This window comes from Pecten maximus, chromosome 10 (genome assembly GCF_902652985.1).
Source record: "Pecten maximus chromosome 10, xPecMax1.1, whole genome shotgun sequence".
In the NCBI taxonomy this organism is placed as follows: Eukaryota; Metazoa; Mollusca; class Bivalvia; order Pectinida; family Pectinidae; genus Pecten; species Pecten maximus.
The window spans coordinates 6,455,336-6,599,514 of NC_047024.1; the positions used below are offsets into that span (position 1 = coordinate 6,455,336).

General features: G+C 36.8%; 3 protein-coding genes across 3 annotated transcripts in view; all 3 read left to right on the top strand.

The window, feature by feature from the left end:
• The first annotated feature begins 12,419 nt into the window (after nucleotides 1–12,419).
• Nucleotides 12,420–14,012, top strand: LOC117335952 (GATA zinc finger domain-containing protein 14-like). The gene has a single exon (XM_033896238.1). It carries the CDS (start codon nucleotides 12,420–12,422, stop codon nucleotides 14,010–14,012), a length of 1,593 nt encoding a protein of 530 aa, XP_033752129.1.
• Nucleotides 14,013–31,775: 17,763 nt separating this feature from the next.
• On the top strand, nucleotides 31,776–88,327 carry LOC117335623 (insulin-like growth factor-binding protein complex acid labile subunit). The gene is made up of 4 exons (XM_033895745.1): nucleotides 31,776–32,893; nucleotides 81,707–83,532; nucleotides 84,052–84,167; nucleotides 85,275–88,327. Exons 1-4 carry the CDS (start codon nucleotides 32,602–32,604, stop codon nucleotides 86,035–86,037), a joined length of 2,997 nt encoding a protein of 998 aa, XP_033751636.1. The 5' UTR covers nucleotides 31,776–32,601; the 3' UTR covers nucleotides 86,038–88,327.
• Nucleotides 88,328–132,878: 44,551 nt separating this feature from the next.
• Nucleotides 132,879–144,179, top strand: part of LOC117335984 (cytochrome P450 3A2-like) — a 13,287-nt gene continuing 1,986 nt past the window's right edge. Inside the window, exons 1-9 of the mRNA XM_033896286.1 lie at nucleotides 132,879–133,008; nucleotides 135,175–135,291; nucleotides 135,931–136,025; nucleotides 136,588–136,736; nucleotides 137,321–137,445; nucleotides 137,675–137,762; nucleotides 137,966–138,123; nucleotides 138,921–139,009; nucleotides 141,707–141,844. Of these exons, the coding sequence (XP_033752177.1) occupies nucleotides 132,922–133,008; nucleotides 135,175–135,291; nucleotides 135,931–136,025; nucleotides 136,588–136,736; nucleotides 137,321–137,445; nucleotides 137,675–137,762; nucleotides 137,966–138,123; nucleotides 138,921–139,009; nucleotides 141,707–141,844 (1,046 nt within the window). The 5' untranslated portion in view covers nucleotides 132,879–132,921. The remainder of the gene's footprint in view (nucleotides 133,009–135,174; nucleotides 135,292–135,930; nucleotides 136,026–136,587; nucleotides 136,737–137,320; nucleotides 137,446–137,674; nucleotides 137,763–137,965; nucleotides 138,124–138,920; nucleotides 139,010–141,706; nucleotides 141,845–144,179) is intronic.

Here is a 144,179-nt window from a genome sequence, read left to right on the forward strand (position 1 = left end):
CTTCGCTGACTCAAAATGTAAATCGTGATACATCTACGCCATTTTATTTAAAACTTGTTCATATTTGAGCAGTTGAGGAAAACTGCATGATTATGCAGATAATTCTATTTAAAGACATACACTCTTTTCAATGGTACCACTAGTACTGCTGTGTTCACATGGTCCTTGGTTCAAATAAAATACAGTGATTACGCAAAAAGCTCATGCATTACTAATGACTGTTGTGAGAAACAGAAATTAAAACAAATTAATGGCATTTCAGCAACCTTTACATGTAACTAAACCCACCATTTGTAATTGGGTTTTTTTCATTTCTTTGACAGTTTTTCCTCCTTTATTTGTAACGTGATACGACTTTAAACGTCAATTAAGCAGTAAGTACAGTTGATAAGATCGGCCGTGTATCCTCATTCACACGTCAGACTGCGGAGGGTCCGCGAGCGGTTACGCCTACCACTAAACGGTCACGCGCAACTTGTTCATTACAGGTATGTTGTACAGTACGTCCGCATGCTGGTCATGCACCTTATGGCGCTATCTGCTTCACCCATGTGAGTATACGTCATCGGCCTGGCCCTTGGTGTTGCACAAATGTCTACTTCAGAATGATAAACTGCGATACACGTAATCGAAATTTGGTTCGAGGTACCGTCTATTAGTCAATCAGATACCGTCTATTAGTCAATCAGATACCGTCTATTAGTCAATCGGATACCGTCTTTTAGTCAAATAGATACCGTCTATTAGTCAAAATAAATACAGGAGATTGATTGCAACTAAAATACAGTTGAAAGAATTTATAATGACCTTGACCTTTGTAATTTAAAATCCAATGTACCAACTATATATATATGTATTATGACTAATGACCAGTAAATCAAACAAGAAAGTGACAACAAAATGTAAGTTTGAATCAACAGGTCGACTTAAATACATTTGAAGTGCATTTGTCCTTCAATTGCTATACATTGGTAAAATTACGGGGGTAACTATCCCCTTGTCACACCTATATTTTTAGACTATTGTTTTCGGCTCCGCCTCTGAATTCGCCAAATACGGTCTCTATACCATCATCGTTTGTACGCAGAATGCGGCTTTCTGATTGGTTAAGATTTTCTTCATACCTCTATGATTTGTAAAAAAAGAATCCCTTATAACATCAGTTAAATTGAACATAAAACATGTTTTTATTTGGAAATCAATTTCAAAAATGAATTTAAGGCTTTTTTGTATTTGTTTTTTATTTTGTTTTTGTAGACTTTTGTGGGAATCCGCGGATTCATATAGTTTGCAAACACATTTTGTGTCATACCCCGATGAAACTACAAAAAAAATCGACATCAATGCTTAATTGAAAAAAACAAAAACCAACGGAAATGGCGCGAAAAACGTGACGTCACAACACAATACGACCATTGACGTTGCATATTGATTTGTTAAAAGAATCCCTTATCATCGAAGTAAAATTGTACATAAATCGTGTTTTTGATTTGAAACACAGTTTCAGAAATTAATTATAAGCATTGACGTCAATATTTTTTTAGTTTCTTAGAGGTATAAAAAAATAGTTTTGCAAACTTTTGTAAGAATCCACTACGCGGATTCATACTGTTTGCAAACATTTTTCAACTCCAATGAAACTACAAAATATTGACACCAATGCTTAAATGTTCTCTTAATTGTTCTGACAGACATTCAGAGACAGAAACACAATGTGTTTCTATTCATAGCTGACGGTTATACATTCCTGTATCATTACGTAATCACTCATTGTTTGCACTCAACATTTTTTCTGTCTGTTATTAAAAGAGCTGCATGAATTAATGTATATTAAGTAACTAATGCCGCTTCGTCATCAATAAAGCCATTGTTCTAGTTTACCATGATTACATTGTGTCGTAAATAAGACAACATCAGAGATGACTAATTAACAAATCGCTTATTAAATGTCACATCAAAGTCGTCATGTTTTTGTTTATATTTCATGCTGAGCAGACGACATCTGAATGCCCCACACAACGCACGATATTGCATTACATAAGGATCGTATGGAATGCACGTGCATTTCCACCTCCACATTGCACTATTATTTACACAGTAAATATCGTTTTATTTAACAAAATGAAGAACATTTATTTTAATAATTTTATTGCATTTCTTTCATTGAAATAATCAATGATACTGGAATCAACATTAAGTATATTATGATATAACTCTGATATATATATATATCTGTAGAGGCAAAGGGATTCTAGTAGATGTTTGTGACGTAACAAACACACCAGAGATATGCTGCTCAAAACATTTCCTTTCTCATATCATAACCACGCTTCTGAATTGTACGAAAGCCGGTTGGGACCATTTTCGTAGAAGAAAATAAAAAAAATTTCGCGTTATTACGCGAAACTTACGCGTTATATCGCGAAACTTTCGCGTAATTACGCGAAACTAACGCGTTATATCGCGAAACTAACGCGTTATATCGCGAAACTTTCGCGTAATTACGCGAAACTTTCGCGATATAACGCGTTAGTTTCGCGTAATAACGCGTTAGTTTCGCGTAATTACGCGAAAGTTTCGCGATATAACGCGTAAGTTTCGCGTAATAACGCGAACATTTTTTTATTTTCTTCTACGAAAATGGTCCCAACCGGCTTTCGTAGAATTGCACTGTTTTGTCCCTCATACTAGCAGGATTTACAGATATGCTGCTCAAAACATTTCGTTTCTCATATTATAACCACCTTCTGAATTGCACTGTTTTGTCCCTCGTACTAGCAGGATTTACAGATATGCGTGCACATTTGGCCCAACACGTCTACAGACTGGTAGTTACTGCTGTAAAACGCTTACTCATCAGTTCATATTAGACTCCGCCATGTGGATTTTGCAATAATGTATGATTTTACACGAATCCAACAATTACTCATAAAGGGATAATTACTTGGGACAAGGTAGATCGGATGAAAACAATGGACACAAGCCATAATAACGTTCTTTAGCGTCCCTATTTATATTGTTATTTAGCCTAAACAACCTCCAGTGAACTTTATAACGACAACACAAAGAAACCTCACCGGTATTGTTTACCGTCTATACACCTGTATACAATGTTAAGATGTACTTAATATACACGTATATATAGTAGTAAAGCCATTTTAAATACACATCTTTTAATCGCGGTTAATCTTGCTAATCACTACTAAACCAAAAAGGGGTTTATTTCGGAGACATAAATTCAATACACACATTTCCTTACTAGCATTAGATTCCAGTCGGCGGAACACTGATCGACAGATAGCGGTTTGTTGTCTGGTGATTAGGAAGAGGAATATATTAAGATGGTTGTAATGAGGCCAAGTCATTAGCAACAATAGCATTGATAATTCTTAGACACACCTAGCTATTAAAGTCCTACTGATTGATATGTCAATAAATAGCTCATTTATTAATGGCATATTTTTGTGATTTCCGAGCTTATAAAACAAACATTCCAATTATAGCATTATTAGATTTTTTTATATACATTGATCATAAATATCAGATCACAAGATATTAATGTAAGCTACTCTTTCGTGTTCAGCCCTCAGGCACATCTATCACAAAAGTTAAATTATGTATTATCACATAAACCGTGGTAATGTTACAATAACCAGGCAGTTTTATCCTACTACTATGTATTAATCCAGGGTTAATCCACACATACTACATTGTAACAGCTTGAAGTGATGAATACAGTAATGTTTCAAAGTAAAATCGTCGCCCATTGATGTTTTGTGCAAAACTTAATTAACACAAATCATCATTATATAACGGCTTTCTGGGTGTATATCGTGTAAATAGCAACTCAGAACACTGATGTTCAGGACTTCTATAAATATTACCACTCAGTAATACTGATGTTCAGGACTTCTATAAATAGTACCACTCCAGTAATACTGATGTTCAGGACTTCTATAAATAGTACCACTCCAGTAATACTGATGTTCAGGACTTCTATAAATATTACCACTCCAGTAATACTGATGTTCAGGACTTCTATAAATATTACCACTCCAGTAATACTGATGTTCAGGACTTCTATAAATATTACCACTCAGTAATACTGATGTTCAGGACTTCTATAAATAGTACCACTCCAGTAATACTGATGTTCAGGACTTCTATAAATATTACCACTCCAGTAATACTGATGTTCAGGACTTCTATAAATATTACCACTCCAGTAATACTGATGTTCAGGACTTCTATAAATATTACCACTCCAGTAACACTGATGTTCAGGACTTCTATAAATATTACTACTCCAGTAATACTGATGTTCAGGACTTCTATAAATATTACCACTCCAGTAATACTGATGTTCAGGACATCTATAAATATTACCACTCAGTAATACTGATGTTCAGGACTTCTATAAATATTACCACTCCAGTAATACTGATGTTCAGGACTTCTATAAATATTACCACTCCAGTAACACTGATGTTCAGGACTTCTATAAATATTACCACTCCAGTAATACTGATGTTCAGGACTTCTATAAATATTACCACTCCAGTAATACTGATGTTCAGGACTTCTATAAATATTACCACTCAGTAATACTGATGTTCAGGACTTCTATAAATATTACCACTCCAGTAATACTGATGTTCAGGACTTCTATAAATATTACCACTCCAGTAATACTGATGTTCAGGACTTCTATAAATATTACCACTCCAGTAATACTGATGTTCAGGACTTCTATAAATATTACCACTCCAGTAACACTGATGTTCAGGACTTCTATAAATATTACCACTCCAGTAATACTGATGTTCAGGACTTCTATAAATATTACCACTCCAGTAATACTGATGTTCAGGACTTCTATAAATATTACCACTCCAGTAATACTGATGTTCAGGACTTCTATAAATATTACCACTCCAGTAACACTGATGTTCAGGACTTCTATAAATATTACCACTCCAGTAATACTGATGTTCAGGACTTCTATAAATATTACCACTCCAGTAATACTGATGTTCAGGACTTCTATAAATATTACCACTCCAGTAACACTGATGTTCAGGACTTCTATAAATATTACCACTCCAGTAATACTGATGTTCAGGACTTCTATAGATATCTCCACTCAGTAATACTGATGTTCAGGACTTCTATAAATATTACCACTTCAGTAATACTGATGTTCAGGACTTCTATAAATATTACCACTCCAGTAATACTGATGTTCAGGACTTCTATAAATATTACCACTCAGTAATACTGATGTTCAGGACTTCTATAAATATTACCACTCCAGTAATACTGATGTTCAGGACTTCTATAAATATTACCACTCCAGGAATACTGATGTTCAGGACTTCTATAAATATTACCACTCCAGTAACATTGATGTTCAGGACTTCTATAAATATTACCACTCCAGTAATACTGATGTTCAGGACTTCTATAAATATTACCACTCCAGTAATACTGAGGTTCAGGACTTCTATAAATATTACCACTCAGTAATACTGATGTTCAGGACTTCTATAAATATTACCACTCCAGTAACACTGATGTTCAGGACTTCTATAAATATTACCACTCCAGTAATACTGATGTTCAGGACTTCTATAAATATTACCACTCCAGTAATACTGATGTTCAGGACTTCTATAAATATTACCACTCCAGTAATACTGATGTTCAGGACTTCTATAAATATTACCACTCCAGTAATACTGATGTTCAGGACTTCTATATATATCTCCACTCAGTAATACTGATGTTCAGGACTTCTATAAATATTACCACTCCAGTAATACTGATGTTCAGGACTTCTATAAATATTACCACTCAGTAATACTGATGTTCAGGACTTCTATAAATATTACCACTCCAGTAATACTGATGTTCAGGACTTCTATAAATATTACCACTCCAGTAATACTGATGTTCAGGACTTCTATAAATATTACCACTCCAGTAATACTGATGTTCAGGACTTCTATAAATATTACCACTCCAGTAATACTGATGTTCAGGACTTCTATAAATATTACCACTCCAGTAATACTGATGTTCAGGACTTCTATAAATATTACCACTCCAGTAACACTGATGTTCAGGACTTCTATAAATATTACCACTCCAGTAATACTGATGTTCAGGACTTCTATAAATATTACCACTCCAGTAATACTGAGGTTCAGGACTTCTATAAATATTACCACTCAGTAATACTGATGTTCAGGACTTCTATAAATATTACCACTCCAGTAACACTGATGTTCAGGACTTCTATAAATATTACCACTCCAGTAATACTGATGTTCAGGACTTCTATAAATATTACCACTCCAGTAATACTGATGTTCAGGACTTCTATAATATTACCACTCCAGTAACACTGATGTTCAGGACTTCTATAAATATTACCACTCCAGTAATACTGATGTTCAGGACTTCTATAAATATTACCACTCCAGTAATACTGAGGTTCAGGACTTCTATAAATATTACCACTCAGTAATACTGATGTTCAGGACTTCTATAAATATTACCACTCAAGTAATACTGATGTTCAGGACATCTATAAATATTACCACTCAGTAATACTGATGTTCAGGACTTCTATAAATATTACCACTCCAGTAATACTGATGTTCAGGACTTCTATAAATATTACCACTCCAGTAACACTGATGTTCAGGACTTCTATAAATATTACCACTCCAGTAATACTGATGTTCAGGACTTCTATAAATATTACCACTCCAGTAACACTGATGTTCAGGACTTCTATAAATATTACCACTTCAGTAATACTGATGTTCAGGACTTCTATAAATATTACCACTCCAGCAATACTGATGTTCGGGACATCTATAAATATTACCACTCCAGTAATTCTGATGTTCAGGACTTCTATAAATATTACCACTCAAGTAATACTGATGTTCAGGACTTCTATAAATATTACCACTTCAGTAATACTGATGTTCAGGACTTCTATAAATATTACCACTCCAGTAATACTGATGTTCAGGACTTCTATAAATATTACCACTCCAGTAATACTGATGTTCAGGACTTCTATAAATATTACCACTCCAGTAATACTGATGTTCAGGACATCTATAAATATTACCACTCCAGTAATACTGATTTTCGCAAATCGTATAATGGGCAGGTAGAAAGAGATTGATGAATGCGGTAGTTTCATTAAAAAAGTTTGTCAAGTTAGTTTTGCCATAAATGATTTTATCAAGATTTCACAATTGTTGTTTAAGTGCGATAAGCCTAATCACTTTTTTAATAACTGGACCCTGGTATGACTTTCTGTATACATTTTTCATGGTTTCTGTGTCAATCTATAATGTGTTTTCCTTCGCTTCTGTATTGTTTGTTTGCCTTATACATAGCAGAAGATCTCAAATCAAGGATAGAGAACATTATTATCATGGTTACATTCAAACCTTATACCTTTAAAGGAGAACCAAAAACATACATGTACAGACCGGAAGCTGCAATGCAGCATTTAACATAATTCGAGTTACGAACATATTAGAATAAAGCAGCCCGAGGTTTCCGGAGGGTGTAAAGGTCGACTACACACAATAAATGATATATAAGTACAGTATATATACCAAATCAAACGAATGGGTTAAGCATGAATAAATAAATATTTCTGATATTATTCTTTAATTGATACTTATTATAGATATTAACGAGAGAGTGTTGAGTGCGAAAATATAAAACCCCAGTAAACAATCTACAGATGACTGAGTTTTTTTCTTTATAAATAATATATATAATTTGCCATTTCATTTATTCATGTAAAACACGCAAACAGATCGAATGCCTTGTCGTTGACTGACAGACTACAAGGCTAATCAGAGGATAACAAGATTGCTTTTACACCAGGTAGCTTCTAACGTGTTAAACATAGTTCTAGTTGTTTTTCAGTATTGTGAGTTTAACGACTTCAGAAAATCTTTCACAGCACACATCTGCAAAATCTCAATATGTAACGTACAAATGTGGTCCATATACAGTCTCAGTTAATAACACTAAGACTACAGTTTACAGCTTGGCTACTGGTATTAATAAAATATAAATGTACTGTAAACATAGGTACATAATCATATACTGTAACGATACACTTGTATCAAAAATGCATTAAATTGTTAAATGAAGCATTCACAAATTTTAACGTCGTGTACCATTTGTTAAGAAAACCGATTTCAGTCTTAATTCCAAATACCAATGGTCAACAATGGTCTGTGTATCATATTTGTAAATAATATTTAATTGGCATAATATTATGTCCAAAGGGTTTCACGAAAACATACGATAAAAGTACACTCACGAAAAGAAACGACAAAATATACATAAGCAAAGAAACAACAAAATATACATAAGCAAAGAAACGAACAAATATACACAGGCAAAGAAACGAACAAATATACACAGGCAAAGAAACGAACAAATATACACATGCAAAGAAACAACAAAATATACACATGCAAATAAACGACAAAATATACACATGCAAAGAAACAACAAAATATACAAAGGCAAAGAAACGACAAAATATACAAAGGCAAAGAAACGACAAAATATACACAGGCAAAGAAACGACAAAATATACACAGGCAAAGAAACGAACAAATATACACAGGCAAAGAAACGAACAAATATACACATGCAAATAAACGACAAAATATACACATGCAAAGAAACAACAAAATATACACATGCAAAGAAACGACAAAATACACACATGCAAAGAAACGACATATTCATTTCACGAAATCTCGCAAAATCATGCAAATCAAGTGGATCAGTAAAAAGTCTACATTGCCATTGGTAAAAAAGTATCGGCATTTTTGTCGGACAAAAACGTATTCATTAAGGTTTAATTCAAGTTGATATATGTCTGTCAGAACATAGAATCATGTTTCAGAACCGATTAACATCAAATTATGTCTCCAGGTATATATAGACTTACCATTGAGTATAAAAAGACCTAAAGATATAATTTAATTTGTCTATACTCGGTCTACTATTAAGGGGCATACAAACAGCAAATCCAGTAAAAATATTGATATTTTACAAGCCTATGCATTCCTACTATAGTGCAATTTACAGAAATAACTTAATCAACATTTAGTATGTATTAAACCATATGCCTTGCTGTTCACATGTAGTTTGTTAAACTGTTTGTAAATTCTAACAATAATGCGAATAATGCATGATTCATGAGGATACAATTAGCTCATTTGTATTATATATATTGCACAAAATAGCCATTACAAATGCTCTTATAAGACACTATTAAGAAATCTAGACATGACAAGAAGACTCTTTATTGGGAAAAAAAATATCCAACCGCAGAGTTTGGCGTAAAGCATGTTTCTGAAAAAAGCCCAAAACTCACAGTTTAACAATTTAAAAGTCCTTCTTACTATGATCAGAAGTCTTAAAATATGACATAGGAGCATCTTCATTGATTTAAATGTCTCCCTTTATACCATATTTGTGCAAGAACAAAACAAAATATGTGTTTATACCTTTGTAATGTCAAATCCGGTCAAATAAATACTCCTATCGTGTGCAGTAGACACTTGTGACCATAACAGTTTGGCTATTGTTCAGGTTTGGTTATTCTTATTCCATTCTACATCTTACCACAAAGTAACTCATGAAATTCGTGTGAAAACTGAAAAGCGGTCTTCTATTCAAAATATAAACAAAGTTTAGAACTTTTTTTTTTTACATTTTATTACATTAGAAATTAGATTGCTTAATTATCAATTTGGTACATTATTGGAATAAATATTCTGATATTTGTTAAATATTTTGATAGTTATGGACGGATGTAACTATGTTTGGGAATGAAAGCGAAAAAAAAACAACGTTTTGAGCCAGAGCTTTTGCTACTATGTTTGGTGTAAGATTCCATACAATTCGCTAGAGGATCAAGGCCTATCTAAACTATGACGTATCTGATGTAGGACTACATACTAATGCTTTTGGACATGGACATTTGATATTTAGTGCAGTTTTATGCCCTTAATCCTAGTCGGCAATATCCCAGGGAGACGGTTTCCACGGTGAATAGTCTGCAGTGTAGCTTGTTCTGCGTGTGTGTCCGATAATCGGTTAATTCCTCGGTTTAGGGAAATGAACCGTTGACACTTTTTACGACTCTTCCGTACTCGACACTCAGTGATCCGATTGCCATCCATCGGGGATCAGGTTTTCCTTATAGGCGTCAGGTGGTTTCACTTCGTACCCCATGTTTACCACCTAGTGATTAATTTCCAATTTATATCAAATCTTTTTCTGACATTAACTGTCTAAATAAAGGAAATTCAATAAAGAGTTTTGTGAAGACGCCTAAACGGTGAGCAGCGTGCGTGTGAAGCTCGGGAAGTACAGCGGACAGATAACAAACAAACTCATCAAAAGGAAACAAAATCAACAGAAAGCATTTAACTTCACTTTTCTTCCAAGGTACAACAAACACATACAGACTACAACAACCGACCGGCTAATGAATAGGTCGTAAAAAATAAAAGGCCAGTTCCTGGGTCTGTAAGAGCAAGGAGAAATGGCCACTTGACCCCACAACGCCGTGTACGATCCCAGCGGAAGAGGCCAAGTATAAAACAAGTATGGAAACAACATCCGGTAACGAAATTAGATATAAACCGGAAATGAGGATATGAAGCACACGCACAAGGTAACTAGGCCCTTTACGTATGGTTGCGTGGGTGACACTGAAGCCACAGTGACATGAATAACAATGCATATGGATATTAGTGTACAAGCGAGCTCATAAATTAGCATTTATAATTAGACAATTAAAACGATTTCAAGCTTTGACAATAAGGTGTAAAGTACATCCCTAATGAAGTGTTTCTATTGATAGAACTAAAGACTTCTTTGATTCTCTTTGCCAATGCCGTATGATTTCCATATATCCCCCATATATGTCTACAGCCGTCGTGATACATAACTGGATTATCACTACCATGTCTGCTGTCACTATTCTCGGCATTCGAGAACTATTTTTATACCTGACGTTGTATACCAACATGCTGTTAATGAGACAATACTTTCCGCCTCAGTGACAGTTACAACTACAAATGTCTCGTTGTTACGTTTACGGTCTTTAGATCGTTATCGAAGGCTTTGTTCTGCACATAAAATGACTCATAATCTTAAAATCACGGCAAATTAAAACTATGCTTTTATTTGGCAGGAGTTGAAAGTTCAAACATTGACGAGAACTTAATTTAGCCCATGATGCCAAATAAAATACAAATCCTTTGCCATAAACATAATTACTCGCAGGCCTAACTAGAGTACAGGCCGCCGCTTTTAGGTCTACTGCCCATTGACGCGGAAAAAATCTGTTTTGGGAAGGCGACTCAAAAGGTCAAACTAAGATGTGGGTGAAGGGATGGGAGTATAGGTATCGCACATCAAATAAAGGACATGGAAAAACCAGTCGGGGTCAAACTAGATTCTTCAAATCAGGTAATGCTTAGACCTCTAGCCATACTTCTCAAACCAACCTAGGTTATGTATAACAAAGAAGATGTTATACATATCTAAGCATCGTTCAAGGCTATAATGATTGATACAATTGGATATTGTTTCCATTTAGTATTTCAGCCAACTTAAGCATTCTTTTGTATCCATACACATATAAACATTCTTTTATATTTGTTGTGGTATCTAATGCCTAAAAGGAACTAAGAGAAAAACATATCAAAAAGGATCATTTTACGCCCAGAAATGTACCGCCAACATGTATTACTTCTTCCATCCCTTTTGAAGCACTACCAATAGCTCCACTCTGAAGTGAAAACTTGATTCTAGTTTTTTTCCCATACAGCTTAATTCAATTGATGATCTTCAAAGCAATTGACCGGAAAAATACCAATTACAAAACAGAATATTATTAGTTTAGCGTTCAGTGGATTTATCTAACAGTACAACATGATTGTGGAATTTGTTTAAACTAATACTGTAGTCCGTGTATTATCTCCACGTCTTATCACAGACAACAAGTGGAAAGTCAGAATTATATAAACTCCTGTTTCTATCATAAAGAATAGAATATACTAATAACACAACGACATACACAGTGGTTACTACGATACAAGGTCAAAGGTCAGATTTAGAACAGATTGGTAAAAGAGAAAATACATGATTGTATTTATAACTACAGACTGGTCGTTTCTAGCTAGAAAAAAAGATACAGGTAACTCCATAATTGTGTTCAGATAGATATATTCCCATCGATACAAAGGGATTAAACTGCAAGTAAACATATCGTCTACAACTGTACATAGACATATATTGACTACAAGACTACTATAGAAAACCATAACAATAACAGCAATATGTCGACCCCTAACTCTAACAATTACAGCAATACGTCGACCCCTAACAATAACAATAACAATAACAGCAATACGTCGACCCCTAACAATAACCCTAACAATAACAGCAATACGTCGACCCCTAACAATAACCCTAACAATAACAGCAATACGTCGACCCCTTTCTCTAACAATTACAGTAATACGTCGATCCCTAACTCTAACAAAAACAATAACAGCAATACGTCGACCCCTAACTCTAACAATAACAGCAATACGTCGACCCCTAACTCTAACAATAACAACAATACGTCGACCCTTAACAATAACAATAACAATAACAGCAATACGTCGACCCTTAACAATAACAATAACAATAACAGCAATACGTCGACCCCTAACAATAACAGCAATACGTCGACCCCTTACTCTAACAATAACAGCAATACGTCGACCCCTAACAATAACAATTACAGCAATACGTCGACCCCTAACTCTAACAATTACAGCAATACGTCGACCCCTAACAATAATTCTAACAATAACAGCAAAACGTCGACCCCTAACAATAACTCTAACAATAACAGCAATACGTCGACCCCTAACAATAACCCTAACAATAACAGCAATACGTCGATCCCTAACTCTAACAATAACAATAACAGCAATACGTCGACCCCTAACACTAACAATTACAGCAATACGTCGACCCCTAACAATAACCCTAACAATAACAGCAATACGTCGACCCCTAACCCTAACAATAACAGCAATACGTCGATCCCTAACTCTAACAATAACAATAACAGCAATACGTCGACCCCTAACACTAACAATTACAGCAATACGTCGACCCCTAACAATAACCCTAACAATTACAGCAATACGTCGACCCCTAACAATAACAATAACAGCAATACGTCGACCCCTAACACTAACAATAACAGCAAAACGTCGATCCCTTACTCTAACAATAACAGCAATACGTCGATCCCTAACTCTAACAATAACTCTAACAATAACAGCAATACGTCGACCCCTAACTCTAACCCTAACAATAACAGCAATACGTCGACCCCTAACTCTAACAATTACAGCAATACGTCGACCCCTAACAATAACAATAACAATAACAGCAATACGTCGACCCCTAACCCTAACAATAACAGCAATACGTCGACCCCTAACCCTAACAATAACAGCAAAACGTCGACCCCTAACCCTAACAATAACAGCAATACGTCGACCCCTAACCCTAACAATAACAGCAATACGTCGACCCCTAACTCTAACAATAACAATAACAGCAATACGTCGACCCCTAACTCTAACCCTAACAATAACAGCAATACGTCGACCCCTAACCCTAACAATAACAGCAATACGTCGACCCCTAACTCTAACAATAACAGCAATACGTCGAACCCTCACTTTAGCCCAGACAATAACAAACGGGTTAAATTGGGAGCTATAGATATAAACACTCTTTCTGATATACTCGATGTACACATTCAGAATTGCCGACAACATGTAATGACAACAGAGCGTACATTGCCTACTTACGACGCTTCCCCTTCCGGGATTTGTGGAATGCATTTCGTGCACTTTTCCTAGTGGTCTCCGTGTATATTTGTTTTACTTTGTTTCTGTCCTCGTTCTATCGATTCTGAGGTAGATCTACGGTTGGTTCTCGCGGCGATATTAACTTGTAATTGCACAAAAAGCATATAGGGCCAGTAATTATGGTCTACTAAAATAAACTGGCCAAGTAAATTATGCCCAATTTTATTCTAGCTTCAAAGAGAGAAAAAAATGTTTTCGAAGATAGGCCGTTTTAATGATAAGGACGGTTGTCTATTTACAAAAGAAACGATATTGGTCAGTTCCGTTTGATCCGTAAACGCCCATCTCAGAATCAGTCCATATGATGGTGTGATGAATTATTGTAGCAGGTATACCTCTTACCAGAGTAAGGGGCTAGGCTTATTGAGGTACCAACTTGAAGTTCCGGCCTCGTTATATCCACCGAGTAGACTATTGGGGTTGTTTGGTTTCGCCTTGTTTTATGTTAACATAGCATAGTAATTAAGGATAGTGTCAGAACCGCTTGTGGACGCTTTCATACCTTCACTAATAACCCATGATAATTAACAGGTAAATCAGGTCTTAAAGGTAAGTAGGGTCAGAATCTTATTCAGTTCTATCTTGTGTCACATTGAAGTTGGACACTGATAATGTAACAGTTAACTAGGACATACAACACGACACGATACCCAGTGTTTATATATATAGCCTCTGTGATTCTATGACATGATACCCAGTGTTTATGTATATATATATATTATCTGTGATTCTTTGACATGATACCCAGTGTTTATATATATATATAGTCTCTGTGCTTCTATGATATCAAGCAAACTTATGCATTTTGTAACAATATTTGGAAAAAAATGTCTTCGATATATAGAAATCCCTTATTTTTTCCGTAAGAAGCATTTCTCGAATCACGGAAATAATCTGAGTAAGAGAACATTTCATTAAATAGATCTATATGAGAAAAATCCTGAATCTAGGAGTTTACCTGAAACTGGGACCACGACATAAACATAAGTGGTTCTGTCATAAACTGGGACCACGACATAAACATAAGTGGTTCTGTCATAAACTGGGACCAAGACATAAACATAAGTGATTCTGTCATAAACTGGGACCAAGACATAAACATAAGTGGTTCTTTCATAAACTGGGACCACGACATAAACATGAGTGGTTCTGTCATAAACTGGGACCAAGACATAAACATAAGTGATTCTGTTATAAACTGGGACCACGAAATAAACATAAGTGGTTCGGTCATAAACTGGGACCACGACATAAACATAAGTGGTTCTGTCATAAACTGGGACCACGACATAAACATAAGTGGTTCTGTCATAAACTGGGACCACGACATAAACATAAGTGGTTCTGTCATAAACTGGGACCACGACATAAACATGAGTGGTTCTGTCATAAACTGGGACCACGACATAAACATAAGTGGTTCTGTCATAAACTGGGACCACGACATAAACATAAGTGGTTCTGTCATAAACTGGGACCAAGACATAAACATAAGTGGTTCTGTCATAAACTGGGACAATGACATAAACATAAGTGGTTCTGTCATAAACTGGGACCACGACATAAACATAAGTGGTTCTGTCATAAACTGGGACCACGACATAAACATAAGTGGTTCTGTCATAAACTGGGACCACGACATAAACATAAGTGGTTCTGTCATATCACAGCGGGACAATGACGATTCTGTATACACGGGGTGTTTACGCGGATGATGTTAGTTCAACATTTCTGCCATCCCCCTCCTGTCCCCCGTCCTGTCCCTCTCCCGTCCCCCGTCCTGTCCCCCTCCCGTCCCCCGTCCTGTCCCCCTCCCGTCCCCCGTCCTGTCCCCCTCCCGTTCCCGTCCTCTACCCCTCCCGTCCCCCGTCCTGTCCCCCTCCTGTCCCCCGTCCTGTCCCCCTCCCGTCCCCGTCCTCTACCCCTCCCGTCCCCCGTCCTCTCCCCCTCCCGTCCCCGTCCTCTACCCCTCCCGTCCCCCGTCCTCTACCCCTCCCGTCCCCCGTCCTCTACCCCTCCCGTCCCCGTCCTCTACCCCTCCCGTCCCCCGTCCTCTCCCCCTCCCGTCCCCCGTCCTCTACCCCTCCCGTCCCCCGTCCTCTACCCCTTCCGTCCCCCGTCCTCTCCCCTTCCCGTCCCCCGTCCTCTACCCGTCCCGTCCCCCGTCCTCTCCCCCTCCCGTCCCCATCCTCTCCCCCTCCCCACGAGAAACTATGATTTCTTCATGTAGTTATTGAGAATGTTACTTTTAAAAATTTGAGAACAGAACTGTTCATACTGTAACTCTAGCAACAGGACTAATTATATTCGTTTACAATATATTCTTTGTTTCGTTTTACATTGAATATTCATGCATTAAGCAGTGTCACCTTTTCCGTACCTAACACCTACGTATGTACGTAAAAACCTTAACTGCACGCGGACAAGTTTATATTTCATATTTAAAAACGATTGTTTCTTATATTTTGGTATTTTAGTTAAATATAAAGCATAATGGATCATCACTTCAAGATAAATAAACGGTGCATACATAATTATTCCCGTTTTTCGTTAATTTACGTATCCGTTCCTATTTCTGCACATAATGTTGATTTACGACTAGTGAGTATCATATCTAACACGATGTATACCCGACAACTGGGTCACGTTCTCGTGAAAGATAACCTCACAGTTCATCTCTTACGAGATATGATGTTTCAACAGAGCTTCCATTGAAGATGACCACAATTTGTCACCCAATACATGTGCTCATGAGCAAATAGCGGATGAAAATGTAATAAAGTTGATTTATATACGTATAATTGAGTTACTGGATACATGTCAGTTGGAAACCGTGTTAGTTATCACAAAGCATGTGTGTGTCCGTACGCTGTATAACGCGTACAGTTAAGACATTTACCTACATAACTAGGTGTTAAGTAAGTGCTATGTCCGGGATCAGCTCTGATGAATCAACACCTAAAGCGGATGTCCATTATACCAGATAATTTATTTTGAATTATTGTAGTTTCTATCTAGATCACTGTTTAATTAATATGGTTTTTTCGAAACTATAAATAAAAACATGAGAACATCGTAAACCGGATGTCACAAGTAGATACTTTTCTATCGGAATTGTTCGAATTTAAACTTAGACGATTTTTTGATGATTAAGTGCCATCAACTCAGACAAGAAGACGAAAACTATAGAACATTAACGACGGCACAATGCATTATTTTGTCCCACGTGATTGTGTTTTATGTAAGGAGATTACCCATGGGTACGACCCATACTTGTGTACTCCGTTAACTGATGTGATATAAGGAGAAAAGTTAGAATTAATATAACAGGGCGATTTAAAGTCGTGTAACAGATTATGCAGGGCAAGTTTCGGGACATAAGGAAGGATGATAAATAAAACGTGAAACGGTACATTTATTGTTAGCTGTAAGGTAGACATTAATTTAACATCGTGAAGCTGTACTGTCGATATCGATCCATTGAACGCGGCCAGTAAGTGCGATAGCATTTATATATATAACTACAGTGTACATACCTACGGGTAGGGCATAACAAATTCACCTACTGTCCCCGTTGCATGATCGTAAGAGGCGACTAAATTTGGGATCTTACCTTTTCTCTTCTTTCTAGATTGATTCTTAATACTTTCGAATGTCTCCCTTGACACTGCCTCATTTTTTACCTTTATTTGAGCGTCTGCCTTTGAAAGAAAGTCTTCTGGATTTGTCACCACAAGGAGACAAAACAAACACACTACAGACTCCTAAAACACAAACATACACTACACACATCTATCTCGTACACATCATCATCATCGTCATCCTTATCAGCAGCAACAAAAAAATCTAGACCCCTGAACAAGTACCTGGAGAAAAGGAGAAGTGTTTAAGTCGACCATGTTTTAGGTCATATTCTGAAAAGAAGACAAATCATCAACGAAAGACATATTAATAGGAAATCAATAAGTCCATGTATTACGGCAGTATAATATTACAGGTATTACGACAGTAACATATTACAGGTATTACGGCAGTAAAATATTACAGGTATTACGACAGTAAAATATTACAGGTATTACGACGGTAAAAAATTACAGGTATTACGACAGTAAAACATTACAGGTATTACGGTAATAAAATATTCCAAGTATTACGACGGTAAGATATTACAGGTATTACGACAGTAAAATATTCCAAGTATTACGACGGTAAGATATTACAGGTATTACGACAGTAAAATATTACAGGTATTACGGTAATAAAATATTCCAAGTATTACGACGGTAAGATATTACAGGTATTACGACAGTAAAATATTCCAAATATTACGACGGTAAGATATTACAGGTATTACGACAGTAACATATTACAGGTATTACGACAGTAAAATATTACAGGTATTACGACGGTAAAATATTACAGGTATTACGACAGTAAAACATTACAGGTATTACGACAGTAAGATATTACAGGTATTACGACAGTAAGATATTACAGGTATTACGACAGTAAAATATTACAGGTATTACGACAGTAAAATATTACAGGTATTACGACAGTAAAATATTACAGTTATTACGGCAGTAAGATATTACAGTTATTACGACAGTAAAATAATACAACAACAGGAAAAGGGCTAATGACACGGGACCATCGGGCATACTTACGATTATCGGACACGGCAAACTTCATATCACACAAAGAAAATATGCCTGATTGGGAAAATGATGACAAGTATAAAGTTTCCCGCAATCTTCATTTCTCATGAAACTGTTGTGTTAAAGGGTTTTCGTTTTCGTCATCAGCATATTTCACGGGAGCATGTCATTGGAGCTCGACATAACTGACATAAAACACCATCGATTTGTAAGCAGGGATATTACTATCTAGAAGTGGAAAACTCACCATAAGAAAATAACATTATCATACCTATCACATAGGTCGTGGTACTCTCCTTGTCCGTTATGATACACGGCTGATGACGTGCATTAAGTGTGATTGAGTTTATATTATTGATGGTATTTACAATTAATATTTATATTTCATATGTGCTTTTATTTTTTTATGTTGTCTTTGAGAAAAGATGGGAGAGAACTAGGAAAGGCGATGTTGACGTTGTGAAATGAAAGGAGGGGATAGGGTTAAAGTTGCTGTGGGGGCGTCGTCATTATCTCGACAGTCATTCTTTAGCTGGCTGTTAAAATCCAAGTGTTGGCATCTCATAGTTATTTTATGTGAAATAAAATAAAAGCACCTCACGTTTTGGTATTGTCATGAATATGACAGTAAGTTTTTTTTACCAGTTTCGAGTAATACAGAATGGCCCCGGAACATGCATTCTCTAGTCAGCGGTGATAGGTAGTCTGATAGCCTGGACTTGATGCATGGAAAACATAATTAATTGCCGGAATTCCGGAAGTGACGTGTCATGATGTACCCGGATAAACAGGCAATTCTTCAGTTGCTTAGTGTCATGTGACAACCTGACTATAATAGACTAGCTTCTTCCATATTAATCATGGATGTCAGGGTTTGTAATGATACATAAAAATATGTAGACGTGACAGCGATATTTGATGTTTAATTCAAGGTATACTTTTGTAAATAATACCAGGATGTGATTACAACCACACGTATATGGATGTGATGTTAATTGATACCACTTCAACCATTACTAGTCACGTGGTTGGTGACGTTCGATCACCGGAAAAATGTCTGAATTCGTATAAATGTTGATCAGCTATACAGCTTAGCTCAGTCGAGATTTCCCGTGGGTTGGAGTGATAATACAATGACACTCCCATTTGTCTAGTACATTATCACAGATGACACATCCTAAATACATAATGTATATCTGCTTCACTAAGTTAACAATTTACATACTGACTACTTCATGTGCAGACAAATTAACATCTACAAGTAATACACTCCCTATTTAAATGAATCTGGTCTCGTGCAAGTATAGCGAGCAATCACGATCCCATTGCTAGCGATTGAATCCATTCTGATGTCCTAAGAAGCGACAAGCAGTTATATATATTTCCTTTACACAAATATAACTTTGCAAATTATTAATATTCTGTGATATTGATATTTCATATAAATATGTGACTTTAAATGATTATCATCTCTCATGGTACAGGTTTGTATTGGATGATAATATGTGACTTTAAATGATTATCATCTCTCATGGTACGGGTATGTATTGGATGATAATATGTGACTTTAAATGATTATCATCTCTCATGGTACGGGTTTGTATTGGATGATAATATGTGACTTTAAATCATTATCATCTCTCATGGTACGGGTATGTATTGGATGATAACAAGGGAGTTGCTTTTGCTAATATTTTCTGAACCCATAACGACGTCTGTTTTTTAACCATGAACCAGCATTTTCTGACTGTTAGATCTGATTCAGGTACCTAGTTTAAGTTTAATTCTTTTCCTCTTCTTGATAATTGCACAACAAATATAAATTATATACTAATAACTAGACCTTCTTCTTCACAACAATTCTATCAGCATCCTTCGTAGTAACGTATTTCCTAATGTACTTAAATACTTTAATAAACACACTCTCGTATAGCGCACTTCCTATTTACAAGACTTCCTTATAACCCATATTCCTACTGTGTACGGTTACCATATTTTTATTTCGTGTGTTGGCTGTGATACAGTGACGGAGGGGCGCGGTGGCCGAGTGGTTGGGTGTCCCGACACTTTATCACTAGCCCTCCACCTCTGGGTTGCGAGTTCGAAACCTGCATGGCAATGGGGCAGTTACCAGGTACTGACCGTAGGCCGGTGTTTTTTTTCCTCCGGGGACTTCGGCTTTCCTCCACCTCCAAAACCTGGCACGTCCTTAAATGACCCTGGATGTTAATAGGACAATAAACCAAACTCTGTGACGTGTACATGATTAACGCTGTACAGCTTGGTTACAGCTTTGTTTTCCATCACGACTATTATCCGGAATGGGAGTAGCTTCATCTTGGCTGACTTCCGCTTTATTGTTAGAGAGGAGTCTGCTTCGAAAGGCCTCGATCAAAATCCGTTTTTATATATTTCATGAATCAAATATCTATCCTACTTTATAACAATACACCCATCCTTTACGTCAAGGTATATAAGTGGTAAAAACGTCTAAAAGTACCAATTAAGCCCGACTAACGCGCACGTGTCTATGTCGGGCGCGCCTTTGACCTAGGTACATTGTAAGTAGTTCTCCATAACCTGCCACCGACATTTTTTCAAGGTGGTACTGTAACAATAGCAGCGGGTAAGGCAGACGTAAGGCGTCATAAATCCAGCTCATTGCTATTTTATCGAACTCATTGTGAGAGAATCTATTGAGTCCCATGTACTTAAGACCATACTTTAATAGCTTTCGATAGGTATACAGTTGTATACACTTGTAACCGCAATTATGTATACATATATATCCAATAGATTCAGCGTAACACCCGGTACCGATCGTTACCCTCGGGCTACGTAATTAGGTCACAACTCGCACCTGTATACGTCATATGCCACACCTGTGATTGAACAAATATCTTAAAAGTATATTTTTAGTTTAGCATTGTTATCAGTAAGTGTTGAAAAGCCATTACATAGGAATGCTTAAATGCTTCCACTGTTAAAGCTTTATATCAACCATAAGTCATAATACATATTTTCAAGAATAATTTTGAATATCATAATTGAATCATACGTTCAATTACTTCAAACAAATTAGTTTAAAAGGTTGACTTCCATCCTAAGCCCGTAGGTTGTCATTAAGGCATGTATGTATGTTCTTTAATACATTATAACAGATTCCAGTGTACATGGTCTAGTTCTCAATACAAAGCTTTTAGGATGGTTTATCCTATGATACGATTACTGTAGTCTATTCCGCTGGTGTATAAGGCGGTGCCTTATGGATAATTTTGGTACATGTTTCAAAGACGTATTTAACGGAGCAAGCGTTCTCTGGCGCCAAGCATTTTTGTCTTTTCCAACAGTCATCTAGTTGTCTCGGATTTACGGTATCCTTCATCCTACATACTATAGTTTTAGATGTTCGTATGCCTCTTCGACTTAGTCAAAACATAGTTTTGTAACTAAGCAAAGCAACATTTCCATTTCCAGATGCATTATGGTTGAATTAATAGAAAACACTGTTTAATTCAAGAAAATCTTTAATTCAATCATTTCCGGTTATCTTTTTTAATTATTCAGCATTATAGCCGTCAACATTACACCAACCTGTTCACTTGTAAATCCCGTATCCGAATAGCAAAGGGACTAATGAATTCTGCGATCAACTGGCGCTGTCATTGTTGGAAGCACCTGCACGACCTTCGACGACACTACTTTCTGAGTGACCCACAGTTTGACCTTTCGTATCCATATGATGTAAACAAACCCACATCATGACTCGTGTCGTAAATGAACAATAGCATGTACACTGAACTGTACACTAAATGAAATGAATCCTGTTTGTGTTATTTGGAGGGCTTGTTTTTCATGTCAGAACATTTAATAGTCATTTTCTATCGATTTACTTTATGACATCGTTGCTGTTGTCTGCTCAGCTACAATAGCATCACAACTTGCCTACATGCAACAAACAAGAAACATTCCGAAATGTCTTATGAACTGATTGAAGATGGTGATAATTTCCGAATGGAAATGAGCCAGCAAACGCTTGAATTACTTTTCGATATTATTAATATAGAAACAGATGCAGAAGTATTTAATAATGAAACTATGAACAATGAAGCGATACGATAGGCCAAGTGTTCATACCGTCAGAGCGGTTGAACTTGATAGAGATACAGGTATTTGATATCTTTTAATAACTGCTCTGGATATAAACTCGACAGCAACATTGACGAAACACACTTACGTAGGACTGATGTGCATATGAAATCAGCGAAAAGTAACTATACCGCTACGTCTGAACTCTCCCTGCTTCAATACCTCAAGACACAAAAGGAAACAGCACTGTTAAACCTTGGAATGTTTGACATGAAAAAAACACACAATGAAAACAAGCAACGAAATGAAAATACCGGTACAACGACAAATAATTTGAAGGATATCGTCAAAGTTAAACAGGTCTTAAAGATAAAAAAAATAAAAATAAAAAAAATAAGGGACCTTCACAATATCTCACTTAATGAGCTTCATCATTGCGGCACAAATTAAAGAAAAACTAAATAAAAAGAAATACGGTCACAAAATCATGAACAGTACTCAGAAATGATTCTGTCTGAAAAATGGAAAGGGAACAAAGTAAACACGTCATATCTTAATACTGACGAAAAAACAATCAATATTTTGTTCGGAAAACAAATACATAAAAAAAAACCCACTTCGGGGGAATCGTCGCCAGAGGCTCTATTGGAGACTGTCTGGCTGAATAATTCAATATTTTGACTTTAGGACGAAAATGTGGCAAATTAAGGCAGGCATCCGACGGGAAAATTTTTTTTTTTGAATTGAATGAAATGCAGACTAAAACAGTAACTGGAGGAAAACGACGTAAAACAGTTATCTAATGAAGACAAACATGAGTCTGAGCATATATATATACAAATATATCCAGGAAAAACATCCAGAAGGCTTCTCCCTAAAGGACCATCTGTTTTATATAGCCCCGGGACAATTCCATCGACGACAGGACGTCCTGAAAAGTGGTTCGTCAAACAGAAAAATAGGGGAAAAGAAACTAGGAACTCTTATGTAAACAATGGCGTTTTATGAAAATCTTGAACCACAGAAGAAACTTACCAATCACAACGCACGGAAACAGCTGATTATAAAGCTACAGAGTGGAAACATAACGTCAACTTATATAATACAAATAACTGGACACGTGATGCAATCAATTGTTGCCGCGGAATACTTCAAGGCGAACGAAACCTTACTTTTGCTTTGACAGCTGACAGGCAAACTTTCATGCGCCCGAAGGCGACACAAAAGGAAACAATGTGTAGACTTATATATCTTGAACAATATTGATTTCTTTGACTTTAACGGGAGAGTTTATGTTTACTTTCGATGACTATTGCAGGAAAAATAGATCACCTTTTTGTCTTTTTTAACCCAAGCAAAACAAAGCTTATAAGACACTGGCCATTTATTCTCTAAATACCTTAGTGCCATTAACCAAATTCCAAATACAAATAACCGTTAACCATAGTTCAAATACAAATAACCGTTAACCATAGTTCAAGTACAAATAACCGTTAACCATAGTTCAAATACAAATAACCGTTAACCATAGTTCAAGTACAAATAACCGTTAACCATAGTTCAAATACAAATAACCGTTAACCATAGTTCAAATAAAGTCAGTGTTAACCAAAGTTAGAATAAAATTAGCGTTAACCAAGTTCAACGACAAATTAACATTAATCTACGTTCAAAAATAAATTAGCGTTATTTAAAGACAAATTAGCGTTATTTAAAGACAAATTAGCGTTATTCAAAGACAAATTATCGTTTATCAAGTTCAAACACAAATTGGCGTGTTTCTGATCGGGATTGCCGACGTCTACGATAGGACAGATCTGGGATCTGAATTTTTAAATGGTCTATATCTGATTGGTTTTGGTTATTCAGGTAACAAAACAGTTGTTTCATATATGTCATACCAATCAACAGTTAAAACTCTGTCCCTAAGGTATCTGGACCATCCGAATGATCTAACTGTATACTAAAGGCGATACAAGATGTGTTCATAAATAGGAATGGCAGCGCATTAGTATCTTGTATACTTGTTCGTTCTGTCCGTGGCATTATCGTTAGTTTCACAACAACATGATATGGTATGTTGTTTACGTTCCATCAATATTTTAAAAGCTCCAAGAACCGTGGCCTTTCGATAAACCCCATTCCATCATAGTACTTAATATATCGAAACAAAAGGCATTGCTCTTAGAAATTATTCGACAATATTATTTTACCACATTGCTAATCGCAAGGACAGGTCAAATGTTTGAACGCCTTTCGATTATAATAATGGCGTATTAGTCTATTAAAATATTAAATTGGCGCGTCACATTGGACTGTTAACCTAAAGACCTAAATCTCCCTCGTCACACCTTGAGTGACCAGCTGGATATTAACACGTTGACAGAATCTGTATCGTCTCGCGCTGCCTTACGTTCACACTGTATTGAATAATAAAGTACTACCCGATCTTTAATGTTGACATTCTCTTTCATATGCCAAGATAATGATAATTCTCCCACTTCGCTCAATTTCAATTTAATTTAATATCCTAATGTCCCCATATCTACACCTGAGCACGTATTATCAGCTGATGATCGTGTCCCGGTCTCCGGCCTACGACGAAGGTATTGGAAATCTAATTAGCCCGCTATACAGTGTGTAGTATCTGATATACTGTCAGGCCTGCCGTTAAGTACACCGATACTTAAACATTGACTTTCTTGGTGAAATCTCACCACCAAAATCCGATCGTTTTGTAATTCTGAGTTGGATCATTCTGATTTCTATCTGCTCCAGTGTTTTATCTTTGCCTTCGATACTGTAGATAATTTATGATTTTTGTTACTATAGCCGGAAACAACGACGGCTAAATGGATCGTCGAAACTACACATGAACAAGCCCATCTCCTGATTCTAGTTAATGTATCATACCGAGGATGTAGGATTAAGTAAATTATTAACGAATTAGACAAGTTTGAGTTTGTTAAGTGATAGAATAAAAGTTTGCAAACAGTCATGTTCCACAGTGAAATTCATATCCGGCGTATTTAGGACCCAAGCGTTATCCACAGACACAGCGATACAAGACTTTGATATCTTTTTTTAGAGTTTTCTCTGGCATTACCCCTACCTTCCCCCCAATAACAAATAGTGCTCCGGACAGGCTAATACCTTCGAGAATCTCTTCACTTACATTCTTCTTGGCTTCCTATGTTTGTATAAACAAAGTCAATAGTCCTGCCAATTATACACTGACCGCTGGTCATCTTGACTAGTAACGTAATCCACCCTTGGAAGTTCGAGTGTCCGTTTGAATGACCTCTGTATGACATGGCTGGTCTAATCGGTTGCACTGTGTAATGGTAATCTGACAGATTAGATTCCTTTGTACCTCCTTCAACAGTGGACAGACCTAAAGCGATCCAGTATTATAAATCAAAGTTTACATGTGTTTGTAGAGATTTCTCTTTCTATCTCGCACCTCGGGGTCAACGAGGATAGCGATACCAAATGTAACTATACATGTGTCGACAGGGTGTATGTTTTATCTGGATATGTCAGAGGGAAGGATAACATGGAAAATGCTTTATCAAACAATGCATGTTGAGTCGGCATCACTTTGTCTGTCAGCTGTTGCTTCATCACCAAAGAGGTGAAACTTATGTGCATCTGATAAAGTGTGGATATTTTACACGTGCATGCGCGTGTTTGATCACATACATCATTGTAACGCGTTGCAGTCGTATCGTATCTTGACCATCCAACTATTTGGGAGAATAGCCTTATCGGTCCTTGTCAGTTACACCAGGGAGAGCACAAGCGGGCTTATGGTTATAGATAGATTCGGATCTGATATGGAAGAATTGCTTTATGCTAATCGATAATAAATAGGTGAAGATACACAGTAAATACACAGTACTCATGTACAACACGTGTTTCTACTAAGGACAGGAAATCCCCATATGTGCTTATTGGCTCTCCGATATCGGTTTCTTTTGTCAAAACTCGAGTGCTGACCATTTGAACTTTCGAATTCCAAATGGCTTTGGGGTGAAAAGGGTATATATTAGAATATTTTAATCAACTCGTGTGTGTTTTTAATCTGAAGTGGTAATTGAATTTCAAAAGCGATATGCTTTTTCCTTTCAGAATTAATATAAAGCAGACACTACATGGATCCCATATGGAGCAAACGCTGGATATGTTAATAGTCAATACCGCCGTGTTGTTATAAGGCATTAAACTGTCTAACACAGGCTAATCCAATTTAACACTAACAGATTATTTTAATATTTCGTCAGATACTTGTAGTCCATACAATTTTATTAGACAGTCTTGGTTTTTATAAACAATAATGAAATATAATTCTATATAATATAACAAGTTTTGTGAATATCATTTTGTCCAATACAAAGTCAATGTAATCCCTGTCCCCAGATGACATAGTGTTTGAATGCTGTTTATGTTGACTATCAAATGTTACATCCCCCATCGTCAGAAAACCATAAAAGTAGCGTATATACGTGTAGCATTGACATAAACAGGTAGATAAGTAATTTTGAGATCGGTACAAAGAACTACCTAAAGCAGGGGACTATAAACCGTGTGATGGATTGTAGAAGTAAGGTAGCGCCCGAATAAATAGTAACGAAATGCACGAGAATAAAATTAGGAAAATTAAGTGCCTACTAACAATTTAGCTTCCCAAGGACATTTAAATATAACACATTGATATAACCTTATCAGACCTTATCTGATAACAAACATATCATATTTCCTCACACACATTATAAGACATCTTTGATCTTGACGTGTGTTTAAATTCATGCGAAATGTGTGTATTTTATGTTCATTTCAAGGCCCATTAATGAAAACCAAGACATGTTGCAAATCGAAAATATCTATACTGCCTGCTCAACAACACGGGATTCCTCGGTTGTTTATCTTATACAACTATGATGGAGAAAGACAGTGTTCATACAGCTGGGTTTATTGCTACTTATTTAAGAAAATTCATTTCCAGAGAGGTTATTTACCTCGCCACCAGATCCGGATTAATTTGATTTCTTGTTCACAAAGTGATCGGTTTACGGTATCAATCGCAATTGTTGAAACCAACAATCTATTCGATTTCTTTGTATAAAAGATAAATATAATCTAACAGTTCTATTTTTCAATTTCACCAACTATGTATATTCTATAGAATGGCAAAGGATTCCTAGTTCCTTGTATGAATGTAAAGTAAAATAAATCATGTATTTATCGATTTTTATTGCAGAAAGCTCGTCTGGGGGAGTTGGATTGAATAAAACAAGTCAAAGTGGGTGTCACCATCACAGCGGTAAACTCGCCATTGAGAAAGTCACACCTCACAGGGACATGCGATATCGATCAATATCTGTCAACACTCTAAATGATAATCAATCAGTCTCTCCCACCATTTAATGTATACATATTTTCCAATGTTTTCAGAGACAGCTTAAATTGAGTATTACACGGAAGTAATTTAAAGTGCATGTCGGATACGGGATGAGAATATGGCACTCCGCGACGTCGTGTAAACAGTACTGAAGTCTATAACTAAATATGGTCTACTGTCATCGAGCTACCTACTGTATATCCAGATACATGTAATAAAACACTGATTGTCCTCTCCATATTAAATATATATAAGTGATATAAGCACATGACTTCCGTTAATGTGCATCCAGGTTGAGACTGCATTTTTCGCGAATAAATAGTTTATCTTCAAAGTTTTCTTTTTCCTTTGGAACAATAGATCGCACCATACATGGTAACATACGTCGACAAAACACAAATATTAAAACAGACAAATAACGGGAGGGAAGAACCTTTTATTTAATTGTTATCACCATCGGTTAGAAAAAAACCTAAATAAAATCACATTGTCACTTGACCGCCGGAGTCAATATATGTCATTTAGAACAATGGTGGCATGCAAGCAGTGTCTAATGACGTCGGCAGCCATATTAGTTCAAGGTTCAACGTGCTTTAAACCTTAAAGCGTGTATAACGTCATACTGTCAACTGTGAAATCATTGTGGTGACGTCATCTGCGACGAATCCAACATATAGAATTCCAAGAAAACGACAAATCTTATACCTATTTCTAAGGAGAGTTTTACTGTATCCTACTTAATATCGAGGGACTGATATTTCTATCAGATCCCTTCTCCAATGTTTACACTAGATGATGATTCCATACATATATTGAATGATAAAATATTCATTAGGTAGAACATAGGTCAGGTGTTGTATAATTAATTGAAATCACTCAAATAAGTCCGGGTCTTCGTCAAGTAGAGAATAAATACCTAGGGAGTAAAATATCGGCGAAGGGTGTAAATAGTCGACACAGACAGTACAATATCGGCGATGGGGGTAAATAGTCGACACAGGGAGTACAATATCGGCGAAGGGTGTAAATAGTCGACACAGACAGTACAATATCGGCGAAGGGGGTAAATAGTCGACACAGGGAGTACAGTATCGGCGAAGGGGGTAAATAGTCGACACAGGGAGTACAATATCGGCGAAGGGGGTAAATAGTCGACACAGGGAGTACAATATCGGCGAAGGGGGTAAATAGTCGACACAGGGAGTACAGTATCGGCGATGGGGCATATAGTAGACACAGGGAGTACAATATCGGCGAAGGGGGTAAATAGTCGACACAGGGAGTACAATATCGGTGATAGGGGTAAATAGTCGACACAGGGAGAACAGTATCGGCGAAGGGGGTAAATAGTCGACACAGGGAGAACAGTATCGGCGAAGGGGCATATAGTAGACACAGGGAGTACAATATCGGCGAAGGGGGTAAATAGTCGACACAGGGAGTACAATATCGGCGAAGGGGGTAAATAGTCGACACAGGGAGAACAGTATCGGCGATGGGGGTAAATAGTCGACACAGGGAGAACAGTATCGGCGAAGGGGGTAAATAGTCGACACAGGGAGTACAATATCGGCGAAGGGGGTAAATAGTCAACACAGACAGTACAATATCGGCGAAGGGGGTAAATAGTCAACACAGGGAGAACAGTATCGGTGATGGGGGTAAATAGTCGACACAGGGAGTACAGTATTGGTGAAGGGGCATATAGTAGACACAGGGAGTACAGTATTGGCGAAGGGGGTAAATAGTCGACACAGGGAGTACAGTATCGGCGATGGGGGTAAATAGTCGACACAGGGAGTACAGTATTGGCGATGGAGGGAAATAGTCGACACAGGGAGTACAATATCGGCGATGGAGGAAAATAGTCGACACAGGGAGTACTATATCTCCGACCTGTTTCACGGAGAGCGACGGCTTTGCTGATAGGAGAATAAAGAACCTTCACAATAAGTAATACAAAAAATTGAACTCACAACTAGTTTAACACAAAAATACAATTTTTGTAAATACAATACCACAAACATCTCGTGTAAGATCGATATCAGCTCGGGTAATATTTGATGTAAATTCGATGCAACACAGATTTGGTGTTTGTTCGATTCTACTAATGTATTATGTAAATTCGATGTTGCAAATGTTTGACTTCTAGAGACTACATTTTTCATGTCTGTAGCACAAGACATCTTAACTTTCAGGGTGGTACAAGTTTATACTATTATTCTTCCCAATGGAGCAAATATCAATTGTCTAGGTAATGCATATGATAATTTTCTAAGGAATTGAGAAAGACAAAGTGCTATCTGCCTTAACTGTCAGACTTTATAGTTTAACATCACTGAAATGTAACTATTAATAGCATATCTCACTTTTACGTCACACGCTTTATAGTGTTATCTCATTGTCACGTCACACACTTCATAGCGTTATCTCACTGTCACGTCACACATTTTATAGTGTTATCTCACTTGTCACGTCACACACTGTATAGTGTTATCTCACTGTCACGTCACACACTATATAGTGTTATCTCACTGTCACGTCACACACTATATAGTGTTATCTCACTGTCACGTTACTCAATGTATAGTGTTATCTCACTGGCATGTCACTCACTTTATAGTGTTATCTCACTGTCATTTCAAACACTTTAAAGCATTAATTATCTCACTGTCACATCACACACTTTATAGTGTCATCTCACTGTCACGTCACACACTTTATAGTGTTATCCCACTGTCATGTCACTCACTTTATAGTGTTATCTCACAGTCATTTCAAACACTTTAAAGCATTATCTCACTGTCACATCACACACTTTATAGTGTCATCTCACTGTCACGTCACACACTTTATAGTGTCATCTCACTGTCACGTCACACACTTTATACTGTTATCTCACTGTCACGTCACACACTTTATAGTGTTATCCCACTGTCATGTCACTCACTTTATAGTGTCATCTCACTGTCACGTCACACACTTTATAGTGTTATCTATAAGGTTTGTCAACCCCGAGCTGATATATGGGTTTGTTTAAACTTGTAACGAAACCTTGTATTTATCTATTACTTTCTATATATATCATAAGTAGTAGATCTCTGGGGCCTCGACAAGATGTTGGCTTACTCAATCCCTTCCTAGGCCTTGTCTACAAACTAACCCATCCAGTCAGCTTTAACCCATGTTCAAGGATCATCTGTGAGGATTTCTTGCTCCCAATAAACTATATCTATCAAAATAGGTGCTCGCCGGGTTATATTTATACACATCCGATAAGACTCTGTCGATTTTTACAGAAGGCAGGTGTAAAACTCACGGTTTGATAGCATGTAAAGAGACTGACAAATTTGTCCAGGCCAACAAGGTCAGCTGTTTCTCCGTTACACAATAGGCCGGCTACGCTATATACATAGACCATTGTAGACAGTGTCATCCCAGCTCAACAGGACATGTTCATTCAACTTTTTTTTATATAAATCTGCTGGTCTATAGATCGTGGCGGTATTGTCGGGGCCTTTTCTCTGATAATGAATGGAGGAGTAAGCTCGCTCCCATGTGTACGGCTGCTATTGATGTGTGGTGTATTGGAGGTGTTAGCCATTCATAAATACAGGTAAAATGTAAATACCCGAGCCACACGTTGTTTCGCGTCTCTAATCTTTACTTCAACAAATCCCTTTTTCTCATATACGTTAGGTATGATATTCTATACCATGTGTATTGTCACGGGAACTTTTATCTGCCGTACATGAAAGTTGAATGTGAATGGAAATTGGATACTAAAAGGACATTTATAATAAACATTTTGATTAAGGAGATACCCGCCTGTGTGTGTATGATAAGGATAGGTCTGTGTGAATTATAAAACAGTATATCTTGTGAGAGAAATCCGTCATTATAACAGTTGTGAAATCATTCAAGCGTACACTGGACTATGATTGACAACAAGCGCCGTTCATAACACGGACTCGCGCCGATGGTTTTACTGTGAAAAAGGGGCAGTCGCATTCGCTACGGTGTGGAGCGGAAGGCGGTACATAGTGTGTATACTTACTATGTAGCCTGGTATAGCCTAGCTATCCACGGGACGAGCACACACTGATATACATACGCTCTACACTTTATACTTTATGGTAGAACATCTGGAGAGACGTTTTTTTTACCCCACCAGCTAACATCAGCATCGAGGATGTGTCATTGTTAGCATCATAGTCCGCTTATCAGTAGTGATTGGACGAGAGTTCGGAATATTAACATCTGTCACGTGCTTGACAATGATACAGAGCCTTGGTTATACATGAAACTGATGCTGAAAGTTAAACTTAATAATTTATAAAAAGGGGGAAAATAATACACGCTTCAATATAAAGTATATTGACCTGCGGGATTTAGTGTTATTGTTGTGGAGTAGAATTGAAATACAGTTACTATGTCCACAATCCAAAAATGTGTCGCCACGTGCGTGTTGGCTTCTGTTTTGTGTGTGCTTTTCGTGGATGGATATAACACCTACCCTCGGAGGACTGGTTTAGCCAGTATCTGGGGGACATGTCCCACCCAATGTCGCTGTATGGCGCTTAACAGCAGAGGAACACGGGGAGTTATTGAAGACTGGAGTTCCGCTCGTCTTGATGGTCGCACCCTCGGGGACGAGCCAAACCCCCTGGGCCGAAGTATGGTGTGCCAGGGTTTAAGGCGGCTACCTAAACCTATCCCCCACGGTAAGAGTTTTAGTCATATTACCAATACATATACCTAATAATGTGGATATTTCAATTCAAATTATCTCGCAAAGTCCCGAGGTTAACTTTTTAGTATAAAGTGAAAATGACCAGAAAACATCAGATTTAAGTTACCAATTAACAATTAATTTGTAGGGTCTCTTTAAAACAAGCAGTTCTTTTTGTACCTCACAAGCGCAAGACAATAAGCATTGTCCATCCATCAGGCGGACAATAGTTCTGCGCGATATGGTACTTCCGATTCTGAACGGGGATTAATTGAAATCGATTCCCACTTTAATGGAACACATCAATACTTCACCGACTGAAATGGCGTACAAGAGGTTTGCGTCGGTCCAAAGCTAATTAAAACATTTAGCGATTGATCAAGTATTTCTCTTGGGTATTACGAACGATGACACGCCCGGAGAACTCTTGTGTGGATTAAACCTTTCAATCATATCTAGCTATACCCCGTTACAGGAAGGATCCTTGGAACGGGGTACCTCGGTTTATAGGAAAGCAAATATTGCACTCTCTGAATGAAAAGTTGAAACAGGGATGTGTTACAGGATTGAATTGACGAGTAAATATGCCGACAGAGATAAGCAGTTGAAGGTTATCGGCATAGATAATTTCACATAGACTTGTAAAGTTTAGAACCGTAGGCGATTCCGCCGTCACCATAGCAAATGATCGACCAACTATCATTAAACAAGGCCTAAAGGGGTTATGCAATGCCATCATACTTCAGGTAAGGGCGATTTAACTTTTAATGAATTTCGACAAATTTAATTACCCATCCTGACTGTTTGTTCATCGTTATCAGCTCTTGGTGACAGCAGTTTATTATCGCACGTATGTGTTGGCCATCTATACCAGACCGACAAGGGATAGAACTGCTTTACTTTCGGTGTAAAAGTCCCGAGATAGTTTTACTCGGACTCCGTTACTACTTAGATTTTGTCAACTGGTCTTTACCTCAAAAACATCTACCGATGGACTTGATAAGACTCTTGATCAAAGATATGTGTAGAAATTGTATAGGCTCGTTGTAAAATACAATGTATGTTAAAATGAGCTTTTAGTTGCCATGGCCCGGATAAATGTTTTAAAACTACGAACGATGTAAGTTAACCGGCAGCTGGCAGTTATTACAGGTGAAAAAAACCTTGACATACAAAAACACCTTGACAGAATATCTGAAGGTTGTTTCCCCAACCCGTACACACCGCACTGGCTAGTCGGTACAAATGTCAAGGTAAAAACATCTCAATTATACAAAAACTAAACCCACAACTCATTTTACAGCGTCGTGACGGTACTAAATCTACTGTTGGGGTGACGCAAGATGAAACATAAACGCTTTTTTTTTTATCTTCAAATCGTTTACAGTTTTTTCCCCGGTAATTCTTGTTTCCTTTGGGTGTTTATATATCATGTATATCGGCGGAACACTTTTTACAGCCAGACTAACCGTTACGGTTATTCCCGGTTTGATCCCAGTTTTACGACGTATTGAGAACAGCTTGTCCTGCCTAACCTATTCCCAACTATTGACTGGACTTTGAACTAAATAGTCGCACTTTGTCAAATGTTGCGTGATATTTCGTAAATTACAATGAGAAGAAAGCTATACAATGTTTATGGGGTGGTCTATGGTTGTAAGAGTGGACGTTTGCCATGGAAGTGAGGGTACCGTGCCGCCGGAATTCGGACAGCTGTACAATGAACCCCTGTAATTACCGAACGTTATGTACGCTAAACTTTCTATGTCAATTACGGCGTCATAAACGACCCTACCAACCCATAGTGTTTAGTTTATGGAGTTTGTCCGACAACCGTAATGGCCCACCGTACCTTCCCCACAAGTTCTGGCATCCAGTTTTACCGTATAGTCATAAATCGGGTTTCAATATCAGCGAAGCTTTCTGATGCTGCCCTGTTTTATTTGCTCAGATGGTAGATCGAGTATCTTTGGGTTTGGGTGCTATGTGATATCATAGTACTGTAGATCACAGTACTAACGAGATGTAAACGATGGCCTTCATCCCTGTACTTCCACTGTCCTCTCCTTCAGAAGTTATCAGAAACAAATGATCAATCTATGCGAAATAAATGAATGTTATGGAGACACGCGTAATTGTAACCAATAGTTTCATATTTAAAACGTATGCAGCACAAACGTTTCCTTTGAGAGATGTTGACTAGATAATTAATTTCCCTGAGGACCCGGATGTCACATTTAGATTCGGATATTTCCGTTTAACTTCGGTTAACTTTGTTATTTCCGTGGATGGTACATCTCTTCTAGCATATGCATCTAACTGTCTCCATTCGTTGGCGTTATAAGATTTGTACCTAACTCACGTCTAGTGCCAAATTGTCGTGTCAGATCTTATCATGTTGCCGGCGAATTTCTCCCCCATTGTTGTAGAACGGGGCCATGGTCGTACATGTACCACAGCCGGTCTACAACTCGTAATAATCGAATGGTCAAGCCTAATTAAGCTCCCTTATAATAGTCCGTATGTTTGTCATTTTAAGGTGACCGCTGGTCAGTGGATTCCCTTCGAATATTAATGTCTTATATCCTCAAGTAGATGAAGACACGAATCTTGTGTGGCCGACGTCTGTATTTAGTAAACATCAAGATATGCCTTCTCTCCTATCGGCTGGTTGAAAATATTTCCCCAAGAGCTTGCGTCCTTGAAAAGCATTGGGAATAGTATCTGTTTATGTAGGGGACTGATATACAGATAAAGGTATTACAACCCGATCAAGATAAATCCCACTTGTACAACAACCTGAACAGAAAAAATCAAAGATCAACAGAAATTTAATGTAGAGACTACACAGACTTAGGTGGTACTGTTAAATCAGTAAGTCGGTCGTCAGCGTTGTTATGATGAACGATTAATCACCTGTCGGAAACATTTAAACAACTCTCCACAGTTTCTTTTTAGGAATAATGTAATATGTTAATGTTCGTGTTAGACTTCTAATTTTTCGCCACGGACTCTTTCCAAACTAGAATACTTTGTGCCGATTGGCGATATTAGTTCAAATGATTCATACATGTACCTAACGTATAAATTAGCATGTGTTTTCCATATATCTCAGTATTAAACATCACCCATAAAATCAATGTAATATATAACAATGACAGTGAATTAACGACAACCGAGTTCTCGACAAGTTCTTATATTTACTATGTTTCATGTTTACACTTTAACTTATATATTCTAGACTAGTATTTATTACTCTCAGTAAGTACTGAACTTTTAATGTGCATCGTGTAGTCACACAACATTAGCCCCAAACGTCATGCATTTATCACGGTTTCGGTTCACGTGTAATTCTTAGTTCTCTATCATTATACTAAAGGCGCCCAATGTATTATAATATACATGTTCAATAAGACTGATGTAAAAGCCTTAGAAATCATTTCTGAATTGGTAGCTTCTTATTAGTGTTGATATTTTCCCTGTGAATGAAGTGAAACTGAATTCTCCCTTAAGTTTGTAGTGTTCGGTAAGATTAATGTATTGTCAATCTATTTCGATGTATGAACAAGGTATTTTGTATTGTATATTGTATTGTATTGTATATTGTATTGTATTGTATATTGCATTGTACATTGTATTGTATATATTGTATTGTGTATTGTATTGTATATTGTATTGTTTATTGTATTGTATATTGTATTGTATATTGTATTGTATATTGTATTGTATATTGTATTTTTATTGTATATTGTATTGTATTTTGTATTGTATATTGTATTGTATATTGTATTGTATTGTATATTGTATCATATTGTATTGTATTGTATATTGTATTGTATTATATATTGTATTGTATATTGTATTGTATATTGTATTGTATTGTGTATTGTATTGTATATTGTATTGTATATTGTATTGTATATTGTATATTGTATTGTATATTGTGTTGTATTGTATATTGTATTATATATTGTATTGTATATTGTATTGTATTGTATATTGTATTGTATTGTATTGTATATTGTATATTGTATTGTATTGTATTGTATTTTGTATTGTATATTGTATTGTATATTGTATTGTATATTGTGTGAATTTTATATAAAACTGGTCAGGTGAACAGTTCAAACAATCTCTCGATAATTGTTACATAAGTCATTAATTCACAATTGTGTCTTTGCTGATGGCAGGTGTCTTGTCTTGTCCAAAACTTTAATTCATCATTAGTTTGCCATAGTAGAGCGCAGAGTGAAATCATGTATCGATGTGAGGCGCACGAGTTATACAGCTGTTTACTTATAATGTGAGATGACGAAATATTGAAATAAGTTGTTAATAAACCGTTCAAGTGACCGAAATACAATGCCTTTAACGTCATTTATCATTTAAAATCACTCTGATATCCGCTAATTACATGATTTAGAGGTAGGAAGGTATGAATCATTGCTGGTAAAAAGGTAAAAAAAGCGGACGTTACCAGTCGCGGTAACACGTAATTTGATGTTGTGTATGCACGCGGAGTTGTGAAATTCAAATTACGACGTGGGAGAGAAATGATGCCGATTTTCATTTTCTGCTGTTTTGTTGTTTACGTCTCCCACAAAGACCACATGCACTCGGTATATGTACAACAGTCTCCCCCAGGGTCCCAATCCGTACCCCGCGGTCTCTATCCCGCGGTCTGTATACAACAGTCTCCCCCAGGGTCCTTATCCGTACCCCGCGGTCTCTATCCCGCGGTCTGTATACAACAGTCTCTCCCAGGGTCCTAATCTGTACCCCGCGGTCTCTATCCCGCGGTCTGTGTACATCAGTCTCTCCCAGGGTCCCAATCCGTACACCGCGGTCTGTATACAACAGTCTCTCCAAGGGTCCTAATCCGTACCCCGCGGTCTGTGTACAACAGTCTCTCCCAGGGTCCCAATCCGTACCCCGCGGTCTGTGTACAACAGTCTCTCCCAGGGTCCCAATCCGTACCCCGCGGTCTCTATCCCGTGGTCTGTGTACAACAGTCTCTCCCAGGGTCCCAATCCGTACCCCGCGGTCTCTATCCCGCGGTCTGTGTACATCAGTCTCTCCCAGGGTCCCAATCCGTACCCCGCGGTCTGTGTACAACAGTCTCTCCCAGGGTCCCAATCCGTACCCCGCGGTCTCTATCCCGTGGTCTGTGTACAACAGTCTCTCCCAGGGTCCCAATCCGTACCCCGCGGTCTCTATCCCGCGGTCTGTGTACATCAGTCTCTCCCAGGGTCCCAATCCGTACACCGCGGTCTGTATACAACAGTCTCTCCAAGGGTCCTAATCCGTACCCCGCGGTCTGTGTACAACAGTCTCTCCCAGGGTCCTAATCCGTACCCCGCGGTCTGTATGTATACAACAGTCTCTCCCGGGGTCGTAATCCGTACCCCGCGGTCTGTGTACAACAGTCTCTCCCGGGGTCGTAATCCGTACCCCGCGGTCTGTATACAACAGTCTCTCCAAGGGTCCTAATCCGTACCCCGCGGTCTGTATACAACAGTCTCTCCCAGGGTCCTAATCCGTACCCCGCGGTCTGTATACAACAGTCTCTCCCAGGGTCCCAATCCGTACCCCGCGGTCTGTGTACAACAGTCTCTTCCAGGGTCCTAATCCGTACCCCGCGGTCTGTATGTATACAACAGTCTCTCCCAGGGTCCTAATCCGTACCCCGCGGTCTGTATACAACAGTCTCTCCCAGGGTCCCAATCCGTACCCCGCGGTCTGTGTACAACAGTCTCTTCCAGGGTCCTAATCCGTACCCCGCGGTCTGTATGTATACAACAGTCTCTCCCGGGGTCGTAATCCGTACCCCGCGGTCTGTTTACAGCAGTCTCTCACAGGGTCCCAATCCGTACCCCGCGGTCTCTACCCCGCGGTCTGTGTACAACAGTCTCTCCCAGGGACCTAATCCGTACCCCGCGGTCTGAATACAACAGTCTCTCCCAGGGTCCCATTCCGTACCGTCTCTCCCAGGGTCCCAATCCGTACCCCGCGGTCTCTTCCCCGCGGTCTGTGTACAACAGTCTCTCCCAGGGTCTTATCCGTACCCCGCGGTCTGTATACAACAGTCTCTCTCAGGGTCCCAATCCGTACCCCGCGGTCTCTATCCAGCGGTCTGTGTACAAACGTTTCTCCTAGGGTCCCAATCCGTGTCCCGTGGTGTTTGTACGACAAATCTCTCACATTACCCAAATCCGTGTTCCGTGGTGTCTGTTCGACAAATCTCTCACATAATCCAAATCCGTGTTCCGTGGTGTCTCTGCAAAGGAAGTTCCCACCCCTATCCCGTGTTCTCCCTTCGACAGATCCCCATGTATTGTACGTGTCTCACAGTACAGCAGACTCTCCCAGGATCTCACCGGTATTTTCGTGGGACTAGATCATATATGTCAAAAAACAAACTAGTTCGTTTGTGATTTCAATTGAAGACAATTGTCGGTACATGTTATTGGTGGACGGAGGTCGGGGGTGAGGGCGAGGATCGGAGTGATAGCGTCGTACGGAGATGTACTGAGGGTAATGACTGATCAGGGACACCACTGTTTGTGTGACGGATACTGGGGGAGTAGTAGCATTGTATGGCATTGCTTGTCTGAGACCAGGCGACCAGGTCACACGAAGAAAGTACTGTATATTGGTGACCTGAGGTATCACGTGTACTATTCTCAGTATTTTGTCGGTTGAGTCAGGGGACTTTGCAGTTAACCTTTGGCCTGTAGACACAAACTAATAGTATTATAGTATATGGGATATTAGTACTTGTATGTAACAGTGAGTAACCTTTGGTAATGAGTGTTGTGTCTCTAACTATACACGTAAAGCCGGATGGAGTGGGTCACGTTTAGAAAACATGGGTCTTGAGGTTCAGACATAAATTAAGGTGACGATTTGTCTTTGGCTGTATATTTTATATTTTTTCTTTGATATATAAAATAACTAGAGTTGTCCATATAGAAAGGTTAAAACCTCCCTCAGCTCACCCAGGACGAGGTCGCTGGGGTCACACCAGGGCACACTCTCGCTGACCATCAAAGGGAGTGCGGAGTTAGGGTTATGATTGGGTCAAGGATGTCCTTCAAAATCTGTCCACGTATTATGTATTTGGACAAAGAAAACTCCGCCCTTTATGTGGCGGGTGTAAAATTAGAGTGGTGATAGAAGTAACTATGGTAATAGACATATAGTATATATATAATATATTCAGAAATAGAGGGTGTTTTTTTTGTGTGTTACTGTCCATCGATAGTTAAAAGTCGTCACTAATCATTTTAGATAGTTGTGGAGAAGACCTGGTGTCGTAACCACAGAAAATATTGTCCATCATGTTCAGGTTAAGATGTCGTCGGAACAGAGGCTTGGCGTCGTACAATGAACCCCCACATTATTCAGGTTGAAATGGTGCAAAGGGGGTCGTAACCGCGCATACATATAAAACACGCTATTCAGGTGTTGGTGGGATGAGGTTCGGGGGTCGTAACCACAAAACAATCAGGTTAAGATGGCGATGGGGGAGGTGCGAGGGGTCGTAACCGCACAAAAACACTATTCAGGTTAAGATGGCGACGGAGGAGAGACGCAAGGGGTCGTAACCGCACAAAAACACTATTCAGGTTAAGATGGCGATGGAGGAGAGGAGCCTGGGGGTTATACTATTCATGACAGTGGAGAAGGGGTCGTCACAGCAGAAAATATTATTCTTTATAAATTAAGATGGTGGTAAAGCAGATGCACTGGGGGTCGTAACCGCATTAAACATCGAGATTCTGATGGTGTCAGAGGAGAGTCGGGGCGATAACCACACGATCCTTTGTAAAATTTACATGTTAAGTTGGGGTAAGTCAGAGGCACTCAGACACAATCCCAGTTATACTGTATAGAGTTAAGACGGAGAGAGGTTATGATGACATCGCAACCGCACATTTACATACTGTTGTTGTGTCATGGTGTCGGGAACCGCGAGTCTTATACCACAGCTATTAATGTAAACTTTATTTATTTAACCACAATTGTGAAACAAGATATATTAACTTGCCGATAGAGCAGAGAGTTAGATACATCAGAGAGTTAAATACAAAAGAGAGTTATAGATACAGTGGAGAGTTATAGATACAGTGGAGAGTTATAGATACAGTGGATAGTTATAGATACAGTGGAGAGTTAGATACAGCAGAGAGTTAGATACAGCAGAGAGTTAGATACAGCAGAGAGTTAGATACAATAGAGAGTTAGATTAGATACAGTAGAGAGTTAGATACAGTAGAGAGTTAGATACAGTAGAGAGTTAGATTAGATACAGTAGAGAGTTAGATACAGTAGAGAGTTAGATACAATAGAGAGTTAGATTAGATACAGTAGAGAGTTAGATACAGTAGAGAGTAAGATACAGTAGAGAGTTAGATACAATAGAGAGTAAGATACAGTAGAGAGTTAGATACAGTAGAGAGTTAGATACAGTAGAGAGTTAGATTAGATACAGTAGAGAGTTAGATACAGTAGAGAGTTAGATACAGTGGATAGTTAGATACAATAGAGAGTTAGATACAGAAGAGTTAGATAAGTAGAGAGTTAGATACAGCAGAGAGTTAGATACAGTAGAGTTAGATACAATAGAGAGTTAGATACAGTAGAGTTAGATACTGTAGAGAGTTAGATACAGTAGAGAGTTAGATACAGTAGAGTTAGATACAGTAGAGAGTTAAATACAGTAGAGAGTAAGATACAGTAGAGAGTAAGATACAGTAGAGAGAATGATACATTAGAGAGTTAGATACAGTAGAGAGAAAGATACAGTAGAGAGTTAGATACAATAGAGAGTTAGATACAGTAGAGAGAAAGATACATTAGAGAGTTAGATACAGTAGAGAGTTAGATACAGTAGAGAGTTAGATACAGTAGAGAGTTAGATACAGTAGAGAGTTAGATTAGATACAGTAGAGGGTTAGATACAGTAGAGAGTTAGATACAGTAGAGAGTTAGATACAGTAGAGAGTTAGATACAGTAAAGAGTTAGATACAGTAAAGAGTTAGATACAGTAGAGAGTTAGATACAGTAGAGAGTAAGATACAGTAGAGAGTTAGATGCAGTAGAGAGTTAGATACAGTAGAGAAAGTTAGATACAGTAGAGAGTTAGATACAGTAGAGAGAGTTAGATACAGTAGAGAGTTAGATACAGTTGAGAGTTAGATACAGTGGATAGTTAGATACAATAGAGAGTTAGATACAGAAGAGTTAGATACAGTAGAGAGTTAGATACAGTAGAGAGTTAAATACAGTAGAGAGTTAGATACATTAGAGAGTTAGATACAGTAGAGAGTTAGATACAGTAGAGTTAGATACAGTAGAGACTAGAGAGTTAGATACAGTAGAGAGAGTTAGATACAGAAGAGAGTAAGATACAGTAGAGAGTTAGATACATTAGAGAGTTAGATACAGTAGAGAGTTAGATACAGTAGAGTTAGATACAGTAGAGTTAGATACAGTAGAGAGTTAGATACAGTAGAGAGTTAGATACAGTAGAGTTAGATACAGTAGAGAGTTAAATACAGTAGAGAGTTAAATACAGTAGAGAGTAAGATACAGTAGAGAGTAAGATACAGTAGAGAGTTAGATACAATGGAGAGTAAGATACAATAGAGAGTAAGATACAGTAGAGAGAAAGATACATTAGAGAGTTAGATACAGTAGAGGGAAAGATACAGTAGAGAGTTAGATACAATAGAGAGTTAGATACAATAGTGAGTTAGATACAGTAGAGAGAAAGATACATTAGAGAGTTAGATACAGTAGAGAGTTAGATACAGTGGAGAATTAGATACAGTAGAGAGTTAGATACAGTAGAGAGTTAGATACAGCAGAGAGTTAGATACAGAAGAGTTAGATACAATAGAGAGTTAGATACAATAGAGAGTTAGATACAATAGAGAGTTAGATACAATAGAGTTAGATACAGTAGAGTTAGATACAGTAGAGAGAAAGATACATTAGAGAGTTAGATACAGTAGAGAGTTAGATACAGTGGGGAGTAAGATACAGTAGAGGGTTAGATATCTTTGAGCCGAAATGAACTCATGTTCTTCGCATTCAATAACTAAAGTGTATTGTGTTATGACGGTGACCGAGGTGCTAGTTTATTGAAAGATATTTTACGATTATAAAGTCAGCGGTTATATGTAAAATGTTAATTGGTTAATATGCAGCTATTAAGATGCAATCTATACCTGTAGGCCCTACATTAAAGTTCCGGTACATCTTTCATGCGGAACTTTACAGAATTAGCGAAATAGCTGTTTCCATCTTGTAAATTGATATTTATGTGGTAAACGTTTACGGAGGTAGCTCAGGTGTAACTGGTACGCGTCACTGAAGTCAGATCTCCTCCTCAGTGACAGATACGGGCTGTATGTAAGTATGTAAACTTGAATCTTAATTAAATCATTCAATCAAAGACCAGTTGATGATTGTGTGGTACGAAGCGGAAACGCCTGGTAGAGACTAAGTAAACAGTCTGAATGAAAAGTCGTAAACACACTAAAGTAATGCCGAGATATTTTAACCCGGTATTTATCTCGCGAGAAGTGGAAAGAAGACATGTACTTCCAAGATAAAATAAATCTAATTAATGGAAACATTATGCAATCACTTAAAATGGGTAAGGTTATCTTTTATAGAGAATTTACTGATGAATGAATGAATGCTTGAATGAGCGGCTTAGTGTACGATCCGGTTCCAAGATTGGACCACTTACACAATGGCGGTGTACATAAATGTTTTTCGGAAATCGGAAAAATACTGTGTTAAAGATCCATAGTGACGATGTCAGGACCCGTCTCTCATACTTCATATTCATATGAGTACTTTGTATTCAAAACTGTAATTTATATGAGAATGCTGATTGGCGAAATTGTTCCGCTTCCACCTTCCCTATTTTGAGAATCTGGTTATGAAATACTGGTTTGGGGAATTCTTTGTGTGTTTGTGCGAAACTGGGATGGCATGAGGGTCGAGATTGGAGGCGATCATTAAGATTGTAAGTGGCCTAGTGAAGGACAACAGAACATGATCCATAATTCTATGTATCAATTTCCAAAACAAAACCGTCGTTATTCAATCAGACGAATCTGGATCACGCTAACGTTTCATCTCATGCAATCTTAGCCCGTTGTTTATGTATAATATAACTTAGGTCTGCGTGATTCTTGTGATGGACAGACTTAGTAAATGAAACACAACTTCACTCAGGTGTTGATGTGCTGAAAAGAAAATACATTTGTTTCATAAACTGTCGATTTCAGTTTGAAGATTGAAATATTTTCTTTGTGGCCTGCCCAAGTTCACATACCGACATGATATCAAAAATAGCAATATCAGAAATATACGATACCTTATGTAATCTTACCCACGTATTTAACACGTGTTTCGGTACATGTCTTTATAATAACAAAATAATAATCACACAAACTACAGGAAAACACACACCTCGCCATACAAATTACAATAAAATAAACTGTATAACCTCGTGCTTGCCGATTTAGATAATAAAATGTTTAAGATTTATTTTCATTTGTTAATTTGGAGTGCAATTGTATTGTTACCCTGCCACTTGCTCGTGATTGACATATTTAACTAGATAATCATCAGTGGTCGGCTAAACACTTGTAACGCAATACAATCCTAAATGCCAGGGTCAGTTTCTGTATGTACCCAATCATATGGCGATCGGCTGGTACCACTACACACAAAACCATACGCAGCTTTTATAATTATTTATTTCAATCAGATAAGTGACATTTGAGTTTTTCGTTGAATGGCGTCAATGTTCGGGAGTGGGAATTAGCGGGACTGGAGGTAAACTAAACTATTGTTCTACCATTGTTTTGAGTTAAACGAAACTATTGTTTGTACCATTGTTTTTGCTAATCAGATTGTCTAGTGTCGTAAATTAGTCAGAATTATGTCATCGGGTGAACTTGAGGTCACTTAATGATCTTAGAGTGGAGGAAGGACCAATGGTTCTCGCTCCTCCCGTCTGTGTCCCCACGGTTATCTGACAGTGTATGGGGTAACAATGCCTGATAAAATAGATTTCTATCGCCTTTCCTCAAAAGTCGGTCAGCATTATTATACGTACCAACTATTGAAAATTCAAATGTAAATATTTTCAATCGAATGTTATGGCTCAATATTTGATTATGTTAAATAAGAAAAACATTATTATTTCTGTATAAAAGAGTGTTCCAATAACAAAGCCATTGTCTGAATCTATTTATACATGTACATGTCATGCGCAAGAGTATAACGTTGACACTTCAGACAAACGTTGTACAAGGTGAAGGTCGACAGCCACACAGGTAAACCCTACCGATCTCCCTTATGGCCGTACATACATTACTTATCAATATACTTATCTATAAAAACACACTTTCCACAAAAACACCAATCAACGCCACAAATTACGCACTGATGGTTGGTACAGCTGTTTCACATCAGAGGAATTTTAACAGTATATGTCAGGTCTAATACTGGACTCATTCCATAGTTTAGCTTTCAACGATGTCTGAAATATATCTAAATGTTTAAAACAAAAAGCATGACTAAAATTGCGTTATATCAGATGAAAATAAGAAGTCATTAACTTATCGTACATATAATATTCGGAGAGTTCAATTCTCCCATGGTGCGTACTTCGTCAATAACAGACGTCGATTTTACCTGTGACCTATATAGGCTGTCTGTAGAGTAAACCTGGGCGGAAGTCGACATCTATCAATCAATAAGTGTCCCCGACATATGTTTGTAGAGAAACTATCAATGAAAACCTATCGATGTTTGTACACGGCCGACTTACTCTACTCCTCTTTTTTGCTAACACAGCACTTCTTCGTGAGCGCCATTTAAACGGTCGAGGTTTTCAGATTCAAGTATAACCCTAGAGTTGTGAAACACGATTTAAATGTCAATTTGATTGAAAAGAACCCGAAGGTAAATATCCTGGCCATTATATAATACATTTCGGCCAAGGTCGTAGATATTTGATATCGATAATCACTCGCATCTCTGCTCCTCACTTATAGGTAAATATCACTATATAGATATATCCATTTATAGACGTGTGTTGACCTCGTTCGCTGTAAACCTGTCCTCTATAACAGGGTGGCTTCAGTTAAAACCATGCATTAGTTGACTCAGAAACGACACTGGGCAACAGACATTCGTCATGTAGAGAGGTAATGTCACAAAATTAGTATAGTGATTTGACAAACCAACGATACATGTAACCTGTAATCTATTGATTGATTGATTGATGAGGCTTAACGTCCTTGTTCCGGTTATAACCGAGCCTAGGACACTACCTGTAATCTCGTGTCAAACACCACATTTATAACTGACCTCTGAACTTTCCGTGATTCGTACAGAACGACTTCCGGTTTACTGTGGACAAATCCGTCAATTAATGTCGTTTTCGACAAATGGTTTTCAGATTTTATTTGTTTTTTAGAAAGAGATACGTGTAATCAGCGTTTAGTTAGATAATTTAGAAGGATTTTTTTGGCTGGATACATGAGCTGCGAATGCATTTTTTTTTTACGTTCGAGGTACATGTAGCTCTCGGGGGACTATGAGTGTTATCTCCGCCCTCGGCACTCTGTGATACGGAGAGGCCTGGATCTGTGTGCATTTCTCATAAAGAAACTGAATCTGGCGCGATATCAGTTGTAACGATATGAATATCAATCGGACACTTCATTAAGATAGCAGATGTTTGTTTGATAGGCAACTTACACTGGACCAGACACAGGTTACGGCAACAAAGTACGATGGCTGGATCAGTAACTGGATTCGACAAAGAGATGGGACAATTTGTTTCAGAGATTATTTTATTAAATATATCTTTATATATAAAACATGCACAACAAACGTATTAAGGCAAGATTTATTTATCTATTTATTTATTTATCTATTTATTTATTTCGAGACTTTATTTAGCACCAGGTCACTACTACCAAATGTACCTAAATCAATGGGGCCCCCGCAGCAGTGTCGGTATCGTGTTTAGATATCTCTGGAGGCTGCACTTTTGATGTAATGATGGTAGGTACCGATTTCTGATAAGTAGGGCTTCACAGCGTTTTGGCATTTTTTACTTAAACATGAATGAACATTTGAGCTTAGTATGTTCCGTATTATCTAGAACCTCTCCCAGTCGGCCTTATTGCCTCAACCTTTGACTGAGGATTGGTAGTATTTGCGGGGTGTCGTTATGCCATTAAATGTATATCATACTTTACCTACACCAAGATGCAGGTGAATATTTTTGTGATGTTAGCGTCTTTTATGTAACCATCTGTTGGTGGGCTGTAGTTCGAGGGTTCAAATAGTGAACGGCAGATTATACTAGTCCGATATTTAGCAAATACAGTTTTATTCGACATTTGCCCTAGTAAAAGATAATGGTAATTTTTTTATACTAATTATCAAATAGATAACAAACAAGTAATCATTTGTCCCGGTGATGGCATGCGATCGTTTAATAAAAAAGACAAAAAACAAAAAACAAAAACCAAACAAACTATGGCAGTCATTATGCTGGAATTATATTATACACACCTGTTTGACTCTTCCAATTTATCGAAGACAAATCTGGAACAGAATCAGGTCTGGCTGAGATCAACTTGTATTCTTAGATAAAAGGCATGTAGTTATAATATTCATTGTTCGAAAGACGATTTAAAAATCATTATGAATAACCTATAGCAGTAGTATATGTTTGCCTCCTCGACGATTCTGTGCCAGCTAACATCCTGTCTTTGTAGGTGGTTAAAACAACGTGGCATGCTAATGACAGACCTCCTGGCCATTATCACCCGCTTCCAAACCTGGCGGAGAGAGTTTATTATTTTAAACAATTTGCATTACAAACATTTCTCGATGGTATCCGCAAATAGTGCATAAGGACGACGTATGTACGATATTGTCTAGGCGTGTATATAGGACATAAAAAGCAAAATTATACTATTCTTTAATTATTAATCACTATTTAGATGTGGGTTTACTCTTCCGGAACACCAGGTCGCTTTTGCTGTTTCCGGAGTCTAACTTTCGAAGTTTTTGTTAGACATACTACAGTGTGACGGACAGGACCGGGGCGACAGTCGCCTACCGACATTGGGTCTGTACCAACAATACCTGTTGTACTATAAACCAGTAGAGATTAGTTTTATACTTATAACCGTAGGTATCTGAACACGACAATACCAAATGTACAGACTTAAAGGGTTGATGATTAATCGGTTTGTGGTGCTGTTATTTGGTTTTGAATTAATATGTTAAATATTGGATTAAGAAAACGTTCGATTAGGAATGTAAATATGTTAAATCTACTTTCTGACAGGTCCTAAATCTATAACACGTCTGCACTCACGGACACAAGAGGATTTTGAGCTTTTAGAATGGCTACATTATGGGGCAAATATTAACCTTCTCGCGATAACTATTTCACTGCCAAAATATCTATCTGATACATGAAGCATGGTTAGTTAATCGAAATTTTCCACAAGCAAACTGGTCATTATTATCTATATTTATTCCTTAAAACACCAGTCTGGTAATTGTTTATTTATTTTGTAGAACAGTTTTTATCAGAATTGAAATATTTAAGGAACAAATGTATATTCAGTTTGGCTTTGAGTCAAGCTAACATTATACCTAATGTACGAGTGTGTAGGCGAGAAGACATAGAAATGGAAAGATCGGCCACCAGCCAGACGTACCACACTATATAAAAGTCAGACTTTAATACGGCTGATTTAGACGTCACCACTAATAGAATCATATCAATGTAACCTATATACGCTAACTTTCCATGGACATATTTGTATGACGTTTCCGCTGCTCATTGGCCTTTTCCCGACGGATATGTGAGAATGCCAACACACACAATGCATGTTCAGTACCCACCTTCGCTATTATATACGTACATCGTAAACAGCACGTGCTGGCAGTATAATAGGGAATATGATAGCCCCGCTGTTTAATGGGTACTGGTTTGAATTTAATTTAATCATTATAATTCATATTATCAAAACCTTTCGCCATATGAGTAACATTATTCTGATGTCAATTTAATGATAGAACTGTTTTAACATTAGGTAAAGATTGTATAGTGTATAGAGCTGTTTCATACAAATTAAAAAAAAACCAGCATATGCTAAACAACGAATATAAAACAGTAGCATACAGATTGTTCGTCCTGGAACGTGTCAATTTCTCGCATTCTGTGTTGTTTCGTCCTTTTAGGACTCGTCAGTGATGTTATGGACATCATAGAGCTGTTCGTCCTTGTAGGACTCGCCAGTGATGTTAGGGACATCATACAGCTGTTTCGTCCCTCTAGGACTCGTCAGTAATGTTGTGGACATCATAGAGCTGTTCGTCCTTGTAGGACTCGCCAGTGATGTTAGGGACATCATACAGCTGTTTCGTCCTTTTAGGACTTGTCAGTAATGTAAGATACATCATTCAGCTGTTCCGTCCTTCTAGGACTCGTAAGCGATATAAGGGACATCATACAGCTGTTTCGTCCTTTTAGGACTCGTCAGTGATGTAAGATACATCATTCAGCTGTTCCGTCCTTCTAGGACTCGTCAGTAATGTTAGGGACATCATACAGCTGTTTCGTTCTTTCAGGACTCGTCAGTTTCGTTGTGACATCATACAACATCATACAGCTGTTTCGTTGTGACATCATACAGTTGTTTCGTTGTGACATCATACAGTTGTTTCGCCGTTTTACGACTCCTAAGTGATATTGGAGGAAAACGTTTTAAAATCTATTAAGAAAATAAATATAATCAAAGTGGGTCTTAAATGTTAAAATATTAAAAAAGCATATATCAAGTACCTATAGTCATAGATAAAGAGGAAAGAATACGAGAATTCCGAAAGTAAATTTGTATCTTATTAGTTCTCTCTTTTGTTTGTAATACATACATTGTATTACAGAACTAAATCATGTTACATTGTAGGCACTGTTGTATAAAATATTCATCCTTGATCGAAATATTATCCAACAAATCGCTCAGGAACTAGAACACATTTACCTATTTATTAGGATTAAAATGTCAAGCTATCTAACTCGTTCTGTCCTGATACTCTTTATTATTGACGTATTACGCTGACATAAAAATAGCAGAACACGGGCTGAGGGGGATTACAGTACACCAATATATAGCTGTTCAGTTCCTTAGGAATCATCCCGTAAGATGCGCCCACTGTGTCGGATAGATTGTGGGTTTATATGCATCAATAAATGTCACAAAGTGAGATTCCAGGAACAGTTGGGTATTCTACTCGACTGTCTGCACATGCCCAATCCTCGATAATCTAATGGTGGGCGTTATCGCTTGAGTATTACGTGCATCACGTGCACACAAATTAGCTTGAATAACAAACATCTTTGTGAAAATATTATTATCATTTAAGAAATGAATGAATGATGTAAAATTTGTTTGTGTAATTTGTAGGTTTCACTTTCACGTGTGTAATATTTTCACGTGTGTAATTTGTTGGTTTTGCTTTCACGTGTATACTATGAAGGTTTTACTTTCACGTGTATATACTGTGTAATATGTAGGTTTTGCTTTCACGTGTGTAATATGTAGGTTTTGCTTTCACGTGTGTAATATGTAGATTTCGCTTTCACGTGCGTAATATGTAGATTTCGCTTTCACGTGTATAATATGTAGATTTCGCTTTCACGTGTATAATATGTAGATTTCACTTTTAAGTGTGTATTATGTAGGTGTAGGTTTCGCTTTCACGTATGTAATATGTAAGTACAAGCTTCGCTTTCACGTGTGTAATATGTAGGTTTAGCTTTCACGTGTGCAATATGTAGCTTTCGCTTTTAAATATGTATTATGTAGGTAAAGGTTTTGCTTTCACGTGTGTGATATCTAGGTTTCGGTTTTAAGTGTGTATTATGTATTATGTAGGTTTCGCTTACAATTTAGATAATAAAACGACTTCCACTTTAAAAACCTACATTGGAGGTAAATGTGTGTCCGCTTCATTTAAGATAAGTTAGAACCGAAAACGAGGCCATCTATTTCCCACATGGCGGAATGCTCTGAGAAAATCAGCCGCTCCCATGCAAACAGGTGCGCCGGATGAATTAGTATAGTTCATAAAAGAAAAGTCTATACTAATAAGGCCTTCACAGAGTTTTCATAGGGCCATGTTGGTTTGCGATTATTGTACTCAGCATTGTTTCAATCTAGTTCACGTGGAGCACGTTACATACACGCCCATCAAACCCAAACTCTAGTTAGGCGTTCCTTTTAACTCCACTTCCAACCCAAATCTAATCAATCGGCTTTATCTACAAAAAAGGCAAGGACTATTGTAATTTGGTATAGGTTTTGAAGATTTAATTCCGTTTGACGTTTCTGGATTATAACTTATGTATGAAGGAGGTTAACTTAATTATTGCCCAATTGATTGTTTTTATTCAACTCTTTCGTATATGTATACTCACCAAACACTACTTGTATTACCGGTACATCTGGACGAGAAAACATGCAGTTTACACACCAGTAAACGATAAAAAAAAGAATCCTTCCTTATCAATATATTTCAACCTGTTTTTTTTATGTATTAATGTTATTAAGAAATTAAATCGGCATTCTTCTATCGGTGGCGGCGTAGACAGTAACAGCCGGACATTCCAATCTGGTGGGAAAGGTTGTCAACTAAAGGACTAAACAAAACATAGTTCCACAGAAACATCGTTTTTATTCGATTTCTTGTAAGATATTTCAAACAGTTTCTTTTTTTCTTTTTTTTTTAATCGTTTTATTTTAGTTTATTATACAATGTTCCATTCATATGTTCTTGGGAATATGTCAAAATAGAAACGAAAATAGTCATAGCGCATTCATACTAATCGCGCATGTGTGCATGGTTCCTGCTTGAATACATGGTATTCCTACGCGTCAAATTTGATGTTTACACACTTGTAAACATTGTTTTCGTCAATAAGGTTATATAATGAACACACACCGGAAATGTAAATATTAAACAATAAAGACGCTATACAACGAGTTTATAAAACATTTAGGCGTATGTATCAGTAATTAATTAGTTCTTAAAATAAGTAGATAATCAATGAAATGTATGTTACAGATTAGTATCGGTGCGTTACAATCGATCGACTGCACCATACCTAATCAAGTGTTTGATCTTCAGTTCAGCATGTAATCAGGTACCCTTCGGAAATTGTTTAATGGTGTTTTTTTGTGGGGAAGTCGTGCATTATTTAGATATTACACGATTGGTATTAAACCTACTTCATTTGAAGTGACGAAACTAGCAGGTTATGTATTGATTAGATAAATCAGGGAGATTTTCACGCTAAATCTGACAGTAAAGCCGACATCATGTCGATCAATTACATGCTTTTATACACGGTTTTCTGTGTAACATCCAAAGCAGAACTTTCTTTTAAGTTTAATGTACGTTTAAAAGGAAATCAAAGCATGCGGTTTGATAATGTGGGCGTTCCGGGCACATAGCGGAATGTTGTTTCTATCTTGCGTTCGTCAAAGGAACAGATTTATTGTCAAAATCATTAATTTGATCATCTCAACATTCTTTTAGAACTTTTTTTAGAAACTACGAGCTAATATATCAAACTTATGATCTGACGTATGTGCCCGATGTCGGTGACTAGACAGTGAATAATGCACTATTGTTTTACGTCATCGCGATCTGACTCGATCGGATACAGCATGCAACTGGTAAAATCTAGCGGTGTGCAAAAATGTAGGTAGATATTGCGGAGTTCACGAGACAATTTATTACAAATTAACAAATAATTTTCGAACGTTGTCCCTTTTTCATGTTTCTTTTATAATGAATTAACATAAGAAAAATTCATAAAATAGCATTGTATTTTTTAAACCTTATCACATGCTTAGGCTGGTATACATTAAACTACTGAAAGAAAGAACTATTAAACGGGAATCCTTCCATCCTGAAACTGTTCTGGTATTTTTGGTTGTCATGGACCAGTGAAGACGTGGCGTCGATATCAAACTATGAAGGACACTGACTGTCGCTTGACCTTTACGAAATACGAAATTTGTGACGCAAACATGGCTATATTCTATCGCTACAAACACCAAACGTGAAATGAACATATCATCCAAAACGACGAAGTGGTATCTTAGCTAGCGCGCAATGTGATGTTTGACTGCAAAGCTCTAATCCATACCACATAGTACGTATCAAGGCAGTTCAAATACACTTAAAATTAAATCAATATATACTTTACAATTGTTTTTACACCTTCGCGGTAGGCGATGAATGGTATTGTCAACATATTGGCATGTCCATGTCGTTATGGTGTTACACTGTAGCTACCCAAGTCCAGTACGCTGTCGGAGTCTGACGATGTTACCCAAGTCCAGTACGCTGTCGGAGTCTGACGATGTTACCCAAGTCCAGTACGCTGTCGGAGTGTGACGATGTTACACTGTAGCTACCCAAGTCCAGTACGCTGTCGGAGTCTGACTATGTTACACTGTAGCTACCCAAGTCCAGTACGCTGTCGGAGTGTGACGATGTTACACTGTAGCTACCCAAGTCCAGTACGCTGTCGGAGTGTGACGATGTTACACTGTAGCTACCCAAGTCCAGTACGCTGTCGGAGTGTGACGATGTTACACTAGTGTAGCTACCCAAGTCCAGTACGCTGTCGGAGTGTGACGATGTTACACTGTAGCTACCCAAGTCCAGTACGCTGTCGGAGTGTGACGATGTTACACTGTAGCTACCCAAGTCCAGTACACTGTCGGAGTCTGACGATGTTACCCAAGTCCAGTACGCTGTCGGAGTCTGACGATGTTTCCCAAGTCCAGTACGCTGTCGGAGTGTGACTATGTTACACTGTAGCTACCCAAGTCCAGTACGCTGTCGGAGTCTGACAATGTTACACTGTAGCTACCCAAGTCCAGTTCGTAGTCGGGAGTCTGACGAGACATCAATCTCATAGCTCTTACGTCATTGATCCAAACCAATCCTACCAGTATAAAAAGTTAAAAAGTAGTATTGGGTGATAAATTCATAACTGCTGATTGTTGGGTTTTCTCATTCTGTCATGAGGATAATTAGTAATGTATCATCATTAATTTAGAGTCAACATATGATTGAGAGAGGCATGCGCTGCAGGGTGTACATAGTCATTTAGAGTCCATGGGTGGGAACACACCATGACGTATTTCGGGATGTACGAGAGAGAGAGTCACCCAAGGGTGTGTTTTAGATTTCGCGTTCATAGGATTTGGTGTGTGTTAAGATTCGGTAAATTGGCGGTAAGGGTCCGTAATTGGTCGCTCTCGTTAGTGATTTTAGGAGTACGGTAGGATTGGTTAGGATCTAGTTAGTGATTTGTATAGGAGTACGGTAGGATTGGTTAGGATCTAGTTAGTGATTTATATATGATTGCGGTAGGATTGGTTAGGATCTAGTTAGTGATTTATATAGGATTGCGGTAGGGTTGGTTAGGATCTAGTTAGTGATTTATATAGGATTGCGGTAGGGTTGGTTAGGATCTAGTCAGTGAGATTCCCTGAGTCAGGGGAACACAACCTTCTCTTTCAGGTAATAGTTTATGGTTATGTGTTTAACTTTACGAAATTCCAGATGTTATTTGTCCTATACCCGGATTTTTATGACAATTTTCTAACATTATGTCAATTTAAAGTACACGTTTTTCAATTTGCAATCATACATGTAAGTATTATAGCTGACTGCATCACAATCAAGCGTCTGATCGACTTGATAACACGCGTTCTATATATTTCCTCGATACTGATCTTTACATTAATTCGAAAAACAGAAATTAGCATATTTTATCAATTTACAAAGCTATTGCTTGTAACAGTTTATCTTCATATGAAACACATTCGGCACATTAAACCAAGTGTCTGTTAGAATTTTACATCCCTGTCAGCGTTTGTATATTTTATAGCTCTCTTAACGTTTTGTGAGGTAGGATTTCAATTATCTGACTTCAACTCCCCCTCCCCTTGTTTTCAATGTCTGATTGATGCTGTCTTTAGTTTGTTTTCGCTACTTTCAGGGCGTTGTGCATTACAGTAAAATATAGAGCTGTCTACAAATACACACAAATATTTGGACACAAGAGAAAATATGTCGTCTAATTAGGCTAGATGTTGCATCACCGTTACCCGAGCGTGTTGATGATTAATGCACCAAGCCGGCTTTCTCACATACCGGCATGTATTAATTAACAGTTGTTTGATTGGGGGAGAACACTACCTCTCATCACACAAGAAATCTTTGTTACAACGAAACAGAAACAAAATCTCTTATACAGGACACGTCACAACACAGAACAGAACTAAAGGAACACAGTACCCCTTATACAAAACACGTCACAACACAAAACGAAACTAAAGGAACACAATACCCCTTATACAGAACACGTCACAACACAGAACAGAACTAAAGGAACACAAAACCTCATATACAGAACACGTCATAACACAGAACAGAACTAAAGGAACACAATACCTCATATACAGGACACGTCACAACACAGAACAGAACTAAAGGAACACAATACCCCTTATAGAGGACACGTCACAACACAGAACAGAACTAAAGGAACACAATACCCCTTATAGAGGACACGTCACAACACAGAACAGAACTAAAGGAACACAATACCCCTTATACAAGACACGTCACAACACAGAACAGAACTAAAGGAACACAGTACCCCTTAAACAGGACACGTCACAACACAGAACAGAACTAAAGGAACACAGTACCTCTTATACAAAACACGTCACAACACAGAACAGATCTAAAGGAACACAATACCCCTTATAGAGGACACGTCACAACACAATACCCCTTATAGAGGACACGTCACAACACAATATCCCTTATACACGACACGTCACAACACAGAACGGAACTAAAGGACCTCAATATATCCAGTTAGGATATTTTGAGTACTGTATGGTCGGCCCAGTCCTTATTGGGGTTTTACATTTTATACGTTGATGTTCTGCAACGTATTCATGTTATATATAATACCCCGCTATATATTACAATGTTAATAGCATATATACATATCGTACTGGGATGGAAAAATCTTAACGAATGGATGCTTTGTTGGCTGCCATTCTTCTTCAATTAGGATCATTTACGACAAACGTTTCATCGATCCGTTGGTAAATTGTCTGCTGTAAGACAAAAAAACAAACGCGGCCTGTTAACGCGGTCCTTGGTTTCTCAAGGCCAACAATTAAAAGATAAGCCTTCGTTGTGTGTGTCATTTGCTCTTTTCAACAACAGCAATCCTTCATCGGGTGTGTATGTTTATGTAATCAGCTAAGTCTATGAGTACACTTCGTTTTCATCATATTTCAATGGTAGTGTAACGGCCGAGTAATGTTTGAAGGAAATCCTGGGACTTTGGGAACCTCAAACATTAGACTTGTGTCTTATACATTAACACAGCTTCACGATGATCGATGGAAATCCAATGTTAACAGACATAGCTCTGAACGGATGGAGTACTTACAAGCTTAATAGTGATTTAAGATATCCTCAACGCTTTACTCTACTTTACAATAACACCTCTTTGCCAAATATCTTGTTTGATACTTCACAGCAATTTGTTTGGGTCGATGCTCGAAGTGGCAGAAAACACTGTGAATGTGCTCTGAGAAAAAAGTGAACTCGAAAGATTTTTGGTGCACAGAACTTGATCGTTCAGGAAGAACAGGGAGTATGGGAATATAATAAAGGATTATCATGAAACTTGTTTACCACTCCGGTGATTAAAATTCTGCATCAGGATTTTGGTTTGATAGAATTGTCCATAGTTACAAGTTACAGGTTTGCAACCACCGACGAAACAAACATAAAATACGAACTGAATATGCTTATAACCGATAGAAACCATAAGTCGGGGACCAAAGGATAGAAACATCAGTTTCACCCAATACATATTCCTTTGTGCCACCATCTAACAAAGAAGTGAACAAATATGAAATCTTAATGAACAAATCTATCCGTGTGTTCCTTATCGTGCTCGTACCAGTTGTACCTAATAGGCATAGTATGGTAATGAAATGGAAGTGGATCTCAATGGAGTTGCTACCATGGTGGCTGTCCCTACAAAATGTACGCTTCAAACATAAGCTTTAGTGATGTTTCTTTTAACAGTGTAACGGATACATCATATACTTTGAAAATACAATTTACTTAATTTCCTGATGAAATTAAGATTTCCCGTCTGGGTGTTAACAATAGTTACATTTGCATGACCAATGGCGCATTACAATTCTGCCATCTTGGATCCAAGTGCAACGTTTCAGAAACGAATCTACACACGTTGATTTAATACAATGGATTTGAAACAATTGGTTCAAAGGCAAGCTCATTAGGATGAGCAAATTATCATCTTCTGTACTTAAACAGATTACTTCCTATAGTACTAAGTATTAATACTGATTAAAGCAATACCTAATTAATTAGTAATTGCATGACTAAACCACATCCGTATTATCGGAGTCAATCGGTGATATGCCTAATGGCTGTCACAATAAGCTTACAACAATATAACATTCAGTCCATTGTCTTGGCGATAATCCGGTTTATATTTACGAACAGAAACAATTGTTCCAAGTACGTCACACTGTAGCAGTACCTGTGGCGCCACCTCAATAAATATGCGTGCTGGTGGACAATATTAACCGGGTTGTGTTACATCTGGACTAGATCGCCCACGAGGGGTCATTTTGACAATGACATTTTATATAATGATAAACATTTCAGGGACATTATGGCACTTTTTCACCCCAGAGTATTATATATAGTAAGCAGCACAGTGTATTTGGTTATCCAATGTTCTAGCGGTCTCATTAAGGCAGGTTTTATACTTTCAAATTGATGGTTTTGTGAAGTTGCGGTCGAATGCGGAAGAGGTTGCACGCTGCACGACGAACATTAATTTTCATTATTTCGAAAATAATGATACATTGTACTATGATTGAATGATAAAGGAAGTGATCTCATTCGACATCGTGCATTAAGAATGTATCATATAGGCGATACGCTTTGGATACTCTTATACGGGATTGTTACAGAGACTTCAGTATCGTTTCCTACACGAAAGAGGTCAAACTATCTAAAATAGGAATATTTAGATCATAGAGGTCACCGATATATCTGCGGGTAGGCTTGATCGATCCCTGCTAATGTATCCCACAAAACTTAAATTAACCAGAACGCCAGAATTGTAGTGGCAGTAAAACTAGTCATAAAATATAGGTCTGTAATCAACATTTTATAACTATTTTAAATCCATTTAATTAAGGTACACAGGTGTATAGATTTACCTGTTTGGTCTGAAACCTAGGTCAATTGGGTACGTTTATGACTGAATAGCAAATAAACAGACACTATTTTGTGGGTGTCGTGAACATTGTAGTGTTTCCTTCGCGCGATAATTGACAAAAGCTACTGACGATGCAGACGGACCGTGTGACAGTTGACGGATGTTAGTCTCTTGTCTCGCGTGTGTATAATGAAGTGTTTCTGTCGTGTGGTCACCCTGCCATTACAACACTCATTTATCGATATCCCGGGTACTGGTCGATATCGCATGCGCCGTATATTTTGTCCCTGATAAGTTTTCTTTCTGCTGGACTGAGTTTAAAAGGTTTGTTGTCAGTGTGCTGTTTTCCAGACAAATGAAGTTTTGCACGATTCCCTTAGTAATTAATGTTAAATTTGATTCAGGAGAGGAAGAATGTATTAAATATATATCGACAATCCGTCTATGGAATGTCTGATCTTAACACGTATGTCATTCCCCGGAATCTCAACATAAAATTAATAAAAAATACTATTTTATTTCATTTGCCGTTATTTGTGCCGCTCTAATGAAGTTTTCCATTTTAATCACATTGTGAGCATCTAAGAAGTTACCTTCGAAAAGAATGGTGTTTTTCCTTACTTACCTGCAACATATCTGTTGTTTACACTGTGTCCCCAGCCGTAAATATAGCAGATTCAGAAAGATACATATCAAGGGATGCATTGTATGTCAACAAGGGACACCGCCTCGGCCGTAAGATACCGATACATTGTATGTCAACAAGGGACACCGCCTCGGTCGTAAGATACCGATACATTGTATGTCAACAAGGGACACCGCCTCGGTCGTAAGATACCGATACATTGTATGTCAACAAGGGACACCGCCTCGGTCGTAAGATACCGATACATTGTATGTCAACAAGGGGCACCGCCTCGGTCGTAAGATACCGATACATTGTATGTCAACAAGGGACACCGCCTCGGTCGTAAGATACCGATACATTGTATGTCAACAAGGGACACCGCCTCGGTCGTAAGATACCGATACATTGTATGTCAACAAGGGACACCGCCTCGGTCGTAAACTACCGATACATTGTATGTCAACAAGGGACACCGCCTCGGTCGTAAACTACCGATACATTGTATGTCAACAAGGGACACCGCCTCGGTCGTAAACTACCGATACATTGTATGTCAACAAGGGCCACCGCCTCGGTCGTAAGATACTGATACATTGTATGTCAACAAGGACCACAACCTCGGTCGTAAGATACCGATACATTGTATGTCAACAAGGGACACCGCCTCGGTCGTAAACTACCGATACATTGTATGTCAACAAGGGACACCGCCTCGGTCGTAAACTACCGATACATTATATGTCAACAAGGGACACCGGTTGGTCGTAAGTTACCGATACATTGTATGTCAACAAGGGACACCGCCTCGGTCGTAAGATACCGATACATTGTATGTCAACAAGGGACACCGCCTCGGTCGTAAGATACATGTACCGATACATTGTACATGTACCTACGTCAATATGGGACGCTGTTTGAGTTGTAGGATAGTGGTACATTGTACGTCAACAAAAAACCCATTAAAACCTATATTACTGTATGTTAACGACCATGTATTATCATTGAAGTATAACAATGAACTATACAATGAAAAACATTTAATGACAGATAGGGCGAAATGTATTTTTATATTGTAATGGACATGCAGTTTTTTGTTGTGAGATGTAGAGTCTGATAAATAGAGCAGTTAACATCAATATACATATTATTAAGGGATATAATGATCGTAAAAAACACGCCAGGTTCTGTAATGTCTCGTGTTTCGTTTTTATACGCCCCTTTATTGCCCCTTTAAACACCCTCGTAGGAAGTGTTTTTTCCCCTCGAGAACGTCGACAATTTAAAACAGTGGTTTACACGTCAAAACAGCTTCTTCTCATCGCCGAGGAATCGACGTGTATTATTCACTCAAATTAAGATGTTTTAAAGGGCGTGTTTGCAACACAACAAGTTTAACCAAGGCTGGGACGCGTTAGCAGCAAATTGACCGGAATAGAGTTCTGTCTTATAGCTCAAATTTCACTGGTTTATTTAACAAAGTGGGATGTTCATCAAAAACGCATCAACAGGGCATTGTTTTCCTTTATTCATTATCCAAAACTTTAAATATCTGTCTCGTGTCCGATCCCCGCCCCTGGCTGGTTCGGTAACACACGCCAGGCTCATTAGGACCGGATACATTCCGCCTGGGAGGATACATTTGATCCCAGCCCTGATGTTGATATCGTATGTGCCAAATTTGTGTTTTAGTAATTGTTTTACATTATTTTGTTACAAGATTTTATTTACAGTATAGTATGTTTAATTAGATTGAATCAGGTGAGGCGTTTTTGTTTGCCAGTACAATTTGGTGGTATTGAGAACAAGGAGTGCCACCATACACATGCTTTAAGTTTCTGCTGGTGACGCAAGCTTTTGGTATTTCATGTCACATATAAAACATTTTAAAAGCAACAGGCTTACTGAAATGAATAAAATCTGTAGAAAAAAGAATAAAGCAGGAGGCGGGATACCGCTGTTTCAAAACAAAAGGAAATGTTTGCACAATTAATGTCAATTACAATTTGAAATACGGAAACTGTGTCATTTCCGTTGTTGCAAAATTTAGACCGTTGTCATTCTCGCTTTAGTTAATTTCAAATCAGAAGAGAACCTCACCGCTGTTTTGAGACTTTCTTGTTTGAAATGATAAATACCTTCTCGAAATTTCGAAGGTTCCTGCTCTTTGAATTGTCGCGCAATGCTCTGCGTTTTGAGGCGTTCCTGCTCTTTGAAGTGTCGAGTCCTATCCTTAATTTGAAATATTTGACAGACATTGCACAAGTTGCCGGAGTGGCTCTTCATACTGTGGTACCCTTGTTTTATATACTGTACATTCCTCATCTCGCTGACCAGAAATATTTGGAAGTTGCAGCATATGGTATTGACGCAGCATGTGCCTACTATCCCACCTGGGTATAGATGTCAGTTACTATTCAGGCATAACCATACCTAACTGGTATAAAACGGTAATTGCTCAAATGAAAGGGGATCAGAGCTTAAACCAGAGACATTATTTCCTGACCTCTGTGTGCGAAATGGGGTTAATTGCCTCACACAGGACAATCAAATGCTTGTGCTCGACTATATCGATTCTATCAGACTTGTTGACAATAGGTCGGGTACTTGTTGTCTCACTCGACAAGCTACAAAACGTCTCACATCAGACTATCGGACATGTTGAAACGATGTCCACTTCTGATGGAATTGAAACATAAACATGTAGCGTGCTACACTTGTCAGTGATGTGTGACATTAGTAGAGGTCATTTGTACCGACGACTTGTAAACCTCTTACCTGTATCCGGTACTTCGGATGACGAGTGTGTGCCGGGTATGTCAGCTCAACGACACATCTAAAGCGGACATCCTAGTTAGTTAACAATCTCTCTTACTGTTTATTATAGTATTAATCCCGCTATATCACGGTAATGTAGCTAGTCAAATATCACAGTGTTGTTATTTTGAAAAAACAAAAACAAAAAACAAATCAGTATTGAATAAAAAACAAAACAAAAAGTAGGTAAGAAATCTAACAAGTCGTTTTGTTTTTAACTAGACTATCCCTGAGATTGAAAGCCCAGCAGGTACTCGACATTGATTGGATTTAATTCACTATTGCATGAACAATAAATAAACTATCGTATAGAAAAGATCCGGATGGTTATTAGTACGAAGTCCGTACCGGCAATTAGTATATGACAGACTGCTTATTATCAGTGAGAAGAGAAGATCAATTTGGCGTCAATAGAGTGTCATTCTGACGGAACCAGCCCATGCCGAGTAGAATCACATGTGTTCCCTTTCAAGTACAATACACAACAGTTATTCCCTTGCTTACGGTGAAAGGGCTATTCACGGGCCCTTGGGGAATTAATCATTCAATGGGTCTGCTGTGGGCTACAGCTTTTGCTCTTTTATGACAAAGGTGACCTTTTGACATGCATCTTGATTGAAGTTTTGACAGCCTACAATATACAATCCACTACTTAATAGTGTATTTTTGAACTCTAATCCAATTATATGTTTCATACTTAAATCTACACAAGACTAACAATGGGTCCTCCGACCAGACCGCAATTCGTTCATTGGAACATCCCGTGTACTTATACTAATGAAGAAATTTTGACATCTTTTGACAATAGAAATAGTCATATATGAAATTAGATTTGTTTTAATCCCTTACCAATGCACAATACAATAAAAGTCCCCGGGGGAGTTTACATAGGACACGTATATAACTGAGAATTGCATTCCGAACAGGGAATTGAACGTGATTATAACAGCAGAAACAAGACCAGGGGGACATTTTCTACGTGACATTGCGTATTACTGACCACCCACGTGAGGGTCAAACGGTCTACCATTGCGTATGATTTGACATTAATTAAGTCAATGCATTGTACATGTATACCTGTCTATTGTAGATCAGTGTGGGGTGGTATGTCACCATGTTGTTGTAACCCCTCGTGAGTTCTAATTTCACTCTTGTAACATTACAATTTAATATTTTTCATAAGATGATAAAAATAATTTTATTTATAAAATATTTCATGGATGAATAATGTTTATGTTCATTTTGATTTCCGCCGACCTTCAATTGCCTGAGTGGGGGTATGTAGTATTTAACACATAATGTAGAATCAAATCACCAATGTGCCCGACCTAGCAAGACAATTGTGTTTAACAGTTATTTACATGGTTTATCGTTAATTTTACTGCGTGAATCATCGAGCCCAAAGTAAATACAACTAAAAACTTAATGGATTAACGTCACACATTCACAGTTATTTTAATAAATACATCTGGAGGTTGATACCATCACAACAACCTTTTACCAGTTTCTGACCTGACAATAAAAACATGAACAAGTTTCATTAGCTACTCAGTGATTGTTATCCGCAGCTATGAAGCATTACATTTTTTATTGATTCACATCGTCAGTGTAACACTGCTAATATTATTGGAATACTTCATTTAATATAACCCTTATATGATGTCCTTCTCGGATAGAGTTCGGTTTGTTAACGGGATGACGACTCGTTCTAATTGATAATACTGCAGTTCCTCTCTACAATGTACATACTGATACGCTTTATAGAAGCTCCCCAGTATCCCCTTCATAGCGAGAGCACGCATGGCTGATTTCGATATAGATTGACATTTAGGGACATTCTACTGTGTGCGACCTTCAATCTCACCCGTTACCTCTTTTCCTTAACTGTGTGATTCATAAGGTGTGACTAAAGCAACATACTAGCCCGCTTCAAGCAATTAGACTTACAAATACAGTCAAACCCCCGTAACAATTTTAGATAGCATTGCTTAATTGGACAGAGTCGATGTTGTATACACGAAATATCACGACTTTCCTTCTCTATCGCGTTAATTCCCGCGATAGGCAGGCATATTTACATCAGAAAGGCTAAGTAGAGAGGCTTCCGAGTAGCGTCACCTCGCCACTACAGACGTTCGGAAGGAAGTACAAGCGATCGCTGTATGGTAGACTGACCATACAAATTGAGTATAATTTGGCACGCATGAGATAGCCAGAATTAAGTACGATTTAGTTACCCTTCCGTTTGAAGGCGCCGTTTAAATTGTCTCGATTAAATTCAGAAAAAGTCGTTCGGCACCAGAAACGTTTTCAAAGATAAATTGATTGAATTTTAGCGTGAGAACCACTATTGTCATTTTATGTAATGTATATACATCTCCATAAAACTCCTACTCACAATAAGCATCATGAATATTCATAAAGAAATTAGAAATCAAGTCTTGAATATTCACATTTCGCAAAATAAAGGATAGATTTTGAAGTTATAAACTGTATAGATACGAAGCAATGATACCATACGATATTGCGTTATATAAAAATTATACAGCTCATTGACACGGGGAGTATTTCGGTCAGAGCTAAGTAGGAACATCGGGTATGACAAAGGATACATAATATAAACGGAAAATCTGTTTACTTAGTGACCTTTTTATTGGTTACCTTAAGGTTGTTCCATCGAATCCGCCAATTTTCAGAACGATAGAGTACCAGCTATAGAGACTATGTCTGTCTGATTTCCTCTCCCGAGATCCCCACACAGAAATTAGGGAACAATCTTTTCTCCATGTTGTTCCTCCATGACTACTAGATACTTACCCCTTTTCTGCAATGTACAATTGAATAAATGAGGGAGGATGCCATGAAGTGGACATCTGATCCGGCTGTTGGTCAAATGATCTCTTATAGACAGTTTAGTCCACTTAACGTCATACATAGCTGTCATAGCTCAGATGGAAAAAAATACTTGTCATTTTTTGTTCATTCGAATATGTGTCAAATGTTGACACGGCCTTGGTCGACTAAACAGCGCATCTGTTTCCGCTATATTTGGACGGTTTCAATGACTAAAAATAGTAAGGATGATTATAATGAACTAATCTTTCCCGACTGAGGAAAACTCCGTATCGACAGCATATAAACAATAAAAGGGCTTAAGAAGCATAAGGAAAACAAAACTGAACTCAGTTTGCATTAAAAAGCTTCTATTCACTTCGAATCCGATTAATTACTTTACGGAAATCAAGCCCCGATTCTACGATTCGCCTGCCACAATTACCTATATCTTATTATGTTTTATATAATTTTATGTTTCATATTTGTTTTAACTTATTTCATTTCACTGCATTGGCAAAATTACATTTTCTGTAGTATTCTCAGTAAAGAAGCATTCCCATATACATCGCTACGAATATATTGTAACACACACAATTGGAAGATTGTACTTAATCATGCATGCATTCCCAAGCGTGAAAATACACCAAATGAAGACTACACAATTACCGACGTAATTTTACCGGGACTACCGATACCACAGATAGTCGGTACAGAGCGGCATTTCATCTCCTTTTTATCAATGTCAAACATCTATTGACCTTTGACCAGATTTTGGGGATAATATCATATATATCTCATTTCCGTATTTTATGTAATACATCAAAAGAAGTGGAGATGAAGTGAATACACGTAGTTGTGCCGGTGGTCATGGGTAAGCCGTACCATGAAGGTTAGAGGTTGTCGAACTCCCATCCCTCTTTGTTCTCAGGAAACAGCTACTTCTTAAGTAGCACAAAGCTCTTTCGTGACAGCATTAGGTCTCGTCAAAGTCAGCCCATCAAACGCGCTCCTTTCCTTTCAAACGTTCTTATCACCGACTCAAAAGTCTGTAGGTTTATACAATTTTATATAAAATGTCTTTTTTTCGTTATGACCTTTTTATGATGAGTTTTTATGTGTACGTATTATTCAGTTTGTTTCATAGTTCATGTTTTAATGTACATCTAGAGTGTTTAGTGCATTCGTGCAATAAAGTATGCAGTTCAAAGGTTAAATGGCGATGTACTATACGTGTAGAGGTAAACGGTTCTGTGGTTTATTAGTCTCGGCTATAAACCTAATGACCTATATTGTGTTAATCGCCATGGATCAGTAACGGTTGACCCAGATATTATATCCACATGTAATGTTTGTTTTATAATAGTTGGGTAATGTTTCTGAATCTCTTAACCTGCGGCTGTGTTCTGACGCCTTTCACTCTGACATACTGCCAGCACTTCAATTACAATAATTAATCCAATGTGCGAAATTGATAGTAAATTGGAAACATTTCACGATCAGCACGAAATTTGAAACAGTTTTGCTTGTTATTTCTCATATTTTACGAGTATTTACTAGGCGAACCTATGATTTTTGTGGTTTCCTCTGGGCATTGATTTTGAGATTATGGGTCGACCTTGGTGTGGTAGTGAGTGCTGTCGGAGGCCAGCGTTTGTGTAAGTGGAGAATCCCACACCATGATAACCAATCTCAGTGTCGTTCAGGTACGATATACAACAAAACTATCCCGAATATTAATATGTAAATTCATATGATGACCCAGATAAGAACGTAACTGCAGTCGGTAAAACATATTCCTCAGGTGTTATTATGCTATCACGCAGAACAGCAACAATTGGGTTTCGGATGTTTAGTACCTACATACCTATACGTGTGTACACCAAACTTACATCGAACTCACTACTAAGATTCTATTACTGACAATTCATATCGTTAAATCCTGAAGTTGTCTCCCTCCTTGTAAGTGTTCTATACTTGTTAGTCCAACGAGTCCAAATAAAATTGTCCAACAGTATATATAAAGTTCCTTTGTAAAACACATAAGACTATAAAACGAGGGTTAACAAAACGGTATATAATTACGATTTATTATATTCTGTTCATGCAATGGATTTCGAAGATGCATGAAAAAACATATATATATATGTATAAAACGAAATCAATACGGCTTTTATTTTATTGCATATCCAAGTATGTTAAAAGCTGAAAAGAACAAGAACAAGATTCGCTTTGGAGATTAGTTTCAACTTTTTGATTGCTAGATGTGTTATATAAAAGCATCACGGAAGGGGTACTGCGGTATGTAAATGCTCTCCTGACCTAACAATGCTTATGATACCTCGAGATAGATTAAATAACGATTTTTGAAATTTTGAAAGAAAACGATGATATGAAATACCCTTGTTACTACGGTAAGTCAGTGAGGCTCAGTAAACAGTTGGCCGCCAGCTGTATAGTTGGCTGTGTCATCCGTACATGTCTATCCCTAGCGACAGACATAGCGCGTGAAAAGCACGTGTACTGTATAGACATACATGCTGAATTGATTCAATTAGCACATACCGTGTTACACATGTAATATGTTGTCACTGTACATGTACCTAATGCCATTAAGCCAATGACCCCGTATTATTTTCGGAAACAATAGAATGTCGCAACCAGACACATACTTGTCAAAGTAGTCTCCAGTGAAACCACTAGATGTTATAAAGCGAATTTTTGTGACACAAAACTAATAAAACGTAACATTTAACATTGTTTTGTAGTAGATAAAACTAAAATATATTTCGAACTTCCTTACCAAAAAAGTCAGTATTTCATTGTGCGGACAAAAAGAACTTTGTTAGCAACATTGATGTCCATGTAAACTGATTAGTGACTGCTACTTATTGAGCCTCAAATAATACGCAATTCTGAAGGTCTTCTACACCTTATAATAATGTACATTGTATATCTCTGTTCAACTTTATAATAATGTACATTGTATATCTCTGTTCAACTTTATAATAATGTACATTGTATATCTCTGTTCAACTTTATAATAATGTACATTGTATATCTCTGTTCAACTTTATAATAATGTACATTGTATATCTCTGTTCAACTTTATAATAATGTACATTGTATATCTCTGTTCAACTTTATAATAATGTACATTGTATATCTCTGTTCAACTTTATAATAATGTACATTGTATATCTCTGTTCAACTTTATAATAATGTACATTGTAAACTTTATATCAATTTACATTATATATATTTGTTACACTTTACGATAATGTACATTGCATATCCTTTTTAAATCTAATGATAATGTGCATTGCGTATATTTGTTACATCTTATCATGTACATTGTATATCTTTCTATGTGTACTGAAGTACATTGTAGTTGCACGTGCATTACTTAAGTGTAATTATATATAGGAATGGGTCGCTAAGATATGTATGTACTTATTGGACACTTGTATTCTGTATGATTGGATTGGTGTGTCTGTCTGATACAGGGGATATGTACGGAGTACGAACTTGTGTGTTACATCACTATGTATATTCTATATATTTGGAGTCTTATATAGACTTGCGGATTGGATACCATTTCAACACCCATTTAGTGATCTAAGATGACGTTTTGCGAAGATGGTAATACATTCATTATAACATAAGTCGAAAACAATAAGCGGTTTTGCACATTGAAAAAATCACACTGTCCTCCTATAGACACAATGACACGTGGTAATGTCTTTCAATAGACACAGTCACACGTGATAATGTCTTTCAATAGACACAGTCACACGTAATAATGTACTCCAATAGACACAGTCACACGTGATAATGTCCTCCAATAGACACAATCACACGTGATATTGTTTTTCAAAAGACACAATCACAAGTGATAATGTCCTCCAATAGACACAGTCACGCATGATAATGTCCTCCAATAGACACAATCACACGTGATAATGTCCTCCAATAGACACAATCACGCATGATAATGTCCTCCAATAGACACAATCACACGTGATAATGCCCTCCAATAGACACAGTCACACGTGATAATGTCCTCCATTAGACACAATCACACGTGATATGTCCTCCAATAGACACAATCACATGTGATAATGTCCTGCCATAGACACAATCACACGTGATAATGTCCTCCATTAGACACAATCACACGTGATAATGTCCTCCAATAGACACAATCACACGTGATAATGTCCTCCAACAGACACAATCACACGTGATAATTTCCTCCAATAGACACAATCACACGTGATAATTGTTTTCAACAAACACAATCACACGTGATAATGTCCTCCAATAGACACAATCACACGTGATAATGTCCTCCAATAGACACAGTCACACGTGATAATGTCTTCCAATAGACACAGTCACAGGTGATAATGTCCTCCAATAGACACAATCACGCATGATAATGTCCTCCAATAGACACAATCACACGTGATAATGTCCTGCCATAGACACAATCACACGTGGTAATGTCCTCCAATAGACACAATCACACGTGATATGTCCTCCAATAGACACAATCACATGTGATAATGTCCTGCCATAGACACAGTCACACGTGATATGTCCTCCAATAGACACAATCACACGTGATATGTCCTCCAATAGACACAATCACATGTGATAATGTCCTGCCATAGACACAGTCACACGTGATATGTCCTCCAATAGACACAATCACACGTGATATGTCCTCCAATAGACACAATCACACGTGATATGTCCTCCAATAGACACAATCACACGTGATAATGTCCTCCAATAGACACAATCACATGTGATAATCTCCTCCAACAGACACAATCACACGTGATATGTCCTCCAATAGACACAATCACACGTGATATGTCCTCCAATAGACACAATCACATGTGATAATGTCCTCCAATAGACACAATCACACGTGATAATGTCCTCCAATAGACACAATCACACGTGATAATGCCCTCCAATAGACACAATCACACGTGATATGTCCTCCAATAGACACAATCACACGTGATAATGTCCTCCAATAGACACAATCACACGTGATAATGTCCTCCAACAGACACAGTCACACGTGATAATGTCCTCCAATAGACACAATCACACGTGATAATGTCCTCCAATAGACACAATCACGCATGATAATGTCCTCCAATAGACACAATCACACGTGATAATGCCCTCCAATAGACACAATCACACGTGATATGTCCTCCAATAGACACAATCACACGTGATAATGTCCTCCAATAGACACAATCACACGTGATATGTCCTCCAATAGACACAATCACACGTGATAATGCCCTCCAATAGACACAATCACACGTGATATGTCCTCCAATAGACACAATCACACGTGATAATGTCCTCCAATAGACACAATCACACGTGATAATGTCCTCCAATAGACACAATCACACGTGATATGTCCTCCAATATACACAATCACACGTGATAATGTCCTCCAATAGACACAGTCAGACGTGATATGTCCACCAATAGACACAATCACACGTGATAATGTCCTCCAATAGACACAATCACACGTGATAATGTCCTCCAATAGACACAATCACATGTGATAATGCCCTCCAATAGACACAAGCACACGTGATATGTCCTCCAATAGACACAAGCACACGTGATAATGTCCTCCAATAGACACAATCACACGTGATAATGTCCTCCAATAGACACAATCACATGTGATAATGCCCTCCAATAGACACAAGCACACGTGATATGTCCTCCAATAGACACAAGCACACGTGATAATGTCCTCCAATAGACACAATCACACGTGATAATGTCCTCCAATAGACACAGTCACACGTGATATGTCCTCCAATAGACACAATCACACGTGATAATGCCCTCCAATAGACACAAGCACACGTGATAATGTCCTCCAATAGACACAATCACACGTGATAATGTCCTCCAATAGACACAATCACACGTGATATGTCCTCCAATAGACACAGTCACACGTGATAATCTCCTCCAACAGACACAGTCACACGTGATAATCTCCTCCAATAGACACAATCACATATGATAATATCGTCCAATGAGAATTACCACGCTCGTTTTTATCAAGTCTAACGACCCTCGCGCATGTGTTGGGTTTGCTTTTTATCGCCCATATATCCTCCCCTCCCATAGCAACCATTTGTGTTGTCTTAGATCACTCATTGACAACATTGCTGGCTATTCTTATCTCTGAAAATTTATTAAATGCAACCACATTTATTGTGAGTTTGAACGTAGTTATGATGGATCAGTGAAGCGGGTGTGTTTGAGCTGAACTTCTCTATACAAAGAATAGCAGCTACGATATCGCTTAATCCGACATGCAAAATTATCATGAACAGATTCGTAGCTATATACTGTAGATGATGCTGTTCCATAAACCAAGGAAGCACGCCTGTAGTATCACACTGAAGTTTAACGCTAGCTAAAAAGATTCACTGGCTCGCGTGTTCTTCTCAACAGTAGTCAAAACTCCGGTAATAAAACAGATAGTTGTGAGAAACATAGGTACTGGAAATCTCCCCTTACACATTTACAACTGATAATCTAGAAAAAAAAGTCTGCATGTTTCAGCAAAAAATACCGGAATATTGCAGCACCCGGCGGCCACCTACAGTCCAAGGTAATAGCGGCTAGGGCGTCTTATCGATGGCGCGTGATTGAAGTTTACATATTGCAGGTGTTTCCCTATTAGCTCTTTTATTTGTTATCGTATAAAATATCAATATAATGTTACAGTGTCTTACGTAACCTTTGGTGATAGGCGGCCGTTCTGTCTCAAATACATGTATAAATCATTGACTTCTATGTACTCTGTTTAGACTAACAAAGTTAGCTTTATATAAGTATTTAACGAGTAGGACGGTAAAGTAGCCTTGGTATTGGACACAAGAAGTAGCAGATGATGCATCTCGATTTTTATACAGATCCCACTAGAAGGCGAGTGTAATGTTAAGATACAAAATATCTATACCAGCAGCACTATGCATGTAAGAGAGCTTTGGCAGCAGCTCACGAGGCATGTAATATACAGGAAACATAGACTCTAGTATTACATCCCGAACCTTTCAACATGCGATCCTGATAACATAAATACTGGCTGTCCGCAGGCATTAAATTGGTATCCATCACACATTTACTTCAAAACACCAGGTTTCTTTTACTTTCGCTATGTCACCACAAATTGTGGAAAGTAATTCGTTTGGAAATAAAACTTAGTTTAAGGGTAATTCAAGTAGCCATCGGAATTGAATGATACGCGGCCGATTAACACTTCTACTAGCGTTTTAAGGGGTATGGTTTACATGTATTTGCATGTTAAACAGTCAACACATTCGTCACAAAAGTACATAAGACTATAAGCCATGGTATCACTATATCCTGCTGCTAAGTGTCGCTAATACTTCACGATATCGACATATATATATATGATACCATCTATAAGATTAGTTAATCTTGTCATTTGCTATATCGCTCCTAGAAAAATGAAAAGGATCTAAACACGAAAAGTACATGTGATGGTCAACGGAAGCGCTTTATTTTTATCTGTATCATGACAATGAAGTCGTCCGGCTTTGATTTGAATGCTGCTGCGATGTCGATTTGACATTCTAGGATTTGTTCCAATGTCATGATTTCTGGGATAGAGGTAGATTTTGACAGGAAAATAACACACATATATAGAGGGATGCAGGTTAAAAAGAAACTACAGATATATATGTTTTATGATCAATAGCATTATCTCATTTCTAATTCGTTGTGTGATATGAAGGTAGACGCGTTTACCATGTGTAGTTGGACGTATCGGATGCCCGAGAGTAACGTGTATACCTCCAAAACCCTTGGCCTTACTTTTCTTGTATTCATAAAGATTATTGTTTGAATATTTTCCCCGTTGGTTTGATATTTGTTGCATTGTTTAAATATTCTTTTTTTATACAAATACTTGTGTAGACCAATTGAGTTATGTGCTCTTTGAACCTTCTTGAACACTTTCGGGTCTAAAATTGACAGTTATAACGGCATAGAACGCTGCTAAGCTTTACCGTTAATTTCCGTAATGTTAAGATTTTTGTACGTTCTTTATCTACCGTTTGTATATGTCGGATTTATTTTTAACACGGGGATATCGATAGCTTCTACAACATCGGGAGGTTGTCTATATCTCACTTATATACGTGATATTTTCCAAAGACACCTCCTAATGGATTAATTTTCTGACGTATAACTAATACGTCGTTTCCTTAAAGTGCCAGTATCACATGTACATATCACAAGGGTTTCATTTTTTATGTTGCAAAATTATTTATTATAAGTTACAAAATCATTATCTACATGAAAGGGATTCGTACACAAATAAACTCCAAACTGATCCACACTTCTTTTCCTCTTTTTATTCATACTACATAGAGGACATATGTCTTCACCGTTATGCCCAAAATTATAAATTGAATAATTGATAAGATCATGCAAACTGCAGTAACTTTATCTTGAATCAACCGAGCCATGTCCATTGTTTATGAGTAGTATCGTGTATTCAAGTAGCTTTCACGTCCGGTCAAGTTTCGTTAACGCCTCGGCGTGTGGACGCACGAGGTCGTACTATCGCATGCACGTTTTTATGCCAGTATAGAGCACGTGCTTTGCCGTCAGGATACGGATTACTGCTGTCATTACTGCCAAGTTGTATTCGTGTAATTTATTCAGGATATCACAGATAATCTAAGTCGATTACTTACACATAGTCGTGTCAAATGCGCGATAAATATCACTCCGCGCAAAAAATAGTTTTGCGAGTGATAAACGTATTAAGATACAGCGAGAAGGAGGACATATGTGACGTGGATGTCCTTAAAATAAACAAGACTATGTACTTATATTTTACACATACGTAACTACAGGGAACCGAGGTATCAGGTCGGTGACTTACTCAATCAGGGACGGTAAGCGGAAGTGATGACGGTAGTGTTGCCATTTAATTTGCATTATCAACATGAAAACGGCATATATCGAAATACTTCTTAAATTACCATGTAATGATATGTTTTAACTGAATGTGTTGATAGTAATGATAAAGAGATGGTGATAACCACAAACTAAAAAGGAAAGTTGATGGATAGTATTCTCCCATTACTGATATCTGGCCTTAATCATGGACGTTGACATATATGAATGTCTTGCACCGTATCGCGTGGTCTTAGCATATCCTTACTTTGTTGTATTTTGAAGTAATGTATGACGACACGTCCATGTGTCTGTACATCTGGAACAAGTACTACAGATGTCCAGGGTGGCTTTACGAATCTCTGCCACGACTGACAATCGGAGAGAAGACGATCATATGAAAGACAGCTGATTTACGATGCTCTCATTTACAGGGAAGAGAAGATACATCACATGTCCGACCTCTAAATCCTGTCTCTGGCACAGTAAACTTAGCCTGCTGATATACCTTTCCGATTAAATATAGTCGTGTGCGTGTATACCTGAGCGAATTATATCGTCTCATAAAGCGGGAGATTATGATCGCGCAAGTTTACGCTTCAAGTTGCTAACTAAATACTTGAAAGTGCCACGGATCACTCTTTAATGAACATTATGTAAACTTTTACAGGAAAAAATACTAGAGATCCTCATTAGCCACTCTTATTAGATTTCACTAGTGTAATTTGTTTACTCTACGAGACATCGAACACGCCGTGCTCTGATTTCCTGTTTAGTCAGAGTAGACATTTTATAGCCTCAGCAACTCGGCACAGGAATCCTGTTCGGGATGCCAACATTCTCTATGTCTTGGTACCATACATCTGTTGTTCGCCGAAGAAATTGTAAATAAAGTAAACTTTCATTATACATACTCATAGCTAATAATGAAGACTCTCTAGTTATTTATGATTTATCGTAGATTGCCTACAATAACTAGGAATTCTGTAATGCTTTAATATAGGGTGCCACTCCTTCTTATTCTGTTAGATTCATCTCAGTTGCGAATTTCGTAAGTTTACGAGAAAATGTTTCGACAATCCCGACACATTTCTTATAAACTGATGCTCTGCTGATTTTGCATGATTTATCCAAATATTACCCTGAATTCACAAAAAAACAACATTAATAGATGACATAGATAAAAAGTAAAAGCACAACAAAAACAAACAAATAAACGAACACAAAAAAAAAGAGAGAAAAAATCGACACAATTAGAATTTTTTATGATTATATATATTTCGTTTTATCTGCCAACAGTAAGTTACATTATTTCTTTACTTCATCCTCGAATGATTACCTCGTTCGAACAAAATCAAGAAATTAGATTTATTGTGTCTAAACGGAAAAGGTCTATAAATTATGAATGGTCTATTTTAATATGATTGTATTTTATATGAATGCATATCAATATAACTTAGATATTTGTGCATCATCACATGATATGTCAGCACTTCAGAGGTTGGTGTAGACCGCACTACTATATGAAATTCCAACCCCAACTCAAGGTTAAATTCTATCAGGTAAGGCAATATATTCCCGGATATGTATCAAATGAACATTATAAATTAATAGATAGAAAAGTGTAGTTGTGTATCTAATGCTACACAAGTGACATGCAAAGTACGCATGCGCTTTCATATATTGCCCCTCCTGTGTGTTTACGTAGTGAGTTTTATCCAAACATCAGCTATCTCTGACCCCAATGTTTCTATCATTTACTCTGTCTGCTTTATTCCTTAACATGTATTATCGCCGACACATTTATCCTAACCAAAACAGTGTTAATTCTACAAAAAGCTTCATCGTGGCCACCAATGAAAAAGCTTCGTGTACGGAACAGTTGGCGTAGTAATTAAATACCGGGTTATTGGGTGGAGCACCGCACATCACCGCATTAACGTGTATCCTTCCCTGACGAAACATAACAAACAGGAGATACCGAATATTACAAAGTACAAACTTCGTACAAATTACCGTCTACAGACGTAACTGATATAGCTGTGCCCTATTGCATTTTGCACGAGGAAAACCTGCCGATATATTTTCTATAGAAACAGATCACCTTCCCCGTAGATTTGGCGTTACAGAGACGCTTATCATACAAATTAGCAATGACCTTATCTTCTTTACATTCGTTACGGCGTCTTTGATCACGATTTGCGGACAAAGAGATGCCAAAGTGATTATCATTGCTACATACATATATTGCACAGCAAACATTAGACAGGCTTGCAACCGGTAGTTATCGAGCACTTGTGTCTGGTAGCACCTTATGTACAGGTATAGAAACTTGACTGATATTGTAGCCAAACGGTAACGAGCACATCAAGTATTCACTTATATTAAATGTCGTAACTGTGCTTGGAGAAATTTGTTTCCATGGAAACGATTACAACATTGTATTGTTAGTAACGACAAAGTTTGTGTTGTTTTGTGAGACACTATACAACAAAATGTCTTGATGTTCTGTTTATGACCTGCCCAGTAATATTATATTATCATTGTGGAATAGCCAACATATAGTCAAGTGTAATTTTGCCCATAACGAGAGGCCAAGGAAAATTTCAACATGTAAATATTGTGAAGTATACAATGAAAACCGAACGAAATGGGATTTTGAATACCGCAGGTGAAATTAGTTCTAAAGTCGTTTCAAACTAATTGGTCGAAGTGAAAGTAATAGCCTTAATTAACGATTTACAAGGTACAATGTAACATGACGTTATATAACTTCCTCATGGCTCTAGCATATGTATGCAATAAAAACGTCATTAAGGAGTATTATGAGTAAATCCTCCAGGTTCAATGCATCCTTTACAATGTTTTCTCGTCACTGTTTTTGATGGATTGATACATGCGTATGCACATTGCACTATAACACGTGAAGTGTACGCCCATCTATTACGTAAAGTACGTCTGAAGCTGTCAGTCTAAGTGCATGTGAACAGCCGTGACCCTCTCGAACAGTGCTCTAATAAGCAATTATAAAGGAAGTGGGTACCCTTCACAACGGAACTATATCAGGAAATACCAAGGTCATCATGACCCCCTCCAGCTTAACGTGTTTCTTACCAAACATGAGAACTCATTTGTTATTGAATTTGAAGAATTATCTGATGCATTGCGTTCTGAGGGAAACTTGATAGGATGAAGCTGTTACCACTGAATAGCAATGGCAACGTTTTGAAGTATAATTTTTTGTTATTAGTTTTGTTATTGTTGCCAGTCACCTTATTAACTAGACATAATGCTCCTCACTGCTTTTAAGTTTTCACGACCTGAGGATACGATGAAACAAAACATTGCATAAAATGCTAACATCCATGGCCATGGTACGCAATACTGATATGTATTTGTACAAATAATGACTAGAAGCATGCTTCATGTTGGATTTGCAATCCCCTATTGGCATACATATTGACAAACAATGTCATGGTGTTGATTTCGTCGTTCTTAATGTATAATATTTGATGTAAAACGTGAAAACGGATGTGTAAAATCGTTCCCGTCCGTCTACTCCTAAACATCACTGACCTTTGGACAGGTGTTTATGACCAAACCTATAATAAGCTAATTACAGTAATATATGTTTAAACATATTTCTGAATATGAAATACGCCGTTTAGCTCATGGTTAATTTCTCTTTGATTTCTGGAATGGTGCTAATGATCAGACACTGCCCTTACAAAGGCAGGACATGTTGGCAGGGACTATTTACAGACTTCTAGACCGGAAACTCAAAGCTAATTACTAAACAAGGGAGGCGCAGCTGTGTTATAATTAATCAGTTTTTAATGTGAAGTTCATATTTCTAGCATATAGGTGTTATAATACGTATTTTGGAACAATTTGTGAAATTTTGATAACTAAACATGATAGTAATGCTTACTGCCGTTAAGATACCAGATATAATTATTTGTATGCATACGAGGTTCAGTTATCTTGAGGTAAAATGCGTTTACGTTTGTCCATTCATATATTTATTCTTCTTCTGATTAGCAATTAAAAAAAGAGTGCTGCTCCCCTAAGAAGATTGGATGATTTAAAAAAAAACTCAAATGCGATTCTGTTCCAACACCTCAAAGTCGAATACACCTATGCGATATTATACAAGTATAAATAAAATCAGATCTGGATGTATGGATTATGTGTAATATTGGATTATTATCAATGTTAATGTAAAACACGTGGTCTATGGAAGCAGGACCCGGTAGTCCTATATGCGAGAGGTCTGTGTTTACATGCATACATAACCACGCACATTTATGGAATGGTAAATATCCCTGCACTTTGACGTGATAAATGTTGTGTAAGTAAGTAGTGTAAGCTACACGTCAAAACAGATAAAACGAAGGGGGGGGGGGGGGGGGGGGGGGGGGGGGGGGGGTGTAGAAGATTATTATATATAACGTCACAATATATCGAGGGAATTCAGCGAAGAAAAGGGGTATAATGTGGAGGGGTGAAGAGAAGGCGGGTGTGATATAAAAATGTCACCAGGTAACGCAGAAAGTTGAGGAGAGGTATGATTTAATTTAAAATGCCACTAGGTAACAGTGAATTCATGATTAGTTTAACTATCAGAAAGGGGATACTATTTACCTTCATATTCTATCAAAATTCATTTTACAACTCTTGACAATCTATCAAAATCTAATTGTTTTAGGAAATATTGGCTCTGGTTTTTGTCAGTTCGTACGAATTTATTATTTCAGAAATAATTATCCAAATCTAAACAAACACTTCCCGTTTAAATGTTCGTAAAATGAAGCATACTGCAATGCTGATAGGTTTGGAATGTTCTTTACACAGGTGTCAGTGTCTAATCATATTATATGAAACCCAGTAATTATGCCTCCTTTAAAAATAAAGTGAGAACAGTTTGCCGAGGCGCTGAATGTTTACCGAATTACGACGTTCATGCCGGTTTTAATCACAAAATTTCATATCCAATGGTGTAGAGTACTATAGCATACCGATGTTCATTTCAAAGCAGGAAGATAGCTTCGTTCTGATGACCATTTCAAAGAGCGAGCCAACTGTTCCTCGCTATCACAGGAGATAAACCAGCGGAGAAAACGTTCACGTTCCCAAATATATGACTAAGCTCGTCACGGTTGCCGTCAACTAATATACATTTATACTTAAAATAAACTATCTTTTATCATATTTTTCACAATCTAATTTTCTTATTTTGAGCCTATTACATTTAAAAAGGAACTTATAAGATCAGAGTGAATGTTGTAGCCGACACCATTTATAGACATTAAAAAAGGAAGTGGAAAAGATTAGTCCGTGTACTGGTCTGTTCACTACAAATTAACTATATATTGGGGTCACGATAACCCAGATCTTATAACTCACGTTTAAAATATCTAAACCGTTTAGCTGTGAAAGAAACGAGCTAGTGATGTTATTAGTTTTTACTGAAAGTAAGGTTGCCGAAAATGCCGAATTGCGTTTTCGCGGCGACCGTAGGCGTTGATGAAGACGGTATGCAGACCTATCTTTAAATAATAATAATAATATTATATGTCGAATACTTACTACACATTGCTAACTCTTCTAATGCAGGCAAACAGTCAGGTAACTTATTGGATTGTTTATGATAAAGTATAAGCGTATTTGTACAAATTATGAGTATAATACGAGGTATACATTTTAATTGTAATGAACGTAAGTATGCTATGATAAAATATACTTTCTGCAGAAACGGGTTTCCTTTTTATTTGTTATTTGTTTTGCTATTGCTGTACACACCTCTGATGTTTTCCTCCAAACCGAAACTAAATTTTCATATTACCGACTGGGATTTCTTTTTTTAAAGGAATAGTGGTGTACATCAAGTGTGTTATCAATCAATATTCTAGGTTGTTTTTAATAAAAACATTTGTAGCATTATGATATAGAATCACGTAATAAAAAAACCCGTTTTGCTGCCGGTATTTTGGCCAGTTTTCGGCAACACGGTTGACTTAAAAGTATGGCGCTGTTTGGGCTTTGAATGGGCTTATTTCGCGACTAGAGAGTATCTCAGAATTTCCTTTTTAAACATCTGTACTATTTACGTTTATATCTAATAATGTTATACCATTAGGTATTACCTGGATGGGTATTTTCCAGCACCTGCATAACGGAAATCCACTTCATTAATACTTAACAAATACCTATGGATAAACGGTGTTTTTATTGGTTAGAAATGATGGAATACTCTCCGTGACATACCAGCCGTGTTGTGATCAGGATGATTCTTTAGGTTGGCAGACATATTTTATATAAATTTAATGTTACTGGATTATGATCGATGTGGGTTGTTTGGTGATCTGTAATAACAATATCACAGTACGAGAGTTTAGTCTGTACACATCAAGACAAATATTAAAGTTTGTGTTCATATCCACGACGACGACGACGACTCAGTGCGTGTTTTAAACCATAAGGATAGTGTTTAAATAGCCAAATATACATTCACCGTTAAGACGAATTAAATCAATTGCCTGGCGCTTAAGCTTCCGAAACATTATGTCAAACTGTGATTTCACTGAAATTTAAGATACATTAATCCATGTTTCGGAAAATGGGACTTTTTAAAATATTTAAAGTACCACTTTCTTAAGTTAAGCTGCACATCGTGATCAGATACGATGAAAAAAAGTTTTACGCTGAGTACAGCAGAACATTTACTCTTGTATCTACTCGCTGATACTTGCCATCGTTGTATAAAACTGTGTATAAATCACAGTTGAAAACTGATTTGTCTCCACTATGCATTATTCATCGTTTTATTATCTGTGTACTTGTTCAGCGATGTCATGTGTACGTCAGAATTTCGTTTATATTATATTGTTTTATTGATTTTAATATCGAGATACGTTTTCTTGTCATTCTCTTCAAGGTTTAATCCAAATGCGGTAATGCATATAGAATACCGCGATCAGAATCCCGGTCACGAAAACATGTCTTTATACATGTCGATATCAAATTGTATCTGTCTCCGGCTAGGTCTCCCTCTGTCAACCCCACCCTGACGCTTTCTCATGCTGCATTGTTTATCTCGTCATACCGCGGCGGTAACTGTCGCCTCAGACACCCGACATTACATTACGGCGCCATGAAGGTTGGTTGCTTGGCATTACAAGCGTTCTCTAAATTCACACAGATGCGATCATTCCAAACTTCTTTATTGTACGCTCTTATGATTTGTTCTGACTGTATTTACATTTGTCATTTTCGAAAGATATCTTAGAAAGTAGCAATATTTAAAAAAAAAAAAAAAATATAGGAATTCATACAGTGAGAGAAATACCTCGGCATACCAAACAAACGCAGCTTTGATCTTTTTCTGTTGTATGAAGATGTCAGATGTGCAGTATGCTCCACGTAACACTCATCAGGGCTGGATAACATGATATGACGTTGCAATACTTAGTGAAGTCTCGGTTGAGGAACATATTTATAGCTGTATATACCGTCAGAAATATACACAGTCTGTCAAAGAGATAAACAGCTCTAATAACTGTCCATGACAGCAGGCGAACATGCATCTCTTGTCAAATAAACCTTTTAAAAAACAAGTGGGAGTTTGCGAACTCGGACGACCTTATAAAACTTATCAAAGTGATGTTTTGTTATGTCTTTAAAACATTTGTTTCATTTCCAAGATGCAAAAAGTAGAATTAACATGACATTTCGTGCATCTGGTGGCGTAGACTATGGTTTCAGATGATAAATGCTTGGCGAGTTGCTGTATTACCATACGCCGACTCGGGAACTGCTTGGTATGTTAGACGGGAGTTTGGGCTACCTGCTCTCTGTTACCGCACAATGCTAACGATATTTGATATGTAAACGAACACTGTTGAAGCTCTCATCGGTGATTCGTTAAAGATTTACCCATTTTGTGAGGTTAGACATGGAAGTGAAAAAAAAACAACAGAAAAAGTGTTTTTCTTCATTTTTAATTTCTCTGAACCACTAAAAAAAAAAAAATCCCGAGCATGTTTTTATGATAATTTCAAATTCTGTTTTCCAGATGTGACCAAAATGACCATATATGGTGACAGTAGTAGTCAAGTTGTACGTCCAGCTGTTCCGGCCAGGGATGGAGTCCAGAACGATCGAATCCCTCACATCGCTGACACACAGATTCGATATATAACGCGTGATTCCTTCCGCGGAAACGCACGCATGCAGGATATGACGCTCAGTGGAAACAACATTGGAATATTGTACCCCAACATATTTTCGTCGTTGATGACGCTGCGCGTGCTGTCATTGCCTAATAACAATATCCGTCACCTCTCTGCAGCTGCTTTTAGCGGGATGACGCATCTGTCGGAGCTAAGCATGTCTGATAACATGATTAGGTACCTCCCTCAAGCTATATTTCGTCCTCTCGGCAACCTCAGAAAACTTCGCCTCAACGGCAACAAACTTCGGCGTCTACCACGTGACATATTGAGTCCCCTTACGAATGTCGCTGTTTTGGATTTATCCAGAAATAATTTCACAGATTTTTACGATGAAGTCTTCGACGCTAACACAGCTATCGAAGTTCTTCTTCTAAACGGTAATCGGATCTGGACTGTTCGCGCGCGCTGGTTCGAAAAGCTCGTTGTGTTAAGAAGTCTTTCATTGCGAGGGAACGCTATCACGCGCATTGATGCTGACTCTTTCGTTAACCTTTTCAATCTTGAAGAACTTTTATTGTCTGCTAATCACATTACTGAAATCGAAGATGGCGCATTCAGAAACCTTCGAGATCTGAGAATTCTCGATCTGGCAACAAATGACATTGAACATATCACGAAAGAAGGCCTAATCGATCTAGAATCACTCGAAGAACTGTATTTATCATCCAATGATATTGTAGAGATAGACAACGGCACTTTCATGTTCCTTAGAAGATTAACAAGACTTGATTTATCGCGAAACCATATTACAGAAATAAGCACAGGCGTTCTTCGTTCGCTAGCACTTCTGCAATATCTGGACTTGTCACACAACAAAATAATGTCACTTCCTCCAAGAGTTCTTTATGGACTGTCAGAACTCAAAGAAATATCCTTCGACAACAACTTCATCAAAACAATTGGTATGGATGCCTTCAAAACAGCGCCTTCCACGTCGCATTCAAAGATTACAGCTGTGAGCTTACAAAACAACGCCATTAAAGAAATATCGGCGGAAGCATTGAGGTCGATTCCACAATTGAAATCTTTGAATCTAGGCCACAACAAAATAAAGCGTATTCACAGCATGGGTCTGTCAAACTTCTGGAACCTGCGTTCGTTAGATCTCAGTAATAACAGGATTAGAAATCTCAACAATGGTGTGTTCAAAAACTTGCAGAAAGTTACGGACTTGAATCTGTCTCAAAATAAATTAAGACGTGTGTCTGATTCGATGTTATCGGGAATGGGTGAACTGGAAGAACTCGACTTATCATCAAACAGTATAATGTCAATATCTCCACTTGCATTCCGCTATATGCAGAATTTAGTCGAATTGACATTGAAAGATAATCGCTTGATGGGCTTTAATTTCTCCTATGTAACAAACCTACCAAAGCTGTCAATCCTCGATTTGAGCAGTAACCACCTGTTTTGGGTAGATATGTCGGGAAACATTCAGCTCCGACTCCGCGACCTCATCCTGACCGACAATAAGATCAACACTGTCACACAAGATGTCACAAAGATCTTGGCTTCGTCCTCCATCTTGAGCTTGACCGGAAATCCGCTTGTGTGTGACTGTAGTATGAAGTGGATCGTGGATCCAGTACTTACCAGGAAGATTAGACTCGATATGGAGAACGAACTCATCTGTAAACTACCAAACCGGCTTCATGGACTCAGGGTAAGAATGTTTTAAATGATTGACAAATTACAGCATTAACTCCGACACCTAAATTATCATTCAGAGTATTTATCAATTTAATTTTACTAAATATTAATTTCACATTAGTGTATAACGGAGCATCAATTCAAATAATCAATTGTTTGTTCAGGAAAACCATGCTTACTGTTTTCAGCAAATGTCGAACAATTGTTAAAATAAGTACATAGCTATGTGATACTGAACGGTGGGTGGCTGTATAGTCAATGTTAATGTTTCAAAGGTCACTGTCTTATCTTTGCCCCCATCTCACAACTAGGGCACACAATAACAGAATTACTGGGAACTGTGTAATGCTATAATAATTTTTAATTTACACTTATGTAGTCTTTGAAAACTGATACTGCACCCTATAGACCCAGCCCATACAAGTACTGTATTCCGGTGTCGCTTGTACGATGTTGATGCTTTTATCGATTCTTCAATCGGCAATGAGATATTCTTCTTCATATAGTTAACGACTTCGTGTTTATTTACCAGGTTCGAGAACTTGACCCAACTGACCTGACATGTGATGTCACGGATACCCAGGGTGACCACGGGTCATTCATGTGTGACGACAGCCACTTCCGGATGAGGTCTCTACTTAACAACAGGTTCGTATATAGTCATTACCTCCCGCAAACATTCGGAGAATTCACATGCAGAAAAAATCAGTGCTTTTAGCCATTCGTAATCCTAGACAACAACGAAATAGGTCATATCAATCTCACTGTTATATATTGGGAACGATTTACTTTTTAAAGTATTTATAAAGAATTCGCCGGACAAATTGACATTTATCCAAGCTGGTATCATTGTAGTACTAATAGATACGCGCACTACTTATCATTTGGGCTATTTTTTATCATTTCCACAACAGACAAAACGTAGGTAAGTATACATAGTATCCATCAATAACGATTAAATCAATCACAATGTATAGTATGAAAAACGCGTCATTTTTAGGTCGATCAAATGTGATATAGTTTTTATGACTATACTACGGAGTGATGATTTGATCTCAGCACAACTATAAAAAGTATGGTCGTGGAGTCTGCTGTACCTATACAGTAAAATGTCGCCCATGGTTTTCTCTGATCTCTTCCCGTGTACTTGTATTCATACTACGTGTTGATGTACCTTGGGATCCTGTGGCCTGTATGAGTAATCCTACTTACTGTAATAACGACGAGTTCGTTACTTGGGCTGGCGCTGATATTTACGAATGATAATTGTTTACAAAATGACAAATGTAGATATTTTAATACCAGCAGCCTTTGTCGTGAGAACTGTGCCACTGTCAACGTCAGCTGGGCGTATATATTGAGCGTGGTTAGCTTGGCGGGACACGGCACAATTGAGTAATACGGGATTATATCTTTAGAGCGGAGGATTTTTGTCACACAGGCTTTTGCTTGATTAACGTAGGAATACAAATATAATATTGTCTCCATACACTCAGCGAATGTTTCCACAGCTGTTTGTTGAATCTGTATACCTTTGGTCTCAATGTAAAAATAATTTTGATACTGTGGTGAATATCTACAACAGTTGGAGATGGATAACTCTGATTATTCTAATTACATAATGTTTTCGTTAAATAATAGTTCAGCACATCGCAGTTATTCATATCACAAACAATTTCGAAGTTACACGTTATCATGTTTATACTTGTTCTACTGCTTACTTGACTGCTACACGTTGCTTTTATTTTGCTTTAGGTTGGGAGAGAAGTCTATTCTGAAACGTCACGTGACTCTAATGGGAAGTTTACGCAATGACGTGTTGGGGAACGGAGTTCTCATTGATGAAAACTGGGCCCTGGTATCCGGTGACGTCGTGGCAGACGACGCCCAAATTTCAACTATGACTGGGGTCAAGGTCAGAATAGGCCGTAGCAAGTCGATGCGTACCGTATCACGTGCAATACGCCATCCTCTGACGTCATGGAGACAGTACAACGTGGCCCTATTGCGGTTAAACAGCAAACGGAATACGAAAACAAGTAAAGAATCACCATGTCTTATGACAGAGAAACAATTTAACATGATCTCTCAAATATATCCTAAAATCACGTTATCGACCAGAATTGGTGCAGGACGAAGCAAACTTAAGCCACGCCATGGAAAAATACAATCTATCTGTAAATATCCGAGTTATCTGTGCGTGAAAATGAAGGGCTCCAAGAAAAGAGCAAGCGAGTATATGTTATTGTCTGGATCACCTCTATTCCTGGGGTATTCTGGGGATCTCAATCTTGCTGGCATCGGTTTTGGAAATTGGGACTATGTTTCAAAATCATCAGAAACTCTGTTCATTCCGGTCTGGACTATTTCTGAGTGGATAAGTGACGTCATACGCGAATTCGACACTGTTTGCTCTAAGGAAATGAGTATTGGAAGGCCAAACCAATGTCTGAAGTCTTTGCAGCTCCCGACGTCTACTGCCCTACTGGCAAAAATACGCCAACCAGAAAGCCATTAGCATAGGACCTTTTTCTTTATAAATGCCATCATTTACATTCGTCTTCTCAGCAACGTTTCACGTTCATCTCTACATTCTTAGTTCCGAATCGGAACGATCGCTAACTTAGAGCAGGTGTTTCACAGTTACAAGTGTTTGGAAAGAAAGCACTGCCCTTTTAAACAATAAATATCTATGTTTGTTTTTTACCGTTACGTATTATCTGCAGCCTTTTTTTATTTTCCCAATGCACGTGTAAGGATGATAAACCGGAAGGCCTATATTCTATGGTTGTCTGATAATTCAAATACTCATGTCTCGTTGATCAATTTTATACATTTAGAATGCTTATCAGCACATTTTGGAACGAATACTTTTTTTTTTGTAAATTATTGAGTGAAAACGGAACCAACATACATGAAGTAAAGCATTGCCTCCTGATCTATTTCTATGTTTCTGTCGACATAATCTAGATTTCACTGTGTACAAATGGTCATCAAGGCGTTAACTTGAAGGACACATTATGTTAAAATTAACTTTTTAACAATTTAACGTTAAAAACTCATTTCGGCTCATGCTTTGTGTGAATCGAATAAGCATTTTACTTGAACATGTTTTAATGTTGAAACTCATGTCATATATTTTTATCTTCATTGTTTTCATCGTCATCGATATTTCCATGGTATCATGTTTTTATAGACGGAGGATGTGTCTCAGAATATAGTGCTATGGACAGTGTAAAGCCCAGTACATCGTGTGTTTTTTGTTACATGTTATCCTATAAACGGCGATGCTTTGTGTTTATTTCTTTCTCCGTTACGTAATGTATATGCATTTTGTTTTCATTCGCTCTCTCTTTATCACGTACATGTACATCTGAAATGTATTGTGTTAAGTTGCGTGTGCGATGAGGTCTTCGAATTCATTAACTGGTTATATTTACGATTTCCGTACCTTCCAAAACTATTTTTTGTTGTTTGGTTATCATTAATATATTGTTGTACTATCGAGAAGAAGAATGCTGAAATTCGTAGATGGAACATAGAACTAAATATTACACATCCGAAAAGATTACCTGTTTTGGAATATTTTACAGAATCGGACAAATTGTTGATAAATACATTACAATGTAGTTATATTGGTTATGTTGGTTATATTGTAAACACGTTTTAATCAAGATTAACTAATTCAAAATATGTACTGTTTCATTAGAGTGAGTAGAGGCGGGCGAGCACACACTTTATCACGGTATTGACTGGTGCTGTGTTCATTGCTAAATGTTATGAATACATCAACCGTTATCACGTGGTCACTACGTATCATTGTTGAGATTTGTTTATATATATTTCGTTGTGATGTTAGTTTCCGAGGCCATCAGCTGTTGTAGGTCTAATTCGAATTGTTTTTCAATTTTTCTTTTCGTGTAAAATGCTATTTAAACTTGAAGTACTTTATTTTAAATGTGATCAAATCGTATGCGTTCTATTTATTATTTTTCCTCGTGATAGTTTTTTCTTCTATTTATATGTGGGGATAGAGTGCATCGAGGGAAGGTGATTTAACGGTGTAATTATTTCATAAATTTCATTATTTGTACCAAAACATCCCTTATTTCTCCTCAACTATATCTACCAATCCCACTCACCTCAATTTTTTTTTCCAAGAGAATTGCCATTGGTGTGAAATTCTGTTTTGTTAATAGCGCTTCAATTTGTGATAGAAAATGTGCCGTGTTAAATGTTTTAGTTGTATCTGACCATAGTGTGATCTAGCAGGATAAGGGAACTCTTTTGATACGCTATTTAGCACAAACTTCGTGTTATCACGACGTCCGTCTAAAGCTGTTAATCACGGACTTCGGATTATCACGAAGTCCGTTTATAGCTGTTTATCGCGGACTTCAGGTTATCACGAAGTCTGTTTATAGCTGTTTGTCACGGACTTCAGGTTATCACGAAGTCCGTTTATAGCTGTTTATAACGGACTTCGGGTTATCACGATGTCGTTTATATGTAATCTGGCCAGTGTACATTGCTTAATACAGAAGTATAGACTGTATATATTGTCAATCAAAATGCCTGTTGTCTATTTCGGATAACTTGTTATTCAACTCTGTTATTTATAATATCATGTTATATCGTTGTAAATATCATTTCTGTACCATAATACACGTGCCGTATTCCTTCTTGATCAGCTGATCATGTCTTCTTACGTTCAAAAAGCAATAGGTTTCTTACTATGTTGTACTTTTTTTAAAACATGTTTGTTGTAAATTATTTTGACTTTTTTAGTAAAAAATATCATACATAGAGTCACTTGTTTGTTATATTGTTGATAGTGTTTAAGATTATAAGTTTCTTCAATTATCTCATGTAGATGAGGTAAATGCATGACATGATATTGCTGACCAAGGATCAATAAAAATATGCATTGAACGAATTCAACATGAGATAATAGATTTAGTACATTTTATTTCATAATGTGGAAACAAAGGTTTCGGTTCCAACCAAGACAACAAAACTACAATAACATAATTTGAACTATTGCAATTTCATTGATTCTTTTTCTTTATTAAACATAATCTCAACAATAAAAAATCAACATATTATAATAAAGTATTGCCCGATATCATATAAACAGTCTTAGGGAATCTTAAATTAATTACAGGAGATAATAATATGTTATCCGTAGTGAAGAATAAATATGCATATGTACAAGAAACAAATCCATAAAATCCATCCTGATGAATCGTCTGTTTAGTATCAATCAATGAAATTCATATACATCATCAATTTTGAAGTGACACGGCTTCTTTATTTTTTGTTTCCCAGGGGAAATTATAATAAGACAAGTCGACATAAAACACTAAATAGATAGGTTACACATGATCCATCAATATAAATCTCAATAATATTGTTTTGTAAAATAATAATACAAATACTGCTGTTGGCGATTATACACTACTAGCCTCTCTCAAACACATACTTCTAATAAAAAATGGCTCTGGACCATTTGCTGACAATCATTTTAGGTGCATTTCTTCAACAAGCATTACAGCATTCTGATACTATTACATACCTAGAAATTCAGCTCAGTAGTCATCACCACAAAGACATGGAATTCCTTGAGAACTTAAGCATTCATTTCGTACAATTATCTTATTTGATAACTGAATGATACAGATGTTTTCCCTTAAATTAGTCTAATTACAAATGTACTCGACTCGTTGAAGATATAACATACTTCAACGTGTGCTTAATTTCTCGTAAAACATAATCACCTTAAATGAGATCGCGTTTAACGATTGATGTCTTTTAACTCCCTTCCGTAACGATTTAGGAATGTGTGATGTAAGGAATCGAATGACATAATGAAAACGTATTATTTCCAAGTATTGGAATTCATCAGATCAAAAGATCGCAAATGGTAGTTAATCTCTAACGTCAACCATTGGGGCGGTGTGTCGGAACGTTTAGGAGCTAAGGAAAACAAACGTCACGTTTGTAGGTAGACGCCATGTTATTGTTCACGTGTATTTTCATCTTTGAAAAAAATAATATAGATAGATATGTTTCAGATATTTGCATTCTTTCTTGATGGTGTTGAAAATGTATTTGATGTTATTGATATAGTTTGCGCAATGTTTAATTGTCTGTGAATATCAAAGGTTTTCCAAAAGACTTGGAGAAGGTTGGGGTATGGATCATTAAATCCAGTCGTATCCAATGGAAATGGCGTAATTATCAAAAGTGAATTTTCTTACAAAGTGTTAAATGTTTATAGCCACTGATATCAATTATAACAGACTAATCGGTGATCATATATGTCGAAATATTTCATCTTGATAACATCGAATTATTAAAATCTCTTTTTCAGAAAGCTCTAACAATGGAAATTCATTTGAGAGGCATGTTGCCGTTCAGAAGAAAAATCCAAAAATACGATTGTGAGTGATTTATGTCAGTAATCAGCGTGAGAAAAGATACCAAAGTATTCTTTAATGTTAAATAAAAGTTATTAAAATTCATTAAAATTTCTCTCTACTCTGATCTATATTTTTTTCTGAATAGAGCGTTCGTCTAATTGAAATAACACTGATCAAAATCATCAACAACATTTAAGTGCATGTACTTAACGAAACGTGGTCTGATTTGTAAACGAGGTTGATGGCTGTTCGCAAAGACGTCTTACCAATCATAGCTAGCAGGCATATGTACTTCCAAGACACAAGAGATACGTTGTGAGACAAACTTTACATTACAATGTAGACATACATATATGTAATACAGTTAACATACTTGAGAGAGGTACTTTACATTTTATACATTATCCGACAAATACAAAGGGGGGTACGATGTTTAAACATTTGTTATATATTGAGGATGTAATACACCAAAATGCAAATGCAATGCAGCTACAATACAATTTAGATTACCAGTGGCCGAAATACTAGGGAAATGCAATATATCAACAATACATAAGGGATAAACTGTCGTAAAATAATTCGAAATATACTTTTCAGCAACGTACATGGGAAATAAAGGTACGTGATTCAATAACACATAGAAAAACGACAACCAATGAAACAATGATAACCTTGGTACCTAGGAAATACGACATACAAAAACGTATAGTAGTTTATTGAAGATAGTTTTACCAATGGAGGTATTTCCAAGATTACTGTTAGTTTGAAAAGTATCTTGTTAACAAAGAAGGAAGCATGCTTGGTCCTATTGCATTCCCTTTAAAATATACTTTCACAATTTTACAGACGTTCTTACAATACAGATGACAGTAAAGAGTATCGAGGCGTATTGTGACAATTTGCCAAGCAAATGACTCGTCCCTCTATTGTTTTTGGAGTACCACTGATCCACGAAACCCTAAAATATCAGGTATCGTCTATTCACGTTTTGGGACAGCGTTCGACATTTTTGTGTTCAACTCAATGAATTATTCATGAAACAATGTACTACCTGACTACCGTGACAGAGACCCATAGCCCAAGCAATAATCGAGTCAGGCACTTATGGCTTAATAGACTCACCAGCAAACACAAATATATTTCAGCTGGAATCCTGTGTGTCCTCTATCGGCTTATATAACCATATTGTACACAAGACAATCATAGACGTCTGTTTGGAATATTTTCATGGCGGTATTCCGTTTAAAGTCCTCGTTTAACAAATTGTTTAGAAAGGAGTATGTACCGAAAGCATTATTAGACTGTATAATGCGACAAGGAAGCCGATATTGGCGTCAACTGTTGAGATAATGCCTTATATTCGCATGGTAAGAACTAATGTACACAGGAAAATATTGTATAACTTTTGATTGAAATCTAAAGTCAACTCAAGCCAAACATTGGGCAATATTTGAGTATGTGATAAATAGCCGAATGTAATCGGTTTGTATTTCTCACGGGCACTCAATTACACTATAACGGGGTTACTTGGTCGAGATGGGTTCTACATAATAATTTATTGGCATTTCTTGCGATCAGTTATCATGTAGAACCTGCCCCTAATCACAAACAGCATACCGTATCCGAGGTGAACGGGGACTTGATCAACACGGGATGTTAACGATCTGCTACTCGTTGACCTGTTAACACAAACTTCTCCAAAGACGGATAATCATAGTTATTGAGGAAGCTGAATGTTGATATTATCTTCCTACTAAAATATTAAATTACACTCCGCTTAGGTTTATTTTAATTTATTAGAATCTTTCAATGAATTAGTATTGACCATGTTCCCCGTGAGGCCCCACCTTACGTACCATTTAATACGTTAGTATATTGAATTTTGTAGATATTTTCACCAGGATTGTTTACTAGTCATCCAGGTGGCAGTTTTTACAGGTGGCAGTTTTTACAGGTGGCAGTTTTTGCAGGTGGCCGCAGTGTATATTTCACCTGTTTTTTTCCTGGCGAGAGCGCGGCAATCTGTATAACACGCTAATAACATAATAATTGTCTACTATTTCTGGTTTGATTTTATGATATGTTTGTGAATTAATCACTAGCCTATTGCTGATGTGGTTAATACATGAAAGTTGTATAGTAAGTTGTATAATATACCTTAAACCTCTCAGAAACCACTCTTAAAAGACTAGTTTTACTAGAATTTAAAACACAAAGTATATAATGAATAAGGTATGGATAATGAAGACAAAGACCAATTATTTATATATCATTTTGTGAATTAGGTATTTGGAGGTTTTTATTTCAAAAAGAGAACATGATTTATTATGTTTTATAAGACATCATAGAAATATCTAAATCTAATGGAAATACCCCTGTTCTGAAATCTAACGAAATTATAAATAAATACATAGCAATGGTGTGATCAAATTTTCCAAACACAAAATGACATTATTTTTATATCTTTATGTCTTTCTTATTCATTTTCGTTTTTTATAAGGTACTATTAGAAATATCAGGATTATAAGCACGTCAATATGGCACCAATAGAAAGATACAGATCTAGGTCAACTATTTCTGATCTGGACATACAAAATGTACGTCATGTTTTATCACGTGCACTCCAGCATCATCATAATGCTAAAACCGTACGTTCGTAATCAGTGACCTTGAACTTACATGTGTTTTTAATCCATCAGATCAATCTAAAGTTTGGCATTAAGGAGCTATGATAGCTTTACCATTCTGATGGATTAGTGTAATCCGTCAGTCCTGGGTCCGATAGCTCCCGTAACCAGACCGGATAGTACCGCGTCTGTGGCACAGATAGCATCGGCGAAATCAGGCAAGGGGTGTATGGGGAAATCTGACGAATCTTCTATAGATGTAAAGCAGATTCATTATCAGCTCTCGATGCCAGATGTCTGCAAGAAGAGTAAAATTCCCAGTTATTGTCAATTCTGTGAAAGTTAAAATAAGACAATGTTGTCATTATTTGCCCTCAAGTCATTATCTCTATGTGTCCACATGAAATTTTCTTTTGTTTTTATTGTCCAATCAGATCTTCGAGTTTTCGGTAACATGTAGAGCTGTATGAAATCATTATATTTAATTGTCAGTAATGTCCTGTTTTTAGATCAGAATAGCGCCTGTTAGAACAGCAATACACGTTTTATACTTTGAGAGTCATCTTCACGCAAGCTTTCTTACTGATCAAATCTACAAAGATCGTGAAATAAGTTCGAATGTTTAAGACTACACGGTATAGAGTTATCGTTCCTGTTCATTCCTTATCTCCGAGATTAATGACGCATTCCCTTTACATTAAACCAGGTGTCTGTATTGTTACTTTTTGTCTTTATAGATGACGGATTCAACCTGTTTCCATTTATCAGTTATTCTATCCATACAATGATTGTTTTCGTTCATTACTCGCACCTGCTAATTTATCTAGAAATCAACTACCCCAAACAACACAGATTAAGGTTTTTTTAGTCTAGTAACATTTGAAAATGTAGATACATCATCTAAATGCTTTTTATATAAACTTCTTGTAGTTGATAAACTTTCTGTACAGTTCTATCTATCAAAATATATACCTGTCAATTATAGATTATGTCTTACTAAATTACGTACTTCGGCTCATTCACTGGAAATTGAGACAGGAAGATATAGAAATATTCCAAGAGAAGTAAGAATTTGTAAACAATGTAACTCCCTTGATGTGGAAGATGAGTTTCATTTCTTACTAATTTGTAACAAATTTAAAATTCTAAGAGTTAAATATATAAAAAAAAAAATTCCTTGAAAAATGCTGGAAAGTTTTAAAGCTAACCAGCTTCTAAATTCGCAAAGTATTAATGAACTATGTGCATTAGGTAAATATATTTTCGAATCAAATATGTTAAATACTGTTTGACTGTGTTTTGATCTGATAAAATTGTATATTTGTATGTCAGAAGGGATTCATTCTCTATACATTATTATTCTGCATTGTATCTCCACTGTATGGTTGCTCTGTTACACTTTTTTTCGTACTGATAGGCCAATGGCCTAAAGTTTTGAATAAAACTTGAAACTTGATAATAACCATGACACTTACACGTCCCTGTCAATCACTTACATTAAAGGAAATACCCATGTCATGTAACAATAATATTGGAAGACAGAATGATATAGTTACTTTGTAGCTTTTTATCTTTATAACAGTTTTAGGACTTATATGCTGCAATAACAGTACGGTGACCTAACATAGGGGTTACATCAACTAATATCCGCATGCTACAAACTGTATTTTATTATCTTGGAGTTTATATAGGCGTTTTAAAAGAAAATGGTTATGCTGCTCAATAATTATATTTGGACTAAGATAGAGCTAATGGAACATGGCTTCCAGCGGTGTCAAGTGATTGCGCATATTTCACCAAACTTTAGAATGACATATTCAAGCTATATCTGCACATTCATGATAAATGTTGACTGCTGAGGAAAAAATACACCACGGGTTTTCGAGAGATGCAGGCTGCTGTACGTATGGGAAAAAATTAAAATCATCGTAGAATCATGAAAACGAATAACAAATCCTTCGAAATCGCGGCCTATGGAAGCCGTATCATCCCCAAACCAAACGCACGCTGTTACGATGTGTGAACATGTAGCCAAACCTTGCTACTCTTACTCTAGTTATTACTAAATTAAACTTCACGCAATTTAATATGCCTCCATACTTCATATAGCTTTACATTAAAATCCCGAGACTGATTTCTCAAGTATTCATTTCAATATCAAATAGGAATAACACCTGGGCTTGATATGCAGAATTATTTTCAAGCATATATTGATGTATGCTCTATATCATTATGGAATCAATCAACCAGTTTTAATTAAATTTAGTATTCATTTTATTAATATTCGATATCATAACTTATCTTGATCAATTAGAGGTTGTCAAACTCAGTGAATTGTAATTCTATATGAGTAAAAGAATCATTAGGTACATTTACAAGTCGAGTTTAATATCAAAACCACGACAAAGATATACCAAATGTAAATTGCAAAACTTTCATCAATTTTGATTTTCAAGTATATGCATATTTTCAAAAATAAACAGCAATGTCCTTTTTAGATTTTTGTTTTGTTCCCAATGGGTTTTTGAATACCTGCCCTTGTGTCTAAGGATAGCAGTTAAATGTGTAGATATAGTATCCGAAATTTCTCCATGGATGAGGGTCGGTTGCTGTTATCTTGTTGATGACAGATAGTGCAACTTTTTAGGATCTAAATATGTTGTTTATAACAAGATATATGTATATGATTTATAACATGATGGAAAAATGGATTCTGGTTCGCGAATTTTTAATTGCAATAAGTGGAGCAACATTCCATGGATCCTTGGTAGGATCCCTACAGCTTCTGTATCCCTCTATCACAGCTTCTGTATCCCTCTATTACAGCTTCTGTATCCCTCTATCACAGCTTCTGAATCCCTCTATCACAGCTTCTGTATCCCTCTATCACAGCGATGTGTAGGTGATCTTTGGTAGGATCCCTACAGCTTCTGTATCCCTCTATCACAGCTTCTGTATCCCTCTATCACAGCTTCTGTATCCCTCTATTACAGCTTCTGTATCCCTCTATCACAGCTTCTGTATCCCTCTATTACAGCTTCTGTATCCCTCTATCACAGCGATGTGTAGGTGATCTTTGGTAGGATCCCTACAGCTTCTGTATCCCTCTACCATAGCGATGTGTAGGTGATCTTTAGTAGGATCCCTACAGCTTCTGTATCCCTCTATCACAGCTTCTGTATCCCTCTATCACAGCGATGTGTAGGTGATCTTTGGATCCCTACAGCTTCTGTATCCCTCTATCACAGCTTCTGTATCCCTCTATCACAGCTTCTGTATCCCTCTATCACGGCGATCATACCGAACACTTGTAAACGTAGACCTACTGAGGTTAATGAGTACAATTACATATGACAGGTGCGCGAGCTCGTTACTTATAAGGTGTCATCATAAAATGGATGAATACACAGTGATTATAACATTATGATGGATAGTAATGTAATCCCTAGGTACACCAATCTATACATCATAATGATACAAATATGGAAATAAAGGAATGTTTGTTCTAACATCCAGTCATAGTTCTTTATACACGCCGTATAGTAGATACAGGAAAGATGAATAGTTATGTGGTTATCTAGATGACTAGACCTGTTTTACATGGAACTTTTTCTTGTGATCCGACTTTAAGGAGTTTATACACTAACGGTGGGGTAATCGTGGAATCTACACTGGCTTTCTGGTTTTTATAAACAAAGCCAAGCTAGTCCTTGATCGAGTGTTGTTGTACATGTCCCGTTTTTTTTATTACGGTGATGGGGGTGTAGGTGATTGATGAATACAGTCAACTAGCCTTTGTATCAGTGCTAGGTTTACTAATCAGCTTCGTGCTTTAAGGTATTGTAGATTTTAAGCAGTAATTAGTCGTTACTTTTTTTTTCATTACTATAAAATGCATGCTTAAGTTGAGAATGCTTACACATGTTATGCTTATCAATGTTTTATGAACATGATTATATCGTACAGGCATGTTCCAGTTTAATATTTGACTAACCTCCCAACAAAAAAAAGAGCATTACAGCATACATCACTTTTTTTAAAAACACATTCTTGTTTCAATTTATTGATTTGACCAGCATATACCAACAAATGATATTCGACCATATCTCTAGTAACACAATACACCATTTTTGTACTGTATACAGCATGGTTCCCTGTATTGTAAAACTTTAAACTGTCTTTCCTACCAGTTATAATTACTTATAGAATACCCCATTTCATATTGATTGATGAAATACATGTTACTGGTTTTCATCTTTTATTTTTATTTTCTTATTATTTTTATTTTATTTATTTATTTATTTTTACATTCTATTCTTTACAACCATAGAGCTAAAATTGATTATTTGTGACTATAGTTGGTCTGTGTATCATAAGACTTTGTAACAAACCACATATGGGTAATACCGCGCGGGTAATTTCTTATCTTGTTTGAAGCATATATCTTATCTATAAAAGTGAAGAAACCACGAGATATCATCGTTTGTCTGCTCTCTTTTTAATCGTTCAAGATTGATATTAATAAATCAGCCAAACATTACTCATGGCCACTTTGATATCAACATATCCCTTTTGAGGAAGTAATGACATTAAAATATTTGATTAAAATAACTTTTGTCTGGTGGGGACATAGAGACAGACTACAGGGATTGTTGATACCTGTATGTTACTGGTGGGGACATAAAGACAGACTATAGGGATTGTTGATACCTGTATGTTACTGGTGGGGACATAGAGACAGACTACAGGGATTGTTGATACCTGTATGTTACTGGTGGAGACATAGAGACAGACTATAGGGATTGTTGATACCTGTATGTTACTGGTGGGGACATAAAGACAGACTATAGGGATTGTTGATACCTGTATGTTACTGGTGGGGACATAAAGACAGACTATAGGGATTGTTGATACCTGTATGTTACTGGTGGGGACATAAAGACAGACTATAGGGATTGTTGATACCTGTATGTTACTGGTGGGGACATAAAGACAGACTATAGGGATTGTTGATACCTGTATGTTACTGGTGGGGACATAGAGACAGACTATAGACCTGTATGTTACTGGTGGGGACATATAGACTATAGGGATTGTTGATACCTGTATGTTACTGGTGGGGACACAGAGACTATAGGGATTGTTGATACCTGTATGTTACTGGTGGGGACATAGAGACAGACTATAGGGATTGTTGATACCTGTATGTTACTGGTGGAGACATAGAGACAGACTATAGGGATTGTTGATACCTGTATGTTACTGGTGGGGACATAGAGACAGACTATAGGGATTGTTGATACCTGTATGTTACTGGTGGGGACATAGAGACTATAGGGATTGTTGATACCTGTATGTTACTGGTGGGGACATAGAGACAGACTATAGGGATTGTTGATACCTGTATGTTACTGGTGGAGACATAGAGACAGACTATAGGGATTGTTGATACCTGTATGTTACTGGTGGGGACATAGAGACAGACTATAGGGATTGTTGATACCTGTATGTTACTGGTGGGGACATAGAGACTATAGGGATTGTTGATACCTGTATGTTACTGGTGGGGACATAGAGACAGACTATAGGGATTGTTGATACCTGTATGTTACTGGTGGAGACATAGAGATATACTATAGGGATTGTTGATACCTGTATGTTACTGGTGGGGACATAGAGACAGACTATAGGGATTGTTGATACCTGTATGTTACTGGTGGAGACATAGAGATATACTATAGGGATTGTTGATACCTGTATGTTACTGGTGGGGACACTGAGACAGACTATAGGGATTGTTGATACCTGTATGTTACTGGTGGGGACATAGAGACAGACTATAGGGATTGTTGATACCTGTATGTTACTGGTGGGGACATAGAGACAGACTATAGGGATTGTTGATACCTGTATGTTACTGGTGGGGACATAGAGACAGACTATAGGGATTGTTGATACCTGTATGTTACTGGTGGGGACATAGAGACAGACTATAGGGATTGTTGATACCTGTATGTTACTGGTGGGGACATAGAGACAGACTATATGGATTGTTGATACTTGTATGTTACTGGTGGAGACATAGAGACAGACTATAGGGATTGTTGATACCTGTATGTTACTGGTGGGGACATAGAGACTATAGGGATTGTTGATACCTGTATGTTACTGGTGGGGACATAGAGACAGACTATAGGGATTGTTGATACCTGTATGTTACTGGTGGGGACATAGAGATAGACTATAGGGATTGTTGATACCTGTATGTTACTGGTGGGGACATAGAGACAGACTATAGGGATTGGTGATACCTGTATGTTACTGGTGGGGACATAGAGACAGACTATAGGGATTGGTGATACCTGTATGTTACTGGTGGGGACATAGAGACTATAGGGATTGTTGATACCTGTATGTTACTGGTGGGGACATAGAGACTATAGGGATTGTTGATACCTGTATGTTACTGGTGGAGACATAGAGACAGACTATAGAGATTAGTGATACCTGTATGTTACTGGTGGGGACATAGAGACAGACTATAGGGATTGGTGATACCTGTATGTTACTGGTGGGGACATAGAGACAGACTATAGGGATTGTTGATACCTGTATGTTACTGGTGGGGACATAGAGACAGACTATAGGGATTGTTGATACTGAATGTTGCATTGATACATGTAATTTCAATGACTTTACTACCGAACTGATATGGAGAAGGCTGATTTACGCTTTTCCTGATGCCCTATCTGATTGTATTTTATTTAAATTAAATATCATTTTGATGTTATGAACACAGTGTCATAAAACTATGACCTGTTTTTTTCATTACTTTTGGAAATAAGTTAAGATGTAGCACTTTAAGTACATTTTACAGTCAGATACCCTAGCCATTCGACTGACATCTTATAACAGTTGATGTTGTTTTATCCGTGATAATAAAAGGTATTTACAATAGGGACGGTATCAAACTATCATCTATTGTTGAGATTGGTCTGACGTTTAGTTCAGTATGTGAGTTAGGAACCCGTACAGCAGAGCAGTACAACAGTAACAACAATGGCAACAAACATTTATGAGAAGAAAAAGTATAACAGTTCGTTCTTCAAATGCATGTAGATACAAGAAATGCTCGTCTGATACGTATGGTATAATGAGATTAAAACGGGCATGTGTACGTAAAATGATGACTGGTTTGTTTCATCAGAAAAAGCATCACTGCTTGAGGAATGGAGTTGAACATGTTGAAGTGTGTTTCAAACATGCTGGCTGTAAAAGCAACTCAACATGGCATATCGACTTCAGGAGCATATTGATAACATTCACGTAATATGTTCTGTCTTTGAAAGCCTAAACAAAATTGGGTTGGGTAAAATAATATTTAAGAATATCTTTGAATTAAGACACCAATTTTTGTTTCTCTGACAACAAATCTACAACTTACTTTGTTCAACACGAATCCCGCGTCCTCTGACATTATTGAACGTTTTGTGGTTTTAAATTTACAGATGGTGATGATAACGTTTTATCCATTTACACAAAACTGTATAAGATTGCTGAATTGAGTTTGAAGTCGTATTGGGTGGAGGGACAAGTGAGTTTAGAAGAATTATACTCTGAACTATGGCCCTCTTAAATAACACTAGCCGCTTCTGACAAGACAGTACTTCTGAAATGAATGACAAATTATCTACTGATCGTTATCGTACGGAAACAGGAGAGAGTTGTTGAATACATAGAATTAAAATCTTTCTTTTGAGTAAAATAGTGACAATCTGTGTTTCATTGCTAACAAATCTTTTCGGTCTCCTTCAATCAAACTTTCAGAGTTTTATTAAAGCTTACATTTCGAGATTTATTAGACCTTTTCACTCTTTAAAAAGCTAGGGTAATACATTTTGACTGAAAGGAATTGTTGCACAATAAAACGATATCTGTCAGAAAGACAAAAAACACTTTGTGGCTCTATTCACCAATCTTATCTTTATAGGAATGAACTGCAAGTTTAATATGGGGACTTTACAACTGACACCACTATTGCAAAGGACTTATTTGATTGCATTTCTAATGAAACAATTGTTAAAAACATTATGACAATTTTCTTAATATGTATTTGATGTAAATATAAAGTTAGTCGGGAAGTGATTAAAAAGTCCCTCTCGTTCTCTGTCTGATGGTAAACGGGTATGGAATGGTTCTTTGATTAACGACATCGTGTATCATTAAAGGTGCCACCTTTTAAAACCTTCACGCCGACCACAGACTTGACGTAAGAGTAATGAGGCCGGCATTGAACTATACAATACGTCATCCTGAAATGATCGCGGGTAATCTATTTCTATTATCATACGTGTCTAGAAGGCAACATAATAATATATATTTCCATTGATATATGTTTTATATTGCGTTAATTAACCTGAAGTAAGGATGACTCATTGAACAGATGTTAGAAATCAGTCATGCTGGTACGGGCATATATTTATAATCTTACAAAAAAATGAAAGGCTAGCAGTTATATTTATAGGAGAAGAGGTAAATATATATACATACTGTGGAGCGTTTGATATATATATATATATATATGTGTTAGCTATCCATGATTACGTAGTTAACAATCCTACAGGTGGGCTACATGGCTAAAGCTTATCAGACAAGTATGTATGATTATACTCACACAGGTATGCGTAATTACGATAAACAATTACAGGTGTCACACGCTGAAGTATATGTATCCATAGACACATAAAGAATTTCACCTTTCTCACATGATTCACTGAAATTTAAACGACCCTTTCCAGAAAAAGCATGCCTTTGATTTTCTTTAAAAAACGCTATTAAATTTAATCTTGGTTGAAACCTGCAGTGATAAATTTATTTCACAACATTCCCCAAATAAATATAAATTATGTATTACACCGTAATGGGAGGTACACCTGTAGCACCAATGTTTGTCGTAGTTGTTCTGTTCCATCAATATTTGAAGCTCGAATCAGGTGTAAGGAAGCATCAACCAACTTTTAAGTGCCATACCCCGGGTTGCGTGAAATCTTATTTATACATTTTGTATCGAGTTTTCTTCTGGGTAACTGGGAAAAGTGTGGCGTAAAATCCATAAAACGGATTGTGTTTTTGTTGATACGGTTGTGTTATTGTTGATACGGTTGTGTTATTGTTGATACGGTTGTGTTTTTGTTGATACGGTTGTGTTTTTGTTGATACGGTTGTGGTTTTGTTGGTACGGTTGTGGTTTTGTTGATACGGTTGTGGTTTTGTTGATACGGTTGTGTTTTTGTTGATACGGTTGTGGCTTTGTTGATACGGTTGTGTTTTTGTTGATACGGTTGTGGTTTTGTTGATACGGTTGTGTTTTTGTTGATACGGTTGTGTTTTTGTTGATACGGTTGTGGCTTTGTTGATACGGTTGAGTTTTGTTGATAATACGGTTGTATTTTTGTTGATACGGTTGTGTTTTGTTGATACGGTTGTGTTTTTGTTGATACGGTTGTATTTTTGTTGATACGGTTGTGTCTTTGTTAATACGGTTGAGTTTTTGTTGATAAGGTTGTGGTTTTGTTGATACGGTTGTATTTTTGTTGATACGGTTGTGTTTTTGTTGATTCGGTTGTGTTTTTGTTGATACGGTTGTGGTTTTGTTGATACGGTTGTGTTTTTGTTGATACGGCTGTGTTTTGTTTATACGGGTGTGTTATTGTTGATACGGTTGTGGTTTTGTTGATACGGTTGTGGCTTTGTTGATACGGTTGTGTTTTTGTTGATACGGTTGTGGTTTTGTTGATACGGTTGTGTTTTTGTTGATACGGTTGTGTTTTTGTTGATACGGTTGTGTTATTGTTGATATGGTTGTGGTTTTGTTGATACGGTTGTGTTATTGTTGATACGGTTGTATTTTTGTTGATACGGTTGTGTTTTTGTTTATTGTTTTGCTCTTCCATGCTCTTCCCTATACTCTCTCCATTAGAATGAAGACTACCAGTGGTTAAATGGTCACTTGGTACAAATATATCTATCTAATTTACAGTTCGATATATATTTCCTATGAGATGGTATTGTGTACTGGCTAAACCGCGATAATATTGTAAATATATTATTATTAGAAGTGGTCAATACCTTACGGATCCTATTTAGAAGATGAAAGCCTCGTACATTAAATCAGCTATCTAAGAATGCCCATTTGAACCAAGGTACGACTATACGCACGGGTATTCCGCGTGATGATAGCGATGCTATACACATAATTCAATTCAATTAAACTCTTAAGTAAATTTGCTTTGGTCAATATAAACATGTTATCTACAGCAATTTTGGTATTTTCTTTAACAGTGCCGTGTCTGGCCAAAAGCTGGGCAATGTCCAGTGTCAACAGCTAGGGCCGTGGCTAGTTGACCTTATGGGTGGTGCTTGTACTGGTCAAGTGAAGTGTAAAGAGACATACATCTTAGTGTGTTCTGTAAATGTTTAGAGCTACCGTGGGTAAAAATGTCCTTTCCATGGGCGTCAACAGAATGCCATGTCGTGTGACAAACCCCGTCTGTCTAGCCGATGTCATCATTCTTATATAACTCTTAAATCGAACGGCAGTAGCAGGTGGCCAGTTTGATAGAGGTCAGGGTATGTAAAGCCGTCTGATATGGTACCTAGTGAATCTAATAGGTGTCCGGTCTATAAAGTCGTCTAATTGGGGCCCCTGGTCAGTTTGATAGCTATCAAGGTTTGGGAAGTTATCTGACCCTAGTCTTTGATAAACTTGATAGGGATCTTGTCTTTAAGATCGTTAATTGGGGTCCCTAGTCGTCAGTTTCTAAGGTCGTCTGAAAGTGTCCCCTTTGTCTCTTTCAAAGTGATATTGGTGCATGAAGTCGTCTAACCGGGTTCACCTGTATGATAGTTTTAATATTCATTGTAACCCTGTCATTACCATTACTTAGAATCTAAGAACCTAGAACCCAGGCTTTCCGATTGCAAGCCTCTGAAGCAGCGGAGATAGGATGACGCAAGAACAATAAGTTTTCCATAATTTCCTTGTATACAGCCCCTTACAGGTATGGTTCAACTGGTCACATTGTACATGTTTACCTACGAATGCTTTTAGTGAGGTTCTGCTGTGATTTGACGTTTGTTAACTTTCATCTGTAATAATTTTGATTGATGATTTGACGTGTTGGTTTTCATTTAACACTGTAAACTCTTACATATAGCCTCCGATGGTCGACATCATGATCACATTTAGAAATATTCTACTTCCTTATATTATCTGATATGAAGTAAGGCGTGTTCCAGCTTATTGATACGATTAGTGGTTCAATTATCACCGCCCTAATTCTCATTTGATAGTGTGACTTATCCCGGATTCGATCTAGATTTGTATGGCGGATGTCGTCGATGAAGCAGAAGACGGGTACTCTTCTGAAGCGCCTGGTCTTATTATACAAATCTATACCTTTGATTATATTTATCTCTTTTTCTATCAGATTTATAGTGTTTAAAGTATGGTAATATTATTATTTGTCGGTATTTTTGTTGGTATTTTTGATGAATTCCGTTCATATTGACATGTTCCGTTTAGTTTACATGTTCTGTTATTTTGACGTGTTCCGTTATTTTGACGTATTCCATGATTTCGATTGTTCCGAGTTGTTCCTTTTAATTTTGTTAACAATACTGGTGTCTTTACGTATACGGTAGTATGCCCGCAGTTGGCAACGAACATACCCTTTTAAGCGCTAACGCGCTAATCATAGGAAATGTTCGTTGCCAACTGCGGGCATACTACCGTATACGCAGTCAAAATGAGGTACAATCCTTAAATTTACATCAAACAAATCGTTTAAATACAAAATTGAGGGTGTGTTGCGACGTCGGTAACTACGTCAGTCGTGGTTGCTAAGATAATATAGTTCCAGTGAATCTGCGTAAAGACACCAGTATTGTTAACAAAATTAAAAAGTGTTCCGTTACTTTGACTGACGGGTTGTTATTTCGACTGTTTTATTAGTTGGACGTATTTTGTTATTTTGACGTGTTCCATGATTTTGATGTGTTCTGTTAATTTGGTGTGTTCCGTTATTTTGACTGTTCCGTTATTTTGATGTGTTCCGTTATTTTGATGTGTTCCGTTATATTGACGTGTTCCGTTATTTTGATGTTTTCCGTTATTTTGCTGTGTTCCGTTATTTTGACTGTTCCGTTATTTTGACAGTTCCGTTATTTTGATGTGTTCCGTTATTTTGAATGTTCCGTTATTTTGATGTGTTCCGTTATTTCGATGTGTTCCGTTATTTTGATGTGTTCCGTTATTTTGACTGTTCCGTTATTTTGACAGTTCCGTTATTTTGATGTGTTCCGTTATTTTGATGTGTTCCGTTATTCTGACTTGTTCCTTTGCTTTGAATGTTCCGTTATTTTGATGTGTCCGTTATTTTGATGTGTTCCGTTATTTTGACTGTTCCGTTATTTTGATGTGTTCTGTTATTTTGATGTGTTCCGTTATTTTGATGTGTTCCGTTATTTTGACTGTTCCGTTATTTTGACAGTTCCGTTATTTTGATGTGTTCCGTTATTTTGATGTGTTCCGTTATTCTGACTTGTTCCTTTGCTTTGAATGTTCCGTTATTTTGATGTGTCCGTTATTTTGATGTGTTCCGTTGTTTTGACTGTTCCGTTATTTTGACTGTTCCGTTATTTTGATGTGTTCCGTTATTTTGATGTGTTCCGTTATATTGACGTGTTCCGTTATTTTGCTGTGTTCCGTTATTTTGATGTGTTCCGTTATTTTGACTGTTCCATTATTTTGATGTGTTCCGTTATTTTGACTGTTCCGTTATTTTGACAGTTCCGTTATTTTGATGTGTTCCGTTATTTTGATGTGTTCCGTTATTCTGACTTGTTCCTTTGCTTTGAATGTTCCGTTATTTTGATGTGTCCGTTATTTTGATGTGTTCCGTTGTTTTGACTGTTCCGTTATTTTGACTGTTCCGTTATTTTGATGTGTTCCGTTATTTTGATGTGTTCCGTTATTTTGACTGTTTCGTTATTTTGAAGTGGTCCGTTATTTTGACTGTTCCGTTATTTTGATGTGTTCCGTTATTTTGATGTGTTCCGTTATTTTGATGTGTTCCGTTATTTTGACTTGTTCCTTTGCTTTGACTGTTCCGTTATTTTGATGTGTTTCGTTATTTTGATGTGTCCGTTATTTTGATGTGTTCCGTTATTTCGACTTCTTCCTTTGCTTTGAAGTGGTCCGTTATTTTGATGTGTTCCGTTATTTTGATGTGTCCGTTATTTTGACCGTTCCGTTATTTTGATGTGTTCCGTTATTTTGACTGTTCCGTTATTTTGATGTGTTCCGTTATTTTGATGTGTTCCGTTATGTTGACTGGTCCGTTATTTTGACTGTGTTCCGTTATTTTGATGTGTCCGTTATTTTGATGTGTTCCGTTATTTTGATGTGTTCCGTTATTTTGACTGTTCCGTTATTTTGACGTGTTCCGTTATTTTGACGTGTTCCTTTTAGAAAATGTTCTGTGGCGTGATAGATTATGTACAGATGGGTTTTATGTAATACAAATGTTAGCGATAAGGGAGGAAAAGTTTAATTTTTATGCATAGCGTATCAAGTTTGTTTGGTTATCCTGTACATAGCGTATCAAGTTTGTTTGGTTATCCTGTACATAGCGTTTCAAGTTTGTTTGGTTATCCTGTACATAGCGTATCAAGTTTGTTTGGTTATCCTGTACATAGCGTATCAAGTTTGTTTGGTTATCCTGTACATAGCGTATCAAGTTTGTTTCGTTATCCTGTACATAGCGTATCAAGTTTGTTTCGTTATCCTGTATATAGCGTATCAAGTTTGTTTGGTTATCCTGTACATAGCATATCAAGTTTGTTTGGTTATCCTGTACATAGCGTATCAAGTTTGTTTCGTTATCCTGTACATAGCGTATCGAGTTAGTTTCGTTATCTTGTACATAGCGTATCGAGTTTGTTTCGTGATCTTGCACATAGCGTATCAAGTTTGTTTGGTTATCCTGTACATAGCGTATCAAGTTTGTTTGGTTATCCTGTACATAGCGTATCAAGTTTGTTTGGTTATCCTGTACATAGCGTATCAAGTTTGTTTGGTTATCCTGTACATAGCGTATCAAGTTTGTTTGGTTATCCTATACATAGCGTATCAAGTTTGTTTCTTTATCTTGTACATAGCGTATCAAGTTTGTTTCGAGATCTTGTACATATTGTATCTACTGTGATAAAAAAATCAATAGAGTAGGATCTAATCCGTCATATCAATTGATTGAATATCTCTGTAGGTTCATACATGCATCTAATTAAAGACATTATGATATAATTTGATTTATCTTTCGAATACAGAGCATCGTATAATACAGGCACAACTAATTAACCAAATCAGGTAAGGTGTATAATTATCAGCTAATTGTATTTGTAAAAACATCCACAGATATGCTTTGTTCGTTTCAAGCGTGCGGTCAAAGATGTATTTTACAGGTGAATTTTTGTGATGATATAATTACCAGCACATATATTAGTGTAAATTCAAAGCTTTGATCAAGCCAATCCCATTAATCTCGAGTTGCTGGTAAATAGATCTGGTTTATTGAGTATACAGGTAATGAATGGTTAATTACAGAACGCATTATCATTTACTTGTTAGATTATTTATGGACTGTCAGGTGCTGTAATTTGTTGGGATTTGATTATCGTGAGTTTGAAGCGCCTTTTTTACCTGTTGTTTATTACATAATAGGAATGAGTCCTCGTCTAATACATTTGTTCATTGTAGCACGTCTATTACTGTGAGTTATTTCACACACATCTCAAACCTGGATATGAACGCCATACGAAAAGGATTAATGGTCTTCTCTCAATTTCGTTTGATTACGAAATCAAAGTGTCAATATAAGCCAAATATTTAAGATGGTTTATCAAAGAGATTAACAACATTATTCAGTTTACCCCCTATACTTTTTCGCGAATGACATTGCACTTTATCCACACAAATATCGGAATGCCCGAAAACAAGCAAGGCATATTTTTTGTTGAAAATAGCTGTCATCAGCTCAAAACAGAGTTTACCAAAGTCCTATTCCCCTCTGTCAGAGTCTTTGATCGTCTCTCAACATCTTCTGTAGTCTGCTCTTCTGCTGTCTGACATTGAGAATCGGCACAACATGACGCCAAGACCATGTCTTGAAGACGGATAAACCGGACGATTGGCTATAAAATGCCATTTCATTTCATACGCTGAGATAAATATTATCTGGCCTTACATCTTGATGTATCGCCCCCCACGAGTCTGTAGTATCTGACGGGCATAACGCTGACCGTCGCTACTCTTTGTTCCAGCATTAAAAGATGGCGATACATCTATATGCATTTTTGCATGATTGCAACTATTTCATCTATGCTCAAAAATGATTTATTAGTCATAAACGACATCATAAAATGGCTAATCATATGAATTTCCCAGTCTGCCTGTCAATGCATGTTCACAACTACATACCAATAGAACTGACATAAACAACACGCCGTTTCCATGGCAATTGTCTACGATTCGACTTCTCCATATCTTGGACATATCACTACGCGTGTTAAAGGGGCAATATTTCCTTCATGAAAAGTAGTTATGATTGGTGATATGGACACTCCGGGGAATTGTGTGTCCATTATTGGATACACGGTGTTTTATTAACATCATTCCCCCTCGGTCAATGGCGATATTTTCCGGAACTGGGATACGAGTTACGGTGTAATTGGGTTCAACACTGGTTCTGCAATCGAGGTCAATCGGGGTCACTCGGGCCAAAACACCGCAGTACAACATGAAGAATTTTGATTGCTACTGGTAAAGTAATAGTTGTACTGTATTAGCCATGACCTCTATTGTACATTCGCTATCGTTCCTGTGAATTCCGGTATGATCACGTGATAAGGATGGTGGGCGTTATCACATGAATGTTTTATACATTCCATATTTTATTGAATGGTGATAATTAATCTTATTTTTGATCGCGGAAACTTGCGAACATTCCTGATTATTCCGTTTCTTGGACAAATCTACTACAATACGTTTAGTACTTTCTGTCTGATACCCATGATGCTCGCCTGTATTTATGTCACCAACGATGGCATTACGTGTACGCATGCGTATACATTAGGTACACACTGCTATATACAGACTTGATTAACTGATGAGTAACAGAAGAACAATGAACCTATTTGAGTGAAAAAAATAAAGCACGTCATTCGGGTATAAACTAAAACCTCTCGTTATTAATGACTTTATTTACACCTGTCCACCTTCTCTGTAATTGTATACAGAGTTTCTGAAATAGTTCCCGTCACAGTAACAGACTAACATGTGTTGTGTCGACGACACAATAGATCTGAACGACACACATGAACCGTACAACTGATCCGACAATAAATGTCAGCAGTTACCATCGTCACCATGTTGACATTTCTGAGGTCAGTGTGATCCGGCCCCTGTGTGTCGATAAGATCACAGGGACCCGAGGAGTAGACAGTACAAATGGTAAGATATTGTGATCAGTTATTTCTTGTTGCGATGCTATGATTGATTTGCAATTTACAGAACAAATAGAAAATAAGATGTATCAGCAATTTATGACAAAACATTTTATATTTAACAGACGTTCTTTTTACCGACCACAAATCAATTTAAAAATCTATCTAAACTTCAGAGTCCAACATGTTGCACGTGTTCAATATCAAACGTTTCATTCTAGTGACATAGTAGCTAGATGGCAAATTGTTATACTCGGGATGGATGGATGGATGGATGGATGGATGGATGGATGGATGGATGGATGGATAAATAGATGGACAGATGGACACGAAACCAATGGATATTATGATTTGCATGTCCCTGTGAAGAAATTTAAGATTTTTTTTTATAATTCAGCCGCTAGAAATGTAATTTTAAACTCCACAGCAATTGTTTGCCAGTGTATCTCACATCCGACCGCTGTCGTCTGCTGACAGATATAAATGGCTGGATTTGTAGGTGATTACTGGCGGGGCAGCCCCTAGCAGCCGTGGATATCATAGTTGCACAGCTATGCGTGAAGTGCAAATGCACTTTTTGACGACTATTATTTTGTGAAAACGTCGCTGCCATGCTTGAGTTCCGACGTCGCTACGTCGGTATGCAATCATTAATCGGATCATTTCCGGATCCGTTTGTTTTCCGAAAAATATTGTGGCCTTACATTGCATAAGGCGTGCTGGATTACCCCAGTTTTTGAGATCAACTTATATCTTGGCATGGATTTAGTAGTTTAATTGGTTCCTGAGCATACACGCTATTTAACACGATATAACATCTTAGTTAATTAGCGTGATTTACACTCAAGTCACCACACCTCTCTCCTGTTTCCTGCCATTCTGGTGTGTCAGACACTGCTTATTGGTGCATCGTTTATTGTCTTCATGTAGATTGACGTCATACTTCACAGAAATTAAATAGGCGTTGAAAATTCCTACGTTCATACATAACAAGCTACTAATGTTTTTGTTTATTAAGAAAAGTTATAGCATTTTAAGTGCCTCGCGCAATATTGTATCTACTACAGAAGCACCAATTACATGTAAAATGATGCAGCTAACGAGAAATGTTTAGCTACATGTGTATCTTACGAACAAGCAAGTGTTGAACTAAACGACAGAATCGCTATCCAAAACAGCCTATGCCAACAGAATAAGCGATCGAAACAACTACATGTGTATGAATTACAGTCGGAAACACCTGAACCTTTCTAAAGTAACCCGGTCAACAGAATAAACGAAACCGACTATCTAATACATCAAAATGAATGACAGTCCGGAAATACATGGAACTTTCCAAAGCGACCCCGGTCATCAAAATGAACGAAATCGAATATCTGAACCACCGAAAGGAACTACAGTTCGGAAATACATGGAGCTTTCCAAAGCAACCCCGGTCATCAAACTGAGAGTTATCGACTATCTGAACCAGTTATAAGAAATGTTGCATGCTTGATACATGTAACTAACGGCAGGAAGCATCACTGTACATTCTATAAAACGGGACCATCCGTCAAAGGAACGTTTTTGTTTAAAGAACGACCACACACCTCTTGTAACCTATGGAACGGAGGTTTAGTCAACGATTAATGGAAAACAGTTAATAAAGAAACGAGAACACATACGTAGTGAAATAGACACTGATAGTTATGACGGTTTGATAGTCAGGACATTTTGATAGTTAGGACGGTTTGAGAGGCTGGACATTTTTATAGTCAGGACAGTCTGATATTCAGGACAGCTTAAAGGGCACGGCAGTTTGATAGTCAGGACCGTTTGATAGTCAGGACAGTTTGATAGTCAGGACCGTTTGATAGTCAGGACCGTTTGATAATCAGGACCGTTTGATAGTCATGACAGTTTGATAATCATGACAGTTTGATAGTCATGACAGTTTGATAGTGATGACGGTTTGATAATCAGGACCGTTTGATAGTCATGACAGTTTGATAGTCAGGACCGTTTGTTAATCATGACAGTTTGATAGTCATGACAGTTTGATAGTGATGACGGTTTGATAATCAGGACCGTTTGATAGTCATGACAGTTTGATAGTGATGACGGTTTGATAATCAGGACCGTTTGATAGTCATGACAGTTTGATAGTCATGACAGTTTGATAATCATGACAGTTTGATAGTCATGACAGTTTGATAGTGATGACGGTTTGATAATCAGGACCGTTTGATAGTCATGACAGTTTGATAGTGATGACGGTTTGATAATCAGGACCGTTTGATAGTCATGACAGTTTGATAGTCAGGACCGTTTGATAATCATGACAGTTTGATAGTCAGGACCGTTTGATAATCAGGACCGTTTGATAGTCAGGACAGTTTGATAATGAGGACCGTTTGATAGTCAGGACAGTTTGATAGTCAGGACAGTTTGATAATCATGACAGTTTGATAGTGAGGACAGTTTGATAGTCAGGACAGTTTGATAATCAGGACCGTTTGATAGTCAGGACAGTTTGATAGTCAAGGCAGTTTGATAGTCAGGACCGTTTGATAGTCAGGACAGTTTGATAATCATGACAGTTTGATAGTCAGGACAGTTTGATAATCAGGACCGTTTGATAGTGAGGACAGTTTGATAGTCAGGCCAGTTTGATAATCATGACAGTTTGATTATCATGACCGTTTGATAATCATGACCGTTTGATTATCATGACCGTTTGATAATCATGACAGTTTGATTATCATGACCGTTTGATAATCATGACCGTTTGAAAGTCAAGACAGTTTGATTATCATGACAGTTTGATTATCATGACAGTTTGATTATCATGACCGTTTGATAATCATGACCGTTTGAAAGTCAAGACAGTTTAATAGTCATGACAGTTTGAAAGTCAAGACAGTTTGATTATCATGACAGTTTGATTATCATGACAGTTTGATAATTATGACCGTTTGAAAGTCAAGACAGTTTAATAGTCATGACAGTTTGAAAGTCAAGACAGTTTGATAGTCAGGCCAGTTGGATAGTTGGGACGGTTTGATAGTCATGATCGTTTGAAAGTCAAGGCAGTTTGATTGTCATGACAGTTTGATAATCATGACAGTTTGAAAGTCAAGACAGTTTGATAGTCAGGCCATTTTGATAGTTAGGATATTTTGATAATAAGGACAGTTTGGTAGTGAGGACAGTGTGATATTGAAGACAGTTTGATAGTGAGGACATTGTGATATTCATTACAGTTCAGTAGTCAGGACAGCTTTATAATCGGGACCGCTTGACAGTCGAGACAGTTTGATAGTCTGGACAGTTTGATATTTAAGACAGTTTTATTGTTAGGACAGTTAGATATTTAGGACAGTTTAATTGTCAGGAGAGTTTAAAAGTCAGGACAGTTTGATAGTGAGGACAGTTTGATAGTGAGGACAGTTTTATAGTCAATACGGCTTGATGGTCATGGCAGTTTGATAATCAGAACAGTTTTATAGTCAGGATAGCTTGATAGTCATGAGTTTGATTGTCAGGACCGTTTGTATTGAGGACAGTTTTATAGTCAATACGGCTTGATGGTCATGGCAGTTTGATAATCAGAACAGTTTGATAATCACGACAGTTTGATTGTCAGTACAGTTTTATAGTGAGGACAGTATCATAGTCAGGACAGTTTGATAGTCAGGACAATTTTATAGTTAGGACAGTTTAATAGTCAGAACAATTTTATAGTTAGGACTGTCTTATTGTCATGAGAGTTTGATAGTCAGGACAGCTTGATAGTCATGACAGTTTATTGATTGTCAGGACCGTTTGATAGTGAAGACCGTTTGATAGTCTAAATATTTTAATGGTCAGGACACTTTGATAGTCTCAATAGTTTAATAGTAAGGACACTTTGATAGTCTCAATAGTTTAATAGTAATGACACTTTGATAGTCTGAATAGTTTAATAGTAAGGACACTTTGATAGTCTCAATAGTTTAATAGTAAGGACACTTTGATAGTCTGAATAGTTTAATAGTAAGGACACTTTGATAGTCTCAATAGTTTAAAAGTAAGGACACTTTGATAGTCTCAATAGTTTAATAGTAAGGACACTTTGATAGTCTCAATAATTTAATAGTAAGGACACTTTGATAGTCTCAATAGTTTGATAGTCATGACAGTTTGATAGTGATGACGGTTTGATAATCAGGACCGTTTGATAGTCATGACAGTTTGATAGTGATGACGGTTTGATAATCAGGACCGTTTGATAGTCATGACAGCTTGATAGTCAGGACCGTTTGATAATCATGACAGTTTGATAGTCAGGACCGTTTGATAATCAGGACCGTTTGATAGTCAGGACAGTTTGATAATCAGGACCGTTTGATAGTCAGGACAGTTTGATAGTCAGGACAGTTTGATAATCATGACAGTTTGATAGTCAGGACAGTTTGATAGTCAGGACAGTTTGATAATCAGGACCGTTTGATAGTCAGGACAGTTTGATAGTCAAGGCAGTTTGATAGTCAGGACCGTTTGATAGTCAGGACAGTTTGATAATCATGACAGTTTAATAGTCAGGACAGTTTGATAATCAGGACAGTTTGATAGTGAGGACAGTTTGATAGTCAGGCCAGTTTGATAATCATGACAGTTTGATTATCATGACCGTTTGAAAGTCAAGACAGTTTAATAGTCATGACAGTTTGAAAGTCAAGACAGTTTGATAGTCAGGCCAGTTGGATAGTTGGGACGGTTTGATAGTCATGATCGTTTGAAAGTCAAGGCAGTTTGATTGTCATGACAGTTTGATAATCATGACAGTTTGAAAGTCAAGACAGTTTGATAGTCAGGCCATTTTGATAGTTAGGATATTTTGATAATAAGGACAGTTTGGTAGTGAGGACAGTGTGATATTGAAGACAGTTTGATAGTGAGGACATTGTGATATTCATTACAGTTCAGTAGTCAGGACAGCTTTATAATCGGGACCGCTTGACAGTCGAGACAGTTTGATAGTCTGGACAGTTTGATATTTAAGACAGTTTTATTGTTAGGACAGTTTGATATTTAGGACAGTTTAATTGTCAGGAGAGTTTAAAAGTCAGGACAGTTTGATAGTGAGGACAGTTTGATAGTGAGGACAGTTTTATAGTCAATACGGCTTGATGGTCATGGCAGTTTGATAATCAGAACAGTTTGATAGTCAGGATAGCTTGATAGTCATGAGTTTGATTGTCAGGACCGTTTGTATTGAGGACAGTTTTATAGTCAATACGGCTTGATGGTCATGGCAGTTTGATAATCAGAACAGTTTGATAATCACGACAGTTTGATTGTCAGTACAGTTTTATAGTGAGGACAGTATCATAGTCAGGACAGTTTGATAGTCAGAACAATTTTATAGTTAGGACTGTCTTATTGTCATGAGAGTTTGATAGTCAGGACAGCTTGATAGTCATGACAGTTTATTGATTGTCAGGACCGTTTGATAGTGAAGACCGTTTGATAGTCTAAATATTTTAATGGTCAGGACACTTTGATAGTCTCAATAGTTTAATAGTAAGGACACTTTGATAGTCTCAATAGTTTAATAGTAATGACACTTTGATAGTCTGAATAGTTTAATAGTAAGGACACTTTGATAGTCTCAATAGTTTAATAGTAAGGACACTTTGATAGTCTCAATAGTTTAATAGTAAGGACACTTTGATAGTCTCAATAGTTTAAAAGTAAGGACACTTTGATAGTCTCAATAGTTTAATAGTAAGGACACTTTGATAGTCTCAATAATTTAATAGTAAGGACACTTTGATAGTCTCAATAGTTTGATAGTCATGACAGTTTGATAGTGATGACGGTTTGATAATCAGGACCGTTTGATAGTCATGGCAGTTTGATAGTGATGACGGTTTGATAATCAGGACCGTTTGATAGTCATGACAGCTTGATAGTCAGGACCGTTTGATAATCATGACAGTTTGATAGTCAGGACCGTTTGATAATCAGGACCGTTTGATAGTCAGGACAGTTTGATAATCAGGACCGTTTGATAGTCAGGACAGTTTGATAGTCAGGACAGTTTGATAATCATGACAGTTTGATAGTGAGGACAGTTTGATAGTCAGGACAGTTTGATAATCAGGACCGTTTGATAGTCAGGACAGTTTGATAGTCAAGGCAGTTTGATAGTCAGGACCGTTTGATAGTCAGGACAGTTTGATAATCATGACAGTTTGATAGTCAGGACAGTTTGATAATCAGGACAGTTTGATAGTGAGGACAGTTTGATAGTCAGGCCAGTTTGATAATCATGACAGTTTGATTATCATGACCGTTTGATAATCATGACAGTTTGAAAGTCAAGACAGTTTAATAGTCATGACAGTTTGAAAGTCAAGACAGTTTGATAGTCATGACAGTTTGATAGTCATGACAGTTGGATAGTTGGGACGGTTTGATAGTCATGATCGTTTGAAAGTCAAGGCAGTTTGATTGTCATGACAGTTTGATAATCATGACAGTTTGAAAGTCAAGACAGTTTGATAGTCAGGCCATTTTGATAGTTAGGATATTTTGATAATAAGGACAGTTTGGTAGTGAGGACAGTGTGATATTGAAGACAGTTTGATAGTGAGGACATTGTGATATTCATTACAGTTCAGTAGTCAGGACAGCTTTATAATCGGGACCGCTTGACAGTCGAGACAGTTTGATAGTCTGGACAGTTTGATATTTAAGACAGTTTTATTGTTAGGACAGTTAGATATTTAGGACAGTTTAATTGTCAGGAGAGTTTAAAAGTCAGGACAGTTTGATAGTGAGGACAGTTTGATAGTGAGGACAGTTTTATAGTCAATACGGCTTGATGGTCATGGCAGTTTGATAATCAGAACAGTTTGATAGTCAGGATAGCTTGATAGTCATGAGTTTGATTGTCAGGACCGTTTGTATTGAGGACAGTTTTATAGTCAATACGGCTTGATGGTCATGGCAGTTTGATAATCAGAACAGTTTGATAATCACGACAGTTTGATTGTCAGTACAGTTTTATAGTGAGGACAGTATCATAGTCAGGACAGTTTGATAGTCAGGACAATTTTATAGTTAGGACTGTCTTATTGTCATGAGAGTTTGATAGTCAGGACAGCTTGATAGTCATGACAGTTTATTGATTGTCAGGACCGTTTGATAGTGAAGACCGTTTGATAGTCAAAATCTTTTAATGGTCAGGACACTTTGATAGTCTCAATAGTTTAATAGTTAGGACACTTTGATAGTCTCAATAGTTTAATAGTAAGGACACTTTGATAGTCTCAATAGTTTAAAAGTAAGGACACTTTGATAGTCTCAATAGTTCAATAGTAAGGACACTTTGATAGTCTCAATAATTTAATAGTAAGGACACTTTGATAGTCTCAATAGTTTGATAGTCATGACAGTTTGATAGTGATGACGGTTTGATAATCAGGACCGTTTGATAGTCATGACAGTTTGATAGTGATGACGGTTTGATAATCAGGACCGTTTGATAGTCATGACAGTTTGATAGTCAGGACCGTTTGATAATCATGACAGTTTGATAGTCAGGACCGTTTGATAATCAGGACCGTTTGATAGTCAGGACAGTTTGATAATGAGGACCGTTTGATAGTCAGGACAGTTTGATAGTCAGGACAGTTTGATAATCATGACAGTTTGATAGTGAGGACAGTTTGATAGTCAGGACAGTTTGATAATCAGGACCGTTTGATAGTCAGGACAGTATCATAGTCAGGACAGTTTGATAGTCAGAACAATTTTATAGTTAGGACAGTTTAATAGTCAGAACAATTTTATAGTTAGGACTGTCTTATTGTCATGAGAGTTTGATAGTCAGGACAGCTTGATAGTCATGACAGTTTATTGATTGTCAGGACCGTTTGATAGTGAAGAGCGTTTGATAGTCTAAATATTTTAATGGTCAGGACACTTTGATAGTCTCAATAGTTTAATAGTAAGGACACTTTGATAGTCTCAATAGTTTAATAGTAAGGACACTTTGATAGTCTCAATAGTTTAATAGTAAGGACACTTTGATAGTCTCAATAGTTTAAAAGTAAGGACACTTTGATAGTCTCAATAGTTTAATAGTAAGGACACTTTGATAGTCTCAATAATTTAATAGTAAGGACACTTTGATAGTCTCAATAGTTTGATAGTCATGACAGTTTGATAGTGATGACGGTTTGATAATCAGGACCGTTTGATAGTCATGACAGTTTGATAGTGATGACGGTTTGATAATCAGGACCGTTTGATAGTCATGACAGTTTGATAGTCAGGACAGTTTGATAATCATGACAGTTTGATAGTCAGGACCGTTTGATAATCAGGACCGTTTGATAGTCAGGACGGTTTGATAATCAGGACCGTTTGATAGTCAGGACAGTTTGATAGTCAGGACAGTTTGATAATCAGGACAGTTTGATAGTCAGGACAGTTTGATAGTCAAGGCAGTTTGATAGTCAGGACCGTTTGATAGTCAGGACAGTTTGATAATCATGACAGTTTGATAGTCAGGACAGTTTGATAATCAGGACAGTTTGATAGTGAGGACAGTTTGATAGTCAGGACATTTTGATAATCAGGACAGTTTGATAGTGAGGACAGTTTGATAGTCAGGCCAGTTTGATAATCATGACAGTTTGATTATCATGACCGTTTGATAATCATGACAGTTTGATAGTGAGGACAGTTTGATTATCATGACAGTTTGATTATCATGACAGTTTGATTATCATGACCGTTTGATAATCATGACCGTTTGAAAGTCAAGACAGTTTAATAGTCATGACAGTTTGAAAGTCAAGACAGTTTGATAGTCAGGCCAGTTGGATAATTGGGACGGTTTGATAGTCATGATCGTTTGAAAGTCAAGACAGTTTGATTGTCATGACAGTTTGAAAGTCAAGACAGTTTGATAGTCAGGCCATTTTGATAGTTAGGATATTTTGATAATAAGGACTGTTTGGTAGTGAGGACAGTGTGATATTGAAGACAGTTTGATAGTGAGGACATTGTGATATTCATTACAGTTCAGTAGTCAGGACAGCTTTATAATCGGGACCGCTTGACAGTCGAGACAGTTTGATAGTCTGGACAGTTTGATATTTAAGACAGTTTTATTGTTAGGACAGTTTGATATTTAGGACAGTTTAATTGTCAGGAGAGTTTAAAAGTCAGGACAGTTTGATAGTGAGGACAGTTTGATAGTGAGGACAGTTTTATAGTCAATACGGCTTGATGGTCATGGCAGTTTGATAATCAAAACAGTTTGATAGTCAGGATAGCTTGATAGTCATGAGTTTGATTGTCAGGACCGTTTGTATTGAGGACAGTTTTATAGTCAATACGGCTTGATGGTCATGGCAGTTTGATAATCAGAACAGTTTGATAATCACGGCAGTTTGATTGTCAGTACAGTTTTATAGTGAGGACAGTATCATAGTCAGGACAGTTTGATAGTCAGGACAATTTTATAGTTAGGACAGTTTAATAGTCAGAACAATTTTATAGTTAGGACTGTCTTATTGTCATGAGAGTTTGATAGTCAGGACAGCTTGATAGTCATGACAGTTTATTGATTGTCAGGACCGTTTGATAGTGAAGACCGTTTGATAGTCTAAATATTTTAATGGTCAGGACACTTTGATAGTCTCAATAGTTTAATAGTAAGGACACGTTGATAGTCTCAATAGTTTAATAGTAAGGACACTTTGATAGTCTCAATAGTTTAATAGTAAGGACACTTTGATAGTCTCAATAGTTTAATAGTAAGGACACTTTGATAGTCTGAATAGTTTAATAGTAAGGACACTTTGATAGTCTCAATAGTTTAAAAGTAAGGACACTTTGATTGTCTCAATAGTTTAATAGTAAGGACACTTTGATAGTCTCAATAATTTAATAGTAAGGACACTTTGATAGTCTCAATAGTTTAATAGTCAGGACACTTTGATTGTCTCAATAGTTTAATAATAAGGACACTTTGATAGTCTCAATAGTTTAATAGTAATGACACTTTGATAGTCTCAATAGTTTAATAGTAAGGACACTTTGATAGTCTCAATAGTTTAATAGTAAGGACACTTTGATAGTCTCAATGTTTAATAGTCAGGACACTTTGATAGTCTCAATGTTTAATAGTCAGGACACTTTGATAGTCTGAATAGTTTAATAGTCAGGACACTTTGATAGTCTGAATAGTTTAATAGTCAGGACACTTTGATTGTCTCAATAGTTTAATAATAAGGACACTTTGATAGTCTCAATAGTTTAATAGTAAGGACACTTTGATAGTCTCAATGTTTAATAGTCAGGACACTTTGATAGTCTCAATGTTTAATAGTCAGGACACTTTGATAGTCTGAATAGTTTAATAGTCAGGACACTTTGATAGTCTGAATAGTTTAATAGTCAGGACACTTTGATAGTCTCAATAGTTTGATAGTCAGGACACTTTGATAGTCTCAATAATTTAATAGTAAGGACACTTTGATAGTCTCAATGTTTAATAGTAAGGACACTTTGATAGTCTCAATAGTTTAATAGTCAGGACACTTTGATAGTCTCAATAGTTTAATAGTAAGGACACTTTGATAGTCTCAATGTTTAATAGTCAGGACACTTTGATAGTCTCAATGTTTAATAGTCAGGACACTTTGATAGTCTCAATAGTTTAATAGTCAGGACACTTTGATAGTCTGAATAGTTTAATAGTCAGGACACTTTGATAGTCTCAATAGTTTAATAGTCAGGACACTTTTATAGTCTCAATAGTTTAATAGTCAGGACACTTTGATAGTCTCAATAGTTTAATAGTCAGGACACTTTGATAGTCTCAATGTTTAATAGTCAGGACACTTTGATCATCTCAATAGTTTAATAGTCAGGACACTTTGATAGTCTGAATACTTTAATAGTCAGGACACTTTGATAGTCTCAATAGTTTAATACTCAGGACACTTTGATAGTCTCAATAGTTTAATAGTCAGGACACTTTGATAGTCTGAATACTTTAATAGTCAGGACACTTTGATAGTCTCAATAGTTTAATACTCAGGACACTTTGATAGTCTCAATAGTTTAATAGTTAGGACACTTTGATAGTCTCAATAGTTTAATAGTAAGGACACTTTGATAGCCTTAATGTTTAATAGTCAGGACACTTTGATAGTCTCAACAGCTTAATAGTAAGGACACTTTGATAGTCTCAATAGTTTAAAAGTAAGGACGCTTTGATAGTCTGAATAGTTTAATAGCAAGGACACTTTGATAGTCTCAATAGTTTAATAGTAAGGACACTTTGATAGTCTCAATAATTTAATAGTAAGGACACTTTGATAGTCTCAATAGTTTAATAGTAAGGACACTTTGATAGTCTCAATAATTTAATAGTAAGGACACTTTGATAGTCTCAATAGTTTAATTGTAAGGACACTTTGATAGTCACAATAGTTTAATAGTCAGGACACTTTGATAGTCTTAATAGTTTAATAGTAAGGACACTTTGATAGTCTGAATGCTTTAATAGTTAGGACACTTTGATAGTCTCAATAGTTTAATAGTCAGGAAACTTTGATAGTCTGAATAGTTTAAGAGTAAGGACACTTTGATAGTCTCAATGTTTAATAGTCAGGACACTTTGATAGTCTCAATGTTTAATAGTCAGGACACTTTGATAGTCTCAATAGTTTAATAGTCAGGACACTTTGATAGTCTGAATAGTTTAATAGTAAGGACACTTTGATAGTCTGAATAGTTTAATAGTAAGGACACTTTGATAGTCTCAATAGTTTAATACTCAGGACACTTTGATAGTCTGAATATTTTAATAGTCAGGACACTTTGATAGTCTCAATAGTTTAATAGTCAGGACACTTTGATAGTCTCAATGTTTAATAGTCAGGACACTTTGATTGTCTCAATAGTTTAATAGTAAGGAATTTTAAGGAATAATGTACACTTTGACAGTTCAGCCATTTTAGCAATAGAGAATAAACATTTGATACCATGATTACTTAGGCGGTATGGATACTATGGACAGTGTATGTGGATTTTGACATTACAATGACAAGTTTTATTGTAAAATAAACGTTTTGGCATTAAGTTATTCTGGCACAATGAACACATTGGCAGTATGCATAAGATGTTAATGATACTTTAAGTAAATGATACGTGCACTTCCTAAACAGTAGAATTAGTCGTTAAAATGTTATCCCGATCGTACGCCCATGAGAAACACGTGTGGAGATATGACGTAGTGACACTTGTGTGTGTTCTATGACATATTGCCAAACGATTCGAGGAATGTTTTTAAGGTGTTTTGTTCTCGAGGTATAACAGGGACCAGCTAGGTCGTGTCTGTCAATAAGAGTGTATTGTAATGACAATGTTAAATGCATCCAAACTTTTACTTGTTACTGATAATTGGCTTTGGAATGTTGAGCCTACAAGGGGGTATTAAATCTAATAATGTTGAACGTTTTCCATCTAGTTTAATAATGCCGGTATTATGTTCGCAGTCTCGCCTCTATTGTGAAGTTTGACACTTTTACTTGATGGAATTTCACGTTCACGAGGTGTTTCCTCGTCAGGTTTTACGAGATCATTAATACGATATTGAAGAGAACATATATAAACAAGAAAAATACCAATAAATGATTTTGATAAGTTTAATTAGAAATTCCTCATATCCATGTCACTTGACGAGATTGAAGTGTTTATCAGATGAATATGTGCCTCTTATATAAAGCATGCATGGTGTGCCAACCAAAGCGGCATGCTGTTACAAAAACAAGCACTTCGTGAATCAACACGTTAGAGGGGGTTTCATGCTGTGCGCCAATGTGTGTCGCAAACTTCTCGTGTCGTGTCATTCCTATTCGACCGTGTAACTCACGTGCCACACACGGCAGAATAAATGTAACACAATTAGTCTTTTGTTTTCTGTTTTGGTTTTGTTTTTATATATTTATTTATTTTTCTTTTGTTTCTTAAGAAATGACGATTCCCATATTTTGTTCTTTTTCTGTGGATCACACAGTGATGACAGAAAGTTCGTGTCCTCTTCGATCTGAAGGACCGCTCTGTTTAGCATTATAACTAAAACACAATACATTGCTATGGTTTATTCGTAGCATAGAAATTGTGTTCGTTTGGTTTTGATTAAAATATATATTTTATTTGCAAATATACAAATGGGATCAGACACAAGTTTAAAACTTACAATCCGTATTCTCCCGTAAAACATAATTGATTGAATATAATGTGACCTGCTAAAAAAATGTCAAAAATTACTGTACCTGCATGTCGGTATAAATACAAGTTCATAGGTAATAGTGTCGGAACACGCACGTTTGTGTACAATAGGTACTTACTGTGTACAATAGGTACTTACTGTACCCAACAGGTACTTACTGTGTATAATAGGTACTTACTGTGTACAATAGTTACTTACTGTATACAATAGGTATTTACTGTATACAATAGGTATTTACTGTGTACAATAGTTACTTACTGTGTACAATAGGTACTTACTGTATACAATAGGTACTTACTGTGTACAATAGGTACTTACTGTATACAATAGGTATTTACTGTGTACAATAGTTACTTACTGTATACAATAGGTACTTACTGTGTACAATAGGTACTTACTGTATACAATAGGTAATTACTGTATACAATAGGTACTTACTGTGTACAATAGTTACTTACTGTATACAATAGGTACTTACTGTGTACAATAGTTACCTACTGTGTACAATAGGTACTTACTGCTGTACAATAGCTTACCGTTAACTGTATATAATTAGGTACTTACTGTATACAATAGGTACTTACTGTATATAATAGCTACTTACTGTATACAATAGGTACTTACTGTATACAATAGGTACTTACTGTGTACAATAGTTACTTACAGTGTACAATAGGTACTTACTGTATACAATAGGTACTTACTGTATATAATAGGTACTTACTGTGTACAATAGGTACTTACTATATACAATAGGTACTTACTGTATACAATAGGTACTTACTGTATACAATAGGTACTTACTGTATACAATAGGTACTTACTGTGTACAATAGTACTTACTGTGTACAATAGGTACTTACTGTATACAATAGGTACTTACTGTGAACAATAGGTACTTACTGTGTACAATAGGTACTTACTGTATACAATAGGTACTTACTGTGTACAATAGGTACTTACTGTGTACAATAGGTACTTACTATATACAATAGGTACTTACTGTATACAATTATATACCTCTGCATTTCATGAATTGACCCTTGACAGACGGAATACTGCTTGGAAGGACGAGTGGATTATCGTAATTACTCTAAAAATGGAGGGGACTACTGATATTATCCCAAATTAGGAATGAACGGATGGACTGCGCCCGAATAACATTTCCAATGTTTTCTTAACGAATATTGATAGAAAAAGAAATTCAGAAAGTAAGTTTATTTAATTTCATATTTGTGAATATGAAATTGATACTTCAGATCAGCTTATTTGTGTAACCGATCATTATGTCTGAGGAATATGGGCCTGTAGACTGTTTGACTTTGTTAAGGTACATTGTTGATATACCATATTGGTAATCTATTTCAACTCCTTCTTTGAGTTCTGTTTTTTGCGAGTTTACAGCTATCAAATCATTAATGTAATTTATTAATGTGCTAAAAAAGGCGAAATAAAATATAGTAGATATATAAAAGTAAACATATCGACTTGTTGATATTAATTGTGTTGGCATGGAAGACATCAGCTCTAGTTGCTGATTATATATTCGCTTCCAACTTGACAAGGGACGTTACGAAACAAGCTTTTTTTCTCTCTCTCTCCCCCCCCCCTCCCCTCCCCCTTTTTTTTCAAAAATTCTACCTGATAATTACCAAGCAAGAAAGTGTTTTGTTGATTTATCCCTAATTAAAACGTAATGCATACAGCTGTCTGATCCGTGACTGTAAATTACGGACAAAACCTTACCGATTAATACCCACGAACAGTAATATTTCACACTTTCTTATACCGCTCTAAATTCTGATTTAATTGGGAAAACGTCAATCTCAGCAGGGGATAATTTCATTTCGACCAAAATCTAATTTATTTAATTAAAAATCGATTATACAATTGTGATCGACACAGCGAGGTTAAAACCAATATTGGCTATGCACAGAGACCAACAAAGCAAAGAGGAGAACAAAAAGTGAGGATTCAATTATACTCAGAGTGAACAGGTGAATGGGTGCCAAACTAATTACCTCTACAATAGCTAAAACCATCGTGTTCCCTCGGAGAACACACATTTTATATAATATATGCAGTTTGAGAAAAGCGTAAAAAAGAACATACATTATACAAAACCTTCCTAACAAGAGTCAGAATTATCATAAATCTGTTGTGTTTCTCTCGGCAGTAGACCTACGCGTACTTGTTTCTATGCTAGATCTCGGGTAAGAAAAGCAGGGTATAACCGCATGTTATATAAACCCTACCAAATAGACGCTGAAGGACAATGGTTAGAGGGGACATAGAGGTCACCATTATTAAATCATAATTCTGTCAAAATGTGAAAAAAGAGGAAAAAGACTTTTTTTTCTTCCCTGAATTTGTTTTGTTAGTATCAATCATATTTTAATACAAGCATACGATGACATTTTAATAATTAACGCGGAAGTATTTGATATCCCTGTCATGTCCCCATATACAAGTATTGCCTTTCAATTTCGGCTGATATATAGTTTTATTAACCTGACAAAAATATCAACCGAAGTTACTACTTTATAGTTAATACAAAGATGCATTTACCGAAAATCGAAGAATTATAAAAGTGTTATTATGTCATGACATTTTAAACTACAAGTTTAAGAAACTACCGCAAAATATAAAAGAAATGACTCATCTCAAAATCTAAATATAGCTTCCACTTCTTCAATAAATATACTTACATATTATCGTTCACGTATTTCACAGTAATCGCCTGACTATATGTGTACTTTGTTTGCAAGATGTTGGGAATTATTAAAGGTCGGGTTTCATAATTGCCTAAGAAGCAGATACGATAGCATCATGTGCTATTGGTAGCCTCCGTACTCCTACGTTTACAAATAGGCATTTAAGTTCAAACATGTATATATGCGCTGGAATGAAAAAAGTATGGTTTGGGGAAAATGTTACAATGTTATTTTTTGTGAGAAAACTAAATATAAACATGCTGATAACAAATTGTTAGATATCATGTATGCAAAGCAAGAAGTTACTATTTTGAATACATTTGGAGCACGAGATAGAAATTTTGGGTAAGAGCATGCTCTTTTGACATAATACAACTTCCTATTGCAGTTCATTCATAATTTTGTCCTTAAACCACCTCTTAACAGTATAACATGAATTGCCTAAGAATATTAATAAGGAGTTTTGTGTAAAGTAATCAAAATTGATTGAAAATATTGCTATGTAATGTTTTAAAGAAAAACGAGCATAGGGGAAAATTTGTTTTGAATTGAAGCTTTGTAAAATGTACTGAAAGAAAATGTTTGTATTTGGTTTCATAAGAACAGATGGACTGACAACTCAACTCATAACAATTCCACTTTCAAAATGGCCGCAGTGTTCCCTGATTACCACAAATACAACTGCTGGATTAATTTTCTGACCACGACGTTACATGATGGTTGGTTTACACATTAACCCAGTATGGTTTCCTTATCCTAGAATCTGATGGGCTATGCCAGTGTTGGTATACATCGTAGTTTCTATTGCCCATGTCAACCATATCTAATACCTGGAGTATGACGGACGGTTGATAGCAAATTTTACATTACTCGAGGTTTGTCTTAAAATTTTTGACTTTTGTATGCAAAGGCTAACTTGTTTCCAATATTGTTTCCAAATAGTATAGGATCCTGGCTACGTGGGCAAATACCCCCATGATTCTCTGTCCAGTAGGCCACTGGTAATAATAACCCATTAATGGTGTCGGAGCTGTCATGCTTGATCCAAGCATTGTACTTTACAATGCTCAAATGCCTCTAGTGGATCTGGTATCCTTCAATGTCCCATGAGTGCCGGTAAATCAATATTTCGTAGTCACCATCATCGCTGAGATGAGCACTGATGTAGCCAACTGCCAATGATATTTGGTATGTGCCACAGGATATTGCCCGAGGTATTCCATGTCTAGCTTTGGAAAGTCACAATCCGCTGCTACACCTTGTTTGACAATTAGTGGCTTAGTCCTACTAGTAAGATCTGGATAATATTTCAGCTAAGGTAAGGAGTTGTGAACACTAAGATGCTTTCATTTTGTCAGCCAGCACCCTATCCTTCGTGCCTCGCTCTGGTGTTCCAACATATACGGGTCATTCCTCGATGACATCAATGAAATAGTTGGAGGCAAGTTGTATTTTGAAAAACAGCAATTGTTTGAACCGTTTGTGATATGACTCCACTGCCTATATGGGTTTAGTTATGGCTCTATCAAAGTTAGCTTGTAGGTCGTCAAGTTTAGTCTGCACATGTTTAAAGATATGACAGTACATGTATCTTTGTTTTCAAGCCACGTGATTCCGAATCTGGCAAAACATCCCTAAACCCTCGATTAACAACGCCATTGTCATCTTTCGTAAGTCAGGAGAGAATATCCATGATGGCTTTTGTAATCTTCACATCATTATCAGTTCCAGGAAAAGGTCCCACGGTGTCCAGAATGTGACCATTAGGCAGGGCTATGCTCTTGAACCTCAAATAGCTCTGCTTCTTCTTGCCACAGTAGGCGATTATCTGGAGATAGTGATCAAAACTCAGGATTTGAAGTATAAATACAAGTGTCATAAGAGGACGAACAATGTGAAAGAATTTCTAGAAACTGTGTTCTAGTCCAACCTGTCCAGGCTCTATAATCTGCACCATCCAGACAGCACAAACGCAGAGTAAAGGGAGACTCCTGCGTTAATAGGTTTTATCTCAAAAATATTATTGATGATTTTCTTTGATCCGAAAGGTAGCCGGGAAGTCAACATTTATCTTTCATTTGTGTGAAATGTCCCTGAGATGATGTGAACAAATACGCGAGTACCAAAGACATCATAGTTTGTACTGGAAGATGAGTTGGTGTTTTGCGCACTTAGGCAAAGTGGTCAAGGTTTGATTGAAACGTTTCATACAAAGTGTACATTTGGTGTGGGAAGACTGGCCATAACACAGATCTTCTATGGATAATAATGGAATATTCAGCCTCGTATCATCATCAACACCAACGTTTTGATCTTCTGGTTGCGAGATACTCCAACGACCAAAAATATTTAACTTCTTAAATGTTGATTATCAAAATACAGTATGTATACACGTTTTATAACATTCACAAATAAATATTATTTAAACTATATATAAACAATCGTACGTACATGTTTTGTTTTGTTTTGTTTATTTTTTTTTAGTTTTTCCCCATTTACCTGTAATCTGTTTGTAAAGGCACATTGGAAAATAACAAAAAAAAAATATGGAAACATAAGGAAGGATGATAATGAGGAGCCGATGAAGGATCTGGTAGATGTGAGGAAGAAAGGAAATTAAGAACCGGGGAAAGAGGATAATGGTGGATCAGGTAATTGGTAGGAAGGAAGGTAATGAGGAACCGGGAAAGGAAGACGATTGTAGGGCAGGTATATGGTAGGAAGGATGGTAATGCTGAGTCGGGGAAGGAGGACGAAGGTTGAGTAGGTAGATGTGAGGAAGGATGGTAATGGTGAGTCGGGGAAGGAGGACGGAGGTTGAGTAGGTAGATGTGAGGAAGGATGGTAATGATGAACCGAGGATGGAGGACGAAGGTTGAGTAGGTAGATGTGAGGAAGGATGGTAATGGTGAGTCGGGCAAGGAGGACGAAGGTTGAGTAGGTAGATGTGAGGAAGGATGGTAATGATGAACCGAGGAAGGAGGACGAAGGTTGAGTAGGTAGATGTGAGGAAGGATGGTAATGGTGAGTCGGGGAAGGAGGACGATGGTGGAACAGGTAGATGATATTGAGGATGGTAACATGGAGCGGTTGGATTGAGAGGAGAAGGCCGACGATGGGGGGCTGAACAGCTGTGATGCATTCAGCAGAATATTAAAAAAAAATCCATCAAGCTATTTCAGAATTTCTCCCTTATTTTAGTATTTTATAAGAATCCTTGAGGTAAATATTGGACGGTAAATATAAAAGATATCGAGTATTTATAATGGTTTTCTCAAAAGAAGTTCTGGTAGACTGAGTAATGAAGGTGTAATGACTCAACTAATGCATAGATATATTGATTTATACACAAGATATTGATCTGAAATCAGGTGCTAATGGACAGGTGTTTAATACACAAAATGTCGCTCTTCAGTAACTGCCTCGGATGGTTACACCTCACAATGTCAAATGTACCATAGACCGACAATGTCGACGGACTTCATTGTTGGTCAAAGTTGTTAGGCGTTTAATGACATCAATGTTGAAAATGTTTCACAGATACATTTACTAACATATTTAAGGGGAGGCAACTCATATTCAAACTGCATCATACAGATAGACTCGTCAGACACCTAGATACTCTAATTGATTCCATGTCGTTAAGTGACACCAAGAAACACCAGCTAAAGTCGTATGTGAAGTGACTAAGAAAAATATTACTATAAAAGTGACCACTCAAACCTTTTTAAAAACCTACACACTTATAGGCTATTACACACCTCACACAATATTCTCTAATTTATTGTAGTTTCAAACAATGATGCAAGAGTATTTTGCAGTCAAGGGGAGTTAACCTAAATTTCCTAAAAGTCTTCCACATTCTCTAATGACACTTATCAGGCGCCTGATGATGTACACAATGTATAGTTTCATAAGCAGTATCAGGCGTTTCGTGATGTACAAAATATATAGTATAATAAACAGTAACAGTGGCCTCGTGATGGACAAAAATGTATGGAATCACAAGCAGTACCAAGCGCCTCATAATGTACACAATGTATAATTTTAGAAGCCATATCAGGCGCCTCATAATGTACACAATGTATAGTTTCATAAGCAGTATCAGGCGTTTCGTGATGTACAAAATATATCGTATAATAAACAGTAACAGTGGCCTCGTGATGGACAAAAATGTATGGAATCACAAGCAGTACCAAGCGCCTCATAATGTACACAATGTATAATTTTAGAAGCCATATCAGGCGCCTCATGATGTACAAAATGTATAATTTTAGAAGCCATATCAGGCGCCTCATGATGTACAAAATGTGTAGTAACATAAGCATACACGAGGTGGACGAGACAGGAGTGGACAAAACTAATAGCATGAACATTGATCTACATATACTGTATATCCATTGCATGCATTTAATGCTCAACATCGGTGCCATCATGTTAGATTCAGTAAATACACTGTGCTTTTTCCATAACATCCAATATTATTCGTGTTGAATAATGATATATTGTGAAAAACAGACTATTACGTTGCTTTATAAAAAGCTTTTGACTTAATTGAAATAAGTTGCTTGTGGTCTTAATTCATATAATATGGTATCAAAGGGAAAAATGTTGAATAGTATTCAGTCGTTATATAAAAATATCAAATCGGTTTATTTCAGGGTGAGATTCTCTCGCCGATTCTGTACAGTCTATATGTAAATGATTGCGAAATGAAATTTATCACTGAAAATTGTCCATCTATTGAAATAGGTCTCTTCAATTTGTTTTTACGTATGTATGCAGATGACACGGTATTGATTGCGGAAACACCAGAAGCACTGCCAACACCTTTTAGATTCATTATACTATATAACTTAGGAGGTTAAAACTTAATGTTTCAAACATTAAAATTATCATCTTTCGAAAAGGGGGGAACATCAAAGATGGTGAAAAATGGATCTACAACAACCAGGAAATTGATTTAGTTAATGAATTTAAGTATTTGGGAATGTTGATGAATTTCACTGGAAAGTTTTATGCTACTCAGAAACACATCACTAGGCAATCAGATCTCCGTCACATCCTCAAGGTAAGTGAGTTTATGTTCTTCATTTGTTTCCATTAATACATGAAACATAATAGCATATATGTATATTCATAAAAAACAAACCAGTCACAAGTAAGTACAAGTAACCAATGGATGAAATCTGAGTGGAATTATCACAGCACAACTCGAGATATTGGGTATAGTAACAGTGACCTTGGCCTTTGACCTCAGGACCTGAAAAGCAAGCCTATGTAAGTGTTTTTCGAATAGAAGCTACGAATGAAATCAGAGATAAGAGTGTTTAGAATATCTCAAGATACTGTGCGAAAGCAAGGATCTGTTGGATTGAGGTAGGACGGTTACAATAACGCCCTCATATCACCGCTCTATGTTATAATAAAATAATCATAAAAAACAAATGATACAGAATGAACTGATATAAAATAGAAAGTCACGTATTATCGATTTGTATTTCAGTTTCTCTGGCTGTACATGTTTTATTGAGCACATCCTAATATAAAGAGCATTAACATATAATCATATACAGATCAATGTGGTTCAATTCTCACGTTTAACGTGGTAATATCTGCGGGACACTTAGTTTATGACCCCGTAAGCACAGATGTCATCCATTTATACTCAGTATAAGTACTATTTGGATATTATTTCCAACATTAACTGCTATGTTGTTGTTGATGTTGTATTACTGAGCATATATCTACTCCCCACTAGTCCCGGCCGTGTCAGTGGTATACAGAACATGGATATCCACAACATAGATATACCAATCTGGGCCATTCTCTTCATGGTGATCTTGCTTCTTTATACATTGTAAGTATACACGTGTTAATATGATACACTTCCTCTCAACCTGTGTTACTATTTTGGTGTATCTTCATAAGTTCATTGAAGAGGTCATAATTTATTTAATATTAATGATATTTAAAATTCATACTTGATGTCAACACATATCAGAAAGCAATTATATTACATTATCTATAAAATATACAGACGGCAAAACGTGGGACTGTATCTAATACTGCGTGTTCCGTCCTTCCAGGATTCGTCAGTGATGTTACGGACATCATACAGCTGTTTGTCCATCTAAGATTCGTCAGTGATGTTAGGGACATCATACAGCTGTTTGTCTTTCTAGGACACGTCAGTGATGTTACGGACATCATACAGCTGTTTGTCCTAGGATTCGTCAGTGATGTTAGGGTCACTTTACATGTATTTATTATGTTGTAGTATGATGAGTCGTGACTTCCTGACGTTTTGGAGACTGGGGATACCAGGACCCACACCTCTACCGATAATAGGCAACATGGTGGCCATGGTATCGGAGGTAAAATCATCATGCATTTGATGATGCTTGTAACTTGCTTCATTTCGCGAAACCTGCTTGTTTCCAGATCGTAGCTGATTCGATTGTCAACGGATAGTTCCTAATCTCTTGATTTCCGTGAAATATCAACCGTTATCGAAACAATGGGCTGAGAGATACAGGTTTCAAACAATCGGATAGTTGTATCATAAACATAATATTCTCAAATGAAGATTGTGCGGTAAAAAGTTTGACGTGTCCGATCATAATCAATTGACCATTTTATCTTTTTTTCTTATATCAAATATACCTACATTACATAGAATACTTACATAGGTATGATATTAATTATTGTCTGTTTGATTCAGGGCTTTCGCGCTTTTGACCTTAATGGAATACAAAAGTATGGGAAAGTCTTTGGGTATGTATATGTATATGTGTCTAAAGTGGCTTTTTTCTTATGTGTTGAGTTCTTGGCGTCTGGCTGCTAGTTTCAATTTCAATGCTGGGATCGTATACCGTTCGTAGTTTGTCTTCATGTTTCACTGCATTGGATGGTTTGACGTTGAACATACTGATATGATTAGAAGGTTAACAATTCAGAAAACCGATTTTGATAATATTTAACATGTCAATTGTTTTGACCTTTCAATGCATTTATACTGTACAATGTTTATATTGATATATTTACCATTGTATGGCACTGCCACTATATAACCCTACCAATTCAGTTGCGAGTTCACCAGCTTATGAACTGCCAACTGAAATTCGAATTTGAAAATTTCTAAAAAAAAATCGCACGATAAATAAAAAATCGCAGATGTTAAATATCAGCATTGAACGACTTTCAGTTGGCATTCATAGTCAATATGAATGCCAACTGGACAGAGGCAAATTCCATGAAGTGCGCTATATGAATGCCAACTGAAAGCCGTTCAATGCTTAAATATTTACATTTACACTGCAGCCCCACTATATAACTTTACCAAGCTCACTTGGAAGTTATGAGTCCATAACTTCCAAATCTTTATTACATGTATGACGTCATTATTATAGTGACGTCATAATTGTCATGTCGGCGATAACGAAAGATGGCTGTTGAAAAGGCTGTTCCGTCTTTGACGATAATAATTTGTTCATTCATCGTCGGAGCAAAATTCCTGGATATAGTCTTTAAAACTCGTTGTCAAATGTAAATATAAGCATTGAACTGCTTTTAGTTTGAAGTTATGGGCTGATGAATGCCAACTGGACAAAGGCAAATTCAACATGAAGTACTAGCGCGCTTCATTAAATTTGCCTTTGTCCAGTTGGCATTCATCAGCCCATAACTTCCAACTGAAAGCAATTCAATGCTTAAATAAATCTTAAAAGTACGTGATGCATAAATATTCGGAAAACGATATTGCTGCTATATGTTTACAGGTGTTATGATATGATTTCGCCAAGCCTTGTGGTCGCAGATAAGGAGATGTTGAGAGAAATACTCGTAAGACAGTTTGCTAACTTTCCAGACAGAAGGGTAGGTGGTATGCTTTAATATTTATATTTGTTTCACATTGTATGCATGATTGCGTATGTAATATATGTTTTATTATGCAAGACTGATCAACTACCTGAAAACCATAACAAAGCTAGAATACTGTACCAGTTCGGCACTCTTAAAACAAATAGTGAAACAAAGGATTCTCACACAGGTGTTTATCTATCTGAAGACAAATTGTAAGGATGATTTGTAGAAATATGTATCACTACTCAGTCAAAATAATCCTGTCTGCGTATGAACATTTTAAAACATTTATAAGTGTTGCCTCCCCTGTGACGACTGACATGACGTAATGTACTATCTGAAAGCATCTCGCCTTTAGTAGCTTCTTGTCAAATATGGAACGATTTGGGCATAGGACCAGCGAAGTAAATGAGAAAAAGGAAAGAATATTCACGCGGAGAAGTCGTTGATATGTAACAATCAACTGCAAGGTTATACTGTGAATATCAAACAGAAGATGGACATGATTAAGAGTTGAAGAACTTCAACACCAGTAAATTAGATAAAAACCCTTTCGTATTTTTACCTGAGCGCTAAATTAATTCCAGACACTTGAGCAGGACGAAATATGCTCAAGGTTTATCAAAATGAGGTTTAAAAAGCCTTAGTACGAAAATTGTTCAGTCGAATCCCCTTTAAATTTTACTTAGTTTCTACGGTTCCATAGTTCACGTAGGTCAGTTCGGCCAAACCTCCCCTGAATTTCATTGACCCTCCACGGTTCTTTATTACATGATGCGTTTGATATTCCTTAACTATACGCATAAGTTATATTATGTATTATGATGCCTTTCCTTATTTTACACTATGTAAAAAGTAGACAATATAAATGCTTTTTGAACCACATCCTCCAAAAATGCTATTAAAAAGGTTTATAGTTAAAAGTGCTATTAACCCGGAATGCATACGCGATTTCGACACCAGGACGAAGCAGACACAGTAATCGTTCAAGGGATTGCTACAGGAACATTTCGTAAGATGGCTTCATGTACATGTTTCGATAATCTGGATGAAGAAATGCTAGGGAGGATTTTTTTTTTCTGAAAAAAAGAAAGCGCTAACACACAACGAGTAATAAAACGCCAGTTAGCATGCTGAAAGACTATCTTCGGGGAAAATCATTAGTATTAGTGGAGGATATGAACATTGGTTCGAGAGAGAAAAAAATGGAATGATTTAAATGCTTGTATAATAAAACAGTTATTGGACGGGTATTTCTGGAAATAGCACTGTTATTGTGTCCCATGACATTAACTATTTTCCTTGACTTTGCCTCGAAAAAGTTTATGTTTCGGGGACAATAAAAGTGCTATTTCTGCACACCTATACAGTAACTGTATATATTGCAGGCTAAAATGACTATTGCACGGTCACATGCGAACTATTGAACACCTGCGACGCTTCGGAATTTGGTCACGTGCGAACTATTGAACAACTATGATTTTTTTCGGAATGTAGTCCTACTTATTCAAGAGTCTAAGTCACTCAGATGTCAACACTGCCAGACGACAATCATGGCGACGGAACGTCGAGATTTCAGTGATAGGCCGAGTGCCATAGAACAACGATCGATTACCAGTAACGAGGGTAAAATATTCTGGATAATTTTCTGGAAAGACACCATGATATATTTATATAATAGAGGCCAGTACAGCCGAACTTCCTATGACATTTTCTGAGCCTCTATGGTTCTATAGAGGCCAGTACGGCCGAACCTCCTTTAGATGTTACTGACTCTCTGTGGTTCTATAGTAGAATTTCGGTATAACGAACCTCCTTTGAATTTACTGACCCTCTAAGGTTTTATAGAGGCCAGTACGGCCGAACCTCCTTTAGATTTTACTGACCCTCTAAGGTTTTATAGAGGCCAGTACGGCCGAACCTCCTTTAGATTTTACTGACTCTCTGTGGTTCTATGGTAGGAGTTTGGACGAACTCCCTTTAGTTTTCACCGACCCTCTGTGGTGCTATAGAAGGTTCGGTCGGTCAAACCGCCTTCGAATTTTGCTGACCCCGGTGTATTTTGTTCGGAATCCCATTATGGTAAGACTCCATCTAAACTTTCGTTAGTCTGATGCTAACGATATCACGTGATCACAGTTTACATAGAATCAATGTAGATATACATATCTGTTACAGACGATTGAGGGATTCAACGGAGATATGGAACATGGTATTTTATTTAGAAAGGGACAACAATGGAAACAAAACAGAAGTATAATTTCGCCTACATTTTCTTCTGGAAAATTGCGCCAGGTAAATATGGACCAAGGCATCAGCAACTTTTTTAAGACATTGCGTCTGTCACCAGTATACAGCTGCTATTGTGGTATCTACATCGTTGTTGTTTTCAGTTGCTTTATTATCATAGGGTTGTTTTTGTATATCTGTTCGTTATAAGCTCACCCTTTGTCACTCCTTTGTAATGCAATTTAACAAAACTTCATGTATTTGTCAAATTTGGAAATACCTAAAACTAGTTCATGTTTATTGATGCCAAGACCAAGGTCAAGGTCATAGTAAATATTTAAAAAAAAATCTGTTATCGCGCTAGCGGGTTAATGATTAAAACGAATTTTGATAAAACTTCGTTTTATTTATCGAGCATGAGATTACCTCGAACGCCTTTCGATGGCACACGAGAGATTTGTAACGCCTGCGATGTCTTGTTAATCTTAAATGAAGCAAACATACATAAAATGTTTCATGTTTAAGTTTAAATGTGATAAGCATGAATTAAGTATAGACGTTTCTATAAACCAAGCAAGAGTTAGAAATACCTGTATACTATTCTTTAAGGAAGTAAAAAAAAAACAAAAAAACGTGTCATGATGGGAACATCAGTTTGTATGTCATTTGATTTCCCGGTTCATACTGATTTCTATTCCTATATAGATGGTACCATTAATCCAGGAGGCGTGTGACACCCTACTGAAAACAACGCGGAGTGCCATGAAGGATCGGGAAAACTCTCAAGTTGAAATGAACAGGTCAATCGAAAATAATAACTTACAAAGAATCATTCGAAACTTGACGATTTTAATTTCCAAACATTTCAAACTAATTGTCTAGTATGACATTTATTTCAACATGAACACTGCGATCTAGGTATCCACGTTATCTGAAAGATTCTTTCTTGTCACAATGGCCATTAAGAGGGTATCGGATTATCTATCACCACTAATAGAACGGAGAACGCCATTTTTCCATTATTATTATTTTTTGTGGTGGTTTGGGGTTGGGATAGGGAGGGGGAATGTAATGGTATCAGCTGCATATCTGTATTTCAGGCTAGGGGAGTTGTTGGTATTCATTCGTGTTTCGATGCGATATACGCAGGAAATAAGCATGTAATTATGAGCTGTCTATCCAATACGATTCCAGCTCTAATTATTTGGTGTCATGTACTTCTTATAACATGCCGTGGCATCGGAAATGTAAAATTATACCCAATTACACTCACCTGAAGGTACCTGTCAAACTGTATCACTTATCAAAACTGCTTTATTATATCTCGTTACTGAACATTTACATTTATTTGAATCTCAACAGGCTATTTGGGGGATACACAATGGACGTAATCAGTTCAACTGCTTTCGGTATCCACGTCGATTCTCAGAGTAACCCGGATGACCTCTTTGTTGTTCACGTGAAGAAGATATTGGCAGTAACATTGGTATCTCCATGGACACTTCTCATCAGTAAGTAAATGCATGTTTAAAAACAACAAAGAAAACCGGCAATATAACGAAACCATACTTCTAAATCGAAATCGATAAACCGAAGGCAAGATGTGAACAAGAATATAGATTTACACGGTGTCCCGTGAAGCAAAGAGAGTCAGACCAGGAACTCCGGAAGAGTAAGTGTATTCTGCTTTATTGAAGACACCCGCCGCCATAAAAACTGGGTAAAATACGGGTAAGGTAACGTTCCGGATATCTTCGTTTTCTTCTACTCCTTTTTACATACGACGTTGATGTTTGATAAAGTTTATGTTTTACTCTTTCATGAGCTCACAAATATATACGTATCCCAGTCTTAAAATGAGATGTGGGAAAAAAAAACAGACTTTGAAGTGAAATCAAAATAATGAGTAACCATATAAGTAACCATGTACAATGTATGTACAAACTGTCGATTTATGAAACAAGTTTCATTTAGGTTGAAGATTGAAAGAGATTATCATTGAACGCGGGCGTTGTGCTTCTAAAAAAAACTTTTACAAATATCTATCTCTTTCGAAAAAATGTGTTTTAATCATATGCAAATTTCATTCTTCTAGTGATCATGCCCGCCCTGAAAAAGCTATTGTTGAAACTTGGAGTATGCATTTTCCCAGAAGACAGTCAGGCGTACTTTCGGAAACTCACTGCTGACCTAGTGAAGGAAAGAATGGAAGGAAACCCGGTAGTCAAAACATGTCATATCAGAGAATATATGCTTTCTTATTAATTTTTTAACAAACATGTTCTTTGTTATGCAAATAGAACGAAATCGCAAATTGTCACTCATGTGAAACGAACCTTTAAATTAAAAAGTATATTAAAAGATAAGTATATGTTGCATAATAAACGAGATTTTACCATACAATGTATGATATACAATTGATAGGATAATAAGTATTTTACTGTTATAGACAAGTCGGAAAGACTTCCTTCAGTTGGTTGTAGAGGCCCAAGGAAGTAATAGTGGGCTCGACGGAGACGACGGAAGTTTTTGTAGAGGTAAGGAATTCTTTACTATAGATTTACAGGATAAACGGAGTCTATCAGAAAAGAGGAATAGTAATACGGTTAATTGCCTTTACGATACTGTGTTGTTTACTTGTATTTAGATTTTAGTTAGTAGATCTTTTTAGAACTCACTCCTGTTACACATATCCTATGTCGTATTTTAACATGTATGTTTAAAACAATAATTTACTCAGGGCTGGGGTTTGAGGAAATTCTGGCAAACTCCCAATTGTTCTTTGCTGCCGGCTACGAAACAACAAGTACAACTCTCACAATGACCGCTTATAACCTCGCCACGAATCAGACGTGTCAGGATAAGTTACGCAAGGAAATCGAGAATATTGTTGGGTCGGTAAGTTTGAATATTGCAATCATCCAAGCAAACAATTTGTAATTATTAAGTAGTACTAGTCACAACGATCTATCAATTTGTAATTATTAAGTAGTACTAGTCACAACGATATATGAATTGGTAATTATTTAGTAGTACTAGTCACAACGATATATGAATTGGTAATTATTTAGTAGTACTAGTCACAACGATATATGAATTGGTAATTATGTAGTAGTACTAGTCACAACGATCTACCAATTGGTAATTATTTAGTAGTACTAGTCACAACGTTCTATCAAGTGGAAATTATTAAGTAGTACTAGACACAACGATATATGAATTTGTAATTATTTAGTAGTACTAGTCACAACGATCTACCAATTGGTAATTATTTAGTAGTACTAGTCACAACGATCTATGAATTGGTAATTATTTAGTAGTACTAGTCACAACGATCTACCAATTTGTAATTATTCAGTAGTACTAGTTCCAACGATATATGAATTGGTAATTATTTAGTAGTACTAGTCACAACGATGTATGAATTGGTAATTATTCAGTAGTACTAGTCACAGCGATCTATCAATTGGTAATTATTTAGTAGTACTTGTCCAACCGCTCAATCAATTGGTAACTATTAAACGATAGGAAATACAGCATAAGGGGGGAAGCTTGTTTTTTTGGCAGAACTACTGAGCATCACGACTTCACAACAAATTCATGTCCGTTAAATGGATAACAGCCGGAAGATATAAGTATTGAAGCTTCTGTTTTTAAATATGTTTTAAAAGTGGATTTTTGTGGGATTATCGTAGGGAAGGATTGACTACGAAAACATCCAGGAACTTCGATATCTCGACATGTGTATCAGTGAAACTCTACGTATGTACCCATCGGTAATGAGGTTCGTATTTATATTTTGATTCCCAATATCTCGAATGATATCTCGAGATAATGAATTGACGGACACGTACACTAACACACGCACATGAATCATCGCACAAGAAATTTGTGTTTATTTTACAATCCTGCTTTGTTAAATTATGTTTTCAATCATGGAAATATGATAATACTAACCATATCTTTGTTAATCAAGATAGATACCCATTTATCCAACATCATAATACAAAGATAACAGATGGATAAGGCCGCAACGTACATTTTAAAGGCAAATCATCAGTATTCACAACACTAAGCCATAACCACCTAGGCATGATAGATGTTTATTTCTATACCAGTGGTACGTTATAACAGGTCATTTTTATACCAGTGGTACGTTATAACAGGTCATTTTTATACCAGTGGTATGTTATAACAGGTCATTTTTATACCAGTTGTATGTTATAACAGGTCATTTTTATACCAGTGGTATGTTATAACAGGTCATTTTTATACCAGTGGTATGTTATAACAGGTCATTTTTATACCAGTGGTATGTTATAACAGGTCATTTTATACCAGTTGTATGTTATAACAGGTCATTTTTATACCAGTTGTATGTTATAACAGGTCATTTTTATACCAGTTGTATGTTATAACAGGTCATTTTATACCAGTGGTATGTTATAACAGGTCATTTTTATACCAGTTGTATGTTATAACAGGTCATTTTTATACCAGTGGTATGTTATAACAGGTCATTTTTATACCAGTGGTATGTTATAACAGGTCATTTTATACCTGTGGTATGTTATAACAGGTCATTTTATACCAGTTGTATGTTATAACAGGTCATTTTTATACCAGTGGTATGTTATAACAGGTCATTTTTATACCAGATGTACGTTATAACAGGTCATTTTATACCAGTGGTATGTTATAACAGGTCATTTTTATACCAGTTGTATGTTATAACAGGTCATTTTTATACCAGTTGTACGTTATAACAGGTCATTTTATACCAGTTGTATGTTATAACAGGTCATTTTTATACCAGTGGTATGTTATAACAGGTCATTTTTATACCAGTGGTATGTTATAACAGGTCATTTTTATACCAGTGGTATGTTATAACAGGTCATTTTTATACCAGTGGTATGTTATAACAGGTCATTTTTATACCAGTGGTATGTTATAACAGGTCATTTTATACCAGTGGTATGTTATAACAGGTCATTTTTATACCAGTTGTATGTTATAACAGGTCATTTTTATACCAGTTGTATGTTATAACAGGTCATTTTTATACCAGTGGTATGTTATAACAGGTCATTTTTATACCTGTGGTATGTTATAACAGGTCATTTTATACCAGTTGTATGTTATAACAGGTCATTTTTATACCAGTGGTATTTTATAACAGGTCATTTTATACCAGTTGTATGTTATAACAGGTCATTTTTATACCAGTGGTATGTTATAACAGGTCATTTTTATACCAGTGGTATGTTATAACAGGTCATTTTATACCAGTTGTATGTTATAACAGGTCATTTTATACCAGTGGTATGTTATAACAGGTCATTTTTATACCAGTTGTATGTTATAACAGGTCATTTTTATACCAGTTGTATGTTATAACAGGTTATTTTATACCAGTTGTATGTTATAACAGGTCATTTTTATACCAGTTGTATGTTATAACAGGTCATTTTTATACCAGTGGTATGTTATAACAGGTCATTTTTATACCAGTGGTATGTTATAACAGGTCATTTTATACCAGTTGTATGTTATAACAGGTCATTTTTATACCAGTGGTATGTTATAACAGGTCATTTTTATACCAGATGTACGTTATAACAGGTCATTTTATACCAGTTGTATGTTATAACAGGTCATTTTTATACCAGTGGTATGTTATAACAGGTCATTTTTATACCAGTGGTATTTTATAACAGGTCATTTTTATACCAGTGGTATGTTATAACAGGTCATTTTTATACCAGTTGTATGTTATAACAGGTCATTTTTATACCAGTTGTACGTTATAACAGGTCATTTTTATACCAGTGGTATTTTATAACAGGTCATTTTATACCAGTTGTATGTTATAACAGGTCATTTTTATACCAGTGGTATGTTATAACAGGTCATTTTTATACCAGTGGTATGTTATAACAGGTCATTTTATACCAGTTGTATGTTATAACAGGTCATTTTATACCAGTGGTATGTTATAACAGGTCATTTTTATACCAGTTGTATGTTATAACAGGTCATTTTTATACCAGTTGTATGTTATAACAGGTTATTTTATACCAGTTGTATGTTATAACAGGTCATTTTTATACCAGTGGTATTTTATAACAGGTCATTTTATACCAGTTGTATGTTATAACAGGTCATTTTTATACCAGTGGTATGTTATAACAGGTCATTTTTATACCAGTGGTATGTTATAACAGGTCATTTTTATACCAGTGGTATGTTATAACAGGTCATTTTTATACCAGTGGTATGTTATAACAGGTCATTTTATACCAGTGGTATTTTATAACAGGTCATTTTTATACCAGTGGTATGTTATAACAGGTCATTTTTATACCAGTGGTATGTTATAACAGGTCATTTTTATACCAGTGGTATGTTATAACAGGTCATTTTTATACCAGTTGTATGTTATACCAGGTCATTTTATACCAGTTGTATGTTATAACAGGGTAAACAGAATGTGTGTAAAAACTACAAAGATCAAGAACATTACGATTCCTGCTGGGGTGGCAGTCACTTTGCCAATATACGCCTTGCACCATGACCCAGAGGTTTGGGAAAAGCCGGAAGTTTTCAACCCCGAGAGGTAATAATATTCAAAGATATATAGCAAATTATCATCAAATCACTTTGTAAAAACAAAGGAGTTCAAATATCATATCATGTAGCAATAAAACGGAAAGTTCGATATATTAGGTATTGTTATCATATCGCAACTACTAAATATATTTTAATATACATAGAAACTAGACCAGTAACTATTTATATATTGTCATGTACCTAGACACGTGATCAGTAACAGTTTATAGTGTTATATATCTAGACACGTGATCAGTAACTGTTAATAGTGTTATATACCTAGTCACGTGATCAGTAACTGTTAATAGTGTTATATACCTAGACACGTGATCAGTAACTGTTAATAGTGTTATATACCTAGTCACGTGATCAGTAACTGTTAATAGTGTTATATACCTAGACACGTGATCAGTAACTGTTAATAGTGTTATATACCTAGACACGTGATCAGTAACTGTTAATGGTGTTATATACCTAGACACGTGATCAGTGACTGTTAATAGTGTTATATACCTAGTCACGTGATGAGTAACTGTTAATAGTGTTATATACCTAGTCACGTGATCAGTAACTGTTAATAGTGTTATACACCTAGTCACGTGATCAGTAACTGTTAATAGTGTTATATACCTAGTCACGTGATCAGTAACTGTTAATAGTGTTATATACCTAGACACGTGATCAGTAGCTGTTAATAGTGTTATATACCTAGTCACGTGATCAGTAACTGTTAATAGTGTTATATACCTAGACACGTGATCAGTAACTGTTAATAGTGTTATATACCTAGTCACGTGATCAGTAACTGTTAATAGTGTTATATACCTAGTCACGTGATCAGTAACTGTTAATAGTGTTATATACAGTGTACCTAGACACGTGATCAGTAACTGTTAATAGTGTTATATACCTAGTCACGTGATCAGTAACTGTTAATAGTGTTATATACAGTGTACCTAGTCACGTGATCAGTAACTGTTAATAGTGTTATCTACCTAGACACGTGATCAGTAACTGTTAATGGTGTTATATACCTAGACACGTGATCAGTAACTGTCAATAGTGTTATATACAGTGTACCTAGACACGTGATCAGTAACTGTTAATAGTGTTATATACCTAGTCACGTGATCAGTAACTGTTAATAGTGTTATATACAGTGTACCTAGTCACGTGATCAGTAACTGTTAATAGTGTTATCTACCTAGACACGTGATCAGTAACTGTTAATGGTGTTATATACCTAGACACGTGATCAGTAACTGTCAATGGTGTTATATACCTAGACACGTGTTCAGGAACTGTTTATAGTGTCACAAACCTAGACACGCGATCAGTAAGAGGTAAAGCCTAACAAATGAAAGTTACAATGAATCAAATGCAAGCAATTCCAGAGACAGCTTAACACAAATCCCAGAGAGCATTACATACATTATAAAAAAATAATTAATAATTTCCAGCGTTACACAAACTCTAGACAGCAGTATTTGAATAATTCTAGAGACAGCATTAAACAAACTCCGGACAACATCAAACAAATTCTAGAAAAAACAATTTACAATTTCCAGACAGCATTATATGAATTCTAGAGATAACATTTCACAAACTCCAGACAACATTACAAAACACCTAGACAGCGTTATACAATCTAGAGACATTACACAAATTCTAGAGACAGTTTTACCCAAACGCGAGACACCATTACACAAACTCCAGACAGCATTACACAAGCAGCATTATACAGCATTAAACACACTGCAGAGACTGCATTACACGAACTTCAGGGATAGGATAACACAATTCAGGAGGCCACATTACATAAATTCTACCGACAGCCTTACACAAATTACAAAGACAGCATTACACATCTTTTCAGTCGACCGTCACTTTATCTAAAAAGAAAGTCTATTTGAGACAATGATAAAATTTGGTATTTCTCAATTTATTTCACCGAGTTCGCATAACGCATTGAAATTTTTTTTATGAAGTATATGCGTAAGTGTTTTTGCATGCATGTGCGAAAAATATATTTAAGGAATTAAATGACGCTCTTTAGCGTGTCTTGTTGAAATATATGTAAAGCATGAAGTTTTTGTTTTTTTTAAGGTTCAAATAAATTTTATTTTTCTAGGTTGCAAACATATACATCAATGTCCTCGTATAAGAGGGCTCTCATTCGCCATACTTCAATCATTCCTGTACATATGGACATAATAGATGTCTACTCTTACTCGATCTCTCTCCCATTCACACATCCATATATACCTCACCCTTTCGCACAACAATTACATCAATAACATACCATGTACATGTATATTATTATTACTAATCGTTCGCATGAA

What these genes read in the sequence shown, in the direction of transcription:
- LOC117335623 (XM_033895745.1), top strand. Translation starts at nt 32,602, where the DNA reads ATGTCCACAATCCAAAAATGTGTCGCCACGTGCGTGTTGGCTTCTGTT. An exon ending in ACCGGCTTCATGGACTCAGG is followed by an intron (nt 83,533 to 84,051) that starts GTAAGAATGTTT and finishes TTTATTTACCAG; the next exon opens with GTTCGAGAACTTGACCCAAC. An exon ending in AGGTCTCTACTTAACAACAG is followed by an intron (nt 84,168 to 85,274) that starts GTTCGTATATAG and finishes ATTTTGCTTTAG; the next exon opens with GTTGGGAGAGAAGTCTATTC.
- LOC117335952 (XM_033896238.1), top strand. Translation starts at nt 12,420, where the DNA reads ATGTCGACCCCTAACTCTAACAATTACAGCAATACGTCGACCCCTAAC.